Below are 102,792 nucleotides of genomic sequence, written 5' to 3' on the forward strand. Positions count from 1 at the left end.
TCACAAAAATTTATAACTGCTTCAATGAAGAGGTAAAATTGTGTGTATATAGTTTGTATGTATTTGTTTTGCTGGTTTTTGAAATAAATGAAACAAAAATCATAATAAAATAAAATGAAAAAATGTCCTGTGCCCACCCCTATTTGTAAATCAGCCTGCAGTTTTCATATGCAACGTAAGTCAGTATTAAAGCAGAAGTTCTCAATCCAGTCCTTAGGACACACCTAGCCAGTCAGGTTTTGAAGATGTCAACAAGGAATAAGCATTTTTCAGATTATGGGGAAACCACAAGTACAAGGGGGCACTTGGAGTAACTAAAAGGGGACAGGTTTAGAACAAATGCCAGAAAGTTCTTTTTCACCCAGAGGGTGGTGGATACATGGAACGCGCTTCCGGAGGCTGTGATAGGCCGGAGCACGTTACAAGGCTTCAAAGAAGGTTTGGATAGGTTCCTAGAGGATAAAGGAATTGAGGGGTACAGATAGGAGTAGAGGTAGTCATAGGGATAGTCTGGGACCACTGCTCAAGCAATGGGCCTGATGGGCCGCTGCGGGAGCGGACCGCTGGGCGAGATGGACCTCTGGTCTGCCTCAGCGGAGGCAACTTCTTATGTTCTTATGGGATAAATTTGCATGCACTACCTCCATTGTATGCAAATCTATCTCATACAATTAGATGCAAATTTATTTTTAAGGAAAGGAGTCTGCAGGAAAACAAAAAAGTATGTTATTAAACACCTCAGCACTGATTGATTCATTCTAAACTTGATGAAGTTGAAGGTGCCTTACAGGAAAGCTGTGTACACCACGCAAAAGTTCAAACAGCTGTCATTTAGAAACTCATTGCTCACAAGAAAGTTGTTTCCTGTGTGGTCCATGCAGTATTTTAAAGAGACAAGACACCACAGCAACAATGAAAATTATTACTGTCAAATCATCTCTAGTTCTCTAATGCAATACACACCACTTTCCCAGAAAGTCTAGGGATGGCCACAGGTCACATACTATCTCTAAAGCTCTGGACCTCTTCTTTTTTGGGTTCCTATATGTAACTGGAAAATGGCGGCAGCGTGAGAGGTGGACTTGGCCGCTAAGAGTCGAGAACAAAAGTCCGAATCCCGAACCGAGCTGAGGTGACTTGGAATCGCTTCCAATACATAGAAACATAGAAAATGATGGCAGAAAAGGGCCATAGCCCATCAAGTCTGCCCACTCTAAGGACCCACCCCCCTGCCTTTACACCCTTAGAGATCCCACGTGAATATCCCATTTATTTTTAAAATCTGACACGCTGTTGACCTCAATCACCTGCAGTGGGAGTTCGTTCCAATGATCGACCACCCTTTCGGTGAAGAAATACTTTCTGGAATCACCATGAAATTTCCCTCCCCTGATTTTTAGCGGATGTCCTCTGGTGGACGAGGGTCCTGTAAGACGGAATATATCTTCTTCCACTTCGATACGGCCTGTGATATATTTAAACGTCTCAATCACGTCGCCTCTCTCTCTCCATTCCTCAAGTGAGTACAGCTGCAATTTATTCAGCTTTTCTTCATATGGGAGCTCCTTGAGCCCCGAGACCATCCTGGTGGCCATTCGCTGAACCGACTCAATTCTCAGCACATCTTTCCGGTAATGATGTCTCCAGAATTGAACACAATATTCCAAATGAGGCCTCACCATGGATCTGTACAGCGGCATTATGACTTCTGGCATCCTGCTGACAAAACCTCTACGGATACAACCCATCATTTGTCTTGCCTTGGAGGAAGCCTTTTCCACTTGATTGGCAGTTTGATAAGTACTCGTGGGAATAAAAGTGGGTCTTAGTTCCTCTAGTCCAGGGCCAGAATCCAGTCAGGTTTTCAGGATTTCCCCAGTGAATATTCATGAGATCTATTTGCATGCATTGCCTCCCCATGTATGCAAATGGATCTAATGCATATTCGTTGGGGAAATCCTAAATGGATTCCAGTCCTCGTTGCCCACCCCTGCTCTAGTCTATTCATCCTATGGGGCCTGGGAAAGTGCTTGCACATTTCTTTCATTTCCACACATAAGGCGTAAAAAGCGTCATTGAAAGTAGGGCTGCACGCTCGGCTCCGGATAAGTTATGCTAGTTAAAACACTGTTTTTATCTTCCATCCTGAAACCACAGGTATAAAAGAATGTATTTTCAGGATGGGGGTTACGCATGTGTACTGGTTAAAAACTAGCAGAGCACTGATAATGTTGTATAATTAGGGCTTCATTTTCTAATGGTTGGCCACTGTGAGAACGGGCTACTGGGCTTGATGGACCATTGGTTTGACCTAGTAAGTCTATTCTTATGTTCTTATAATTGAACTTCTCTACATTCTATACCTTTTTTTCATCAGAAAGTCTTAATTTTATTTCCCATGCTTCACAGAAAAAAGGGGGAAATACTGAATGCAATTTAAGTGGGCAGGAAAGGCTACTGTTTGGGGTGGTGACGGGACTAAATCGCGCGAGACAACGGCGCGCCAACAACTGAGCGCAAGGTTGACGGCGCGCCGAAGAAAAGCACTATTTTAAAGGGCTCCGACAGGGGGCGTGGGGGGGAACCCCCCCACTTTACTTAACAGACATTGCGCTGGCGTTGTGGGGGGCTTGGGGGGTTGTAACCCCCTACATTATACTTAAAACTGAACTTTTTCCCTAAAAAACAGGCAAAAAAGTTTGGTTTCAAGTATAATGAGGGGGGTTACAACCCCCCAAACCCCCCACAACGCCAGCACGATGTCTGTTAAGTAAAATAGGGGGGTTCCCCACCAACACCCCCCGTCGGAACCCTTTAAAATAGTGCTTTTCTTCAGCGCGCCGTCAACCTTGCGCTCAGTTGTCAGCGCGCCGTTGTCTCGCGCGATTTTGTCTATGAACCGTTTGGGGTCAGCATTGCCATTTTGACAGAGCCACTGGGGCAGGAGCAGAAAAGAGTGTGCTTTAGCACTATCCCATTCATAGGAGCCAAATTTTACAAATTATTGGGGGTGCTAAACCCAAAATTACCACTCCCTGGACATAATCAATGAGTTTGTTCAATACTGGGGGTGCTCAAGCACCCACAGAGCTGGCTCCTATGATCCCACTAAGGATCTCCCCCCAGATAAATCCTGGGGTTCGAGGTCTAGAGGTATGTGTGTGGGGAGGGGTAGAATTTGGAGCTTCCATTTTGCTGTGTGATCAGGGGGTGTTGGATCTGGGGGGGAGGGTTTTAAGGATTGTACAGGGAGATCAAATAAGGAGTTCACTTTGTGACTTCCCTGTACAAGAGTTCTTTCAAATGCTTGGGGATTATTTTTCTTTCCGGGTCCTCAGTGATACAGTTGGCCTTTTTAATCCTTAGACAACTTCATACAATCCGGCATTTGCTTGATTTTGAGACCTTACATACTTTTGCGATTGCCCAAGTTTCCAAGTTTTATTAGTGCTTGATAAATCGCTTATTAAATATCTAAGCGATGTACAATTCAAGTAAAATAGAAATACAAATACACTGACCTTTAAATAAAAAACAAACAGGGTTTACACACATGAAACAAAAGGGTAGAGGGGGAAAGTTACAATATATTTGTAGAGGAAAATATACATTTAAGGGAAAAATAACTCAGGGAAGGGAAAAGAGCAAAATTACTGGATATTAAATCTATTGTTAAAAAAAATAAAAATTTGTAAATCTGAGATTCAAATGTTAAAAGCTTCCTTGAAAAAAATAGGTTTTTAAAGCTCTTTTAAAAGAAATGAGGTCCTTTATGTCTCTAATGTACTGTGGTATAGAGTTCCATAAGGTAGGGGTGATAATTGAGAACATGTCTTGTCTTCTAGTACCGATAATCTTTAATGATGGAACTGTTAACAGATTGTTTGAAGCTGATCGAAGAGTCCGTGGAGCGTTGTATGGAATGAGCAGTCTAGTGATGAACTGAGGTTCATTATAGATCATAGATTTAAAAACTAGCAGTAATATTTTATACGAAATTCGATGAGCAATAAGGAAGTCAATGAGAGTCTATCAACAAAGGGGTAACATGGTCAAATTTTTTTGCGTTATAAATTAGTTTGATTGCAGTGTTTTGGATGATTTGTAGCCTCCTTTTTTCTTTTTGCGGTATATTGAAAAAAAGGGAGTTGCAGTAGTCGATTTTGGAGATAATCAACGAGTGCCCCTATTTTTTCATGATTAGATTACTGTAAAAATGTTTATGCCAGTGTTCCTTTATATCAGATCAAACAGTACAAACACAGCCTTGAGACTGATCTATTCGCTGAAAAAATACGACCATATCACCGCCGCATACCTGGACTGACACTGGCTCCCAATACAAGCAAGAATACTATTCAAATTTTATTGTCTACTGTTTAAAGCCATGAATGGAGACAGCCCAGCTTATATAAACAACCGCCTTATCAGAACCACCACAACCAGGCAAAGGAGAACCCAGACACCATTCATACACCCCCCCCAATCAGAGGCGTCAAATGCAAAAAAATGTACAATGGCCTACTGGCTACGCAGGCAGCGAAACTAGACCGCCAACTATCCAGTCCACTGACTACGACTCCAGCCTACAAAACTTTCAGAAAAGAAATAAAAACCCTGCTATTCAAGAAATCCATCAAAGCAAACTAACACCGCAGGAAGCTCTTCAGTCCCCCGAAGTAACCCGTTCAACTCTGTAACTCTTTTGGAAATGTCCAGATAACCTCTTATGTAATCCGCCTTGCGCCCGCACCTGGAGTACTGTGTCCAGTACTGGTCGCCGTACCTCAAGAAGGACATGGCGGTACTTGAGAGAGTCCAGAGAAGAGCAACTAAGCTAATAAAGGGTATGGGGGACCTCTCATATACTGACAGACTGAAAAAGCTGGGGCTTTTCTCCCTGGAAAAGCGACGACTCAGGGGAGACATGATAGAAACCTTCAAGATCATGAAGGGCATAGAAAAAGTGGACAGGGACAGATTTTTCAAACTAAGGGGAACCACAAGTACAAGGGGGCACTCAGAGAAATTGAAAGGGGAAAGGTTCAGAACAAACGCCAGGAAGTTCTTTTTCACCCAGAGGGTGGTGGATACATGGAACGCGCTGCCGGAGGATGTGATAGGCAGAAGCACGCTACAGGGCTTCAAAGAGGGCTTCAAATAGGTACCTGGAGGACAAAGGGATTGAGGGGTACAGATAGGAGTAGAGGTAAGGCTATAGGGATAGGATTAGAGGTAATTTATAAAATTAGTCAGAGACCACTGTTCAGGCAGTGGGCCTGATGGGCCGCCGCGGGAGCGGACCGCTGGGCGAGATGGACCTCTGGTCTGCCTCAGCGGATGCAACTTCTTATGTTCTTATGTAATGGCGGAATAAAAGTCACTAATGTAATGTAAGATCAAGGGTCTACGATTACTACAAAATACAGCAGCCAGATTTCTCTGCAGAGCAAAAAGATTCAATAAGAACCCTCCGATTCTTAAGAAACTGCACTGGCTTCCAGTTTGATTTTGTTTTGAATTTAAGGTTCTTCCTCTAATACAGTGTATCTCAAACTGTGTGCCTCCTGAGATTTCAGGTGTGCCGCGGTACATTGGGGAGGAGAGGCGCCGGCGTCAGCTGTTTGACTACAAGACATACCTCTCGTGGCAATCGGTGGGCACCAGCACCTATTCTCTGGCCCTCTTCCCTTCTGGCACCCCCCACTGGTATCTCAGGGCCCGCCTGGAGGGCCTTCACACACATGCGGACATCGACATGATGATGTCACACATGCGCGTGATGTCATCACGGCGATATCCGCGCACTTCCAGGTGCCTCGAGCCACGGCCACTACTTCTAGTGCGCCGCGGCTCGAGAAAGTTTGCGGGACACTGCTCTAATACATCAAGCACTATATGAAGATATTCTTTTGACTGGTTTGATTTTTCTTTGTGTCCCTGGATACTTTCTCTGTCCCATTCATGAGCAACATTTAATTCTTCCCCCACACTTTCAAGGTGTGAATAAACATGTGGATAAAGGTCAGCCAGTTGATGTACGAGGTGCTACCCAAACGTTTGGGGAATTCAATTGTAAAAACAAAATTGCTTACCGAAACTCCTAGTTTCCACTGTCTCCTTTGAAGTAGTCCCCCTGAGGATGTAAACAGCGATCCCAGCATTTTTCCATGAGTCCATGCATCTAAGAACATAAGATTTTACCTCCGCTGGGTCAGACCAAGGGTCCATCGAGCCCAGCTGTCCGCTCCCGCGGCGGCCCATCAGGTCCATGACCTGTATGTGATCTTTTGTCTAACCCTTTGATTCCTACTCCCTTATATCCTGAAAAACCCTTTTTCTATGGAAGTCATCCTGGGTGAGTGCCTTGAGGACCTGCCTGGATCTCTTCAATCGTGTTAAAATAGGGCCCTTTCAGTCATAATTTCATTTTGGGGAATAGGAAAAAAATCACAGGGGACAAGGTCAGGCGAATAGGGAGGGTGCGTAATCACTAATATTTCTGGAAGTCAGGAATTGTCAAACAACGAGTGATGTGTGAGCGGGTGTGTTGTCATGCTGGAGCAACCAATTTTTGTTTTTCCACTTGTCTGGGCATTTGCGCTGAATGCTCTCGCACAACCATTTCAAAACTTCACAGTATGACTGTCCTAATATCTCACAAACATCATGGATAGTTTGCCTACGATCCACAAGGATAGTCTCATGAACTTTTGCTATGGTTTCCGATGTTATGCTTGTTGACAGTCATCTGGAACAGTCATCGTCGTGAACAGATGTTCGTCCATCCTTGAAGCATTTGTACCAAAGAAAGATTTTGCTTTGGCACATGATATTATCTCCCAAGGCTTCCTGGAGCATACGATGGGTTTCTGCAGCAGTTTTTCAAAGTTTGAAACAAAATTGGATGCAGATTCTTTGCTCAGTAAAATCCGTCATATCAAAATCCACTGAGTCACTAAAACACAACCTTACAAAATTGCACAGAACAAAACAATGCGACCACTCAGCTGCATACCCGTTGGCACACTGATTCACAAAGCATACTGCTAGACACCTCTAGTGGTGGAAGGACATACTATATCCAGTTCACGTGCACTGTTCACATTCCCCGAACTTTTGGGTAGCACCTCGTAGTGTATCTAGATTTTCAGAAATCTTTTGACAAAGTTCCTCATGAGAGGCTCCTGAGAAAATTAAAGAATCATGGGATAGGAGGCAATGTTCAGTTGTGGATTAGGAATTGGTTATCAGATAGAAAACAGAGGGTAGGATTTAATGGACATTTTTCTCAATGGAGGATGGGAAATCGTGGAGTGCTGCAGGGATCTGTACTGGAACTGGTGCTATTTAACTTATTTTAAAATGATCTGGAAATTGGAACAATGAGTGAGGTGATTAAATTTTCAGATGTTAAAACACATGTGAATTTTGAAAAACTGCAGACAGACCTTAGGAAATTGGAAGGCAGCGTCCAAATGGCAGATTCAATTTAACGTGAACAAATGCAAAGTGATGCACACTGGAAAGAATAACTCAAATCATAGTTACCAGATGCTGGGGTCTACCTTGAGAGTTAGCGCCCAAGAAAAGAATCTGGGTGTCATTGTAGACAATACGCAAAAAAACCTTCTGCCCAATGTGCAACGGCTGCGGCCAGGAAAGTAAACAAGGTGTTAGGAAGAATGTTAAGACAGAGAGGAAGATTCTCAAAATTTGCCGGAAAAATCCGATGGGCCACTGTCACGGCTGTTATTGCAACAATTTCAAAAAGATGAGTCATTCTAAAAAAAAAAAAAAAAAAACTGCACATGCAAATGAGGTTTGTGGAATTTTGCACAGGGCCACTACATTTGCATGTGATGAGTCACCGGTGAGAGTGATCGGCAGATGCACACATTTAAGCCTCTTTTTGTGGTGTATTCTGTAACTGGCTACGGGTTACCACTTAAAGATAGGACTAACTTTCATGTGGTCCTATTATGAAGTTAACCTGGCTGGTTAAGTGCTGAATATCTCCACTTAACTGGCCAAGCGCTGATTCTGCACCCAGAATGCCCCCCTAATAACGAGTTTTCCGTTTGTAGCTAACCATTTATTTTCAGTGGCTCTAACTGGTTACGAACTGCTGAAAAAATAGCGGCTAGCCCTGAACAAGCAATTAAACCAGCCTAGAGCCAGGTCTGTCCAGTTAAATTACTTTGAATATCAACCCCATAGATTATAAAAATACTATAATCTATACTTATTCTTTAACAATCTACACATAAGCATGACTGCTGTAAGATAAATGAGCCTCAGTTATAGGGGGGAAGACATTTGGATTTAGTTCACACCTTTCTTCAGTTTTACTGAAGGGGAATTATGTTCGGCTGGCATTTATTTTCCTGTCCCCAGAGGCTTTACAACCTAAGAGCCCGATATTCAAAAACAGCCGAGAGGGGCATTTTTGATAGGACATCTATGTTCAACTTTTGACTTTTCCCATAAGATGTCCAAAGGTCATGGCACGGAAACGTCCATTTTCAAAGCCGTTAGACATCCAAAAAATTTGTAAATTACTTATTTGGACATTCTGGACCTCAGATGGCCATTTTCAAAACTGCTAGATGTGCAATTTTTTTTAATGACTTATTTGGAGGTCTTGGTTGTCAGGATGTCCAACCTTAGGACATAAGACTAGCCTTACTGGGTCAGACCAATGGTCCATCAAGCCCAGTAGCCCGTTCTCACAGTACCCCAAGGAGTAGCAATATTCCATGCTACCGATCCAGGGAAAGCAGTGGCTTCCCCATGTCTTTTTCAATAACAGACTATGGACTTTTCCTCCAGGAACTTGTCCAAACCTTTCTTAAAACCAGCTACGCTATCCGCTCTTACCACAACCTCTGGCAATGCGTTCCAGAGCTTAACTATTCTCTGAGTGAAACTTTTTTTTCCTCCTATTTCCCTGTAACTTCATTGAGTGTCCCCTATTTCCCTCCTATTTTTTCCTCCTATTTCCCTGTAACTTCATCGAGTGTCCCTAGTCTTTGTAATTTTTGACAGAGTGAAAAATCGATCCACTTGTACCTGTTCTACTCCACTCAGGATTTTGTAGACTTCAATCATATCTCCCCTCACCTAACTTTTTTCACCATATTCAACTACAAAAACATCCAGATTGAAAATGTCTACCACATCCAGACCATTTAGACATGGGAGGGGCCAACAATATAATAGACTGGCCACACACATACCAACAGAGCAATGGGGCACCTTAGAGGGCACTGCTGTGAACTTTACAGAAAGGGTGCCAGATGTACATTTCACCATAACTCCCTTATAATTTCTTGTGAGCCCTCGCCCAAAACCTACTATACCCACCTCTCTACCATTATAATAGCCCTAATGGCTGCAGGTGGCACTTATATGCAGGGCTGTGGAGTCGGTAGATAAATGTTCCGACTCCGACTCCTCAGTTTTTTGTACTTCAGACTCCGACTCCGACTCCAGGTACCCAAAATTTCCTCCGACTCCGACTCCATAGCACTGGTTAATTTTCAGATCGTTAAAATGGAATGTCAAGTAGAGAGAAATGAGCATTTTCGACACCAACTTCTTTTTGCTTTTAATCAAGGTTCTAAGGCCGCAGAAGCTGCTCGCAACATTTGTGCTGTGTATATAGTGGGTGCTATAGCTCGTGATTGGTATGCCAAGTTCAAAAATGGAGTCGGTAGATAAATGTTCTGACTCCGACTCCTCAGTTTTTTGTACTACTGACTCCGACTCCAGGTACCCGAAATTTCCTCCGACTCCTCAACTCCGACTCCACAGCCCTGCCTATATGGCAGTATAAAGGGGTTTGGTGGCTTCATACTTTCCACCATAAATGTAGTGGCTTATGAGCCTGGGTTCTCCTCTCTATGGTTCACTAGTCTACCTACCAGGCTACTTAAGATACTTGTGTGCTGCTCTACTAGGCTAGAGAATGACATGGGAATGAGTTCCCATGGGAAATCCACAGGAACAGGAAACATTTTGCCCGGTTTACCGTAAACAAAGAAGCAACTAGCAGGGAAGAAATACTCCGCAGAATAGCACTTGGTTGTTCTTTAATGAAGGCTCTTTACAAAGTATTCAAAGGCAAGAAAGTAACACTCTAAACGAAGATCAGTGAAGTAAAGGAATACACTTCTCCCTCGTTATTCGCGGGGGATATGGGCAGAGCCGGACCGCGAATGGCGAAAAACCACAATTACCCAACTCTGACCCACCCCCACCTCCCTGCCGCCTTCCCGGCCTTACCTGGTGGCCTAGAGAGCTTTCGGGGCAGGAGCGATCTTCCTACGCTCCTGCCCCGTGCAGATCGCCATCAGGAAATGGCTGCTGTGAGTTCCCGTAGTCTCTCAAGACTACGACGGGAACTCCCCTCCCCTCCTCCCCACCCAGCATTGCTATTTCTTTATTCTATTCTTTCTTGCCCACTCACCCATCCACCATCACCTCCTCTCTGTCCCTCTCACTCAGCTGTCCTGTATCACCCCTTCTGTTTCTCCCCATCCCCTCCATCCAAGATCATTTCCTCAAACCTCCCTCCCCTCCCCCGCTGTGGTTGCTGTGCCTTCAGAGCATGATGGCAAGTCACAAAGCACCAGTCATAGTAACATATAACATAGTAGATGACGGCAGATAAAGACCCGAATGGTCCATCCAGTCTGCCCAACCTGATTCAATTTAAAATTATTATTATTATTTTTTTTTTTCTTCTTAGCTATTTCTGGGCAAGAATCCAAAGCTTTACCTGGTACTGGCTTGGGTTCCAACTGCCGAAATCTCTGTTAAGACTTACTCCAGCCCATCTACACCCTCCCAGCCATTGAAGCCCTCCCCAGCCCATCCTCCACCAAACGGCCATACACAGACACAGACCGTGCAAGTCTGCCCAGTAACTGGCCTAGTTCAATATTTAATATTATTTTCTGATTCTAAATCTTCTGTGTTCATCCCACGCTTCTTTGAACTCAGTCACAATTTTACTCTCCACCACCTCTCTCGGGAGCGCATTCCAGGCATCCACTACCCTCTCCGTAAAGTAGAATTTCCTAATATTGCCCCTGAATCTACCACACCTCAACCTCAAATTATGTCCTCTGGTTTTACCATTTTCTTTTCTCTGGAAAAGATTTTGTTCTACGTTAATACCCTTCAAGTATTTGAACGTCTGAATCATATCTCCCCTGTCTCTCCTTTCCTCTAGGGTATACATATTCAGGGCTTCCAGTCTCTCCTCATACGTCTTCTGGCGCAAGCCTCCTATCATTTTCGTCGCCCTCCTCTGGACCACCTCAAGTCTTCTTACATCTTTCGCCAGATACGGTCTCCAAAACTGAACACAATACTCCAAGTGGGGCCTCACCAATGACCTGTACAGGGGCATCAACACCTTCTTCCTTCTACTGACTACGCCTCTCTTTATACAGCCCAGCATCCTTCTGGCAGCAGCCACTGCCTTGTCACACTGTTTTTTTTGTCATATGTGCTGATGAACTATCGAGCTTGTGTGCTCATGAGGCCCTGTCAGTCCTGCTTCCTCTTACATATATAGTGCATTAGAAGGGGTGGACCAGGGAGAGAGGGGACAAAAAAGATGCAAAAATGGAGATGCTGGACTGGGAAAGGGTGGGGGGGGGGAGGAGGATGCTGAATTACAGGCTAGGCAATAAAAACCAATGGGCAAGTTGCACAGGATGCAACTTGCCCATTTCTTTGTGATCCTGCCTCTTGCTGCTAGGGGCTTAGTGATACCTGGGTCACATCAATTTTTGGAAATGAGTGAGTACAGAGATGCCAAGTTACCCAGTTCCAGGCTAATGACTTTTTTTTTGTGGGGGAAGGGGGGGCGTTCTTGTTTCAAACTTACATCCTAAAGCAATGTGAGATTTGTAGCGCTTGATCCTGCCCAAGCAAATTCTATAATGCACCAGGATGAGGTGGTCAGAAATCCAGCCCTGTCCCAAAATCTCCAGCCTGGGGAACTTGGCATCTCTTTGTCTTGAGTGTGAACACAACGGATAGCTGTCCCTTATTTTTTAAAAAAAGGGCTCTGCATTATGGGGAAAAAATGTCTAAAAAAAATAAAGATCTAGAAAGAGGACGAAAACAAGTCATGTAAAATAATGAATAGTAATAGTAGTAACTTACATTGACCACATTGCTGTATTTACGAGAGCGAAACCACCGCCTACGCAGCCAAACGCCCAGGCCCGTAAGCCCCAGGAAAGCCACCAGGTGGCGCCGGTGCTAGAGCGTTCGCGAGGGAGCCGTCGGGGCGGCGCAGGCGCAGTGGGGCGGCGGACGGATCGGGGCAGCTTCCTGTGCGGCGCGGCCTGGGCGCCTCTCGGCTGGCGAGCGAGCGGGCGGTTTGGCTGCGTCCGCGGCCCGTGGAGGGCAGAGACCGAATCCCGGCGGCCGTTCCTCCCGCTCACGCATGGAGGCGGTGGCGGCGGCAGCTCCGTGATCCGACGCGAGGGACGGGGCCCGGCAGCGGTGAGTAAGGGGCCCGCCTCTCTCCTGTCAGCAGCGGCCAGGGGCAGAGGAGGAGGAGGCTTCACCCCCCCCCCCCGGGTCTTCTCGCTTGCCCTTATAGCCACTCACTCCCCCTCTCGTTCTCTGCATTTCTATCCATTCCTCCACCTGTATTCTGTTTCCCTCCCTCTTCTCTTTCCTGCACTTGCACCCTTGTGCCACTGTATCTACCTTCCCTCCTGCATCCTCTCCACCCCGTATCCATGCCCTTCTACCCGTGGTTCCTCTTCCGTGTCTCCTCTCTACTGCCTCTGCACCCATTTCCCACGGTAGCTCCATTTGCCCCTGTATCTGCTCTCTACTGCCTGCTGTTGCCCCTGTGCTCATCCCCTCCCCCCCCCATCTATACTCCTTTCCTCTCCTTCCATCCTTGTACCCTTGTTCCCTCCTCCCTTGCATCCATACACTCCTTGCTCCTGCATATTTCCGCTCATCCATACGGTCCTGTCTAGAGGTCTACATGGGAACGGGGATCCCCCCCCCTAACCCACGGGACTCCCATGGGCCCCCCCCCTCTGGCCTACGGGGACCCCCCTCTAGCCAACGGGACTCCCACGGGGATGGAAGGCTTTGGAAGCAGGGTTCGTCCATATAATATAATGGACATGTCAGCCTTAGTAAAAGAGGCTGACATGTAAGTTAATTACCTGAACAGAAAACAAAAAAAGGAGATTCCACAAGGAAAACAGCAACGCAAACACAAAAGAAACTGGAATTGGTGATCCTGTCAGAAATAATTGCTGCTTTTTATGGGGACGGGCGGGGATGGAGGTAATTCCTTGCGGGGATGGGTGGGGACGGAGAGGATCCTGGTGGGGACGGGTGGGATTCCTGTCCCCTCATCCTTGTTTGTCCTACCCCCATTATGCATGCTCTTCTGTCCTTGCACCCCCCTGTTCTGCCCTGTATCCACACAGTTCTGTCCCTGCACCTTTGTGTCCCCTCTCCCTGCATCCACATTCTCCTGTCCCTGAATCTGTATCCCCCCAACCCCACAATATATCCATTCTATTTACCCCTGCACTCTTGTCCCTCCTCTGCACACACAATTGTTCTCCCCCCCCCCCCCATGTTCTCTTGACCATGGTGGCCTTTATTCCCATCTGTTTCTGTTTGTCTGCCCCCACATCCATGCTCCTTCTCCTGTATCCACGCTCTCCTAACTGTTTATCTGCACCCTTCTCCATATTCACAGTCTGCCGCAGTGGTGCCCCTGCACCCTTCCCAATATTCACAGTCTCCTGCCCTTGTACCTGTGTTCTCCCTTCTCTTAGATCCTCTCTGATATATAGGATGGGCCAAAAGTAGGCATACAGTATTTATTCATTATTTCTTGTTATTTTACAGGCATTGAATAGGTATAATACAGTACTGAATAAGTAAAAGTGAAACGATGTAACTGATAAAAAAAGAAATTCACACAGATGTTATTCATGACACCTGTAAAATAACAAGAAATAATGAATAAATACTGTATACCTACTTTTAGCCTACCCTGTATATGGAATAGCTCCCCTAGGTATTAAAAAAAACAGGAAAGCAGAAAAACTCCAGGTGAACAGCTCTCTGACAATCAAACTATAAATAAAAAATTGTATGAAAGAGGAGGTATCAGTGAATGAAAGTGCTCACCAGGCACTAGTACTGAGACAAATGTGAGTCTCAACAGACTCAATTGTAACTAACAGGTCACATCATTTCTCTCCTCATGGTTACCATATATACATGTATAAATAGTGAAATAAGTAGAACAGGAAAGAACTGCTAAAAGTTGTTGGTACCCGCTAACACCATAAACATTTACAAGACGTTTCAAATGAGATAAGTTTTTACGTTTTGTAAAAAAAATATTTTTGGTGTTAGCAGACATTGGCACTTTGAAAGTCAGCTTTGAAATGCCAAAGCAACAAAAAGGCAGTATACAAATCCCCATTCCATTTCCCACAAATTTTTTTTGTAGTTTTATTTGATTGTTGGAGAGCTGTTTCCCTGGAGTTTTTCCCCGTATGGAGACAGACTTAAAGATCTTAATTTGTATACTTTGGAGAAAAGGTGGGAGAGGGGAGATATGATTGAGATTTAAATACCTACTTGACGTAAATGCACATGAGTTGAATCTCTTTTATTGGAAAGGAAGCTCTGGAATGAGAGGGCATAGGATGAAGTTAAGAGGTGATAGGCTCAGGAGTAATCTAAGGAAATACTTTTTTACAGAGAGGGTGGTAGATGCGTGGAACAGCCTCCCAGAAGAGGTGGTGGAGATAGAGAATGTGTATGATTTCAAGAAAGCTTGGGATAGGCACATGGCATCTCTTAGAGAGAGGAAGAGATAATGGTTACTGTGGATGGGTCAGACTGAATGAACCATTTGGCATTTATTTGCCATCATTTTTCTCTGTATTTCTGGTTTGTTGTTTGGAGTGTTTTCAGTTGTGACAGAGGCTTCTGTCTTCATTCCAGTTGAGAAAAATAGTTTTGCTCTGTTGATCATATGTTGATAGATATAGTTTTTGAACAAAGGTTCATCTCTGTATTTAACAGTGGTCATCTGCACTCCTCCTTTACATTCTTCTCCTGTGCTCCTGGCACTTCCCTCTTCACCACTTCATGAGTTTTGTGCTCTGTGACCACTCAGCCCACCAAGGATTGCCAACTGACTCTATTTCAGAGGGTTATGTGAACCATTAACAGGGTACCTATGTGTCTCCTGCCCTCCTTCCTTCTCCCTCCCATGCATCAGCTGCTGTTTTGCTTTCCAATCTTCCTCGCGACCCCCCCCTTCTGTTGAATAGCGTCCTTTTTCTCTCCTCCAGACGAACAGTGGGTTCCTCCCCTCACCAAGTAACAGCTCTCAGTGTTTCTAACTTGCCTGCAGCTATGTTGATAGCGGCAGTGCAGTGATTTACTTAAGCAACCTCAGGGTCTTTACTAGGTCATGGCCCGCCTCTGATGATGCAACCAGTGGCGTAGCAAGATTGAGACATGCCTGGTGCGGTTTTGCCCTATTCTGCCCCCACTCCTTCCCCACTCCCCCCTGCCGCGCGCACCCCCTTCCCTCGTACCTCTAGTTGAAGTTGTTGCTTGTGGTGTCAACCACGTACTCCTTTTGACCCTGTCGGCTCTCCCTCTGACATCACTTCCTGTGTGCCTAGTTAATTACTGTTTTAACAATAAAATGTTGTACCCCCAAGCTGCTGGGAGCTTGGGGGTACTCGGTTGAAATTTGTTAGACTGAGGGGGTACTTAGCTTGAAGTTGGGAAACTTCTCTACACATTATAAGGAATGGGTTAATCCACTTTAAGTTTTACCTGTTGCTTGTAGTTTTTGAGTTGATTTTCTTGGGTAAGTTCAATGGGACAATCAGAACTACAGGTCCATGCTTGCAGGAGATTAAAATCAGGACTGGATAAGCTTGTTTCTTAAAACATGGAGTAATTTAAGTATAGGACTGGATAGGGTTATAACATATTCTACAGTCTACACTTGTATGCTTTCAGTGGGGTTCAGGAGTTCCAAAGGTACTCATTGTATGACTAGATTTGTCCAGAGTGGTTACAAAATAAACATGCAAATATAAAACCAAAAAATTTATTTGTATCCATCACAGATCAGTCCAGACACATTGGTTATGTCCATCTATCAGCAGATGGAGACAGAAAAAAGTAGTTCAAAGTAATTTATTCCTTAAGGATACAATGCAATTTGGAAGATTCAGTATTTTTCTCTGTTTCCAAGCAGATGGCAGTTGTGTTATGCAGCTCCTTCTTGGTGTTGGTCTGTTAGCTCCTAACCCGATATTTATCGTTGTTGGTGGTGCAGGGGCTACTGCTGAATGATTTAGCTCGTCTAGCTGAAGTTCCTGCCTGAACTAAGATGACATCCAGTGGTGCAGGGTCCCTCATTCTCCCAACTTGAGTGATACGGTGGCGTCAGGTCTCTCACCTCCTTCAGTTATGCTCCTTCCCTGGTTTCCTATAAGGAGTGAAATGAGGCAAGCAGAAAAAGCATAAAGAGTGTAGAGAACATTTTGCTTCTACATGTGGCACTCTTCAAGCAGGAAGTCATTTTCTTCTATTTCCTACATTTCCTTCACTCATGTTTTCCTGGTGGTTTATTATTTTGCTCTGCAAATTTATTTCTGGACCTTTTTTTTTTAAGGGGGGGACCTGTCGCTTCCCAGTCATGGTGGTCTCGAAGGTGTGGTCAGCGGGAATCCTTGGCATGCAGATCTGCTTCTAGGGCTTGATTATTGTGTTATTTTGCTGCTGCTGCTGCTGCTTCTTATGCTGGGGGAACCCAATGGCTTCTGCCACTTATTTTAACAGTGTGAAAGTTCAATTTCCTTCCTACTGTTTTTGCCCTCAATGAGACTGGTCCGTTTCTGATGCTATGTGGTGCTCAGTGCACTAACAACCACAACGGTTTCCGCTGGGACCATTCATTTGGCAGTTTCTTCTGGGAAAGTTAGTGGTATTAGAGTGGCTCTTAGCCTTGTTCTTTGGGACCCTGTTTGAAAAAATAAAATAAAAAATGAACTATATGTTAAACAGCTTCCTCTTGTTGGGGGCGAGCATGCCATGGTCTGTTCAGCAGCAACTCTCAACAGCATTATGAGGGGTAATTTATTATTTTCCCCATGTTTGCTTCTATCTGTGTGACTATGCGGCCTGTGATTATTTTTCATTCATGTGGCTGGACCTTTCCTCTTCCATTTGGAAAGTTTGAGTAGGAGTAGAGAAGGAGAACAAGATTTGCTCCCGTGAATTATCAAAAAGAGTTCAATCAAAGATTGGGATAAAATAAAAATTGTATGATTGCTCAAAAGACCCCTGAGGCAGGCTAAGAGCCGAAACACTGAGAGTTGGTTCTATTTCTTCTGGAATAAAGAAATATATGTCCCAGCTCTTCAAGCGTCTACACTCTTTATTGGGTGATATTTGGTTTGTTGTGTACTCAGAATTCCCTTTCATTATGTATTATACCTATAGCACTAAAAAGAAAGATTAGGTTCTTACCTCAATAATTTTCTTTCTTGTAAATAGATGTCATTCTGGAGCCCTACCCTGTATGTCATATGACTCATCTGCTTATTGTGTACTTTCTCAAACAGAAATGGCAGTCTCTAGTCTGAAAATCTTCAGGCCAGCCAGAGTCCAAGAGTTCAAACACTCAAAAAAAAAAAAGAGAAAGAGAGAGAAAATGAGAGTAGCAAGCAAGTCCCACATTGGCGAAAGGGTACTATACTGAGGAGCTATTCTATATATTTAGTGGTCCCAAAAAATGAGGGTTCCTTTTTTACCTATTCTAGATTAGTGCTGCCTGATTCAGGGGAAAGTTTTTCTATTCAATTCAGCCTATTGAATAGATTTTTAAATTTGATTCACTTTTCCTGCCCAATTGGGCGTGTTTTTTTTCCAAACGTCCTGACAGGTTTATGTTGTAATATTCCCCCCCTTTTGCCCTCTCCAACTGTAGTATAAATGAAATAAAAAATACATTTTCTCTCTCTGTTAGGTCCTAGCATGCACTCGCTGTCTTAACACCAGCTCTGGCAGGATACACATTTCAAATCTGACATATTGTAGTCACAAAATAGAAAATAAAATTATTTGTTTTCTACCTTCCACTGTCATATCCAACATTTGTTTCTTTCCCACTGTCTACCATCTCTATCTTTCTCCCTGCTTTTTGCCCTGGGTCGAACCTCTCTATTCCCCTTCATTCAGCATCTCTCCTTTTCTCCCCTCCATTATCAAGTGCAACATTTCTTTCTCTCTTCCCATGCACCATTTCTCCCTGCCAAGCTGACCCGTTTAATTCTTTCTCTTCACTAACGGTTCCCTTGAACTGTTAACCACTATCTTTCACCTCTTTGTAAACTACATAGAACTTCACGGTCCTGCGGTATATAAAAAAACTGTTATTATTATTATTTGGTCAACATTTCTCCCCTCCATCATATGCAGGATTTCTCCTTCTCACCCCTTTCCACCTCTTTGTTTCAGCTCTCCCTTCCACCCCAACAATTCCTTTCTCCCCCCCCCCCCCCATGCACAGCATCTTTCCTCAGCTCTCATCTCTCTGAGCTGCAGCTTTCCTCCTCTCCCATCCTTCCGATCCTCCCACCATGAAACCTGACACACCTCTAAGGCCTCCTAAAGCAGTGGCAGCGTTCTGAATGGGCTGCTTCACGACCAGCCCCACTAGGGCTTCCTTCTACTGCGTCACCGTTGACATCATCAGTGAGGTGTTTATATCCAATTGGAAATAAATGGAGTATTATATGTGAGGATAGGTGGAAAAATGAAGGGCCGATGGCGAGAAGATAGCAAACTAAAAATTATATGCCAATGGTGCGTCAGAGTGCTGATTAAAAATTAGTTTAGAAATGAGATGATAAATAGGGCACAGGTGATGAATGTAGGTCACGCTCAATATGATGAGAGGGAAAAAGAGGTAGGGGACAAAAAAGGAAATTGGTAAAGATACAAGTTGAGAACCTGGGCATTAACAATGTGCAACAAATCTTGAAAAATAATAAAAGCAAACTTTTAATAAAAAAATAATAAGATAAATCAAATAATAATTGTACAACTCTAAAAGGAAACTAGTGAAGACAATATGTTTAAAAAACAATATATTTTAAAAAACAATGACGCAAAGTACAACTAACCCATGATTGATGTAAAATAGCTGAGCTAAACTTAAAAGGGATTAAAACCAAAAAGAGATGAAATAAAATACCATGTGAAATAGCAATATATGTTTGAAAAAGCGTAAAAATATAATCATAATAAAAACCATTACATGAAGCAGAAAAAACGAATAGGAAAACGGGAAAACACTAGCACCAGAAAAGAATGAGTACCAGAAAACAAAACGCAAAAATTAGAACATGATCAAAAGACTATGTACAAGAAGGGATTAAAAAGAAGAAAAAAATCAATACTTACCAAAAAAGCAATTGCAGAAGAGTCCAGTGTTACTGTGACGCAGTATGAGACTGTGAAGAGAGCCAGAGAACGTTGCGCAACGTTCCGCACGGGAACTTGTAAAAACGTCAAACGCGATGATGTGCCTAATGGGGACATGAGCTAATTGGGTCAAGAAATTGTCTACCGGCGGGCCAGTTCTAGTTGACATTTGGTATTTTCTTGCAGGCTAGATTTGGCCCACGGGCCTGAGTTTGACACCCCTGCTCTACCTGGTGCTGTTCCTTTAACTGGACAGGAAAGGGGCATGCAGTCTTCTGGGGATGAAGAAGCCTCTGGGCTCTTTTTCTGAACTAAGAAGTTCTGTAATTTAGTTGAAATTGAAACCTTGCATTTCTCCAGCTTGTTTCCCTTTTAGGTCAGGTGGAGATCAGGTTTCAGGTCTTCAGGACTCTCATCCTTAGAGGTCTTTGTGTGTGCCAGCTGTGATCAGCAAGGTGCACCCACAGAATGAAAGTAGGCATAGCTATTCTCTCTCCACGCCTTCTGCATCCTCTTTTGTCTGTGTTGTTTATAGGTGAGGGAGTGTTTGCATGGTGGAAATTTCTGACAGAGGCAGATCTCTTGGTTCGTGTTCACACACATCTCCATGCTGAAGTCCAAGAATATAGAAGCTTTCAGCAGATGCAGAGCTCCTGTGGATGGTGAATTCTTTTGTTTCCAGTATTGTGGGGTTAGACAACAGAAGATGAACTCTCTGCTTTCCTTCCTCTTCTACAAATGTTATTTTTTATTCACCCCTTTAATTCATAAATATTTGAACTGTGTTGAAAGGTCTTGTGCCGTAGGTTTACTGCACAGGTGTGGCTATAAAGTGCTGATATTGCAGATTAACAGAACTTGCTTAACTAGAACTACTGTCCGCTATCCACATGCGAGGAGGTGATGGGACTTGGAAATCTTAGCAAGATGCTGAATACAGTCAGAGAGTAGAAGGGGATGGGACTTGGAAGTTTCTGCAGCTGATTGTCAGGAAGGGATTAGTGCTCAGGAGTCATAGCAAGCGTCTGTGACTGGATACTGCTGAAGCTTGTCAACACCAGTCTTTTTAGGTCCTATAATAATATGTTTTGACTTGTATGTTCTGCTCAGTGTTTGATCATTGCTTGATGTGAATAGATGTGGCAGTAATCTGTTCATAGAAGAACATGCAAACATGGGTCATCTCTGTTAAAAGAACTAGGATGCTGCACTGTCACTCTTTACCTTGATGCTTTGGGATTGAATCTGGTATGTTCCAGCAACTCTAAACTGGAATGCTGTCCTAATGACCCCTCAGGATCGCAGGAATTCTGGCAGGTGAACTGGAACCAAACATGTTACTGCTACAGTCAAAGGCAACTTTGTGAAAAGTAAAATAATTTAGCAGAAGCTTCCTTAAATTGCATTATGCTATTTGATTGCAGGTTGAAGAAGTTTTGAAGTGTAGATGCTCTAGAGAGGAAGAGAGCCTGAATTGTAGATGGTAGAAGGAGCCCGATTCAGACTTTGCCTCAGTGCATGGACCCATGAAGTTACAATTGTATACATCTAGAAACCTTGTGTGTACCAGTAAAGGGGCATTTGTACCCTTCTATTTTGTTGACTTTGTTAATGTGTTTTAAGCAAGATAGCAGAAGATGCTCCACACTCTTTGGTGACATGTAAAAAAGTTTTAAACTGCAAAGCTGGGTCATTCCATAAAAATTCTGGGAGTTACCTTGGACCGTCACTTTACTCTTGAAGCGCACACTGAGCTATTGATTAAAAAAGGCTTCTCGACTCTATGGAAACTAAGAACCATTGGAAAGTACTTTGATGCAACTTCATTCCGTTTGTTGGTGCAAGCCTCCATACTAAACTTACTTGACTACTGCAACATCATTTATCTGGGATCTTTCAAGAAAACTATTCAAAGACTCCGAATCATCCATCCAAAACTCAGCCGTCCGACTGATTTTTGGCATTAAAAAAATGGGACCACATAACCCCCAATTACCAAAAACTTCATTGGTTGCCCCTGGAGGCAAGAGTCTTGTTCAAATTTGCCTGTCTTGTTTTTAAATCTATACTTGGCTCGGCCCCCACATACCTGGTTGCACATTTCAACTTGGACTGCCCCAGCAGATCTACACGCAGAGTCCATATGTTCACCCATCCATCAATAAAGGCCTGCCGATACAAAAGATACCTAGACAGAACACGTGCTTTCCAAGCAGGTCAAATGAACAACTGGCTGAGCATCTTAATAACGCACTCTTCCTCCTATCTAAGTTTTAGAAAACTAGTAAAAACAAACTTATTCAACCAATTTTTATCCTAATTGCTCCCTTTGCCCTATCGCTTTACTCCATCTGATTTTTACCACGATCTCTCTTTTCCGCTCTGCTCTCGGCCTACTGGAATTGATGTCTGTCCAGTGCCCCACTCTCACTGATTGTTTGCAGCAGGCTCCTACTCTCTTATTCCTGTATCCGCTTCATGTACTTTAAAACCTTCTTTGTACCTATCTTCGCTGATTGTCCAGCTCCTCTTATTGTGAACTGCCTCGAACTACTATGGCTTTGGCGGTATATAATAATAAAATTATTATTATTATTCCAGTGGCTAAAGTGAGACAAGTTCTCTGGGACTGAATGAATATCCCAGTGATGCAGTCAAATAGGGTACAGAGAAGGGTCTTGAATTCTAAGGCAATGTATTGAAACATTCTTAGGGGTGTCCAACCTTTTGGCTTCCCTGGGCCGCATTGGCCAAAAAAAAATGTTTCTGGGGCCCACAAATGCGCAAACGCAGCAAGATAGAGGAGGAAGCCAGCAAGACGGTAAACACTGGGGGTAGCAGAGGAAAACACTGCATCGCCCTCGACCGGGGCCACACAAAATACTTCACGGGGCCGCATGTGGCCCTCAGGCCGCAGGTTGGACACCCCTAGATAAATCGAGGCAGTTATTAGAACTGTAGTTCTGGTGATATTTAGCACTGTTAGCTACATACCGGTATGTTGCTGTTAGCTGCTATCAGTAGTCACTAATGGACACTTGCCTTAGGAAGGAGGTGCAAGGGTTTCGTTGATCAGCTAAAGGGGTGCAGAAACCAAAAAAGGTTAAAACCTCTACCTTAAACTGATCAGCTAAAAGCAGGCATCAAATCTTATGCCTGCTCTCACCCTTTCCTGAGCTAAGTTCTTCTGTTGTAATTCTCCCACAATTACAATTAGTTTGGTTAATTTCCTGTAGGTACTACTCTGGATGGCCGGCATAGTGTCTGGTTTGTTTTGATAGGTGGCATGAGCAACCAAGCTGAATGCTTGGGGATTTTCTAGCTGCTGCATTTGGAGATCACTAAGATTGGAATGGGAGTGGTTTCAAGATTAAAGCTTGAGGTTCCCGGCAGTAGGAACAGCACTGCAACAAGTGTAACGCTCTCATATTCATACTTCCCTTTCTGTGTTGTCATCATGAACACTTCCTCATTAGGATACTGTCAATTTACAGTTCACTGTTTTAAGAAGCACTGAGCAGTTTCAGCTGAGCACTGCACATATATTGTGATTCTATTCTCAGTACGTTGACAGTTTTCCAAGAAACCCTCTCTGATAGCAGTCATAGCCAACGTCATTCTCTTCTCCTCCCACCCGGCCATCACTGAGCTCTGTGCTGTACCCAAAGAATAGAGATCTCCAGGCTAAAATAGTATTATCTACATGCCAAACAATGTCTGGTGGTTGCAGATCACTGTCTACTGGTCCCAGAATGAGTAAGCTATTCTGCTATTAACTTGTCCTCCCTGAGCATTCCTTTTATTCCCTGTTTTTTTAGCTGTCCAAATTGACTCCACATATGCTTCAAATGTCCCTTGAAAAGTTTTTTTTTTAGGTTTTGCCTCCAACAATCTTATTTTCAGTTTCTCTGTTGGGCCTGTCATTACTATTTTATATTCAACTTGTCAGTGCTTTTCCTTATTTGGGTCAGCTTTCCATTTTTCAAAAGATACACTTTTGGCTACCTCACAAACATGCTAGCAGTCATCCCTTCAGTGCTTTTTTTTTTAAGACATGGAATTTATTTGATCTGGGTTTCCAAAATAGTATTGTTAAATAATGATTCTTCCATAAAAAAATATATTCTATAAAATAATTAATAAATAGTGCTCAGTGATAGCCAAATAAGAACTCCAAAACATAAGCCTCTGCTAGTTGGATGCACACCTTCTTGTGAATCACATTGAGGGATATGGGTAAACAAGGGATTCATCAGGGAACACCTAGCTCGGTCTCCGTGTGCGCGGGTCGCCGTCTAGATGGACCGAAGGTCTGATCCGGCGAAGACATTTCTTATGTTCTTATGTTCTTAGGCTTATATACATCATAGCACTCCTCCCTTCCTATCACTAAACAGCTAAAGTTCTAAAAGACTAAAGCTCTAAATAAATATCGAACAAGGGTGGTACTTATCTCTGCTGGAGTTTTCATAGGGTCCCAGGCCTCTGCTGCCAATCCAAAAAGTGCTCAGTGCTCCAAATCCAAAAAGTGCTATGTGCTCATCCAAACAGTTCAAAAAGAAAAAAAAAAACCAAAAATGTAAAATCCACATGTTATCCAAGTCAATCCTTCATCACAAAATCCATCTGAAGTATTCTGCTTGTCTTCCAAAACTTCCTCATGCCCATGCCTTATTTAAACTTTTGACCCTGCCAGCTACTACTGTTCGTATTTTCCCCTAATTTCTTTATCATAGATTTCCTTTTTTAAAATAGTAGTTTTCCTTAATGTCCTCCTAGTGACTCTGATAGATTTTGATCCTCTTGGAATCCCTTTTGATAAGTATTCACACCATAGTTGCCTCTTGCACCAGGTCCTGCATTCTAATAAGGACTAAATCTAAAGTAGTTTATCTTGTTGATTTCAGAATCAGCTGCTATATGAAAGTCATTTACACCATGCCCTGATGGGACATTTACCCAATTGAAATCACCTATTATTTCTGTTATCAAATTTGTTAGTCTTCCTGATTTCTATTGGTGCATTCTCCATCTCTTTATCCTGTCCAGTGGATAGTAATATGCCTCCAATACTTTCTTCATTGCACATGGAATTTCTATCCTTAAGGATTCCACATTGCATTCTAGTCTTTTTGATTTTATGCTATCCTTAACATTTAGCACTATCCTTCCTCCAATTTCATTGACCTTATCGTTTCAGTATAATTTAAACCTTGGCATTACAATGTCCCTTCAGTCATCCTCGTACCACAGAGTTTCTGAGATAACCGGTTCCAGCCAGTATAGCATACCAGTATTTTACCAGCTGATTATCAGAATGGCTCACCGTGGTTTTTTTCAAGCTTCCTAGCAGACTTCGACTCTGCTATGCAAATATAGTACAACGAGATCATTAAGATTATAATGGTAGTAAAATGGGCTCATTCATATTTAAATGAGCTCTCTGGGCGATTCTCTGTCATCACTGGGTGATTCTGTAACCTTGTTGTGCTACATTTGCAGGCAAAATTTTCTGGTTGTAGCCTTAGTTTCTAGTCAGTGCCTGAGCGCTGATTGGCTCAGGCATTGACAGGAAAGTAAGCTTGACAGCTCAGGACCCCCCCCCCCCCAGCATCGTCAGCAGTTGGGATGCCCAGTTCTTCCTGCCGGAGCCCCCATCCCAAAAAGTAGCCCATCTGGACCCCTCCCACCCCAGGGAGGAGTCTAAGGCCCTGTTTGGCTCAGGAGGGGCCTTAGGCACCTGAGCCAACTGGAATCTTAGGCCTCTCTTGCATTGCCTTCTGAGACGCACTGGGAGTAGCCTAAGATTCTGATTGGCTAGATCCCTTAGGCCACTCCCTATGGGATGATGCCTTCTTCAAACTGTGCAGGTGAAGGGAAGAAACCTACTTGTCAAACCTATTGTACCCTTCTACTAGAAAGATGATTATTGAGTTAAGCATCTAATCTTCCCTTTATGATGATATCCTAGTTTGCCTATGACATAATGTAGCCCTTTTTACAGCAACAGGTATTAATTGGCAGTATACATACAATAATCCTTTAAAAAAAAAGCTTTAGGGTTCAATCAGTAGGTTGCAGAGTAGAATTCATAAAAAAGAAAATGAAATACACATCTGAATTACAGAAAGGCAGCCTTTCAGTGATAGGTGTGGAAGCATGAGATGAGAGATGGAGTGGATAGTGGTAAAAATAAGCAGAGTAATCTCATGAAGCTACATCCAATGCCTGCGTGTGTGTGTGCACATATGTGTGTCAGGGGGAAGGGTGTGTGATTGAAAGAGCAGAAAAGAAGGGAGAGATTTTGTAAGGAGCTGTATTTCACTGGTGGTTCTTCTACCATAGAAATGCATTAATTTTTTTTGGGGGGAGCTTATTTTTCTGAAACTCCCAGCCTGATCTGACCCATTTTCTACTTTGATCTCTGTTTTCACCAATCTGTCCCCCCTCCCCCCCCCCCCCCCCCCCCCCCCACTTGCCAAATTTGGTTCCATATTGTTAAGTTTTTCAAGTTATTTTATCCTTAGACGTAGACAATCTTGACTCCTTAGGTAGTATTCTTCCCAATATGTACATCATTTATCACCAAAATACCTACCTGTGTACCATCTTGACCATTGCGCTCTGCTACACATTGTAATTTGGTTATTCCAACTCCTTAAAAATTACATTTACAGACTGAGATATTTTCCTCTGAGTGGAACAGGCTGCCAGAATACATCAAACAACGAAAAGATTTGTGTAAATTTCAAAAATTGTTAATGTGTCATCCGTTTTGTAAGATGAAGTATGATGGTTGATACCTTTTATGTGAATTGACAATCTTGATGTTTTTGATGTTTGTTTTATTTTATTATTTTTAAATTGTGTATGTTTGGTTGTAATCCGCCTTTTTTAAAGGCGGAATATAAATAATAAACTGTATCTGTTAGGGTAGAAAGATTAAAAATGCTAAAAAAAGTTCTTAATGATTTTGTGTACTCTAGCTACAAAATAATTGTGCAGAGATGCTTTTAATTAGGACTTCTACTTCAAAATAGACCACCAGCCATAATGGTGAAAGAGATTCTGCTTCTAATTCTGACAAAATGGAAGTGAAAGTAGTGGCTAGGCTTACTCAACCATAGGAGAAGGTGGTCACTATGTCTCATTCAGATTTGGCAGAAATAGAGAGAGGAGTTATTATTGCTTTAAGTTTATACATTATGTCAGGGGTGCCCACACTTTTTTGACTCGCGAGCTACTTTTAAAATGACCAAGTCAAAATGATCTACCAATAATAAAATTTAAAAAAAACACAACGCATACTGTACGCATAGAATTGTTAATTATCATTCCTATTCTGGGGGTTTTTCAAAGAGGTCAAAGCACTGTCACCTCAGTAACAACCATACAAAAATAGACAAATACCCACCCCCCTCTCCCTTTTTACTAAACCACAATAGCAATTTTTAGCGCAGGGAGCTGCGCTGAATACCCAGCGCTGCTCTCGACGCTCATAGGCTCCCTGCGCTAAAAACCACTATTGCGGTTTAGTAAAAGGAGACCATATTGTAAAATATAGACAGCAGATATAAATTCAGACACATTTTGATCACTAAATTTAAAATAAAATCATTTTTCCTACCTTGTCTGGTGATTTCATGAGTCTCTGGTTGCACTTTCTTCTGACTGTGCATCCAATCTTTCTTTCAGCCTGTATGCTTCCTCTCCTCCACACCTCATTCCCTCCCCCAACTTTTTCTTCCTCTCTCCCTGACCTTTCTTTCTTTCTCTCTTCATGCCCCCTTTCTTTTTTTCTGTTTCTCTTCATTACTTCTGTCTCCCTGCCTGCCCTCTTTCTCCCTCCCTGCCCTCCTCCAAGCCATTGCCACTTCTGCTGCCATCGGATAACAGGCCCCCAAAGCTGCCCGCCGCCGGCCAAGCTCTCCCTGCTTCGGACCGACCAGCATTCCTCTCCCCAACGTCAATTCTGCCGTCAGAGAAGAAGTTCCGCTGGCCAGAACTTCCTCTCCGACGGCAGAATTGACGTCGGGAGAGGAAGGCTGATCGGCCCACGATCGACCTATTGAGAGAAATGCTGCCGGGTCCTGCCTTTGAGGAAACAGAAAGTAGGCAGGACCTAGCAGCAAGAAGAGCTAATCACAAGCTTCACTGACCTGTCTCCCGCTTTAGCCCGCGAATGGAGCTCTAACATGTGCGTGCCAGCTTCCCTTCTCTCCACCCCACCCCCCGACATAACTTCCGGTTTCAGAGGGAAGAGAAGGGAAGCCGGTACAAGCACACATTAGCCCCCGGAGCATAAGTTCTCCAAGCCGTTTTTTTTTTTTTTTTAAATATTGAGCAGCGGCGGCAGCAGCAGAATTCAGGAGCAGATGAGGACCGCCCAGCTAAAAGGCCCTAGGGAGAACACTGGTACACCACCGACCTTCACCCTGCCCTGCCAGCACTCTGATTGGCTGGCGTTCTTCAAGAGGCGGGCCAGTCAGGAGGGGAAAAAAGAGAAGGGAAGAAGGGAACCCGCTCTGCGATCGACTGGGGTCGCCTGAGTGAGCGACCTGTCGATCGCGATCGACGTATTGGGCACCCCTGCATTATGTATTTTAGGTTGTGTTACTTAGTGAATGTGGTTTTGGATCACAGTTTATAGGAAATGAGTGATAAAAATAGAACAAACTGTCTAGTAGGAAAAGTGAGTGATATGACAGTGGCACAGAGAGAAGAGGAAGTCCGAGGGTAGAAAAAAAAGTATTGCAGAGAGACCTGTCAGCCTGAGCGCTGCTGCAGTGCTTGAATGGCCCCATAAACTGCTTATTAACTTGTCATGAGTAGTGATAGAGAAAGAGAAATCCCTGCTCTTGGAATGTGCGAGGGCTGTATGGAAACATTTCTGTGTTTGTGTTCTTGGCTGTTGTGTCACCCATTCATTGATGGTATATGCTAATTTTCCAGATTATTCCTGTTCTCATAACCTTCATGTTTTCAGCAGCCAGGGAATATAGGTTCTCTAGATTTGCAAACTTATCTCCCCCCCCTCCTTTTATCAAGCTGTGTTGGAGGATTTTAGCGCAGGCCGGCAAGGTAAGTGTTTCGATGCTCATAGGAATTCTGTGAGCGTCTGAGCATATATTGCACCAGACCACACGAAAAACCTTTTGCACAGCTTAATTAAAGGAGGGGGATTAATGCTATTAATTCCTCTAAGGCATACAGATGTTAATTCCTAAGGCATACAGATACAGATTATTTCAAAACTTTAATGTCTACAGTTTATCAAAAATTCAACTTTATACTGATGTACTATGAGCTGTTCCTTCATAGACCTTTGTCTGTTAGTCTCTGAACCACCTTTTAGAGTGAGTCAGATCTTTAAAAAGACCATATTTAGCAAGTTGGATGCACACCTTCTTGCAAATTGTATTGAGGGCTATGGTATATCTGGGTCTCCAATCAGGAGTACCTAAATGGGCCGCCGCGTGTGCAGATCACCGGACTGGATGGACTTCGGTCTGATCCGGTGAGGGATTTTCTTATGTTCTTAACATAAATCACTTACGAATCCACCTGGAAGACCAATAGTGGCAGCAACAGGGTCTTTATTAGAACCAGTATCCATCTTTATAGATACATTTTTAAGACCTTCTATACCTCTGATAAAATCATACGTTCGTGACTCGAGTAATATCAATTTACTGGATGAACTTGTTGGCGATATGTCCAGTATAATTATTGTGACATTAGATATAGAATCATTGTGCACAAATATACCATAATATGAAGCTCTAATTATAATACAAGATGTTTTATCTAGGCGTACTGGTTCGTTACATACTCCTACTGGATTTTTTATCAAATTGTCTACGATTGTGCTTACTTTTGTTTTCAAGAGGAATATTTTTTGCAAATTAAGGGCACCTCAGTGGAGACTACTATGGCCCCTAGTGTTGCCTCGTTCTATGGCATGAATGGCTGAGAGACGTTGCACTGCCGCTCTGACTCTGGCCTCCTTCTCTTGCTGGAGGAACAGATCCAGAGGGGGGTCAAGAGAACTCAATCCTGATAATGTCCAAAACCTAGTGGTCGGATGAAATCTGTTCCCATTTTTCCCAGAATGCTGACAGCCGCTCTCTAATATGAGGCAGATTGGCCGTCGTTCTGGCATCATTGCTGCTTCTTGGAAGCCGAGCCACCACAGGATCCCGTGAATTTCTGGTATTGATAATGGCCAAATCTCTGTCTGGACCACTGAGAGGGACCTAGAGAAGAGTAACAGAAACAATTTGGCAGGAACTCCTAGAAGCATGAAAATTACCTCTACTGCCCCTGGCAGATTGACTCCATGAGAGATTTGGGGCAGCAATTAGCCACACAGGCCATGAGGTCATCTAGTCCTTTGCCAAACAGCATCTACCCCTTTGAAGGGTAATCTGCTAAGAGTGGTCTTGGAGGCTGAGTCGCTCACCCATTGCCTGATCTAGAGCATTTAGCGAGCAGAAATGGAGGAAGCAAAAACTTTACTTGGGACTCTGATGATGTCATAAAGAGCATTGGCCACATAATCCAATCCCTCCTAAAACATATGGGGACAGGAGTCCCCATGCTCCAAGGGACTAGTCTGTAGTCTGGTATGGAAGCAGCTGCTGCAGCTTTGATATCCAAAGCCAGCGCCTCAAACTGGGATCACATCCTGTGCGTCCTTTAGCATCACTCCACCTTCACTAGGAAGGGAGGCGCACTTGGTCATTTGTACCACTGCAGAGTCCACCTTCAGCTGTATAAACTGCTGCTGGAAGTCTGGTGCCATAGGAAAGAGCCTAGATATAGTTTTGGCCACCTTAAGGGCGCCATTAGGTGCCTCCTATTGGTCAGTGACTAAGGTGGTATGATCCAGGTGAGCATCCCTAATCGTTTTGAAAGTTGGCTCCTATGGCCAGCATGTCCTATTTTTGTTTTCAGTACATAACTAGTAATCCTCCACTCACATAAACCCGGTACATTGGTATCCATCTCTATTTCCAGTTTCTTTACGTTATGTTCTTTTCAGATAGCTCAATGCAAAAAGGCATGATTTTTTAAAAAAGCATGCAACTCAATCCTTTGGTTCAGTCCATTTGGCCATACAGTCTTCAAGCCAAATATCTAGCACTGCTCTTTTTGATAAAGCTTCCTTCTAATGTTATCCCGATGTTGCAAGGGGGTCATTGAAGTGAAAAACTGCACTTTAAATCCTTAAAGGCATGATGATACTGAGTACAATGTGTCTATGTGGAGATGTTCTCAGTGCTGGTTTCGGTAATGCTGGCTTTTCTCCATGCGGGCCTTGACAAGGGCCTCACCGTGACTTCGGTGCGGGTCCAGGTTGCTGGGCTCTCTTGTTTCAGGGCTCAGGACTGTGGTTCTACGTTGATGTCTCATCTGGACGTTGCTAGATTTCTGAAGAGTGTTCTTTGTGTTAGATCACTGCTTAGGCCACCATTCCCTTAATGGGATCTCAGTGTGGTTTTGAAAGATCTCACTAAGGCTCCTTTCAATCCTTTGGAAGCAGTGTCCCTAGTGGACTTGTCGCTTAAGGAAGTTTTCCTCATCACAGTAACTTCGGCGCAGTGTGTTTCGGAGCTCTAGGTGCTCTCTTGTTGAGAGCCTTTCCTCAGAATTTCATAGACTGGAGTTTCCTTTCGCACTGTTCCTTCGTTTCTGCCAAAGGTGTTATTTTGGGATTTCATGTGAATCAGGAGGTCTGTTTGCCTGTATTTCAGCTTACAAGTTCTAGGAAGCAGGACTATCTTTTGATGAAGTTAGACATGAGAAGAGCGCTTCTTTTGTCTCATTCTGTTAATGCTTTTCCAAGTTAATCTTAGATGCCAGTCATCCCTTTGGGCTTTGAAGAATATTGTATTATAAGTTGAACATTTCCAGGGGTACTACCTGAGCTCCTTTGATGCTTCTATTAGCTGTTGCTAGTTCATTACCTGGAACATAAGAACATAAGAATTGCCGCTGCTGGGTCAGACCAGTGGACCATCGTGCCCAGCAGTCTGCTCATGCGGCGGCCCTCTGGTCAAAGACCAGCGCCCTAACTGAGACTAGCCCTACTTGCATACGTTCTGGTTCAGTAGGAACTCGTCTAACTTTGTCTTGAAACCCTGGAGGGTGTTTTCCCCTATGACAGACTCCGGAACAGTGTTTTATATTAAAGCAGAACAGTTCTATTGTTAGGGAGTGTCCCATCTCTATCCTTACTTCACATACACTTCTCCCTCCTTATTCGTGGGGGATATGGGCAGAGCCGGACCGCGAATGGTGAAAAACTGCGAATATCCGGCTCTGACCCCCCCGCCTCCCTTCCACCTTCCCCTGGCATCCCGGCCTTACCTGGTGATCTAGCTGGTTTTCGGGGCTGTAGCGATCTTTCTACGCTCCAGCCCCTTGCAGATAGCCATTAGGAAATGGCTGTGGGGAGTTCCCGTAGTCTGGTTTATGTAACCAGACAAAAAGCAGTACCACTGGGTGAGGCTGGTGACTGAGTTGGTATAAGGTGCTGTGTAGTTGGGTTCACAGTCATTCGCGCATGGGACAAAGCCATGCCGACATTTGAGCCCAGACAGTTGGGCGCAAGACTGCAGCGCGCCGCCAGAAAAGTTAATTTTAAAGAGCTCCGATGAGGGGTGTGGGGAGAACCCCCCAGTTTACTTAATAGTGTTCACGCTGCTGTTGGTGGGGGGGGGGGTTAGGAGTTTGGAATCCCCCATTATAGAGGAAACTGATTTTTTTTTTTTTTTTTTAAAGTTAAGTTTTCTGTATAATGTGGGGGTTGCTCTCCCCCCCCCCAACGACAGCACAAGCAGTATTAAGTAAAGTGGGGGAGGTTCCCCTCCACACACACCCCCCGGTCGGAGCTCTTTAAAATTAACTTTTACAGCGTTACGCTAGAGTCTTGCACGCAATTGTCTGTGCCGCAATGTCGGCGGGGCTTTGTCCGGCACACTTTTGTCCCGTCACTGTGTAATTGCAAGGTTGGGTTCCATCACTGTCTCCAGCTTATCTGCCTTAGGCTGGACATATTCCTGAAGTATTAGAGCCCTACATTGCTCAAAGTGATACTAAGAGTTCAAGGAAGGAGTAAGATAATAGGTGAAAGGTTGAAAGCTGTGCATCACTGTCTATGTGCGAACCAAAAAGGAAGGACAGCTGAAACCTTATTAGCCATTGATCTGAGCATGTGTTCTTCTAGATGAGAATTATTGATGAATGATGCTAACTGCCACTTCTTAAAGCTACCAAAGGCCCAGTGATCTAAGCAATAAACTCATATGTATTCCATATGTGTACAACACAATAATTGGGTTTTCTCTTACCCTTTTTAGGGTTCCCTATAGGCCCTGCTCTATAGACTAGAATGGCCTATAGGGAACCCTAAAAAGGGTAAGAGAAAACCCAATTTTTGTGTTGTACACATATGGAATACATATGAGTTTATTGCTTGTCAAACACAAGGCCCGTGGGGCGAATTAACCCACCTGGCCATTTTATGCGGCCCTTGGTGACTGTGCACCTGACACTACACTCTCCAGGGACTTCCTTGAGACCCAACTCCCCCACCTACCATCTCCCTGCTGCTGAAATTTAAAATCTTAGGGCAGCCAGCCTCCTGCCGTCAACCTGTTCCGGAAGTGTTCTTTCTGCAGCGTCCTGCCTACTTGGGAAGAGGAAGTGCTGCAGAAAGAACACTTCTGGGGCAGGCTGACGGCCGACGGAACAGAAGGTGTGGTGAAGTGTGGCACTTACAAAACCCCTTGACCCTCACATTCTACTCCCTGACCTCCCCAGCTCCCCCAACACCCAAACCAAAATTCCTGGTGGCATACTGGACTTCTTTCATCTCTTGAAGGCCCCTTGGCTCCCTTATGGACCTTCAAGTTGGGAGCAGGAGTGATGCTCACTTGCTCCTGCCTTTGTGCCACTAACTTGAAAATTGGCAGTGGCTGAACCTGTTTCAGTGTGTCCTAGGATGCACTGTGCAGGGCCAAGTTATAATATTTTTCAAGATGGCAGCACAGATGCAGGAGCAAGTGGGCATTGTTCCTACTGTCATGCATCTTAAAGCTGGGAGGGGGGGGGGGGGCTAATAGACCACCAGGGATAATTTTGGACTGTTGGGGGGAGAAGAAACAGAATCTAGCTAGCTGCTTTATAGTTATTGCAGGGTTGGTGGTGGTGGTGGTTCCCCTAATGTTTCCTTTCTGTTAATATGTGAGTCAATCCCCCACTCACATACCAAAAGGAAGGGAGAAATTGTACTTGCCAAGGTAGCAAACATTTGCATGTTATTGCAGCAGTGTGCACACCATTTTAATTCATTTGCAATCTGCATGCTATTTACTTATAGCATTGGGGAGCTAAAACTTTGTATTAGAATCACATTAGACAGTGTATGGTTCTAACACAAGCATATTGCATCGACCCACTCCCACCACCACCTTCTTCCTGTCATCCCTAAGGGTGAAGAACTTTGCAGTGCTGTTTTTGAGCAGGGTTTTTTTTTTTACAATTCTGTCACCCAGTACTTTTCTGCTATGTCTCACTTCCTCTTTCTTTCTGCTGCTGAAAACAATGAGCTGAGATAACCTGCCTACCTCTATATAGAAAGCCCTTTCCTGTTTCTGACTCGAAATATATGCAGGATCAGAAGAACACAAATCTCTCTTTTCCAGGAAGCCATGCATACAGGTGGGAGGCCCTGAATCAGACATACCTTGTTGTCAGTTGGGGAAATGATTTGCATTTAGATGCAAGAAAACTTCTCCCTAGGTGATCCGAGTTAACTGTAATTCTGGCTGGGCTCAAGACTTGAAACGATTCATGCAAATAGGGGGATGAAGGATGGCAAATGGTGCTTACACTTATTCTCTGGTTCCATCCTTACACTTTTTAAATGAATCTTTTAGAAAATTACATGGCTAGAGAAAAAGGGAGCCTCAAACAGTTTTTGTATCATTCAAGAACTTATAAAGTCATAGGCGTAATATGCTAAATATGCACTGGACTTTTCAGGGTCTGGGGGATATGCTTAGCCTTTTTGGAAGAAATTACAAGAATGTGACCTTTCAAGTACAGAAGTAACCCCATCTATATTTGGATAGATATCTGTGCATTTAGGATTTGGAATTTGTCTTGGGAATGGTAATGTCATTGCAAAAGCCTTTGTCTTGGGAATGGTAATGTCATTGCAAAAGCCTTAAGAGCCTTGCCTTATCTCAGATGGGCCCTCTTCTGCTTTAGTATCTTCAGAAGCTTCTAGCTGTAATTAAAAGTGCTGATTCTCTTCCTACCAAATTGTTCAGGCTTGCAGCATCTAGAGCAGGCATGTCAAAGTCCCTCCTCGAGGGCTGTAATCCTGTTGGGTTTTCAGGATTTCCCCAATGAATATGCATGAGATCTATTAGCACACAATGAAAGCAGTGCATGCAAACAGAGCTCATGCATATTCATTGGGGAAATCCTGAAAACCCGACTGGATTGCGGCCCTCGAGGAGGGACTTTGACACCCCTGATCTAGAGTATTAGTGCTGGGATTCCTCTCTCATAGACCCAGCCCTTTGAGAACATCCAGCTTTCAGAGGGAGGTAGAAACTTTGGTTGCCTGCAGCTCAGTGTCAGCCTGAAGGTGTCATTCATGATATTATACCAGATCTCTCTCTTTGGGATTTGCATTATCTATGGCACTCCCTGCTGGTTAAATTAGTAGCTATTGATCCATAGTGCTAAATCTGCTTGGTGTATTACCCTCTCTTCCTGACCTGTTCCCTTAGTTACTGACAGAAACCTGAACCTGCTGCCTATCGAATGCTGCTGATGCTTTTGTATTAGAAATGGTGAAGAAATGTTTTTTGTAGGTCACTGTTTTGTGCTTTTTGGATCTTAGTTGTTTTTGCAACATGTTTCAAGTTTATTAAGAGTTTATATACCGCCAATCAGGCATACCATCTCGGTCCTTAACATTAGGTACAAAAACAAAGCAAAAAAGTAAGGCAATATGTAGTTCTTTCGCTATTTTGGTTGATGTCCTCTGAAGGTCAATAATAATGCTATTGGGAGCATAGTCATCTGTTGCCCAGCACTTGCATTCCCTGCAATGAGGCATGAATGGAATATACTGTACATGTATAGGAGTTCATTTTCAGAAGCCTCTGAGCAGTGAGGAGAGTGAATTCAGCAACATGATAGGCAGGTTGTTTGAGAGGAAAGATTCTCATTCATTCATCAAACAGGATGTTGGGCATGATAAAGAAGGGCATCACGAGTAAATCGGCAGACGTCATAATGCCGCTTTATAGAGCAATGGTCAGACTACACTTGGAATACTGTGTCCAACACTGGTCTCCCTACCTAAAGAAGGATATAACCCTGCTGGAGAGGGTGCAGAGACGAGCCACGAAACTAATAAAAGGTATGGAGAATTTGAGCTACAAAGAACGCCTCGAAAAACTGGGATTGTTCACCCTCCAGAAGAGAAGGCTGCGAGGGGATATGATAGAGACTTTTAAAATACTAAAAGGTTTCGACAAAATAGAGCAAGAAACTTCGTTATTCACATTGTCAAAAGTGACTCGAACAAGAGGTCATGGACTAAAACTGAGGGGCGGCAGACTCAGGACTAATGTCAGGAAGTTCTGTTTCACACAGCGAGTGGTGGACGTTTGGAATGCTCTCCCGGAGGAGGTGGTGACAGAGACCACCATTCTGGGATTCAAGGGCAAGTTGGATGCACACCTTCTTGCAAATCACGTTGAGGGATACGGGAGATCAAGGTGCCCATTTGGGAACACCTGGTTTGGCCTCCGTGTGTGCAGGTCGCCGGACAGGATGGACCTTGGGTCTGATCCGGTGAAGGCATTTCTTATGTTCTTATGTCCTTATCAATATACCTCTCAACAATTACATTATTGAACAATGGCTTTAGCTTTACTGTGGTCCATACTCCAGACTGAACAACTACATCATACTACTTTATCTGGGGAAAAAAGCCTCAGATCCCTGCACGCCGGCAGAATTTATCTTGCAGGTTGTGCTAGATAGGGAAAAATCTTCATAGGCTCAAAAACTCTCCAGTTATTGATAGCTTCCCCATGAAGGTTCGTTTAGAGCATATTTTAAATAACAGTAAATGACTTTAAATAACTTTCATATAAAGTTTGTGGGGATGATTACACTTATCTTTTTTTAAACACCATGGTGCCAGTTTTGTGCTGCAGTGTTCTCTAGTTCTCCCTGCCCACCAAACCAATGAGGATCTGAGTGGTATGCTGGAATTGTTCAGTCCGGAATATGGATCACAGTAAAGATAAAGACATTTTTCAATAATGTGCTTAGTTTTAGCTGAGAATTCACTTGTGTTCACAAGGCAAAAGTAACAATCTTTAATATGGTCTCGCGGTTCCCTCCATATCATTGGGATTGCAAATGACATTGCTGCTTTTCGTCGATTGAGCCAGTCATGAAGTCCGTTGGAATAACTGATACAGATATATGGAGCCCAAGACTTATCCTGGTCACCCAGTCGACAGCCAAAGTACAATTTGTATACCTTCTTCCGATCTACGGTAATTGGGCGGCGACGTACTTTTGTTGTGAATGAACCACAGATGTAAGAGAAACTATCTGGATGATTACCTTATTTTCCCATATATAGGCTCGGCCTATATATGGGTTTTGCAAGCCTGCCTAGTGGGTGTGACTTGCAAAACTGGGGCGGCCTATACAATTTAAAAAAATTATCCCCCCTCGAATCGCTGCCTCGTCGAATCATGGCCACTGGTGCAGGGCAAGAGAGATCTTTTCAATCTCCAGTCCGGCCCCAAGCTGCTTCTTGCATGGCTTTGCCGTCAGTTCTCCAAATATTCTGTAATCTGTGTTACTACAATGTTTTATAACAATTTAATATGAAGTGGGATTGAGGCCACATGTCTATAATTCTTAACATCTTTCATATAACAAAGATTTACAATAACTATTTGATGGATTTTTTTAGCAGAAATATTGGGCATACATCTAATAAACATTGATATCTGGAGTACTTAGACAATAACCTTCTACATTCTACGTCTATAATAAGACAAATTTCCCTTAGCATCATAATACTTATATTTTGATAATGCCCTTTCTCTAGTACAGAATAAATAAAATGGTAGTTACTGTATTAGACAAACACCACTTCCTCTAGTATCTTCTCACCCCATCTCCTTGTTTGTCTTGGCTCCTCCATTCTGTTTTTATGACTTTTATTCACAAAAGTGTATATTTCATTAATCTGTAAAATGTATCCAGCAATAGTACCTATGTTGTACCTAAAAATGCAAGTTCTATTTAAGGTATATCCTATGAGTAGCTGAAATTTGTTGTGCTGAATCTGCCTGCAGTTGGTTTATTGGGCTGTCTGCTTCCAGACCCCCGTTTCGTCACCTATCTCTCCCTCCTCACTTTTTAAATGCTTTATTCACCATTTCATTTGGATCCTCTTTGTATGATTCAGGCACTTAGATATGGTACTCGCAATTCGTTCAACACAGAATGCTGCCCTTGTCTGAGGCTATGACCAATGACCACCCTGCTCCTCCTCTTCAAAGATGAAAACAAAGTGGTAATTGTTAAGATATTTCTTATAAAGGGCATTTCATCATAGACAAAGAAATAGCTGAGTGAGATGAAGGAGAGGCTCAAGGAAGAGAGGAAGGGTCTCTGAACATTCAAAGATTCGTTTTCGTATGTTTCCACTCTTCCACAGCTCCTACTGCTCATGGTCAGAAGAGAGTCCTAGAGCTGCTCCAATATAGAATGCCTCGCTGAAGCACCTCTTTAAAAATTAATTTCCCTTGTTTACCTACCCAGTATATATACAGCATGGGTAAAACAAGCACGTAGTATGACTAGGGATGTGCATTTTCATTTTCTTACAAACAAAACTAATGCTATTGAAAAACTCTCACGTGTACACCTACACAGGACTGGGCAGCAGAGTCGGTGTCAAGAGATTACAGTGCGTCATACACAGAAAACATGACCACAGCTTCCAAGGTGGTATTAAGCTCTGTGAAGTCTCAACAGCTAGATGACTGAATGGTCCTCATATGCTCTCATATCCCGTGTGACATTATAAACATTTATTTAAGTTGTGAATTACAACTTGATAGGCAAAAGTGCTTAGGTATGCCAGAAGACATTCAGTAGCAGAGAATTAGGATCTTGTTTCCTGAAGAAAAAGGAGATGAAAAACTGAAGAAACCTGTCCAGGAGATTGTATTTTAGTATTTTTCATAAGATCCCATATGGTTACTGAGTGAGAGAGGAATGGTAGTTGTGCAAAGGGCAAAGTGTTCTGGGTGATGGGTTATCTCCCTTTTACTGCAAACTGTTTGCAGAAGGATGTCCATCACATCTTTCAGCTCCACCTCATTCCCCAGTGAACTGTACTGCCACCTTCAGTTTTCCTTCTGCAAGTAAACTGAGAAGGTGTGTATTTTCTGGAGGGTTTTCTCTGAATTTTGAAGCTTCGGTGCCAAGAGGACCCCAGTTATTCCGGGGCAGCTTTGCCTGGGAGAGGGCACAGACTTTCACAGCAGTAGTCTGCATTTAGATAGCAGGGCAACCATTTAGGTTCCTGTGTAGCCATCTTGCAATAACTTTAAAGATTTGAGGAGCTCAGGGTCTGTTTCCCTAGAAGCTAACTGGCTTTCCTGATTTATCAGGAACTTGAGCACAGGTTGTATGGCCTTGTGGTGATCCAAGGGCTTTAATGAGTGCTGGCTGCAATTTACCTTCTCCTGTTGCAGTGCATGGTCTTTTGGGGGGTTGAGGTTTTGGTCTGACTTCAGCCCAACTGGCAGCATTTGGATGTACAGAATCCATTATAGAGGCAGACGTCTTCTCCATGATTTCCAGCTCCAGGTTAAGGTGAAGGAGGCAGGCACCAGCACAGCTCCGTGAGTACTGCTATTGTAGTCTATGGGGAAAGTGGGATGAGACTTTCAATCCTCCATTTGTGTTAGTACTGGTTACACGCAGACAGATGGGTTGTTCATTCCAACTAAGTTTTTTTATGTTGATTATTAATATTATTTATTATATTTGTTATATAGCAGAACAGAATTGATTTTGTTGGGGAGGTTCCCCATGCCCCTCCTTCGTATTTTCTTAATTATATTGGTTAATGATTGCTTTGGTACAAACTGAAGGTGTCGGTACAATCCACTGGGGAAGGAGGTGGATCTGAGAGATGTGATTGACATCCTTTCGTAAACAGTGCGCAAGAAGAGGGAGATAACCTGTTGTCCGGAATCCTTTGCCCTTCTACTACAAAGAAAATTATCAAAATAAGAACCTAATTTTCCCTTCTGTCTGAGTAGGTGGTACAGTTTTAGAAGGGATGTAAATGGGAGTGGGTTTCAGGGTAATCTGAGTGCACATGGAACAGATGGCACAATTTTGGATATAAATTGGAGCAGGTGGCATGATCTTCTAGAACAGTGTTCTTCAACTGCCGGTCCGCAGAAATTTTCTGCCGTCCACAGGGCTGGCACGTCCATCGGGCCCAAAGCAGTGTTCAGCACTGGTCCATAGTGCGATCAAGCAGCCAGCTCCCTGAGTGCTGTAGTGCACAAAGCCGTGGGGAAAGGCTCCTACACGCATCCTGCATCTGAACCGGAAGCCTTCTTTCTAACATTGCCACGTCAGAGGGAAGGCTTCCAGATGAGGCACAGGACGCACGTGAGGAGCCCGAAGATTACACCAGGGGGCAGACCAGAAGGCAAGGCACAGCATGGAGGGAGAGAGACAACAGCGGGAGGGGGAATGCTTTTATTTTTTTATTTAGTGATTGATTTACATCTGCTGTCTGTTCAGGAAGAAATGCATTTGTTTCTTTTCCTCTGGGGTTGTACTGCTTAGAGTTTGTTTGTAAATATTAGTACTTTTAGTTTTTGGTCCTGCATTTGCATGGGATTATCTGTTTTTTTGGTAGGAATGAATGTTGAAAAGCATACAGTGTGCTTTGTGTATTTTAATTTTGTGGTTAACCATTATGTGTTGTTAATAGATTATATTGTGTATGTGTATATATGAAAAATGAATTTAAAAAATGGTGTTACAATTAGTACTATTATGTGGGTGAGATCTGGGGCGGAGATTGGGTGGAGATGGGCACGACTAAGCCCAGTGTTCTTCAACTGCTGGTCCACAAAATAATTATTTTATTTCCGCTGGTCCAAAGGTGTCAAAAGGTTAAAGAACACAGTTCTAGAAGATTGTTACCTGGGGAGAGGTAGGGCACGTTTTTGAGAAGAAATGTACATGGGGCAGGTGGTTTGGGCTTGAGAGAGAATGAGACATACATACATGAAAACAAAATGGCCTGTTCTTCTATGCTTATGCTATAAATGAGTGACATTCATTGCAAGGCCTGCAAGCCAAAGGCAGCCCATGGAGACCTCCTGGATGACCCGTGCTGCATTCTGGGGTTCCACGCAAATAGAGGACCACAAACTAAAAGTCCTAATATACACAAACATCCCAAAAAGACCCCACCCCCCGAGGCCACTGGTGCACTTCCACCCAACCCTTGGGAACCGTCTTTGCCCACCCCACCCCTGAGAACCGGCATCGCCCGCCCGCCCGCCCAAACCCTTACCGCGATCGGGCACCGACACACAGCACCAACCCACAGCACGTGCCAGTGCTCAAAGAGCCTGACACATGCTGCTAATTCTGCTGGGCCTTGAGCATCTGCTCATGCTCAAGGCCTTCTGGCTCACGCTCTCTCCAAGATTCTAATGAAATTCTCAGAGACACCAAGAATCTCATTAGAATCTCGGAAAGAGCGGGAGCCATAAGGCCTTGAGCATGCGCAGATGATCAAGTCCCAGCAGAATCAGCGACAAGCTCTTTGGGTACCGGCACGTCCTGTGGGTTGGTGCTGCGTGCTGGTGTCCAATCGCGGTAAGGGTGCGGGCGGGGGAACGTCCTGCATGCTTGTACATGGTGCGCATGTTGTTGGAGCAGCGCCGGCTTGACGGGGGAGTTCAGAGGTCCTGCACATGCATCTGGAGGATGGCCGGCTTGAATCGGAAGCCAGGAGGCGCTGGTGGACGGCAGAGGCATCAGCCGAAGAGGGAGGAGAGCCGCACAGGGACCCTGAGGAAAGGAAGCTACCCTGCTGCAAGGGCTGCAGCACCCACAGGCAGGTACCCATCCCTGGGCCACCATAGTGAGAGCTCGTGTAGCGAGTCAACACTCGTTTTGCGAGACGAAAGTTTGCTGAGTGTTTTGCTCATCTTGCAAAACACTCGCAAACCGGGTTACTCGCAAACCGAGGTTCCACTGTATCTCCTTTTTAGATGCAGCAGCCAGAATTGTACACAATACTCAACTTATGGTTGCACCATGGAGCAATTCAGACATCATGTTTTATTCTCTGTTCTTTTCCCTAGTAATTCCTAACATTCTGTTTGCTTTTTCAGCTACTGTTACAGAGTGATCAGAAGTTTTCAAAGTATTGTCCATGATGAAACCTAGATCCTTTTTCTGGGTGATGATGCCTAATATGGAATCTAGCATTGTGAAGCTACAGTTTGGGTTAATCTTCCTAATATGTATCACTTTGAACTTGTCCACTAGCCCAGGGTTTGGTGTTGGGTTTCCTGAGGGTCCAGTTGATTGTCCAGTTTTTGAGGTAAGGTGAAAGGCACTTACCTCCATGGGGAAATGTCCCATTTCCTGAGAGATGTGGTGCATTTGTGCCTCCTCTGATATTTTTTTCCTTTCACTTGTGAAACCTCAAACTGGTTTCTCCGAGTGCTGGCCAAGACTCCTTTTGAGCTTCTGAACTCGGCCTCCATTAAAGATCTCACTCTCAAGATGGTCTTTCTGTTGCACAAAGCATACGAGTCATGAGAAGTGGGTTTACGTCCCCCCAATTGCGAGCTGTTGCAAAAGGAATTGTACAATTTTTCTTCAGCTCCGCCGCCTTCCTCAGTGAGCTGTGCAGCCTCTCTTCCAGCGAGCTGGAAGGTGTATTTCTGATCTACTCTAAGAAGTTTTTATTATTTTTGGATATTTTATCCAACTTTGAGGCTTGCAGTGCCCAAGAGGTCCCCAGTGGCCCTGGGACAACTCTGCCTGAGAGAGGATGCAGACCCTCTGACGAGCTGTCACACATTTCCAGCAATCCGGTTTTCTTTGTTATTGCTGTATCCTGAAGTATGCAGGATGGTGAGTGCCACTCTTTGGTGTTATACTCACTAGATTCAGGTTTGCAAGTGCCACTCTAGCGGTATGTTTGCCTGCTGTTCATTACAACTGTACTGATTGATAGGGCACGGGTGCATTACAAAAAGAGTTTGTCTCCTATGCATACTGGATCTTTTTAGGGAGCACCATCAGCTAGTACCAGTGAGGTCACTGGTAAAACTCTGATTTTTTCCTCTACTTCCATCTGCTGGAAAAAGGGGATAACACTCATGTGCAGAATAGTGTAGCTGACTAAAGGAAAGAAAATTATCAGGTAAGTCATAATTTCTCTTTTGATATTAGGAAGTCTGATATTTCAGACAGATTCCCTTGATCAGTACCTGCAGACCCAGGTAAAAGATTTCAGTAGTAGAGAATGGCATAGGATTAGGTACCTGCGGTTAACCGAGGGATTGGGACAGAGCCCACAAGGGATGGTGCGGGGATGGTGACAGGAATAGAGCCCATGGGGACAGAGACAAACTTTGTCCCTGTTTCATTCTCCAAAAACTTGAGACTAGTATCAATATGTAAAAACTTAACACACAGTAGACAATTGGCAATTAAATTTAGTGATGAAAATAAACTGCAGAGGCTGCTTTTGAATTTAAATGAAGTACTGTTAAATGACATCATTTGTGTCTTGTCTGCCTTTGATGTGGCAACAAGTCTTGTCTGCTGATCGGACTCCTTTCATCTGCAACGTCCTTCCATCATGTGCTGTTCAAGCATCTTATTGTTAACTGCAACAGATTCTGTTCTATTCTAATTTATAGCCCGCTCTAATCTCCAGTCAGATTCTAGATGGATAACAAATCTAGACCAATAACAATGTTTAAAAATAATACATCAAAGTTCTCAGCAAATTTATAATAAATTAATTAAAATAATGAGTTTGAAAAAATTTTCAAAAGATGAAAAATCTTTCCAAAATTCAGTAGGAAAATCATTCCAAAGTTCAAGAAACATTTCCAATATTTACCCCTACACCTTTTACAAAAGTATGGAAGACGTTTTTAGCGCTAACCGGTGTGCAGAATGCTTTGCGCTGCTCTGACGCTTATAAGAACTCTATAACCGTCAGAGCAGCACAGAGCATTCAGCGCACTGGCTGGCACAAAAAACCTCTTTCACACTTTTGTAAAAAGGGGGGGGAGGGGTTAATAGACACTTATTTTCCTGTTCATCCAAGTTTCAAGTTTAATCATATTTGATAAATCGCTTATTACATACTAAGCGAGAGACATTAAAAATATATATTGTACAGCTTTAAAAGGGGATAAAAAACAAACTGACAATACAGACAAACTCAGATACATAAGGAAAGGGAAAAGGTAAGGAAAAAGTTACAAAATTACTATTATTCAAATGAAAAGAAAGAGAAAGACAAGTAAGGGAAAAAACATAAGGATTGGGATAAAATGGTTAAAAAGAGTTGTTTAAAGATTAAAAGAAGCTTTAAAAAGAAAAGTTTTTAAATTGGTTTTAAATATGTTAAGGTCTTTAACTTCTCTTATGTATAAGGGCATTCCAGGTGAGAGGGGCCATAACTGAAAAAATGTCATGACGTCTGGTTCCAATAATTTTCAAGGAAGGAACCATAAGCAACCCTTGTGTTGTGGACCGCAGAGAACGTGTAGTGTTATGTGGAACTAGTAACCGGTCTATAAATTGAGGTTCATTGGTGGATAGTGTTTTAAATGCTAAAATTAGTATTTTATATGTTATTTGTTGATTAATGGGAAGCCAGTGTGAGTCTATTAAAAAGGGTGTTACATGATCGTATTTTTTTCCATTGTGAATAATTTTAATTGCAGTATTTTGGATTATTTGTAGACGTTTTTTTTCCTTTTGAGTGATACACACTACACAGTTTTGGTTCTTTTCAACACCCATATCTGAAACAATCCCGTTACCTTCTCAGATGATGTAAAAACAAAGGCAACTGAATTTTTGGAAGGTTATAACAAAACCAGATCGAAGTGGAAAGCTTTATTTGTGATTTATAAACAGTTGTGCAGAAGTATGTCTCTTTTTATACTTGGGATAGAGCTCGTAGGGATGGGGACAGAGTCCACAGGGATGAAGGCAGAGCCTGTGGAAATGGGTACAAATTTTTCCCCCGTGTCATTCTCTAGCCTGGTCTAATTTGAAGGAACTTTTTATCAGACTAAACACTTCCTGCCAGTGCAGTTGCTGAATGCATATTTAGATGTGCTAGTTTAATACACTTCTCCCTCAGTATTCGCAGTTTCCGTATCTACAGTTTCAATTTTTCACGATTTTTTGGCCGCTGACTCTGCCCCCTAAAAAAAGTCATCACTACAGTTTTTTCCTTTAATTGTACAGTATCGATAAAAAAGTTTATCACTTACCATTACTGTACTGTAACTCTGAAAGCTTCCATGCTTTCTCCCAATTCCATCTGCAACTTCAGTGTTTCCTAATGTGCACTCATAAAAACGCAGCTTCCCAGCATCCCTAGAGAGAAAGTTTTCTTCCAAGCATGCCTGAAATTGCTGCCTGTCCTGAAATCGCTGGTTGGCTTGCTGCCTGCACTGAAATCGCTGGTTGCTGCCTGCCCTGAAATCGCTGGTTGGCTTGCTGCCTGCCCCGAAATCACTGGTTGGCTTGCTGCCTGCCCTGAAATCGCTGGTTGGCTTGCTGCCTGCCCCGAAATCACTGGTTGGCTTGCTGCCTGCCCCGAAATTGCTGGTTGGCTTTCTGCCTGCCCCGAAATTGCTGGTTGGCTTGCTGCCTGCCCCGAAATCGCTGGTTGGCTTGCTGCCTGCCCCGAAATCGCTGGTTGGCTTGCTGCCTGCCCTGAAATCGCTGGTTGGCTTGCTGCCTGCCCTGAAATCGCTGGTTGGCCTGTTATTCGCGGTTTCATTAGTAAAAATAGTGGCAGATTCCTAAAACTACGAATACCATATTGAAAAGTTATTCACGGTTTTTTCATATTCGTGTCTACATCCAGAACGTATCCACCACAAATACGGAGGGAGAATTGTAATGATTTATTAGCGCACCCAGAAGAAGATGCCTACGTCTCTGTAGAGGCTTGTAGCCACTTGGCCTCCTTGTCTCTCAACTCTCCCACTTGCCTGCAGCTCACTGCCTCTCTCTCTATCTCTAACATACCTTCCCCCCCCCAGACCCTCAGAAAGCTTGTTGATATGCTGGCTCATGAGCATATGGTAAAGCAAAAGGTTTTATTAATACTCCCCATCCCTCCCTCCTATTCCCTTAAGCTGGCCCAACATCTATTCCCCTCCAACTCCTGGGTCCATCACCTCTTACTCTCTGTCCCTTCCTCTCCTCCCCCTACCCGGGTCCAGTAAACCAGCACCTCCTTTATTTCTCTATCTTGCAGGTCCAGTGTCTGTCTCCCTTCCTCCCCATTCCCAGTTCCAGCGTCCCTTTCCTTTTTCCTTCCACTATTTCTTGGTTTCAGCATGTGTCCCCTTTTTTTCTTCCCCCTTCCTGGTTCCCTTCCAACGTCCCTCTCCTTTTTTCCTTCCTTCCTCCTTGCTGCTGGTTGTGACACTACTTCAATTAAACCAACCTACTTCAGGGTTTTGAGCCTTCCCTGTAACTTGTCCCACCCTCACAAAAGCAGGAAGTTGTGTCAGAGAAGGCACACATCATAGGGAAAGCCCAAAGCCCCGAGGCAGGCTGATTTAATTCAAGCAATGCTACCGGCTGCAAGGAGAAAAAGTGAGAGGGACCATAGACAGAGAGAAGAACACATTCTAGAACTGGGAAGTGGTGGGGGAAAAGAGGTGCTGGATCCCAGGGAGAGTTAGGGGCTTGTAGGCTTCCCCAGGCCTCGGCGCCTATGCAGTTAGCCTTATAAGTGCTTTGAATAGTGCATTGTAGATATCTGTTCCTGCATCTCTATGCTTTTCTGTCCCAAATAATGTTTAAAATACCTCTAAAGGAGATGTCTGAAATCCTAGTACAGACCATCCTAGGGCCTCATCTGTGTTGTGAACAGCCAGAGTTCTCAATGCGAGTACTTCCCGTGCTAGATTGTTATGCATGGGCTCTGGGGCAGAAAGCTGTCTGTATTGAATTTCCTTGTGTTTTTCACTAGGTCTGATGGTCCCAAGTGGTGTAACCTTCCTGTGATACTCTGCATCCTTGTAGCTTCTCACCATGTCTACAGTACAGGTAAGGTCTCTAAACAGCAGCCCTCCCTCTGTTGTAATCGCCTCAAAGCTCAGGTTCCAGTATGCGTTAGATACTTTCCCTTCATCAGAGCATGCAGAATAGTGAAAAAATGTGCCTCGAGTCTCTCCCATCCTCAGCCAGTGTTCAGATCTCTGCATTTAATAGACTAGATGCATCCTGTATGTACCATACGTACTAAAATAAATAAATAAGTATACACGACAACAAGCATAATAGAACTGCTAAAACAGTGCCTGCTCTCCCAAACTCCTGGGTGCAGCCAGGTTGGCATATGTGATGTCATGTTGATAACATAGTCAAAACAAACTTGTCGGATCCTCTAGATATGAGGTAATATGTGCCTTTCCAGTATGACTTGGGAATTCAGGGGATCACAGAGAAAATAGTTTAAGGAATTTTTAACATATTAAAATTGTTTTCTTTGTAATTTGCCTTTCCTTTGATAGCCAAGATAGTGAGCATCATTTAAAAAAAAAGCCAACATATTACACTGAAAGGATAATTTCATAATGGAGTGCCATTGTGAAATGTACAAATAAGCACCTAGTTTACAAAGGTAACATAAATGCCTATCTGCCATTATAAAATAGGCTCATTCAGGGAGAGCACTAGATGTAGTGTGGTTTAGTTTTTAGCAAAGCCTTTGACATGGTTCTGCACACATCTAATAAATAATCTGAGCGCCCTTGGTATAGGCCCCAAAGTGATGGGCTGGGTTAGGAACTGGTTGAAGAAGGCGACAAAGGGTAGTGGTAAATGGAACTCACTCTGAGGAAAGGGATGTTACAAGTGGTGTGCCACAAGATTTGGTTCTTGGGCCTGTTCTTAAACATTTTTGTAAGTAATATTGCTGAAGGTAAGGGTTTCCTCTTTGCGAATACCAAATTCTGCAATAGGTAATCACTCCTGATAGTGTGGATAACATGAGGAAGGACCTAGTGAAGCTTGAAGAATGGTTTGGAATTTGGCAGATAAGATTTAATGCTAAGATGTGCAGGGTCGTGCATTTGGGGCTGCAAAATCCCGAGGGAATAGTACAGTTTAGGGGTATTGTGCACAAAAGAGGAGCAGAATTTGGGTGGCCAAACAGATAGAAAAGGTAACAGCGAAAGCTAGGATTCTTGGGTGCATAGGGAAGAGAATGGCCAGTAGGAAAAAGGAGGCAATGACGCCCCTGTATAATGCTTTAAGACCTAATTTTGAATATTATGTACAATTCTGGAGACCGCACCTTCAGTAAAGGTATAAACAGGATGGAGTCAGTCCAGAGAGCAGCTACTAAAATGGTCAGTGGTCTTTATCACAAAACATATGGGGACAGACTTCAGGATCTCAATATATACCTTATTTTCACTTGCGTTATACACGATTTTACAAACCGTGCATAACCTTGTGCGTTATACGTGTGAGCGCGTTTTATAACTTTTTTTTTACATAGTTCACCCCCCCCGCAGGACCGCTCGCACGCACCCCCACCTCGAAGGACCGCTCGCACGCACTCGCACCCCCACCCTGAAGGACCGCTCGCACCCCCACAGCCTCCCGACCCCCCCCCCCATCATGTAGAAACTCCTATCGGTGTCCTGCTGCTTCCTCTTGGCGGTCCCGGCCCTTCTGTGAGCCCTGCGCTGCTTCCTCTTCCGGCGGTCCCGCCCTTTCTCTGACATCAGAGAAAGGGCGGGACTGCCGGAAGAGGAAACAGCGCAGGCGCAGGGCTCATAGAAGGGCCGGGACCGCCAAGAGGAAGCAGCAGGACACCGGTAGGAGCTTCTACATGATTGGGGGGGGGGGTCGGGAGGCTGTGGGGGTGCGAGCGGTCCTTCAGGGTGAGGGTGCGGGTGGGAGTGCGTGCGAGCGGTCCTTCGGGTGGGGGTGCGGGTGCGTGCGAGCGGTCCTTCGGGGTGGGGGTGCGTGTGAGCAGTCCTTCGGGGTGGGGGTGCGAGCGATCCTGCGGGGGGGGGAATCGGATGTCGGGGGGGGGGCATCAGGCTTTCAGGGTGGGGACAGGACTTCAAGGGGGAGAGGAGAGTCGGGGCGGGCAAAAGGAGAGTCGGGGTGGCCAGAGGAGAGTCGGGGCGGGCGAAAGTTGAGTCGGGTGGCGACGGGAGAGTCGGGGCAGCATGCGCGGTATACGGGTGTGCGCGATATAAAAACATTTTTTTACATATATTTCGGTTTCCTGCGCGCTATACCCGTGTGCGCGTTTTACACGGGTGCGCGTTATCTACGTGAAAATACGGTATATATTTCAGAGGAAAGGTGAAAGAGAGGAGATATGATAGAGACATTTTAATACATATGTATCATAAATGCATATGAAATGAATCTCTTTCAATTGAAAGGAAACACTGGAAAGGGGACATAGAATGAAAGTGAAAGGGATAGACTCAGAAATAACCTCATGAAAAAGGTGATGAATGCATGGAGCAGCCTTTTGGTGAAGGTGGTGGAGACGAAAATTGTATTTGAATTCAAGAAAGCTTGGGACAAGTACATTGGCTCTCTAAGGGAGAGGAAGGGATGATAGAGGGCATGGCTAGGCAGAATCTGCCTTCATTTTTCTGTTTCGAATGACTTCCAGTAACACACAAATGCTCTCGCACAAATTTAGACCTATTCTAAAGAAAGTGTAAATGTATGCACAGCCGTTGGGAACAGCTATGTGAAGAACTGGCTTTATACATGGAAAGAGCTATATAAAATTACCCCTAAATGTATAATAAAACCATAAAAACAAATATCATGAATAATTAACACAGATGCTTGCAGTACCCAGAGTAATAATAATAATTTATTTTTATATACCACCATACCTGAAAGTTCTAGGCGGTTTAAAACAATCGATCACAGTACATACAATACAAATGCATACATCAGATTAAAATCTTCTGAAGATTCTGCATAATAAAATGTTAACTATATTAAGAAATACAAACAATTTAAAAAGGATAAAAGATAACAACATTAAGATTCTAGCCTGTGTTTTTATCTGTTTTCTAAAGTCAAGCTAGGAGGAAGCTTCTAAAACAATTTTTGCAAGCCATGTATTCATTTTGGCCGATTGAAAGGAAAAGGTTCTCTCAAGGAACCTTTTGTAATGACATTTATTGAAGGATATGTGAACAGGTGTACTCTTCGGGAGCTCTTATTGGAGTAACTCAAGGTAAAATGAGGGATGAGATAACCTGGAAGCATACTGTTGTAACTTTCTTTGTAGATATATATGGTGGGCATGAGGCCTGTGTAGCTATAGCTGGGAGGACTGAAATGGGATGTAATATGTCGCAGGCTGCCTTTAAATTAGCCTTGAAATATCACTTTGCTTAGCTGAAAACACCTATCAAATGAGCTAAAAGTAAGGAATTCACCAGTTCTTTTTTTTTATTTATTTATAAATTTTTATATTCTTACAACAATTGAATTATACATATTATAGTCAATTATTACATGACATTTGTAATTACAAATAAATCATCTTATCGTATGTAATAAATCCCTCCCCTTTTTTCATTTCTTATTTCCATACAATATGCATTCCCCCTCCCACTCCAATATAACTATTACCAATGTGCTATGAAATCTGATCATTAGAATAGCTAGTCAATGGTTCCCAGATTTTCTTAAAATTATGAAGATTTCCTTGTTCTAACGCTAATACTTTTTCCATTTTATATATATGACAGACCGAATTCCACCAAAATGTATAATTTAATTTGGTATAATCCTTCCAATCTTGAGTAATTTGTTGCATGGCGACCCCTGTCAATATTAATAATAATTTATTATTATTTGCCGAAATCGGACTTTGAGTTCTCATTGCCGTACCAAATAATATGAGAGTCCTACATGATTTTCTAATAATTTATTCATTTGGGGCCAAATTGATTTCCAAAAGGCATTTACACAGGGACAAAAAAAAATTAAATGATCTAAAGTCCCAACTTCTATTTTACAATGCCAGCATCTATTAGATCTAGTGCTATCTATCTTTTGTAAGCGCATAGGGGTCCATAAAACTCTATGTAACAAAAACATCCATGTTTGACTCATAGATGCTGACCTAAGAATTAAGATTCACCAGTTCTTAGATTTCTCCCGAGTGGTCAGTATTCTCCTTTTTTTAATTCTTCCTAGCACCGTGGAAGATAAAAGCATTATAAAAAGGAGTTGAGAATGTCTATATGTCTGGGGGCAAAATAACTGCAAATTTAACAGAATGGGATGAAACATCATGACATTAGGGAAAAACTGGTAACAAGACACAATGAGTTTTAACATGACTAAATCAGATTAAGGGTTCCAGAGAAATTAGCTCTCCCCACCCAAAAAAAAACAAACCCAGTACATTTCTGGGGGGGATGGGAAGGAATTCCAGCTTCTGTAACTTGTAGCAGAGAAACTTAAGACTGAAATGTTAGAATATAGAGAACAGGGCAAGTCTACTCTTCCAAACCACAAACTGCCTCGCATTTCTTTTTCGTCCTTTGGGGCGGTGCATGCTGCGTCACAGAGGGTCAGATTTGTGACATTCCTGAATTTGTCTTGGCCTAAAACTGAAGTTAATTAGTTTAAGAGACCTAGACAGTCCAACATTAAATAAAGCAAGTTATTCAGCTTAGAAGCTCAGCTTTTCACAGGTTAATGCTCTCAGTTTGAAGAATCCAGGGTTTTCTGAATGTAGCCGATTCAAGTGGAAGAACTTTAACCTCCTTATTGTGCAAGTTTTCAGCTTTGGCCAAAAGAGACTGTCCTCGGGTCCTTATGTATGCAACAAGAAGCCCAGAAGCCTCAGTTAATTGGACCAAAATATTCCACATACCAGCATATGAAGCCAAACATATCAAACACCAATCAACCAATTGGTGTCAATTTTTTTTTTCTGTTTTCATACCTTGATTTGTTTTTTATTAATAAATGTTGGAATCTTGAAATTCATTGAAAAACATCAATAGAATTGCAACTTTATCAGTTTATTTATGTACAGTATTTATAACCCACACAAGCTGCATAATTCTACTGTTTCTTCATATGTGTGTCTATCAATAGCATGTAAGTTAAATTTCCTGGCATTATTCCGTTTTAAATCATTTTCATTTGCAAATACAAATTAGTGTTTCTTCTCTTCAGGGATGACATAGCATATACCTTCAATTTGATATGTAATTAAAAATAAAATTTATGTTCTCCTCTTTTGGGTAGTCGCCATGGCCATCTGGTACGGAATGTATTGCCAAGTACAACTTTCTCGCTACGGCGGAGCAGGACCTCCCGTTCAGCAAAGGTGATGTCCTCACTATTGTCTCGGTCACCAAGGTAAGAGAAGTTTACTGTAAAGAGTTTGTAGGGTGGTTGTACTCTATTTGCGTGCTTTTGCTGCAAGTTGTTACCAGACTGAGAATCTCTGTGAGGGGCACATGCCTACTGCCAAGGCCTTAATCAGTGTGTCTCTTTCTCTCTCAGCTCTGCAGCAGTGACCTTGAAGCAAGCTTGCTTATCTCCCAATCTTCCTGTCAAGACCGATGATGGCAGAGCACCTCATCATTGATTTGTCTGCCATCTGTTTTCTCTTTCCAGGATCCCAACTGGTACAAAGCAAAGAACAAAGTGGGACGTGAGGGCATCATCCCAGCTAACTATGTGCAGAAGAGGGAAGGTGTGAAATCTGGAACTAAACTCAGCTTGATGCCGTAAGTGTTTTCAGAAGAAGCTGCTGGGGGGTGGGGAGTTGCCATCATGCATAGGTATTCAGGTATGTACAGGGTAGAGTTACTGTAGTACAAAGGATTGCAAAGGCATCGGAGGTAGGATTGCTGTGAACTGTATGAGGGGGGAGGTTTGTGTGGAGCAGCAGGGCTGCAGAGAGGTATGTGGTGTGGTTTTCTGTGATCAAAAAAGTCAGGGGATATGGCAGAGGCATTAAATGGGTTTCTTTCATATGGGATCATTGCAGAAAGATATTTAGCAGGGTGATTTGCTGTCTGTTATGTGGCAATTTGCTGTATGAAAGTCTCTGCATATACACAAATAAAGAAGGGCTTTGTTAACTGTTTGCAGAAAACTCTCTTACTTCCCTATTCCACAAGTAGCTCTTTGTGGAGTTTGGGCTTTGTGCACTTTTTTTCCCTATTCTACTTCCTGGTTAGTAGCTAGCAAAGGTGCTCAAACCAGATGGAGGAGCACCAGGAAAATAGGAATTGCACAGACTGTGCTAGGGGGCGTAGGGTCAGCTAGGCACCTCTTTATACAGGGAGAACCTCTAAATGAAAATTCAGAGTATTTTGAAGCATGCTTCTGCTAAAAAAAATAAAAATAAAATAATATTAAGAACATCTGCAAAAGGTGTAAATTTAATTGGTTGACTCACGTTATCTCCCTCCCTTCCTACTCTCGGCATCCTCTTCCATCTGCTTTTGACAGTATTTTCTCCAGCTCAGGTCCCTTCTGTGTACTGTCCTCTTGGGTGGGGGGAGCAGTGTAGAAAGCACAGAGCAGTGACAGCTATCTACAATAAGCATATCGTTGCACCCGTCGTCCTCTCATTATTACATCACCTCACCACCCATCTAGTTCTCTTCCTTGCTGCTTTTTAGATGCTGTAGAAGGCTTAAATTTGGCACTGAAACACATTGGTAGTCCTTCAACAATTAATATAATCCAAGCATCCCCATTGACAGTTTCTGTTGCCCTGGAATTGCCCTCACATATGGAACATCATCCTTGGAAATATGGTTAGTGGAGGAATAACTAGCTGTACAGTTTAATCAGGGTTACAATTAATTGCAAATACTTCAGAGAGTGACTTGGCACAATTCTTTTGCCCTGTCCAAGTAGTGCATCCAGACTTAGGGAGTGAGCCAAAATTTTCCTTCAGCTCTAGAATCCCACAGGATTGAAGAGAGCAGATGTCCTCCTTCATAAAAGTAGCAACAGAGGGAAGGTTGGGCCGAATATGAATGGGAATCCCAGTGGAGGTGATAGAGACAGAAATAAGAGTGCAGGAAAGCATGGGTGTATGTTAATACACCAAAGATGTTAATACAAAAAAAAAAAAAAAGCCAGAGAAGTTAGTTGAAACCTATGTCTCTGTGCTGGAAATGAAATTCTCGTGGCTACAGAATATGCATTACACATAAAATATAAGGGACCTTGTTTCTTCAAAGGTGATAACCATATAACAATTCAAAAAATAATCACCTTTTTCCACATAAATATGCAGCACATAAAGATCATAAGGCCCATCTCACCTGCCCCAACAGGGTTGGGAGATTGCAGTATTGCAGTCAGCCTGCCCTTAATGTCCTCGAGCAGAAGCAAAGGGACAGCTGGAAATGACAACACAATTGGTAAATAACCATGACCTACTGATAACCTCATAATATAGGGGTAGTCAGATACCACCAAGGTACAGCTCCCAAGAAAATAATCAGATTGGTGCCAGCAGGTTGGTAGCAGCTGGATACTGTCCAGAGAGGCCACAGGAATCTAGGAGGTTGGGTGTTTGGGCAACAGCCTCTCTAGTTCTGATAACTATTTACATTACAAAGACATGATATTTGAGGTCTGGATATTAACAATAAGCGTGGGATTTTGTATGCTCATTTTTCTAGGATGATAGAGAACCATTGAGGAAGAAACAAATATTGACTTGGTTATAGAGTGCTATCTTGCTACAGGCTTCTGTGACCTGAGTCAGGTCTTTGCAGACCTCATGGACTGGGTAGCCTCTTGCTACCACCATTTGCTATCATAAAGGAGAAAAGGTTGCAAACAGGGCCGTTACCTTGGGCCCCCATGCCACAGAGGGGGGAAGGGTCCCAAGCCTGCTGTAAGGTTAAGAATGTGTATAGCCTGCTGACAAGCCTTAGGGACCCCTTCCAAATTTCTGCCCTGGGCCCCAGCATGTGTAACATCAACCCTTTGTTACTATGACAGTGGAAACACTGTTTTTTTTTTTTAATTGATTTTTTTCATTTAACAACAAGTGTCATAAACACTGGAAGTGGGAACTGTACAGTAGGAAAACCCCTTTCTAACTTTCATGACAGCCACTATTTGAAAGCTGATTTAAGAGGAACAGGCTAGAAGAGCACTTTCAAAGGACAGAGCAGTTTAGGTCATTGTGAATCCTTAGACCAAGGGATTATATCATTCGGGGAGTCCCATATAGTATCTCTGCTTATTCTCCTTGCCCCCCAATGATGGGGACCTCTTCTGCACTTCACCCCAACCTTTTACATATCCCCAGTCCCCTCTCCTGGTTGTTGTTGCTTCCCTGATCCTCTGCTCTCTCCTTTCCCTGTGCCCAGCTGGTTCCATGGTAAAATCACACGGGAGCAGGCAGAGCGGCTGCTCTACCCCCCAGAAACTGGTCTCTTTCTGGTGCGTGAGAGCACCAACTACCCTGGGGACTATACGCTTTGCGTGAGCTGTGATGGCAAGGTGGAGCACTACCACATCATCTATTCCTCCAGCAAGCTCACCATTGATGAGGAGGTGTACTTTGAAAACCTCATGCAGCTAGTGGAGGTAAGTGCATGAGGGGAGAGCTGGATATTTACTTTCTGTCTGATGGTTCTCTAATCAGGACCTGATTTAACTGCACAATATGTATGAGGAAGGTATATAAGGCCTAGTTGGTTTCATTGACTTATACATAATCTTAAATTAAGACACTATACCATTAGAAAATCTTGTATTATATACTAATGGTAGATTAATAATACCATCTTATTTATTTTTTATAAATTGTGGAAGTAGCTGAACTTTGCAACTTCCACTTTATTTTGTTATCCATTAATTTATTTTTTAGTTTATTCATTTAGATAGAATTTTGATCTTGTGTTTTTGTCAGCTGTTTTTATGCATTTTTATAATGGTGTTTTATTGTAAGCCACAGAGAACAGATAAATATGGGCTGAATGCCTGGGCTGAGAAGGTAACTGCTATCAAAGTGTCAAAATGTGTGGTTGGATGCAGTAGAGTGTGCCCTAACTCATCAGAGTAGCGCAACCAAAATCAGAGATGGGAGGATTAATTTAATAGTGCTCAAATACAGAGGCCACTTCTCCATCTTCACTGGAGATTGGACAAGAAACCATGAGCTCAAGTTGCAGCAGGAGAAATTTAGGCCAGACTTTAGTCAGAGAGCATTTTGGCTATAGGTTACTTAAGCACTCAAACACATTACCCTGGAAAGTGCTAGAATCTGTCAGTTTATTTAAAACAGTCTGTAGCCCGTTCATCAAATACAGACGTGAACGGCTTCCAACAAAACATATGAAGTAAGTTAAAACACAGATGAACAACTGATAATTTCAAATGTCAGCACGACAATTACCAACATTGACGCACCAAAATGTCAGAACTAGACTTTGAGAATTAGAAATGTAAAAACCATACGTTTGACTGATTTCTAAACTGGGAAGTGTCAGACATTATCCTGAGTTGCATGGGTAAGAAGTTCCAAAGAACAGGTGCCACCCCTGAAAACATAGATGAAACCGAGGGAGCCACTATGATACTGCAGATTGTGAGATGAAAGTTGAAAGTTTGTATGTAAGGGGGTGAACTAGATGGACCCCTTCACATTCATTCCAGCCCTATCTTGCTCTGATTTCCCTAGGAATTTCTCTTGAACTTTTCCTTGAATGGCACCTTGACATTCTGCATCCTGCTCAGCTACTGTATAATGCCGCTGTCCATCACTCACTCAATCCCATCCTCTCTTGTAAATTGAAAGTTGGGGGACAAATACACTGCAGGTCTGAGGATTATCTTGTGCAACTACATACAGGCTCATGGTCTCTGTAAATCCTCAGAATTATTTTCAATAACCAGTATTTAATTTTGAGTCCTCAGTGTCGCTATGATCTAAGATTTATAAAGTGACCCCTGTGCTCAAAGCGCTAATATGACAGGTGGGAAATGAATGGGGCAACTGTACAGAGGTATTGGTATTAAGGCATTATGTAATGCTCTAAACCTGGGTCTTTACATCCATTTATATTAAGGTACAATGAGTCTCGCCCCCAAGAAATTTACAATCTAAGTGAAGTAGTGGGAGATAAAGTAAATTGTCCAAGATCACAGTGTATGTCTAGTGGAAATGGTGATAAACCAAGCTCTCCAGGTTGCTCTTCACATGCTCTCTCCCAATAAAAGGTCAGCCCTAAGGGAAGAAACAGTATATGATATGGAATTTGTGCTTTACTGAAGATTAGAGGCAAGAATGGCAGAAAGAGGTTCCTGCCATTTCAGTATCTCTACATGTCGTTGTCTTTATTCTTGATTAGTGAGTTTCAGTTTTAATAATCTGAGTAGCACCAGCTGCCTTGCACTCAGAGCAGGAAGTGCTCTCTGGGAGGGCCGAGATGTTTATCAGAACCACAACCTTCTGTCATTATGTGCATCGTGGTATTGGAGGCAAACTCCTGCCTGACAGGGCAGGCTGAGCTGCATATGCTACCAGCTTTGAAAAGCAAATCTTTATGCAAAGCATGGTAATTTTAGCTTGATGTGGTGAGGAGCTATGTCAGATGAAATCAGCCATGGAAGCCAACAATCTGCACGTAATTTAGTCATTTTTAAATGAAGCAGTAGTCTTTGGGAACATAGCTCATGCTCCCACCAAAGTAATCCTGCAGGATCTGTTAGTGCATACTCCTTCCCCCCCCATCCTTTGTCACAGTGGGATAGCAAGTTCTCTGAAATTGCCTTTTTCCTTTGGCAAACTGCTTTTTTTAATGCTTCACCATCCACTATTGCCATCCAAAGTGCTGCTCAGGTTGATCTAGTGGAAACTGCTCTCTTCCCTTCACCAAAGCTGCTTTTCTTACTTCCCCACTGTTGTTCAGGCTAGTCTGGTGAAATGTGTTCTCTTGACTAGTGCTGCCCATTTCGAATCGATTCACTTTCTAAAAAAATTGGACTCGCTGATTTAGTGAGTTCTGACACCTCTAGGTCTTCCAAAGCAGCAGCAGCAGCGGTGGCCAGCGGGAAGAGGTGGTGCTCCTGTCCTGCTTTGCCGGGGCCTTCCCTCTTGTCACATCACTGATGATGTCACTGATAATGTGGCAGAGAAAAGCCCTGTCTGGGTGGGCCAGAAGCAGCCTGTTCAGAGCGCTGCCTCTTCCCACCAGCCACCTCTACTGCTGCTTTGGGAGGCCCATATGTCAGATCTCATGGTGGAGGGAGTTGGTCAGGAGGTGCTGCACAGGGGGATAAGAGGGAAGTAAAGCTGCTGCACAGTGGGATGGGAAGGAGAAATGGTAAGCTGCTACACAGGGGGATGGGAGGGATAGCTGCTGTGCATGGGAGGAGAGAGAGATAATTATTGGACATGGGGTGGAGGAGAGGACTGGAGAGATGCAAGAAAGAGTTAGAAGGGTGTGAGAGGGGAGAAATCCTATATTTGGTGGAGGAGAGGGAAACATGCATGAAGAAGAGAGAGGAGAAATGTTAGACATAAGGTGGAGGGCAGGGAGAGATGGTGCATGGAGAGAAAAAGAAATGTTGACCCATGACACTAGGCAGGAGAGGAGAGAGAGAGAGATGGAAGACAGTGGGAAAGAAACAGAAATATTTATGACAGTGGAAGGGAAGGTACACAGGTGGAAGATAGATGGTGAGCATGGAGAAAGAAGAAAGCATCCAATGGGCAGGAGACTCTGGCAAGTGAGTTAATAGAAGATGAACAGAAACCAGAGCCTGGGACCAATGTTATTTGAATAATAAAATGACCAGACAAAAAAAGGTAGAAAAATAATTTTTATTTTCTATTTTGTGATTATAATGTCAGATTTGAAATGTGTATCCTGCCAGAGCTGGTGTTAGACGTCAAGTGTGAGCTAGGACCTAACACAGAGCGAAAAGTCTTTTTTGTTTATTTTGTTTACACCGTAGAGCCAGTGTGGGGTTGGATAGGGCAAAAGGGGATGGGGTGGGTGAAGAGGCTATAAAATAAACCCACCAGGACGTTTGAAAAAAAAAAAAAAAAATGCTCGATAGGCAGGAAAAGTGAATCTAATCAATAAATCAATTCAGTGGGCCAAATCGAATTGAAAAACTTTTCCCTGAATCGGCCATCACTACTCTTGACTCATCACTGTTACTTCTCTGGCAGGTCTGCTGGGGCCTGCTTTATTCTTTGTACTACTATTCTTGATATGATTCAGCTGCAACTCTTTTGGTTCTAGTCAAGAGCAATTTCTTCAGATGAGTTAGTTTTGTGCATACCATGATAGAAATGAACCTCACTCCTAAGCCCAGATCTTAGTCTCTCGCCATAGTATTTGCATGGTTCTTCTGTTGTTGAGGATAATCCACAGCCATCTCTCTCCCTCTACAGTCCTGTTTTCACGCACCTTTCTGTCTTTCTTCCCTCATCTAGCATCACTCCATCTCCCCTCCTCTCATTACCACCACCATCCAGCATTGCCCCATCTCTCCCTGTCTCCCTACCACCATCATCTAGCATGGCCCCATACGTCTCCCCGTTCTCCCCACTCCTACTTTTTTTTTTTTTTGTAATTGTTTATTTATAACAAAAAACAATGCAGCGAAACACCCACTCCTACTTTTTAATTCACATGGCCAGGCTGCTGCTTCACCTGGTTTGCACAGCAGTGGGAAAGCAGCAACAATAGAAGGCAGGTAGATGTGGGGACATTGGCGTTATGTGCTGCCACTGGCTGTGCTGGCCCCAGAAACAGGAAGTGACATCAAGCTCTGATATCACTTCCTGTTTCTGGGACCAGCAGTCAGTTGCAGCATGTAAAGGCAGTGTCTCTGTGTCTGCCTGTCTTCTGTATTGCTGCTGTACCACCAAGCAACAAAAAATCCAACAGGACAAGGAACCCACAGGTATAAACAACACAGAAAAAAGTGAGAACAGACAATGAGCACTCCACCGCCATGCAGACCAGGAGAAGCATCAGCCTGGCCATGTGAGTGAACAAGGAGAGGTAGAGAGGAAAGGGAGAAAGGCACGGCCATGCAGGATGATGCAGGTGAGTGGAGATACGGGGCCAAGTTGCATCACTGGGGAGGTGAGTGATGCAGCTGTTAACATTTTTAATGCATGTTAACACGTTAATCGCATTATTAATGTGATAATGTGCAACTCTAGTTTGCTTTATCAACATGAGCTTCAATAATGCAATCGTCTTTCTCCATAGTCAAGAAAAAAATTTCAACTTAGTCTTTACTGATTTATTTTTCAGTGTTATATTACAGCATAAAGCTTTTCTTAACACATATCAATCAGTTCAACGACCTCTTTGAATGTATTTGGTTTTCTTTCTTTTTTTTTCATTTATAAATTTATTCATTTGTTACAACAAATAAAAATAGGAATACACACTAATGTAAACAAGATAATTATTACATCAAAGATAATAAATTCAATTCCAAGTCCACATTATTGGGACTGTGACATCACCCGATAAATCACATAATTACAAGGTAATTTAAATTATAATCTGACAATCAGACACAACAATATTCCTTTCTTTACTTTATCACTTCATATCAACCTCTGTAATAATCTCAGGTAATTTATCTACTTTGAGTTTGTTGTATTAGGTTTTCAAGACTTCAAGACAGCAAAGTTGATTTGGATATGCTGTACCATTATTTTTGCTGTACTATGACGTATAGTTCTTCTGAAACTATAGAGTAGCCCTGTGCCCAGGGAATGACTGACTCCCTTTTTCTATCTTTGTTCTGGAAGCACTACACCTCAGATGCTGATGGTCTCTGCACTAATCTAATTAAGCCCAAGCTCATGGAGGGTACGGTGGCTGCACAAGACGAGTTCTCCCGAAGTAAGGACGAAATGGTGGAGCAGTCATGCTTTCCTTTGGACTATCCTTTTCTGTCTCCCACCATTTTCATTCTCCTCCTCCTCTATCACTGCTGCCCTCCTTTCCCACCTGCAACTTTGTATTCTTGAATTATTGATTATACTCACACAATAATCTTAGTGTAATGTCAGCATTTTTATTTGTGATCTGTCTGCTCCCAAATTATTGACAGTTTATTCTCAGCCTTTATTTTCCCTCTCTCCAGGTGGTTGGGCATTGAACATGAAAGACTTGAAATTACTGCAGACCATTGGAAAGGGGGAGTTTGGAGGTAAGTCAGCAACTGCATAGTCTCTCTCCAGTGACCCCTAGCAATAAACTACATTCTGACAGTTCTAGCAGGGCTTTCTGCCATCAGCCATGCCCTATGGGATCATCCTTTGCTGTTAAGTAGTTCAGGCTCTCTGCCTGTCCTTATGTTAAGTGGTTTCTCATATTGTATATTTCCCCTCATGCACTACCTCTTCAAAGGTGATTATCATGAGTTCATATCCCTGATCTGTTGGAGGAATATAGTCCCAAGTGCTCCCAGAAATCTGAAATGCCTATCTTAAAAACCTGTGTAGCATTTTTGAATTTTGCAATAGATGTTGAAGAAACACACATGGAGCCACCTCAGAGATGAGAGGTCTAGGTCTGTTTGCAGTGTTTTTCAGATAATGAAAGGAATAATATTTTTGGGGAGTTATGACGGTTGGTGTCTCATTTATACCAGTATGAGATAAAAGTAGGCTGATAAGGCAGATGCTGGATATTGTCTGTGTTAATGGATGCCTCTCCAGTACTTGGTTCTAGAGTGCCTGTTTCTCATGAGATATAATGGGATCATGAGAAGCACTAGGTGTTAACAACAGGCCCTGAGGCAGGCATGATATTCGCCGAAACATGGTGCCATGACATGTCTTTTACATGTGTTTCTTGAGACGATTACTTGGATTTTTTAATGTTCAATTTTTATTGATAACCATGGCTCCAATATATCACAGATAAGTATATCCATATAATGTGGTCATCATTTAACATAGACAATATCCACAGTACTGCATGTGTAAAGAACTTGTAACATGACAGAGGATACAAGTTCAGCCAGTAAGGTACATGAAAGTAACATTGCTATTACATAATAATAGTCACAGGCAAGGAGCCAACAATGTGCCAAGACAAAGCCAACCAATGTAGTCAGTAAATAGAAAACAAACCTCCCAGCCATAACTAAATAACTCCTCCATACCCCAGTCAAAAAAAAACACATTCCAATGACTCTTCAATATACCTAAAAGCATGTGGATTAGTATGACCCAAGTAAAAGGACACTCAGCCCGGAATCAGTGAACTTTCCCTTCCCACGGACCAAAGAGCAATATACCCTTTCCAGGGGGTCGAGTGCTGTAGCGCCCCTGTAGAAGAAACTAGAGTATATCCCTGAAATCTCTTACATCCCTACACTCTTTGCTCTTTCCCCCCAATCCACCCAAAAATCTATTAAACCCCAGTCGGCAAGGAAGCATTGGCTCAAAATTACAGTGGACCCCCTACCCAAAAGCAAGAGTTCCACTATTGCATCAATGGTGTATAACAGTGTCTCCTAGTTTGTTTAAAATGTGACTACAAATCCATGGAGATAATGATTATATATAACAGTGTGTCGCAAACCTTTTCTGTTGTGGCACAAATTCCCATTGCTATTTGAAGGTGAGGCACAGGTCTCTAAGTTCTAATAAGAGTAACTCATAAAATTTATTTCACCAGTTCCAAAAGGATGGCACCACTTTTTGGGTCCAATATTGAAGAATGCTTTTTTCAAACACACCCCGCCCCACAATGCAACCTTTATCACCCATAATTCTGACCCTTGCTCCTAATCCCCAAATAGGAGGCCTGACCCAATAAAATCCCCTCCCCCCCCGGATGAAAAGTAATGGTCTGTTGTAAAATACGCTCCAAGTATCTAATGATCTTCCTCTAGAAGTTGCATCCACACATACCATGTATAAATGAGTTAGACCCCTGTGGCATCTCCTACAAAGGTCAGAGGCCGTGTTTTCCATGAGAAAAAGTCCATGTTGAGAGTCATAAGCACAGCAGAGTATTCTATACTGGTATTCCCTTAGTTCTGCCGAAGTCACCGAAATAGGAATAGAGCTGCAATAAATCAGAGGAAGTGACTACATACTCCAGGTCTGCACTCCATTTTACAGCTACTTTAGAAAAATCCTTTTTTGACACATGCTGCAACAACTTTCTATATCTGCCAAAATATTGTCAACCTCCAAAGTCAAGGATGCTGCAGGCCAAATATTATACATGTATTTGTTAGCCAGGTTAGGGGATGAATGAGAGCTGCAAAAAAAAAAGATAGATAGATAACGGCATATTTTGCCGCTATCTAGATACGTTATGTATTTAGTCAAGGCCTTCTGAACCTAGAATTTATTTAGATAACCAGCTGAATATCACAGCTGTCTGGATAATTATTTGTGCACTTGCACCTCCCCAACTTGGTGCACAAATGTATGGGTATGTCTGCTTAGTTTAGGCCTCTTATTTAGATCACTAAACATATAGTACTGGCATGGTCAACACAGCATGCATGTATTCAGTAGCACTATATAGTTAGATAGTGAAGCTGAATATATGGATGTAGTTGATAAACCAGTGCTAGTGTTTAACTTAAGCTGGCATTAATATCTAATTAGTAAAATAAACATTTCTTCCCTGCACAATGATTATTCACTACTCACATGCTACTGAAGTACTGCAGAGTTCCTTGTGTGTTCTGGTTGTAGTATTTTACTTGGCCAAAGCATGACAGGGTGTGCACTGAAAAATTTTAATGAAGGCTGTAAGCACAAAGCCAAAATTGAAGTATCTACATCATTTAGGCAGTGTGCCAGTTCCTGGAATTGTTTCACTTATGTAATGCCTAAGTTGCAAAGTAAACCCTCATTCTTTAATTTGAATATTAAAAAAAAGCACATGGCTTTTCATTTCTATGATACTTGTATTTAGCTGTCTGATAGAATTCTGATAAAATTAGAGCACACTGTAGTACTAGCCCAGCTTTCAGTTCATCTCAGCTTTTCCAATTAGGATATGTTTATGAAATTCTAGTTTAACTTAGAGTCTTTTCACATTGATTTGTGCTCTTATTTATGGTCCTGGGGTGTGACTTCTTTCTGCTTCTTCTAGATGTGCTGTTGGGAGATTATCGAGGGAACAAGGTGGCTGTAAAATGCATCAAGCATGACGCTACAGCTCAGGCCTTCCTGGCTGAGGCCTCTGTCATGACGTAAGTTTTAGTACACAAGTACTACAAGGAGGCCTAGTTCAGCAGCTGGAGGGTCTGGCTTTTTATTTCTACTTGGTTGGCTAGGTAGGACCGAGTGTTCATTCATTCAGTTTATTGACTAGTTTTCATACAGGTGCTCAAGGGAAATACAACAAAAGGAAAAATTAAAAATAGCAAAATGAGATGGTTATGTGATGCTCACCTAAGAGGAAGATGGCTGCATCAGAACTCTTTCCAAAATTGTTATTTTGTCTGTTTTAACTCAGTGAAAAGTCATTAATAAAGCTCTTCTGGGAAAGGTTTAATTATGCAGGCATGACTAGAACAAAGGAAATCCTTAAAACCACAATTGGTATCAGAAAAATCACCGAAGCCTGGATTCCAGCAAACAGATACAAGATGGTGCCTTGGTCAATATAGAGCGACCTCCCCAAGTTCTGCCAGCAGCTATTCCTTGCGTGCATATAATTTAGTCCTTGGTGGATTTGCTACCCTCCAGAGCAATACAAATTTAAATTTAAACACTATATAAGTGGGGAATGCCATCTTGAACAACAAACTCAGTAAAATACAGATGGAACTCAATGGAGTCAAGGCGGAATAAAGCGATGGCCAGCGTGGCGGATCCCCATCCTAAATCTCTGCCAGACAGCAGACCTCGCCGACCCATCGGGGGAGGCAGAGACAATTTTCATTCCTCCCCACACTTCTGGTAGTACTTCGCGGGTTCCTCTTCTCAGAGATCTTATCAGGGATCCGGACAGAGATTTAATAACTCCAGACACCAGCAATCCTTGGGGTCTTGCATCGTCACTATGACACTAGATTAGCAGCTGCGCCCCCGCACATTGGCGGGAGGCTGTCTGCATTCTGGAGGGAGTGGGAGAAGATTTTGTTGAACCGCTGGGTCCTAGATCTTAATCAAGAGGGCCACAAGATTGAGTTCTATTTCCTCTTTCAGATCTGTTCATCGACTGTTTGGTCAGTCATTGCATTGATAACTCTGGGATAATTCTTAGCCTCCCTAGATCTGCCTGAGGCATGCCTTCATATTCCCATTTTCCCAGGAAATATTTGAGATTCCATGTCCTTCAAAGCCATTTCCAGTTTGCAGCTCTACCTTTTGAGTTGGCAACAGCCCCAGTTCACCAAGGTGACGGTAATGGTCACAGCTCACTTCCGCAGGAAGGGTATACAAGTGTATCCATACCCGGATGATTGGCTGATCAGAATGCCATCAAGGTCAGAGGGTGAGCAGGCAGCCCAACCGGATGCTGAAAGGTAGCAAAGACTATGTCCTACACGATTTTGGGCTAGATAGTCAACTTCAAGAAGAGTCATCTAGAGCCGGCCCAATATTTGAAGGATTTGGAAGTCTGCTTCAATATGGCGAAAGGCCGCATATTTCTTTCTGAGCCACACAAACAGAAACTCAGGAAGTAGATTGTAGAGCTCTTGGTGATGCTGAATCCTACAGCTTGGCATTACCTCCAGATACTGGGTTCAACGGTGGCCACCCTGGAGGTAGTTCCCTGGATGAGGGCGCATATGCATTCCCTACAGATTTCCCTGCTTTCCAGGTGGTCTCTGCAGGGTCATTCCCTCCAGCTGCAGCTTCCCTGGTCAGGGAAAGCGAAGAATAGCTTGTGTTGGTGGCTTCAGGGAATTACTTATCGAAGGCCATGCCCTATGAATCTCCTTATGGGTGACATGACTGACGCTGGCCTTTTTGTGACTGGGCCCATTGCAGTGGTCTGGAACTTCGAGCCATTTGTCTAGCATTGAGAGCTTTGGAGAAGCAGCTGGAAGGAAAGGCAGTCAGATTGTTCTCGTACAATGCTACTTTGGTAGCTTATGTGAATAGATCGGGAGGCACCAGAAGTGCTTTATTAAGTTGGGAGGCCCAGCTGCTGTTCAAGTGGGTGGAAGCTCATTGTTGGGCGCTCTCTGCAACCCATGTAGCAGGAGTGGAAAACGTATAGGCCGGCTTTTGACCCAGGGGAGTAGTCACTGTTCCAAAGAGCATGCAACCTCATTGTCCAGCATCTGGGAAGACCATCGATGAACTTAATGGCTTTAAAGGCAAATCACTTCTAAAGCTAAAGAGACAAAACAGGAAGCACAGGGCTTGATGCATTGGTCCAGCCCTGGTTGGAAGAGAAGCTCCTTATATGTGTTTCCTCCTTGGCCCTTGTTGGGACGGGTCATCCACAGAATCATGATTCACCCAGGACTTGTGATCTTGGTATCTCCACATTGGCCTCATTGACCTTGGTATGTAGATCTAATGCATCTACAGCGAGACAGATGCATCAAACACCCTTCTGCACACATGGCCTTAATCTGTAAGGTTATTCAGAGGAAGTAATTTTGACCCTCCTTCAAGCAAAAACACCATCGATGTTTGTGGCTTACGCTAAGGTCTGGAAGGCTTTCCAACTCTGGTGCACCAAGGAACTTTTCAAGGCGACAATTCCTGTGATCCTGGCATTTCTGCAGGTTGGTCTAGAAAAAGGCCTGTCTGTGGCGTTTCTCAAAGTTCAGGTGGCAGGCTTCTCGAGTGGGAACGCTATCACTGGCATCTTACCCGGATGTGACACAGTTTTTGAAAGGGGCTCTCAGATTGTAGCTTCTATTGCACCAGCCTTTTCCATCCTGGAATCTTAATATCATCTTGAAGGACCTTTCTACGTCTCTGTATGAGCCTCTATGAGAGGCATCCCTTCTGGATCTCATGGTGAAGACAGTATTTCTAGTGGCAGTAGTCTCAGTGAGAATGATCTCAGAATTGCAGGTTCTTTCCTGCAGAGAGATTTTCCTCAGGATCACAGCAGGATCCTATCAAAGATTGTGTCTTCTTTCCACCTCAGCCAAAAGGTTCGTTTACCCACTTTTCAATCTATGGTTTCAACTAAGCAAGATAACATATTGCAGAGACTGGATGTGTGAAGAGTTTTATTCCACTACCTGGAAAGGACCAATGATTCTCGGTGTTCTAACCAGTCAGTCCAGAAGAAGCAGACTAGCATCCAAGATGTCTCGCCAGATGGATTTGCATGGCAATTTTGTCAACATATACTGGCTGTTGCAAACAGCCTCCTATTTCTCTCAAAGCTCATTCAACTAGATGTGTGGCATCCTTATTGGCAGAGTCATAAGAACATAAGCATTGCCTCCGCCGGGTCAGACCAGGGGTCCATCGCGCCCGGCAGTCCGCTCCCACGGCGGCCCTCCAGGTCCATGACCTGAAAATGTTCCCTACCTAACCTAAAAAGTCCATATCCTGTTTGCTCAGTGTCCTGTGAGGTAAACCTCTATCTGTACCCCGTTATTCCCTTCGCTTCCAGGAAGTCATCCAGTCCCTTTTTGAACCCCAGAATTGTACTCTGGCTTATCACCTCTCCGGGAAGCGCGTTCCAGGTGTCTACCACCCGTTGAGTGAAGAAGAACTTTCTTGCATTCGTTTTGAATCTGTCTCCTCTCAGTTTTTCTGAGTGACCTCTTGTTTTAGTTGCCCCTGCTAATTTAAAGAATCTGTCCCTCTCCACCTTCTCTATGCCTTTCATGATTTTATAAGTCTGTATCATGTCCCCTCTCAGTCTCCGCTTTTCCAGGGTAAAGAGCCCCAGCCTGTCTAACCGTTCGGCATATGAGAGGTTCTCCATACCCTTTATCATCCTCGTTGCTCTCCTCTGGACCCTCTCGAGTATTGCCATGTCCTTCTTGAGGTATGGCGACCAGTATTGGACGCAGTATTCCAGATTTGGGCGCACCATTGCTCGATACAGTGGCAGGATAACTTCCTTCGTTCTGGTAGTGATACCCTTTTTAATAATGCCCAGCATTCTGCTTGCTTTTTTTGAGGCCGCTGCACATTGCGCCTCCGGCTTCATTGTGTTATCCACCAATACCCCCAGATCTTTTTCTTGGCTGCCTTCCCTGAGTACCCTCCCTCCCATCGTATAGCTGTACCTGGAGTTCCCCTTCCCTATGTGCAAGACCTTACATTTCTCCACATTGAAGCTCATCTGCCATTTTTTTGCCCACTCACTCCCGGACAGTTCGGCCCAAGGAGATCTGTAGAGCAGCTATTTGGTCTACTCTCCATACCTTTACAAGATTCTATAAGAGTGGATGTGGTGGCTCGAGAGGATGCTGCTTTTAGGTCCTCGGTTTTGCGGGCAGGCTCATCTATCCCACCCTAGATATCTGACAACTGCTTTGGTATGTCACCTAATGTGCATACTCCTATGTTAATGTAACAGAATGAAAGATTAGGTTCTTACCTGGATAATCTTCTTTCTGTTAATACACACAGAAGTCTGTACGGCTCATTCTGTGGATTTTGCAATTTGCCTGCTTTCTGTCAGTTGGATGAACATGTATGAATAAATTACTAATAAAGTATTGAGTTTGTTGAGCTTTGGAGCTCCTTATATGTTAGTGCTAGTTGCACACAGCACATTGATTCATAGTTACACCTGTGTTGCAAGTTCATGTTAATTATTCTTTTTTATGAGTTACATAGCAGAACAGTATGATATCTCTGAGGAAGTTCCTCATGCCCCTCCTTCTCCCATTTTCTATTACAGTAGAGCTCAATTGCTTTGACATAAACTGAAGAAAGCACTATACTCCACTGGTGAATGAAGAGGAGCTGAAAGATGTGATTGACACCCTTCTGCAAGCAGTTCACAAGCATGGATTGATCACCTAATGTACAGACTCCTGTGTGAATTAACAGAAAGAAGATTAGCCAGATAAGAACCTAATCTTTCATTCCCATTGGCTATCTTCATGTCATCGCAAAAAAGCTATATCTCTCACAAAAATATTAAACAGAATCAGCCCTAGTACCAACCCCTGAGGCACTCCCTGAGGCACTCCCCTGAGGCACCCCTTACTTTCCTCTATGAGAATTTTATGTGTCACCACCCTCTGTTGCCTGTCGATCAACCAGTTTCCAATCCAGTTCATTATTTTAGGTCCTAAATTCAGCTCTCTCAGCTTATTTAAGTCTTCTCTAAGGAACCGTATTAAAGGCTTTGCTGAAATTTGTAGATGATTAATGGCTTGTATCTTATTCTGTGATATTAATGCGCTCTTCTTGTTTTGTGCTTTTTGAGGGGACTGTTTTCCTATATTTTTTTTTTAAATTGATGACAACACTTAGCTAGGAAGTCCTATGTGTGTGATGTTGGCATACTGCTTATCTTTAGAGTAAGCAAAGTTGCTGACCTGTAACAGATTTTTTTGAAGATAGCAGTTTACCGGACATGCAGACTTTCCTTTCTCTCAATCTGGAATTGAGCTTTTAAGCTTCTTACAGAAGTATGCTGCATGAGCCCAGGTACTCAGGAGCTACAGTGCTTGTCCAGATCCGTCTTAAATGGTACCAAATGGCACCAAGTGATGATGATGTCACTCATGTTTGGTGAGTTGCTATCTTCGGAGTATAAAGCAATATTAGTTTATAGCAGTGACAAAAGTTGTGCGCTTTTAGGTCTTAAGGTAGAAATGTTGGAATATTGTGGTTTTTTTATTCAGATGTTAATTTTAGTTTCATTTTCTTAACAGGCAATTGCGGCATAAGAACTTGGTGCAGTTACTGGGAGTGATTGTGGAAGAGAAAAGCGGCCTGTTTATTGTAACTGAATTCATGGCAAAGGTGAGGACATATTCCCCCTACGTGCTTCACCTAGTTCCTTATAGAACTTAGCATTCTGACAGCTCTGCTAGCATAAATTCCGAATGTATTTTTCCATCGTGTTTGTCTTTCAGGGAAGCTTAGTGGATTACCTGAGATCCCGAGGACGGTCTGTTTTAGGTGGTGATTGCCTCATTAAATTCTCTCTGTAAGTATCAAGAATGTTTCAGGGCTCTCCTGTGTGGGGCCTCATGGGGATTTTTGATACACCACTACGCACAGGCTAAGGTCACAGCAGGAATGTTGATGTTTTTCTCACTATTTTTACTGGGGCAGATTGTTATGATCAGGAATCATAACATTAAAAAAACCTATTCTGGAGATTTTTGGTTTCAGTTCATGATTGCAGTCTTTTATTTCATGTTATTTCTACTAGGAACCCTTTACTTATGCAAGGGCATCTCGATTTCTTCTGGAGGAGCTTTTTTTCTTTTCTTTTTATAACTATTCAGTGCTTCCTCTCTTTACTTGGCTGGCAGAAGTCTCACATGAAGCAGAGTGAAATCTCACTACCAGCAGTAACCTTCCATATACATAGCTATATTCATGCTTTGTGTAACTCCATGTACACAGTACAGTACAAGGGAAAACAAAACTCAAATGGTCATAAGGTCTTTACTGAGAAGGTTGAAAGGATGGAGAAGAGGAGACTTAGAGGGGATATGATAGAGACTTACAAGATCATGAAAGGCAGAGAGAGAGTAGAGAGGGACAGATTCTTCAAACTTTTGAATAATAAAAGAACAAGAGGGCACTCGGAAAAGTTGAAATGGGACAGATTCAGAACGAATGCTAGGAAGTTCTTCTTTACCCAACGTGTGGTGGACACCTAGAATGCGCTTCCAGAGGACGTAATAGGGCAGAGTACGGTACTGGGGTTCAAGAAAGGATTGGACAATTTCCTGCTGGAAAAGGGGATAGAGGGGTATAGATAGAGGATTACAGTCCAAGTCCTGGACCTGTTGGGCCACCGCGTGTGCGGACTGCTGGGCACGATGGACCTCTGGTCTGGGCACTGCTTATGTTTGCTCAAAGTTACACAGCAATAGGTTTTGCTGGGATTGGAAACAGACCTGTGAAGTACACAGCCTTGAGTAAAAAGTGATCATCAGTAATGGAGCAACTAAGCAGTATGTAAAGGGTGTGTGTATATTTATTTATTTATTTTTTTCCTTTTAACAGGGATGTTTGTGAGGCAATGGAATACTTAGAAGACAATAATTTTGTACACAGAGACCTGGCTGCCAGGAATGTCTTGGTGTCAGAGGACAATATTGCCAAGGTCAGCGATTTTGGACTGACAAAAGAGGCTTCAGCCACGCAGGACATGGGGAAGCTTCCGGTGAAATGGACAGCGCCAGAAGCACTTAGAGAAAAGGTGAAATTTTGTTATCTGTCTGCCTGTTCTATTTTGATTGCAAACCATGGCATGCCTTCCCTTGTGTTTCTCTCTATGCGGCATAGTCTGCAGTAAACACATGTCAGTAAGCTAATTCATTTACTTGCATTGGTCATTTCATCTTTGTCCATGTCGACTCTTGGTACATTTTCTATTTGGAGTGCTCTTATTGTTTTAAGAAAGATCCTAAAATCTTCACATCCTTGAATTAAGGAAGCAAACATGGATAATTTTAAAGGAGAATATTAAGGAGGTGGTAATATGACAGCACAGTGTAGGTTAGTTTGTCATAACAATGAAGAGAAATGCACACACATTTGGCAAAAAAAGAAACAAAAACACTTGTGAACCAATTAAATTTTCCTTCTGACTATTATAATGGCTTGGTGGAGTCATATGATACATTGGCCTATGTAATCTTCCATGTCAGTTACATAATTAAAACAGGGTGAACATTTCCTAATGGTTAGAAATTCTTGTAAGAAGTGTTTGTTAGGATCCTTAAAAGTTAAAACAGAAACTAAATAAATTCCTAAAACCGTTTTAACACTAATAACAGGCAACATTCTCTTTTCCTTTCAAATATTGACACATTCTGAGATAAACTTGGGCTCTGTCAACTACTCAGAAAATGCCATTTATCTCAGTATTTTGGGTCACTCCTGTGGGATCAGCAGTTTAGCAGCAAGGTGCAGTAGAGTCCATATTATAGTGGGTATAATTTTGGAGTTGTGTTTTTAGCTAAGAGTCTGAACTATATCAAACAAGGCTCAAAGAAACCTCAAAGAGTAAACATACAAAAATTGAATAAACAGGTTTCTAACCAACTTAAAGGTTGTGGTATGGTTGAGAGAGAGGGTCTCAGAAATCCTGCAACGTTCAATTTTTGAACGCCAAGATGGTAATGCAGGTAGGATTCTTGTTCATCGACCCAACTCACTCACTCATTATTTAAGACATAGGAGTCAGCTAATACGAAACGTTAGATTGAATAAATATTGCACTTATCTTTAAGCTTTATATAGAAAAGTGCCTCCGTGCAAAAAGTGCTCTCAGCAACCATACCACAACCTTTAAGTTGGTTAGAAACCTGTTTATTCAATTTTTGTATGTCTAGCTAAGAGTCTAACATGCAATACATCAGATTACAAAACACATGAGAAATGTTTGTAGTTTCTTCAAAATATCCCTCCTAATCAGGGATCTCAAAGTCCCTCCTTGAGGGCGGCAATCCAGTCGGGTTTTCAGGATTTCCCCGATGAATATGCATTGAAAGCAGTGCATGCACATAGATCTCATGCATATTCATTGGGGAAATCCTAAAAACCCGACTGGATTGCGGCCTTCAACGAGGGACTTTGAGACCCCTGCTCCTAATATAGAGTAAGATCTACCCCATCTCAGAAATAACATCCCCCACCCCCAACTTCAGAAAGCATGCACCCTCCTCCATATCTCAAATCTTCCCTGTTTCCAGGCAAAGCTGCCCAGTCTTGGATATTTTGAAGCAGTAAGCTTATATAGTACATACCAGTCATCCAGCTTTTTAACTAGCATGTCCCCATCAGGCAACTCCGGCAACCACCATGCAGCCACCAGCACCAGTTGTGTCGCAGTCAACAATATTTTACACAGAAATAGCTCATTCTCCTCCATCTCCAACTCATATAAATGCAGGAATACCCAATCTTTTCAAGGGTCAGTCCTCTGGCCTAAAATTTGAGAAATAGCTTTAAACACACTCCCACATATATGAATGTAGGTCCCCTCACACCCACAACCCCTCCAATAAAGTCCCAAACCCCCCACCCTTTATCCTTGCTAGCACCACTGCAGTGCAATACACCTCATCAAAGTTTTATACCCATTCTGTACTTGAATAGTTGCCATACCTAATGTTCTTGTGTGCTGCCAGGCAGCCTCCCACTCAAGAGGAGTATGTTACGTGCACTCTTGAGTGCTTGTCTGTGATTTTAATGGAGGGAAGGGTTCGAATAGTACCATCGGGTGTTGGAACCCTCTTCAGCTAACCAAAATTCTGTTTAAGCAATAAAACACTCATTTTTTAGATTTCTTGGATGTTTCAGCCCACCAGTACATTATTCTGGTACGTTAGTACATGTTGGAACATTCTTCAGCCAATCTCGGCACAGGGATGTTTCCAACTATTTTATAAGAAATGATATTGCATTTTGTCTTATAGAAATTTTCTACAAAATCTGATGTGTGGAGTTTTGGAGTCTTGCTTTGGGAAATTTACTCCTTTGGGCGAGTGCCTTATCCACGGATTGTAAGTATAATTTATAAAGTACCATGAGTGGTGGTGATGTGAATGTCATTAATTATGTTTTTGTGGCACATGGCATATAAGTCCTAACTATTGGGTTATCGTTCCCTAATTGCGAGCTCTTGCAGAAAGAATCATACTTTTTCTTCAGCTCCTCCTCCTTTCTCAGTGAGCTGTACTGCACATCTCTTCAGTTTTTTTCCTTCTGCAAGCAAGCTTGAATGTATCTTTCTGATCTGCTCTGAGAAGTTTTTGTCATTTTCGGGTTTTTATCCACATTCTGAGGCTTACAGTGCTCCTGAATTTCATCAGCTGTTTGTTCAGCCTAAGGTGGATTTGTTGGTAACCAAATGTACTTCCGTGCCTAGTGAAGGTGGTGTCATTTTAAACAATACACAGGATTTACAGGGTAGATGTTGTCCACAAAAGACAGTTTGAAATCATGGTCTTGGGAGTTAAGTTAGTGGCGGCCTCATTCGTGGCACGTGCTTGCCATACCAGATTGCATCGGACTCCATCAGCGGAAGATGACATTTACCTCCAACTGATAATAGCGAGGGTGGACTTTGTACAATATAGTAGGATTGCTTGTCCAAAGTGGGATGTGAAGGTGTGTCATCTGCAAATGTGTTCATTTGTTGCTCCCTTTTTCAGATCATTAATAAATATTTTCAGCAACACTATTCCCAGTATAGATCCCTGAGCCATGCCACAATTTGCCTCTTTCCATTCAGAATAATGACCACTTAATCATACTCTTTATTTCTATCTCCTAACTTGTTACCAGTCCACTGTAACGTATCTGTCGCAGTATTTTAATTTCCTGAGCATTTTCTCATGAAAGGTAAACACAGTCGATTCCCAAGTTTATTCTTAATTTCCAAGTTTCCAAGTTTATTCTTAATTTGATATACTGACCATCACAAGTATCTAGCCGGTTTAGAATAATAATAATTTTAAATATCTAGCACGGTAATTTATTTTGGTTCCTATGAATCATCACTTTCAGTGAATGGTTCCTCACAGTGAGATCTCAGGCAGTTAGACACCACATATAAATGGAAGGTGCTGTTATTTTCAATTACAGAAACGATGTATTCTTAGCCAGGACAACTGGGACATGTAGAGAGAGTCTGCCTTTTCTGTTCCAGATAACATAAAGGGAAATCAGAGTTAAAGAATACAGCCCCATCCTAGTATAGTGTTGGGGGTGAGTCACCAGCAGCCTCGAAGTAAAGGGTTAGTTTTTGTTAGACACATGTTTAGAGAATTCATTTTTGGAAGAAAAAAAAAGTGAAATAAATGTATTTATTTCAGGCCCTAAAGGATGTAGTTCCACGAGTGGAAAAAGGCTACAAGATGGATGCCCCTGACGGTTGTCCTCCTGTTGTGTACGATGTGATGAAGCACAGCTGGAACTTGGATCCCAATCTCCGACCTTCCTTCAGACAATTACAGCAACAGCTAGAGCATATCAAAGCTAAGGAACTCTACCTGTGAGCTGGGTGGGGGGCAAAAGCCCCCTTTTCTACCTGACCTTGCCCTCACTGGTGGAGGGGAGAAAGAGCTGAAGAGACTGAGCAATATCAAGACTTTTAAAACTTCTTACAAGTCCCTTTGGCTGATGTCTAAGCGTACAACATATTAGACTGTGTGTATCCTGTGGTCACCTGATCAGCCTCTGCTTCTTTCCTCCTGCCTCTCCCTTCTTTAACCCCTTCCCAGATTCTTTGCCACCATCTAGAATGAATGAGCGGGTACTTCTCTGCCTCTCTCGCGTGCAGGAGAACGCGACTGGGCGAGTAATTTGAGAGAACATTTTAGCAGCATGCCATTCCCTCATCTTGGATTTGACCTTTCCTCTAAATGCCATTCCCTCCTTTTTTTCCCCCCCATCTCCAGCATTGTGTGTCGCTTTGTGTATTTAACGTTTCCAGTGGCAGCCTAGGTTGGGAGCACCCACACTGCATCATACTTTCTGCCCTGGGAGAAGAACAAGGAGAGTGCAGTGCTCATTGAGAGCTGTTGCCTGCAATAGAAGACCCAATCATTCTGGCTGCTTTAAACTTCATGTCCTCTTGTGCTTTGGGTTGTGTGTTTTTGATTATTTTTTTTTTTTTTTTAATTTTGTATTTTGTTGTTGGGGATTTGTTTTGCTACAAATCAAATCAAAAAATACTGGATGTTCTGGTTTTTACTGAAGTACGAATCTTATTTTTTATTGTATTAAAAAAAGTAATGTACAAAAAGACAGTTGTTTAGCTTAAGATCTGTTGAAATGTTTGCATGTTGTTTTTGAAGGCCTGTCCATTCTGTGCTTTATACTCATGTATATGCTGCCAGTGTTGAGATTATACTGTAATAAACCATTCCATATGGATTGGTGGCCCTTGTGCAGGTTGATAATCTTTCCCTTTTTCTTGGGCCTTACAACTGAATATGGAGGTGGTCAGGAGCTGGCACAGCAGAAGAGGGGTGGGATCATCTAAACAGCAGTACAACAGAATCCCATCAACCAGTCAGGCCTGAGATTTGCACATGGCAGGTGCAGCTACTCTCTTAATATAGGAATACTATGAGGCTATGGGAATGGCTTATGCCTTCCATAGGGGCCTCATTGCCTTTAATTGAAAGAGGCACTGATTGGCAGCAGTTCTCCCAATTTCATGGCTGAACATTCCCAGTTGCAACCTCCTGTGGTTAAGATTCTGCATGGAGTATGATTTGAAGCAATTTTTTAATGATCAATTTCCGTCATAATAGCTTATGGATGATTACTACAAAAAATGGGAAATAAAGGTCCTTGTAGCCTGCTCTTTGATATTTAAAATAGGAGCAGGATGGGTTACTAATGAATGCTATTTGAACTTGTGCTATATTACTAGCAACAAGTCAGAATTCATTTACAGGCACTATAATCTTACCCTGTTGCCTGAAATGCCAAGTGCAAGGTTTAAGCTCTGTGTTTAAGATGGTCCCATTGGGGTTGGGGGCTTAGTACCCATTATCCAACCTGATTGGAGATACAATGATATTTGCCAGTGCAGGATGATTTAAACTTGAACTAAAATAAATAAATAAAGATTGGAGGATCACCACAGCTCATGCGCATTGGCATTTATTCTTTATCTGCCCAGTACCTTCAACTGCTCGGCAGATTTAAGATTTTGGTGTTCAGACAGCAGATCTATTGGAGGAAAGGGTAGACATATTGGAGGAGGAGCAGAGAAAGGCCATAGTGTCAGGTGCTCTTTTTAAGCAGCCCTAATGTAACCAGTGGCTAAAATATATTTTGAAGATTTACTTGAGTTTTCTAGGCATTGGGGTCATTGGAGGTGGTCCTATTGATGAGGTCCCATTGGTGGGGGCAATCCTGACACAGAAGTCACGATTCTGATGTGACCCATGGCATTCTGGGCCCCCCAGAAGCAGAGGGAAGCTGGCTGCAGCATTGAGGAAAGGCCCAAGCTGTGGCGAGACCTGGGTTGAACAAGAAATGTTGCCGCGCGCATATGCAACATCATGGTACACAGAGACATCATCAACGACATCACACACGCATGCACTTTAGGAGGAAGACAACCCTAAGCTCTGGGAGAGTCCTGGAGCTGTTTATAGGCCCTGAGTCAACAATTAAATATAAAAATAAGTGCCAGTTGGATTAGCAGAGACCCCCTTTTGAGTGGAGCCCGATTTTGACGCAAATTGTATGAAAATCACACATATATTAATAATAAATGCCCCTGAGTATGCTGGAAAAGAAAGGGTGTGCAGAAAGCCAATTCCTGACCCAATTTTGGCACGATTTGCTGCTTGTGTGTTTTAGCATCAGGGAGACTTGTAGTAGAGATGTGCTGGGTGTGCATATTTTTGCAAAAACACTGTTTAAGCTCACAAATAGGAGATACTGGTCACACAAAAATAAAAGTTCCCAAAGTTTTAAAAATTGAATTTTTTGAATAACCAAATTTAAGGGTAGCACACCTGAGTTCTTGCACTAAGGTTCAAAAACAAAACTTTAATATATACTTTTAAAATTAATTTAGTGGATTAGAATGTAAGTGAGGTTTCAGGCAGATGTAAGCTAGATTCTGATTGGTTGTGCTGCTGATGAAAGGAGCCTGACGGAAACAGAGAGGAGTCCAAGGGCTGAACTTGAAGAGGAAAGTGCTGAGAGGAAAAGTTAGTGCTACTACTGTGTGAGAGATGGCTTGAGTAAAACTCAGGTTGAGTGAAATTGAACAAGTTTGAGAGAAAACTAAAGACAAAGTGAGTGCTTATTGAATGAAAGTAAGAAAGAAGACTTTCTTTAAAATATTATGTTATTTTAGGCAGAAAAGTAAATTCTGTCAAGTAATAGAGTTCAGGCTGAGAAGAATTTGACCTGAAGAAGTGGAAAAGTTATTTAAGGCCTTCTTTTACTAAGCTGCAATAGAAGTTTCTACCATGACTGCTAAAAACTCTGATGCTCATAGGAATTCTATGAGCGTTGGAGGGGGGGGGGGGGTTGGTTAAGAGAAAGGTCAGCTTGGAAGTGTCCACTCAACATTGTTTCTCGTCAGCATTCAAACATTTGGCTGACATCTTCTGCCAAAGTAACTGCTTGTGGATTATACACCCAACACATTCCCTGGTTTCTGTAATGTCTCAACAATTGTTTTAGTCAATATTCGCCTATCTGGCACAGTGCGCAGTGGCCGCTAAGAGAGCGAATAGAATGCTAGGTATAATCAAGAAGGGTATTGCAGCCAGAACGAAAGAAGTTATCCTGCCGCTGTACCGGGCAATGGTGCGTCCGCATCTAGAGTACTGCGTCCAATATTGGTCACCATACCTTAAGAAGGATATGGCATTACTCGAGAGAGTTCAGAGGAGAGTGACACGTCTGATTAAGGGGATGGAAAACCTTTCATACGCTGAGAGATTGGAGAAACTGGGTCTCTTTTCCCTGGAGAAGAGGAGACTTAGAGGGGATATGATAGAGACTTACAAGATCATGAAGGACGTAGAGAAGGGTAGATTCTTCATAAGAACATAACATAAGAACATAAGCGTTGCCTCTGCCAGGTCAGACCAGGGGTCCATCGTGCCCGGCAATCCGCTCTCGCGGCGGCCCCCCAGGTCCATGACCTGAAAGTGTTCCCTACCTAACCTAAAATATCAATACCCTATTCGCTCAATGTCCTGTAAGGTAAACCTCTATCTGTACCCTGTTATCCCCTTCGCTTCCAGGAAGTCATCCAGTCCCTTTTTGAACCCCAGAATTGTACTCTGTCTTATCACCTCTCCGGGAAGCGCGTTCCAGGTGTCCACCACCCTCTGAGTGAAGAAGAACCTCCTTGCATTCGTTATGAATCTGTCTCCTCTCAGTTTTTCTGAATGACCTCTTGTTTTAGTTGTCCCTGCTAGTCTAAAGAATCTGTCCCTCTCCACCTTCTCTATGCCTTTCATGATTTTATAAGTTTCTATCATGTCCCCTCTCAGTCTCCGCTTCTCCAGGGTAAAGAGCCCCAGCCTGTCTAACCGTTCGGCATATGAAAGGTTCTCCAGACCCTTTATCATCCTTGTTGCCCTCCTCTGGACCCTCTCGAGTATTGCCATGTCCTTCTTGAGGTATGGCGACCAGTATTGGACGCAGTATTCCAGATGCGGGCACACCATTGCTCGATACAGTGGCAGGATAACTTCTTTTGTTCTGGTAGTGATACCTTTTTTGATAATGCCCAACATTCTGTTCGCTTTTTTTGAGGCCGCTGCACATTGTGCCGCCGGCTTCATTGTGTTATCCACCAATACCCCCAGATCTTTTTCTTTCAGAAAATAAATCAAGAGGGCATTCGGAAAAGTTGAAAGGGGACAGATTCAAAACGAATGCTAGGAAGTTCTTCTTTACCCAACGTGTGGTGGACACCTGGAATGCGCTTCCAGAGGACGTTATAGGGCAGAGTACGGTACTGGGGTTTAAGAAAGGATTGGACAATTTCCTGCTGGAAAGGGGGATAGAGGGGTATAGATAGAGGATTACTGCACAGGTCCTGGATCTGTTGGGCCGCCGCGTGAGCGGACTGCTGGGCATGATGGACCTAAGGTCTGACCCAGCGGAGGCATTTCTTATGTTCTTATGTCAAAATCAGGTCATGAACATGGTCAGTAATTTCAGGAGTTGACACGTTTGGCCTCCCAGACCTTGCTGCATCTTCAGTCTTGAAATCACGCTGAAAATTTGCACACCATTTCTTCACTGTGGAGAATGATGGGCATTTGTCACTCAATGTTTGCATCATACATTCATGAATTTCCTTTAGAGTTTTCTTCTGCAGGAATAGGAACTTCATGATGGCTTGGCGTTCCTCATTTGAAGATTCCACACTTTTCATTGACGTGGTTCAATCAATGATCTGAAACAATGTCAAAACAGCATTATGATTCTACAAATTGGCACTTTGTAAAAGAAAATAACACTTTTCAGCTACAGTGGCAAAATAAAGTCTCAGAATTTAGGAAGATGCGCTGAGATTTTTTCAGCACCCCCTTGTATAGGGCCTCTTTTATCAAATTACATAGCGCAGCCCAGCACAGTAAATGCATCAAAGCCCAAAGGAATTGAATGGGCTTTGGTGCATTTGCCATGTGCCACCTGCTACCGTGGCTTGATAAAAGAGGGCCATAGGGAGGCAGACTCTCATTTTATTTTAAATTTAAGATTAAAATAACAGGGAAAAAGATCAAGAAGACTGATAGGTGAAGAAATTAATTCCAAAAGAGCTTGAACACAGATAAGTAAAAAAAAAAAATTGGGGGGACTTGTCCAAAGAGAATCCTGAATTCATGTAAGAAAAACAAAAGAACACATTACACAAAGAGTCAAACTCTTATATTAATAAAACCTTGTATTCTTAAGAGAAAATAAAATAAGAATACATGTCTGATTGACATCCTTGACAAAGTTTAAGAATTGTAATTTTGAAAAATTTTCTGTTAATGGAAAACTTAGGCATTAGCGATTGTCAAAACACTGGATCCAGTCCTAGGTTTTAGCAAGCTTTTTAATGTAAGAGTTTAATTGACATTCAATTTTAAACATTTTAGGTACATTTTAACAATTCAATTCTAATTTAAATGCTGTTTATAAAATAAATTCATATACTTTGCACTTTAGTAGCTGTTTGTTATTACTGAGATAATTAACCCCCCCCCAATATTTGCAACATCTATACTGATTCTCAAGAATAGACTTGACACATATTTCTCTGGATTGGAGTCAGCCCATCCAGACATGGTCCATGTTTTTTGGGAACTCATGTTCAAAGTCTGGGTCTGAGGTATTCAGATGGTGTTCGGACTACAACGTTTATTAAGTTGAGACCTGGTTATTCCCTGCTCATTGGGTGGGATCAAACTAAAGTAAGCAGGAGAAGGCTCTTTGACAATTTCGGAAATTAGAACTCTAGCCAGTTCCTTATGTCTGTACCTATGAGGAGGTGCTGAAAAGTTCTCAGCCCAACCAACTTCCTAAATTCTGAGCGTTATTTAGCTACTGTAGTTGGAAAGAGTTCTATTTTATTTTGCAATGTGCCAATTTGCAGAATCGTAATGCTATGTTTTAACATTGTTTCAGATCATTAATTGAACCACGTCAATGAAATGTGTGGCATTTTCAAGTGTGGAACTCCAAGCCATCATGAAGTTCCTATTCCTGCAGAAGAAAACGCCAAAGGAAATGTATGATGCAAACATTGAGTGACATGCCCATCATACTCCAAAGTGAAAAAGTGGTGTGCAAACTTTCAGCAGGAGATTTTGAGACTGAAGATGCAGCCAGGACCTGATTTTGGCAGAGAGGCGACTATCAGCTAAAATAATCACTGAGACACTACTGATAGCCAGGGAGCGTAGAATCCATGAGCAGCTGGGCATGCAGAAGCTGTCAGCCAAGTAGTTGCCCAAATGTTTGAATGGTGACGAGAAATGACACTGAGTTGATTTTGCAGCATTTTCAGTGAGCTGGTGCCAACCTTTTGGAATAACTGTTGATGAAACATGGTTGCACCACTATGATCCTGAGACAAAACAACAGTCCATGCAATGGCAGCACTCAGGTTCTCCAAGGCCAAGAAAATTCAAGACCCAAAAGTCAGCAGGAAAGGTCATGGGAACAGGTGTTGTAATGACTATCTTCTAAATCAGTGTCTCGCAAACGTTGTGAGCCACAGCACACTAAATTGATTGGCATGGCTTGAGAGCACCTGGAAGTGTGCGGACGTTGATGTGATGATACGTGCATGCGTGATGTCATCAGGTCAATGTCCGTACATGCACGGAGGCCCTCCAGATGGGGTCCTGAGCTGCCAATGGAGGGGGGGGGGGGCGGTGATGTGCAGAAAAAGAAGAGACGCCAGGGAGGAGGAGTGGCGGTAGCTTACTGCCTACTAGATATGCCTCTCGCAAGAAGCATATCCTGTAGGCAGTCAGCCAGCACTGGCGCCTCTCCTCGTCCCCAGCATCTCGTGCGGCACATAGTTTGCGATACACTGTTCTAAGGAGCCAAACAGTTAATGTAGAATACTACTACAACTTGCTGTGCTGATTAAATGAGGCATTGAAAAGGAAAGAGAAGCTGTGGAAAGTTCTCTTTTTGCAAGACAATGCACCTGCTGGCAAAGCAATGGATGTTTTGGCACAGTTGGAGTTTCATTACATAGACCATCCAACCTATTCACCAGATCTTGCTCCATCTGCCTATTTTCTGTTTCCAAACCTTAAAAATTGTTTGAGAGGGTGAAGATTTTCAAGTGATTCAGAGGTGATTGCAGCAGCAGAGCAGTATTTCAGTGACCAGACATCAGAATATTTTTTGGAGCCAAACATCCCCAAGTAGCGAGTCCATCCATGGGAAGACCAGAGTCCAGCAAAATACAAACAGCAAGCCAATCCAGTTCCCTACCATCCAGGACTAGGGCGGTTCCAAGCTAGACCAACAGCCATAGTATTTTTTTATGAAGAAAACCAATAGCATCCCACGCACCCCAGTCCACACAACAGTCATACATAAGGCATACAACATCCAGCACAAGCACTCTATGCAAACAAACCACCCCTACAAGTCCCCCATCCACCCCCCCCCCCTTCATTGTTACTTGTGTTTTTCCTGTATTGTTCTTTTCTTGTCTGTGTTTCCTTGTCTGGACTGTTTGCCATTTTCAATAAAAATGTAATTAAAAAATATATATATTTAAAAATATTTAAGTATTAAATATTTAAAAAATATTTAAAATATTTTTTAAAAAAAATATTTTTGGGAAGGGTTACAGAAACTTCAGACATGATGTGCCAAGTGTGTTGAACTTAGGGGTGACTATATGGAATAACTTGTAAGTTTCATGGCTCCACATCATTCCCTTCTTTGTTGGACTGAGAACTTTTCAGTACCATCTAGTAACTCCAAGTCTATGTACACTTTTGCACAGTCAGTTTGAATAAGAATTCTATCCAATTACTTTGATTCTGTTCAGAAGAAACACAAATCCTTTGTTTTCTTGTATGAATTTGATTAGATAGCTCCACTGTCTTCCAGGTTTTTTTTCTTTCCTGTTACCCTCTTGCATATGGGCTTCCCTTGCCTCTTCTAGCATTTTAAAGAGATTAGTAATACCGTATGTGCATGTCATCTTATATTTTCCCACAGTGGGCCTCTGCTGCTATTGGCTGCTAAATGTTACTGTAAGAGCAATATTAGCTATTACGGTATCTTTTTCAAAGAGTTAAGTGCTACTTAACTGAGCTCTGGGAAGCAGGAAGGCTCAACCAGCAATGACGTTCAGGTCTCCTGTATGGCAGTAATGAGATATACTTGCCCAAATATTTGGGGGGGCCACAGTTTGTTCATACCAGAGTGTTTATTTAAAATTGTGTACTTTGGGGGGAAGTGAAGGAGGACAGAGAAGTGAATTTAGATCTTAGAAATTCAGCATGGAGGTGCTCTGGAACAAAGTATTTTGGGAAAGGGGGGATACCAATACCAGATCTGAGTGGTTTTTGAGAAGGGAAGGAATAATTTTAACCAGATCCTAGTGCCATTTTATAGAATTTTTGGTAGCGAATCTTGTCATTAGAAACCAATGGTGCATTTTGAGGAGAAAATTCATGGTTGAGGGTCTCTGGTTCATTTTGGGTATGGGTTGTATGACTGGATTGGGAATAAGTATAATGTCGAGATCCTAGTGGAGTACTTTGGGGAGGGAAATTCAAAGGATGAAAATGGTGCAAATTGAGTGGGGGAGAGAAAGAGTAGAGTTAAGGGGCTCTAGTGCTGCATGAAGGCTAGTATTACTAAATCCTAGTTCATTCTTTGAGAGTGGTCCAAATTGTGTGCATTGAGGAGAGGCTAAAGGGTCGTGTGCAGGTACAGTACTTAGGGGATCCCGGTGGTGTATCTGGTCTAGTTTAGGAAAACAGTATTATTAAAACTCTTTATAGGTTATAAATCTTTCCTTTTGGCTAAGGGCTCCTTTTACAAAGCTGCGCTAGCGGTTTTAACGCACGCACCGGATTAGCACGTGCTATAGCATGCGCTGGCCGGAAATCTACTGCCTGCTCCAAAGGAGGTGGTAGCGGCAAGCACGTGCGGCAATTTAGCGTGCGCTATTCCACGCATTGCGGCTTTGTAAAAGGAGCCCTAATTCTTAATAATAATATTGTCATTTATAGCTAAAGAGACATGATCAAGAAACTGTTTTATTTTACTTTTGTGATTATGATAAACATACCAAAGGCCTCAAAATAGTACCTGGTAGGCCGCGAGTTTGAGACCACTGGTTTACAGGTTACAATCTTTCATTTATGATGATTAGCACATACATGGATAATCTACAAAGCCACGAGTTATCCACCAAAAAGGAAATTCCATTAAGAAAAGACCAGTGATAGAAAGACTAGAGTAAAAATTCGTCTTTTCTTACTGCATGCATCTATAGGAAAAAAAAGTCAGAGCCCCAGAACCATAGGAGTTCATTCAGGAAACTGCTGAAAACGCAATTACTTGATGCATTTCTTTGAGCATTTGACCTATTGTATGGATTCTTTTGTGTTTATCTGCTCTGACCTGTTTCAATATTTTGTGTATGTCATTTTATTGTAAACCATTTTGGAATAAAACGGTATAGAAATTTTAAAAATAAACAAATAAATATAATGAGGAAGATGCACAACGGATGTCAGAATCAGGCAGACATGGCCTTTTTGCTACATTAGAACGGGAATTTCTTGAGGCTGCCAGAGCCCTGTTCTGTCAGGTTTTTTTCTTTATTATATTACAGAATTCACTCCTGGAAACATGATGGCAGAAACAAACATATGGCCTATCCAACCTGCCCATCCAAATGCATAGCCGATCTCTACACTCCCTTTGCCCTCAGACCACCAGCCAGTCGGGTTTTCGGGATAGCTCTAATGAATATGCATGGAGCAGATTTGCATGCCTGTCACCTCCAGTATTACACACTCTTACATATAACCCTTTCACCCACTGCTCAAAACTCAAATGCCCTTTGAAACGAATGTGTCTTCAATTGCTTTACGAAACTGCGCAAGTGAAGATTATAGGCAAATCTCTCTCATGTCCCATGTTTTCTTGAATTCTGATTCTGTCTACTGAGAGGCTGTTCCTTGCACCCACTACCTTTTCTGTGAAGAATTTTTTTTTTTTTTTAAATTCAGTATGCCACCATTTTATAATCAGAACTTCCTATCCATTGAAAGAGGCCTGACTCCGGAGAATTCATACATTGTAAGTAGTTAAATGTTACAATTATATTCCCTACCTCTCACAGAGGGGTATACTTGTTTAGATCTTTGTCTCGCCCCATATGCCTTGACCATTTTGGTAACCACCTTCTGGATCGACTCCTTCCAGTTTAGATCATTTTGATAAGAACATAAGCAATGCCTCCGCTGGGTCAGACCTGAGGTCCATCGTGCCCAGCAGTCCGCTCACGCGGCGGCCCAACAGGTTCAGGACCTGATGGTGTGGTTTCCAGAATTGCACACGGTTCATAGACAACGGCGCGAAAGACAAAAGCGTGCGCCGACAATTGAGCGCATTACGCCGCCGCGCCGCTCTAAATTACAGTTTTTAGGGGCTCTGACGGGGGGTTTTGACGGGGAACCCCCACCAGTTTACTTAATAGACATCGCGCCGGCGTTATGGGGGGTTTGGGGGTTGTAACCCTCCACATTTTACTGTAAACTGAACTTTTTCCCTAAAAACAGGGAAAAAGTGAAGTTTTCAGTAAAATGTGGGGGGTTACAACCCCCCACAACGCGGCGCGATGTCTATTAAGTAAAGTGGGGGGGTTCCCCCCACACACACCCCCGTCGGAGCACTAAAAACAGTAATTTAGAGTGGTGTGGCGGCACGCGCTGCGCTCAATTGTTTGGGCGCGCCTTTGTCCCGGCGCGCTTTTGACCTGACACCATTGCACACAGCAGTCCCAATGAGGTCTCACCAGAGACTGTTACAAAGAAACTATCACTTTTTTTTTTTGTTTGTACCCATTGGCCATCCCTTTTCCTAAGCACCTAGCACCCTGCTGGCTTTTCATATTGCCTTATTTGCCTGTATAACAACCTTAAGATAAATCATTCATTTATTTCTTGCATATCCCAAAATCTATGCGGGTTACAATATGACAAACATAATAAAACAAATATGCAGTATTACACACTCTTACATATAAAACTCAAATGCCCTTTGAAGCAAATTTGTCTTCACTCGCTTTACGAAACTGCGCAAGTGAAGATGCTTGACGAATCGAGTCTGGCAAGGCCTTCCACAACTGTGGCCCCACGACCTGAACTGCTCGCAATCTCATTGACACCATACGCGTCTGCTGTATAGAAGGTACCACTAGCCGGCGAGCGCAGCCTTCTCACAGGAGTAGAAGCAGCCACACGATCAGACACAACAGCGGGCAGATCACGGATACAATCACCCCCAGATCCCACTTATCTTTTGTGTACAGAACTTCATCCCCCCTATACTGTTGGAAACATTTTGGAAATTAACTATTTCAGTCTACCTTTTCTTGTCAAATTTATGTATTATGTTTTACATTATTGTAAACCGAGTCGATGATGACGGTCTATAAAACTAAGTTGATGATGGTTGATGACGGTCTATAAAACTAAGTTTTGGTTTAGTTTCGTTTACCTGCTGCTTCCTCTTCTGTCAGTTTTTATCTGCTCTCGGAATCTTAGGCCGGGGTAGGCAATTCCGGTCCTCGAGAGCCGGAGCCAGGTCAGGTTTTCAGGATATCCACAATACATTTGCATGACATAGATTTGCATCTCAAGGAGGCAGTGCATGCAAATCCATCTCATACATGTTCATGGTGGAGATCCTGAAAACCTGACCTGGCTCCGGCTCTCGCGGACCGGAATCGCCTACCCCTGTCTTAGGCAACTACATTTGCAGAAGTTGAAAAGTGCATATTTTGATGGAGAACCCAGTGCAGTTGTTTGCCTAGGCCAGGGGGTCTCAAAGTCCCTCCTTGAGGGCCGCAATCCAGTCGGGTTTTCAGGATTTCCCCAATGAATATGCATGAGATCTATGTGCATGCACTGCTTTCAATGCATATTCATCGGGGAAATCCTGAAAACCCGACTGGATTGCGGCCCTCGAGGAGGGACTTTGAGACCCCTGGCCCTAGGCCCACTGTCTCTTTGTGTTTTCCACTCCTTCCAGATGTCTAGTCTGCTGCAGACTTTGGCATCATCTGCACAAAAGGCAAACTTTTTCTAATAGTCCCTATGCCAAATTGCGGGTCGCAACCCTTGCTGCATTTGAAGTTGCGGCCCACCTGACGCACCTCAGCAGGGGCCTGGAGATTGCTGTCGCTGTGGCCCAAAAAAGTTTGGAAAGCGCTGCCCTATGCAATGTTTCCAAAAATATTGAAATCAAGCTGACCCAGGTTCAGTCCCTGCGTTGCACCTGTGTCCCCTGCATCCCTTTTCTTCAGTATGAGCTCCAGCATTGCATTTTAAAAACTTGTATGTCTTGACTGAATATTTCAAATTTACATAAACTCTTGAAAAGGAACTGAAAATACAGGAAATATAAACCCAGAGGGGGGGGGAAAAAAAATCATTGAATGGAAGATGCTGCAGGAGAGAGGGTGGTGATGAACCCTTGAAACCAAGCTCATGACATTCACATAACCAGGAAAAGGAAGGCAAAGGAGGATCCACTCTAATGAAATCCCTAATCAGCGATCCACATTGAATATTGAAAACAGGAAATTCATGTCTGACATTTGTCGAAATTGTGATTGGGGGGAATCACAATTTTGACAGCTCTTGCAAATTTAAATGTTGCACATTGAAACTAAAGGAGAAAAGATCTAGACCCAAGCGTCTGCTCTCATTTCTGAGTTATTAATCACACTCCACTATCCTTGCAACAGCCTGGAGGTGACCTTGATGTCAACAGCTGGTATTTTTCCCAAAGTTCAGACCTGGCCCATTAGTCGGTGTTTCAACACTGCAGGACGCCCAGATTGGACTGATCTCTGGGGAAAAGAGGAAAAGGCAGGCAAATGAGATTACGCTGAGCAGAGAGCAGCAGGCCCGTCAGGATTCAGAAGTTCAGTCGGGGAATAATAGCTACAGCAATTAAAAATGCAGTTTTAATTGGTTCAGGAACTCTTTCCTGTGAATGCTATTTATTTATTTATAAGATTTTTATAGATATGCATAAATTAAATGTTGCTCAAGCAATGTGCCGAACATTATAAATTGCAAATGTATAAGAAGAAACAAATCTCTAAATCTGAACAAAAATAAAACCACATGACTGAGTTTAATATATCTATCTATATAGATCATGGGTCTCAAAGTTCCTCCTTGAGGGCCACAATCCAGTCGGGTTTTCAGGATTTCCCCAATGAATTTGCATTGGAAGCAGTGCAGGCACATAGATTTCATGCATATTCAGTCTTACCTTCCAACGACGGTCCAGGTATTGGGCATAGGTGGCAATCCATTGGTCTTGAATTAATAGAGGAAATAATCTTTACCTTCCGTTTGCCCATAACTTCTCCCAACTACTCCCTGCTCCTCCTGGCTCTGAAGGGGCTCAAAAGGGGCTATTGGGATTTTTTTGAGCAATAATTAGCTTTGATGGCCCTCAGAAGCACTTATTATTATAATACAGTTGTGGTGCCTGGAAATGCAGTGTAATTGAATGCAGTCAGAGGATGTGCTCTGGAGTAATCCAGTCCCATTGACCATAGCCCGCTTGCATGAAGGCAGGAAATCACATTATTTAATAAGTCATGGAGCCAGGTCACAGCTGGAAGACATGCACATAAATTAACCATGTGCAATGAGAGGAAAGAGCTTCATGACATATTCAACAAATAATTTTATCTGACACCCTTGATGAAACCTTTTTTTTTTTTAACAAACCTGTAATGAAAGATGATTAATAGTGGCTGCTATTTTGTCTGTGAGAACAGGAAAACGACCATCCTGGAAAAGAGCAAGGGTCCAGCGAATCTAATATCCCGTGTCCAACAGTGGCTATTTCAAAATCCCAAAGAGTAGATCCATTCTTTGCTGCTCCTTCCCAGGTGTAAGCCATGGTTTTCCTCAAGCTTACTTAGGTATTGTTTTTGAACTCACTTGAGAACATAAGTATAGCCACACTGGGACAGACCAATGGTCCATCTTGACCTGTATCCTGCTTCTAACAGCGGCCAAGCCAGGTCACAAGTCCCTGGCAGAAACCCAAATACGAAGGGGTGCTGAAAAGTTCTCAGCCGAACCAACCAACTTCCTAAATTCTGAGTGTTATTTTACTACTATAGCTGAAAAGAGTGTTATCTTGTTAAGTGCCAATTTGCAGAAATGAAATTCTATGTTTTTTGGACATTGTTTCAGATCATTGATTGACCCATATGCTCGTCATTCTCTTCTTGGTTGGGCTATGAATTTTTCAGCACCCCTCGTAGTGGTAGCATTCCAATGATATCAATCCCAGGGATAAGTGCTTGTGTTGTTTCTAAAATCCTACATGGTATCTTTACTCCTCTCCTTCCTTTATCTTGGAATGCTTACAGACTTTCTTTTACAACAATTTAAATTATCTCTTCCTTCCAAAAAAGGAATTAAAGGAGTCAAGATTTTTAGTCCATCGCTGATCTTTTAAGTTTTCTCAACTTTGGAATGATCTTCCACTTCTTTGAAGGAGCTCCGGCTCATTTCAATTTTTTCGCAAATCTTTAAAAACTACTTTATTCGCTAAACACTTAGAAAATTAATTTCCCAAAATTTAGTCTTATTTTTTATGGTTTTATTTGTTAAGTTAATTATTGTAAACTGAGTCGAGCTTTTTTAGAATGATGACTCGGTATTTAAAGCCAAGCCTTAGATTAGATTAGATAACATAGTAACATAGTAGATGACAGCAGATAAAGACCCTAAAGATAAAGATTACTAAAATACTCTCTCTCTTTATTCACTTTTTAATGTGTCAATTTAATGTAGTCTTAATGGAAGCAAAAACACATGATCACTTTCTTTTACCAGAGCCAGGAAACTTCATCTGGTCAGGACAAATAGGAGGAAAAAACCTCAGATCCCCATTTGCTGACAGCTGTTAAACTTAGCCTGCAAACTTGAAAGGGAAAATCCTCATTGGTTAAAAAAAAAAAAACAACTTCCAACCTCCTATCTGCTGATTCAAATTTCTCTTATTTTTAACTTTCCTTATCAAAAATGTCAGTCATTTGATTTTAACAATTTATCAACCAATTTATCAACAATTTTTCAAAGCCGTTTGTGAACAGGGAGAACTAGCTGCCAATTAAATTTGTTCGATATTTGTCCAATGCCCTGATGCAGCAAAAACAAAATGTGGGCGAGCCTTCGTTGGCAATGGACAGTGGATTGCATTGAACATTCAGCATTTTCAGCCCAAGCTGAAGAGTAATAGAAAGTACTAGAAACAGCAGTGTGTATTCCGCCGTATTGAGGTAGAAGGAGATATCTTTTTCCTTACAGGACCTACGGCAACAAGAGGGCATCCGTTGAAACTCAGGGGTGGGAGATTTCATAGCAACACTAGGAAGTATCTCTTCACTGAAAGGGTGATGGATCGTTGGAACGATCTTCCACTTCAGGTAATTAAGGCAAGCGACATGCTCGATTTTAAGAAAAAATGGGATAAGTATGTGGGTTCACTTTGTGGAAGTATTTAGGGGGGAGAGTCTTAGAGTGGGCAGACTTGTTGGGCCACTGGCCCTTTTCTGCCGTCATATTCTATGTTTCTATCCAGCCAGTTTCCCTGAATATGTACATCATAGTTACTGGCAATGCCATGAGTAATTTTCAATCATAATCTCTTATTTTATCCTCCACTCCAGCCATGATGCTGAGCATTCAGGAAAGGTAGTGACATTCCAGGCATTCCAATGAGTTTGATCCCAATTTCCCTGCCCTGCTTTTTCTGTCTTCCACAGATGCTCTTCCGGGGCCAGAGGAAGTCCATCTGGTACCATCTCTGAGAAGCATATGTGGCTCCATGTGGACAAAGCACAATGCTTCCTTTGAGCACTGGGAGGTGAAAATTGCCTTCCGGATACAGGGTCGGGGAAGACTTGGAGCAGATGGACTGGTGAGATCTTTACAATGCTGGCCAGCAATGTGTTATTACAAATATTCAACACCAAAAAGAACAGTGAGCTCTGGGAGAATTATTTTTCAGTGTATTAAGGAGGATTATAACCAAGTAAATGGCTGCAGATAAAGACCGAACTGGTCTATCCCATCTGCCCAAAGGGAGGAGTGTGTGGCGCAGTGGTTGGATCTACAGCTTCAGCACCCTGGGGTTGTGGGTTCAAACCCCGCGCTGCTCCTTGTGACCCTGGGCAAGTCACTTAATCCTCCATAGCCCCAGGTACGTTAGATAGATTGTGAGCCCACCGGGACAGAGAGGGAAAAATGCTTGAGTACCTGATTGTAAAAACCGCTTAGATAACCTTGATAGGCGGTATATAAAATCCTAATAAACTTGAGCTGAAGTGGAGATTGAACCTGGATCCCTTGGCCCACAGTCTACTGCACTAACCACTAGGCGACTTCTCTGACTTAACTCTGACTGCTAATCTTGATTTGATCAGGCTGCAGGCCAAGTCTGAAAAATCCACACTGAGTGAGATGGAAGCGTAGTCACAAGTGTAGAATAGGTGTATTTCAGTGTCTGATTCCCGCTTTGCTATTTTGCACAGGTTTGTTTTCTCATGTTCTGTGTATTTCCATGTCATTATCTTTAGCTGTATCTATTTGTTATGTCATAGGTGCCTTAAGCGATGATACTGATGATTCTTCAAAGTGTTCTTAAAACCAGAATGCCACAGGTCTTTGTCCTGCTCCATGTACTGTGAAATCATAATCCCCCTAGCTTCATGTACAATGATGCCAGAGGCTCATGCAAATTGCTTTTAAAACTATAATACCCTGGGTCATTGAATCGCTCCATTTCTTGTGATGTCATAATCCCTAGCTTCATGTACGATGATGCCACATGCTCATGCAAATTGCTTTTAAAACTATAATACCCTGGGTCATTGAATCGCTCCATTTCTTGTGATGTCATAATCCCTAGCTTCATGTACGATGTTGCCACATGCTCATGCAAATTGCTTTTAAAACTATAATACCCTGGGTCATTGAATCGCTCCATTTCTTGTGATGTCATAATCCCTAGCTTCATGTACGATGTTGCCACATGCTCATGCAAATTGCTTTTAAAACTATAATACCCTGGGTCATTGAATCGCTCCATTTCTTGTGATGTCATAATCCCTAGCTTCATGTACGATGTTGCCACATGCTCATGCAAATTGCTTTTAAAACTATAATACCCTGGGTCATTGAATCGCTCCATTTCTTGTGATGTCATAATCCCTAGCTTCATGTACGATGATGCCACATGCTCATGCAAATTGCTTTTAAAACTATAATACCCTGGGTCATTGAATCGCTCCATTTCTTGTGATGTCATAATCCCTAGCTTCATGTACGATGTTGCCACATGCTCATGCAAATTGCTTTTAAAACTATAATACCCTGGGTCATTGAATCGCTCCATTTCTTGTGATGTCATAATCCCTAGCTTCATGTACGATGTTGCCACATGCTCATGCAAATTGCTTTTAAAACTATAATACCCTGGGTCATTGAATCGCTCCATTTCTTGTGATGTCATAATCCCTAGCTTCATGTACGATGTTGCCACATGCTCATGCAAATTGCTTTTAAAACTATAATACCCTGGGTCATTGAATCGCTCCATTTCTTGTGATGTCATAATCCCTAGCTTCATGTACGATGTTGCCACATGCTCATGCAAATTGCTTTTAAAACTATAATACCCTGGGTCATTGAATCGCTCCATTTCTTGTGATGTCATAATCCCTAGCTTCATGTACGATGTTGCCACATGCTCATGCAAATTGCTTTTAAAACTATAATACCCTGGGTCATTGAATCGCTCCATTTCTTGTGATGTCATAATCCCTAGCTTCATGTACGATGTTGCCACATGCTCATGCAAATTGCTTTTAAAACTATAATACCCTGGGTCATTGAATCGCTCCATTTCTTGTGATGTCATAATCCCTAGCTTCATGTACGATGTTGCCACATGCTCATGCAAATTGCTTTTAAAACTATAATACCCTGGGTCATTGAATCGCTCCATTTCTTGTGATGTCATAATCCCTAGCTTCATGTACGATGTTGCCACATGCTCATGCAAATTGCTTTTAAAACTATAATACCCTGGGTCATTGAATCGCTCCATTTCTTGTGATGTCATAATCCCTAGCTTCATGTACGATGTTGCCACATGCTCATGCAAATTGCTTTTAAAACTATAATACCCTGGGTCATTGAATCGCTCCATTTCTTGTGATGTCATAATCCCTAGCTTCATGTACGATGTTGCCACATGCTCATGCAAATTGCTTTTAAAACTATAATACCCTGGGTCATTGAATCGCTCCATTTCTTGTGATGTCATAATCCCTAGCTTCATGTACGATGTTGCCACATGCTCATGCAAATTGCTTTTAAAACTATAATACCCTGGGTCATTGAATCGCTCCATTTCTTGTGATGTCATAATCCCTAGCTTCATGTACGATGTTGCCACATGCTCATGCAAATTGCTTTTAAAACTATAATACCCTGGGTCATTGAATCGCTCCATTTCTTGTGATGTCATAATCCCTAGCTTCATGTACGATGTTGCCACATGCTCATGCAAATTGCTTTTAAAACTATAATACCCTGGGTCATTGAATCGCTCCATTTCTTGTGATGTCATAATCCCTAGCTTCATGTACGATGTTGCCACATGCTCATGCAAATTGCTTTTAAAACTATAATACCCTGGGTCATTGAATCGCTCCATTTCTTGTGATGTCATAATCCCTAGCTTCATGTACGATGTTGCCACATGCTCATGCAAATTGCTTTTAAAACTATAATACCCTGGGTCATTGAATCGCTCCATTTCTTGTGATGTCATAATCCCTAGCTTCATGTACGATGTTGCCACATGCTCATGCAAATTGCTTTTAAAACTATAATACCCTGGGTCATTGAATCGCTCCATTTCTTGTGATGTCATAATCCCTAGCTTCATGTACGATGTTGCCACATGCTCATGCAAATTGCTTTTAAAACTATAATACCCTGGGTCATTGAATCGCTCCATTTCTTGTGATGTCATAATCCCTAGCTTCATGTACGATGTTGCCACATGCTCATGCAAATTGCTTTTAAAACTATAATACCCTGGGTCATTGAATCGCTCCATTTCTTGTGATGTCATAATCCCTAGCTTCATGTACGATGATGCCACATGCTCATGCAAATTGCTTTTAAAACTATAATACCCTGGGTCATTGAATCGCTCCATTTCTTGTGATGTCATAATCCCTAGCTTCATGTACGATGTTGCCACATGCTCATGCAAATTGCTTTTAAAACTATAATACCCTGGGTCATTGAATCGCTCCATTTCTTGTGATGTCATAATCCCTAGCTTCATGTACGATGTTGCCACATGCTCATGCAAATTGCTTTTAAAACTATAATACCCTGGGTCATTGAATCGCTCCATTTCTTGTGATGTCATAATCCCTAGCTTCATGTACGATGTTGCCACATGCTCATGCAAATTGCTTTTAAAACTATAATACCCTGGGTCATTGAATCGCTCCATTTCTTGTGATGTCATAATCCCTAGCTTCATGTACGATGTTGCCACATGCTCATGCAAATTGCTTTTAAAACTATAATACCCTGGGTCATTGAATCGCTCCATTTCTTGTGATGTCATAATCCCTAGCTTCATGTACGATGTTGCCACATGCTCATGCAAATTGCTTTTAAAACTATAATACCCTGGGTCATTGAATCGCTCCATTTCTTGTGATGTCATAATCCCTAGCTTCATGTACGATGATGCCACATGCTCATGCAAATTGCTTTTAAAACTATAATACCCTGGGTCATTGAATCGCTCCATTTCTTGTGATGTCATAATCCCTAGCTTCATGTACGATGATGCCACATGCTCATGCAAATTGCTTTTAAAACTATAATACCCTGGGTCATTGAATCGCTCCATTTCTTGTGATGTCATAATCCCTAGCTTCATGTACGATGTTGCCACATGCTCATGCAAATTGCTTTTAAAACTATAATACCCTGGGTCATTGAATCGCTCCATTTCTTGTGATGTCATAATCCCTAGCTTCATGTACGATGTTGCCACATGCTCATGCAAATTGCTTTTAAAACTATAATACCCTGGGTCATTGAATCGCTCCATTTCTTGTGATGTCATAATCCCTAGCTTCATGTACGATGATGCCACATGCTCATGCAAATTGCTTTTAAAACTATAATACCCTGGGTCATTGAATCGCTCCATTTCTTGTGATGTCATAATCCCTAGCTTCATGTACGATGATGCCACATGCTCATGCAAATTGCTTTTAAAACTATAATACCCTGGGTCATTGAATCGCTCCATTTCTTGTGATGTCATAATCCCTAGCTTCATGTACGATGATGCCACATGCTCATGCAAATTGCTTTTAAAACTATAATACCCTGGGTCATTGAATCGCTCCATTTCTTGTGATGTCATAATCCCTAGCTTCATGTACGATGATGCCACATGCTCATGCAAATTGCTTTTAAAACTATAATACCCTGGGTCATTGAATCGCTCCATTTCTTGTGATGTCATAATCCCTAGCTTCATGTACGATGTTGCCACATGCTCATGCAAATTGCTTTTAAAACTATAATACCCTGGGTCATTGAATCGCTCCATTTCTTGTGATGTCATAATCCCTAGCTTCATGTACGATGTTGCCACATGCTCATGCAAATTGCTTTTAAAACTATAATACCCTGGGTCATTGAATCGCTCCATTTCTTGTGATGTCATAATCCCTAGCTTCATGTACGATGTTGCCACATGCTCATGCAAATTGCTTTTAAAACTATAATACCCTGGGTCATTGAATCGCTCCATTTCTTGTGATGTCATAATCCCTAGCTTCATGTACGATGATGCCACATGCTCATGCAAATTGCTTTTAAAATTATAATACCCTGGGTCATTGAATCGCTCCATTTCTTGTGATGTCATAATCCCTAGCTTCATGTACGATGATGCCACATGCTCATGCAAATTGCTTTTAAAACTATAATACCCTGGGTCATTGAATCGCTCCATTTCTTGTGATGTCATAATCCCTAGCTTCATGTACGATGTTGCCACATGCTCATGCAAATTGCTTTTAAAACTATAATACCCTGGGTCATTGAATCGCTCCATTTCTTGTGATGTCATAATCCCTAGCTTCATGTACGATGATGCCACATGCTCATGCAAAGTGGTTTTAAAATCACAATGACATGGGTCTTTGCCCACCCTATATACTGTGATGTCATAAAAGCCTAGCTTCATATGCTGTGCTATCACAGACCTGTGCTCTGCTCAATATGCACTAATGTCACAGGTCTCCGCTTTTTTCGTTGTCCTGCACTGTCAAAGGTCCCTCCTAGCTCTTTTATGCTCTGATGTCACAGGATCCTGCCTATTTTTACTAGCTGGGATAATGCTGTCTTTTGATTCATTTCAAGGTGGTGTGGTATACACAACAGATAGGCACCACAGGACTTGTGTATGGTGCTGCCGACTCCTGGGACGGCATTGGGATCTTCTTCGACTCCTTTGATAATGATGCTCGTTTGAGTGCTGTAAACACCTACTGACCAGTTTCTATCTCTTCTGACAGACATCATTGTTTACATTAAAACAGTTTTCCTCTTTTCCAGAAAAACAACCCAATTATGCTGGTGATTGGAAATAATGGCAAACTCATCTATGACCATACTAAGTAAGTCAAACAAATTCGCTGTGGCTATAATATTCTTAAAGCCTTCCGAAATCAAATACAGCAAACCACACAGAAACAGAAGGTCAAAACAGTTTTCAATATAAACTTCTTCAGTTAAAGCATTAGCTCTTGACTCATGGACCTCAGTAGTGCCATTCCATGCTATTAAACTTTAGGCATGCAAGACCCCTGATCGTCATTGGTCCCATGTAATTGTGATCATTTTTTAATATTTTTTACTTTTAGTTTATAATATATTTAGAAAACATATAACTTATCTTTTAGCTACGCGGGTGGGGGTACGCACTCCGACGTAGAGCTAATGCTTTAACTGAAGAAGTTTATATTGAAAACTGTTTTGACCTTCTGTTTCTGTGTGGTTTGCCATACTAAGTAAGTTGCACATGGAAGGTCATATGAGCTTCTCTCCACAACCCAGGTGCATTTAACACATTCACATATGGCATCTTCTAAACTGATTTATTTTATGCCCTGCTCTTTATGGCTTCCAGGTCAGTTGGAACTGGCTTCTTTTAGGCTAGGGTACCATGGGCCTTCTTTCACAAATCAGCGGATTGCCCCCTTTGTTATATCCACTCCCAACTCAATCACTCATAATGACATCCTTTGGCACCTTCAAGCCATGGCTTCCAACATGTTGCCACTGAGCAATGGCTGACTCCTTTCCTCCTGTCCCAAAAGGCTGTGAACTTACATCCTCAGTATCCCCAACCTTGGTCAGCTTGAGAACTGAACTCATTTCCTTTATACTGCAAGACCAGAGCACTTGTCTCAGATTATGTGACCCCCCCCCCCCCCCTTCTACCAGGAATTGCACTGGCTCCCTGTGGAGGCTGGTGTGATCTTCAAGTTTGGCTATTTATATTACAAAGTTGCCTTCTGTCAGGTTCCTTTACACTTGTCTAATATATTTTGCATTACTTCTCAGAGAAATAACAGAAGATCTCGCCCCCCTTTTTGCTTTTCCACCTGTTAAGGGCTGTAAAAGTAAGAAATACCACAACTGAACTCTTTCCTTTCAAGCAGCCTTCTACAATAAAGTCTTTCATCATCTTCTCCTTATGTCGCATTCTTATTTTCATTTCAGAAGACGATTAAAAGCTTATCTCTTCATCAAAATTTATAATCAATTAATTTATTGATCCCACATAGTGTTTAATTAATGAATCTTTTGTAAACCGCATTGAACTCCATGCTTATGCGGTATAGAAATTTGATTTTTTGTTGTTAGTCATCTATCAGCCCCATCCCCTGAACTTCTGTCCATAAGTCATACACATTAGCTGAGCAGGAGTATTCAACATGTTTTGAGATTATTTTCATGCTGCACTGGAGAGAAAAGTTTGCTTTTTATTGGAATGGGAACCTCTGTCCTCAAACGGAATGCAAACCATCAACCTCAGTGTCCAGGAGGTCGTGGAGCTTCCTGATTGGCTGTAGCAGAGAGCAATATTGACCAGGAATCTTCTTGCCAATAATCCAGAACTATTTTTATTCTTAATATCATATTTTACAATGGTGTTGTCCTTTTATATGGAACATCTGCTAGCATTTCTGACCTTCTGCGCTCACAGATCAGGCTGTGTCCATTTTTTTAGATAGCACTAATGAAGTTGAAATTAGGAACATTCCGAGCCTGACTCATACTCCCCTTAAAGCAATATCGCTTACTCTTAGGGTTAGTATATATGGTTCCAGAAAAAGGAGGACGGATTGAGATATTCAGGTTTTACTTTCATTGCTTTCAATGGAAGTAAAACCCGGATGTCTCAATCCATCCTCCTTTTCCTGGAGCCATATGGTAACCCTACTTACACTCCTATCCCACTCAGTGTGCTTCAGGTAAGCATGAGAGACATCATGGACGGGGAGTGATTTTTCTACCTTCTCCTCCGTTGTGCTCTGTGCAGCTGCATTGCTTGCACAGCCTTCAGGATGGCCCTGGTTGGCATATAGCAGTGGTCTCAAACTCAAACCCTTTGCAGGGCCACATTTTGGATTTGTAGGTACTTGGAGGGCCGCAAAAAAATAGTTAATGTCTTATTAAAGAAATAACAAGTTTGCTTGAGGTAAAACTCTTCATCTATATATATAAAATTGGAGGTATGTGTGTATGTGTGTGTGTATGTGCCGCGATCACGCAAAAACGGCTTGACCGATTTGAACGAAACTTGGTATGCAGATTCCTTACTACCTGGGATGATATGTTCTGGGGGTCTCGCGGCCCAACTGCACACGTGGGCGGAGCTACAAACAGAAAATCAGATTTCACCCATTCATGTCAATGGAAAAAATGTAAAAAGCTGCCAATGCAAGAACGGCTTGCCCGATTTGAACGAAACTTGGTATGCAGATCCCTCACTACCTGGGGTGATATATTCTGGGGGTCCCCCGGCCCTCCTGCACACGTGGGCGGAGCTACAAACAGAAAATCAGATTTCACCCATTCATGTCAATGGCAAAAATGTAAAAATCTGCCAACGCAAAAACGGCTTGCCCGATTTGAACTAAACTTGGTATGCAGATCCCTCACTACCTGGGGTGATATGTTCTGGGGGTCTCGTGGCCCACCTGCACACGTGGGCGGAGCTACAAACAGAAAATCGGATTTCACCCATTCAAGTCAATGGAAAAAATGTAAAAAGCTGTGGGACCGATTTGAACGAAAATTGGTATGCAGATCCCTCACTACCGGGGGTGATATGTTCTGGGGGTCTCGCGGCCCACCTGCACACGTGGGCGGAGCTACAAACAGAAATCAGATTTCACCCATTCAAGTCAATGGAAAAAATGTAAAAAGCTGTGGGACCGATTTGAACGAAACTTGGTATGCAGATCCCTCACTACCTGGGGTGATATGTTCTGGGGGTCTCGCAGCCCACCTGCACACGTGGGCGGAGCTACAAACAGAAAATCAGATTTCACCCATTCAAGTCAATGGAAAAAATGTAAGAAGCTGTGGGACCGATTTGAACGAAACTTGGTATGCAGATCCCTCACTACCTGGGGTGATATGTTCTGGGGGTCTCGCAGCCCACCTGCACACGTGGGAATGGTGGGTTCACCCAATAATGTATATGTTCTTGCTCCTGGAGGTGAAACTAAAAATGTTGTTTATAATCAAGTTTTGTGTTAGTTGTATTGTATTCATTTTGTCAAATATTTCACATTATAATTTGAATATTGTACTTTTTATAAAGCTGTAAAAAAATATTTTCATTCACCACTATAAAGTATCTTTATTTGAATCCATTTACAGTATTATTGCTATAATTAAATACCCGTGCAACGCCGGGCCATCAGCTAGTAGTTTATAAATCTTTCCTTTTGGCCAAGTCTTAATAATAATATTATCATTTATAGGTAAAGAGACCTATGATCAAGAAACTGTTTTATTTTACTTTTGTAATTATGATGAACATACTGAGGGCCTCAAAATAGTACCTGGCGGGCCGCATGTGTCCCCCGGGCCACGAGTTTGAGACCACTGGCATATAGGATGCCTACTTTTGTGGAATATCAATGTTTCTCAAATGGAACAGATCCGTAAAAAAATATGACTAAATCTTAATTCAAGTCTGGTTGCTAGTTCAACCAAAAGGCCAGAACTGTCATGCAAGGGGCTTCTTAACTCTTGAAGCAACTTGCCACTCCCTTTCCAATAAGCAAGACTAGAGCATGAAGCCACTGCCACAGGCTGGTATCAGAACGGAATCGGGAAACTGTTGACTGACTAAGTGCCGGATGACTATGTAAACCAAGTTAACAGCTGATTAAATGATATTATGCTTGTACCTTCAAGGCTCACAGTTTTTTTATTACTTTCTTGTTTCCAGATGTACCACTTGGTAGGTATTGCCTACGCTGGTACAGTTTCCAAAGTTTTTTTGTTGCTTTCTTCTAAATCAGTCAGGACAGGACAATATTCAAAATATTCCTTACTTGATTCAATCCCTGTGATGCCAGCTGAGTTGCTGCCTGACTGCTTCCAGCATCTGACTGTGTGATCAGTTCCAACTGAGTTGGCAAATTGCTTCCCCAGCTGTACAACTCACTGCTAAACATCCTGCCTTATCATTAGTGCCAGTTGCGCTTCCTGCCCTGTGCTGGCAGGGCCTCGTCTACACTCTACCAGGAGAGGCACTACTCTACTATAAACTACACTGCAGTAAGTACATTTATTTGTGTCCATGTTCATATTTTTTTGTACGACTAGCTGAATCACTAGACTTGAGAGCAGGGCAGGATTAATTCGTTGAGGGCCCCTAGGCACACAAGTACACTGGGCCCCCCTGCCCCGCCCCACCATGCGCCCAGGCAGAAACAGGAAGCTGCGTCAGAGGGAAGCTTTGGGCAAGCAGCACCGCTTGCACAATTACAGTTCCTGTTGCCTTTCTTACCCGCGTTGCTTGCTTGTCTTACTTTCCGTCGATGGGGGAGGGCTGCGTTGCCGATTGGGGTGAGGCCCACGTTGCCGATCGATGCTGGAGGGGCCCATCGCCGTTTGGAAAAAACAATGTTGATGCCCTCCTTCATTGGGCCCCCTTGACCATTTTGGGCCCTAGGCACGTGCCTACTTGGCCTATTGGTTAATCCTGCCCTGCTTGAGAGTAAATGAAGGGAAGAAATATGTTCCCCAAAACAGCACCTACAAAATCATTCATTTTTGCTTTCTTAAATGAAAACAGAGGACCCTTCTCAGACTTCACCTTCACTTCCACACGAGTAGTTACTTTTTAGGAGGGGGAGGAGTGATGCACCCCAGCATTTACCAAGCTCCTTCACTGTGCTGTGTCTTGGCCCTTTGTTACTCAGTTTCTGAGTATTCTGTGCCAGTCTGCCCATCATCTTCCCATGCCAACTCAACGTAAAACTGCATACCTCAATGTGACACGCCACTGGTACTCTTCATTGGACAAGCTAAAGTGAAATGATGGCTTCTAGTAACATATAAAAGGTGTTTGGTGACTTCCGCACAGTTTTTAGGCAATGGTTTTGTCGAGGCTGGATTACTGCAATGCCTTGTACCTTGGAATAACTAAGACAAGGTGCAAGGCATTGCAAGTTGTGCAAAGCGCAGCAACAAGATTGATAATGGGAGGATCGAAATATGATTAGATCTCACCCTATCTCCAACAATTACATTGGCTGCCTGTTGTTTTCAGAACTCAGTATAAAGCAGTAATGATTTGTCATCAGTTGTTGTGTGATGTCATACCTGAACTATTTAAGAGCAAAATGACCAATTATTTACCAAATAGATCTCTGTGATCTGAAAATAATGCCTCATTAAAAAAACAACGCTAATCCAAAATATGTTGAGACTAGTGAAATGACCTTCTGCTGTGCAGGGGTTAAACTGTGGCAGAAGGGATGCCCACTGCCTCCTGCTGTCAGGGTACCATGGGGTCCCCCACCCCCATCAGCCCTCCCCCATACTTTTAATTTGAAGGACATCCGGAGGGATGCCCACTCCCTCCTGTCAACAGGCCAACAGGATCCCCAAACCCTCCAACAGCCCCTCTGTACCTTTAAATTGAAGGATAGCAGTAGGGATGCCCACTCCTTCCAGCTGGCAGGCCTGCCTCTTCAAAATGGTGGGCCTTCCCCTTCCCAGTTTATCCCAGGATGCACTAGGAGGGGCCTAAGACCCTGATTGGCTCTGGCACCTAAGGCCCCTCCCCTGTGGTATTGTGTAAGTAGGGGTACTATTTCCTGAGATCAGGAG

General features: G+C 42.7%; 1 protein-coding gene and 1 long non-coding RNA gene across 3 annotated transcripts; one reads left to right on the top strand and one right to left on the bottom strand.

The window, feature by feature from the left end:
• The first annotated feature begins 12,239 nt into the window (after nucleotides 1-12,239).
• CSK (C-terminal Src kinase) lies at nucleotides 12,240-76,621 on the top strand. 2 transcript variants are annotated; one of them, XM_033919894.1, is made up of 13 exons: nucleotides 12,240-12,528; nucleotides 46,916-46,992; nucleotides 52,213-52,326; nucleotides 52,588-52,700; nucleotides 55,320-55,539; nucleotides 60,743-60,836; nucleotides 61,081-61,146; nucleotides 64,065-64,164; nucleotides 69,742-69,832; nucleotides 69,946-70,019; nucleotides 71,054-71,249; nucleotides 73,474-73,560; nucleotides 74,875-76,621. In XM_033919894.1, the coding sequence occupies exons 2-13, from the start codon at nucleotides 46,978-46,980 to the stop codon at nucleotides 75,055-75,057; spliced, it is 1,353 nt and encodes a 450-aa protein (XP_033775785.1). In that variant the 5' UTR covers nucleotides 12,240-12,528; nucleotides 46,916-46,977; the 3' UTR covers nucleotides 75,058-76,621. The 2 variants fall into 2 exon arrangements, with proteins under 2 accessions (XP_033775785.1, XP_033775786.1); XM_033919895.1 differs by lacking the exon at nucleotides 12,240-12,528 and adding an exon at nucleotides 20,131-20,204.
• On the bottom strand, nucleotides 62,805-88,765 carry LOC117348174. The gene is made up of 3 exons (XR_004536920.1): nucleotides 88,553-88,765; nucleotides 72,802-72,982; nucleotides 62,805-63,017 (listed from the first exon to the last, which is right to left on the bottom strand). It is a non-coding gene; the product is annotated as an uncharacterized LOC117348174 (long non-coding RNA).
• Between the last annotated feature and the right edge of the window lie 14,027 nt (nucleotides 88,766-102,792).

This window comes from Geotrypetes seraphini, chromosome 14 (genome assembly GCF_902459505.1).
Source record: "Geotrypetes seraphini chromosome 14, aGeoSer1.1, whole genome shotgun sequence".
NCBI classification, from domain to species: domain Eukaryota; kingdom Metazoa; phylum Chordata; class Amphibia; order Gymnophiona; family Dermophiidae; genus Geotrypetes; species Geotrypetes seraphini.

What these genes read in the sequence shown, in the direction of transcription:
- CSK (XM_033919894.1), top strand. An exon ending in ACTAAACTCAGCTTGATGCC is followed by an intron (nt 52,701 to 55,319) that starts GTAAGTGTTTTC and finishes CCCTGTGCCCAG; the next exon opens with CTGGTTCCATGGTAAAATCA. An exon ending in GAGTGCCTTATCCACGGATT is followed by an intron (nt 73,561 to 74,874) that starts GTAAGTATAATT and finishes TATTTATTTCAG; the next exon opens with GCCCTAAAGGATGTAGTTCC.